A 144179-nucleotide genomic window follows, 5' to 3' on the forward strand; every position below is an offset into this window, starting at 1 on the left:
TCCACCCCCACTCCCCGATCGAGTCACAAGATTGGAGAGCTGGGTCAAGCTGATCTGGAAGTGCTGAGCAGACTCTGCCGCTGATTCAGTGAGGCTGGCTGCTGGCCAGTCTCTTCGCACCTGCTCGCGCTCCTGTCACAGCTGTTTCCGCGACGCACTCCCACATCATGTGTTTTTTTTCTTCATTTCCAGCTTAGGAACAGTTGGTGGTACAAACATTTTGTGTCGCGGACAGTTCTCAGTAATCGGTCTTCTGATGAAGAAGCATCAAGCTACGACATTATCTTTCCTTTTTTCACTCCACAAGTGCCTCAGTCTGCGAGCTACTTCTGGCATGATTAGTGCTGTGTTCGGCATCGTACAGTTCCGGTGATATCCTCAACCATTGCCTTCTATTTACATTAGGATCATAAGACCGTAAGATGTAGGAGCAGAATTAGGCCACTTGGCCCATCAAGTCTGCTCCGCTATTTCATCATGGCTGATCCATTTCTCCTCTCAGCCCCAGTCTCCTGCCTTCTCCCCACATCCCTTCATGCCCAGACTTAATCAAGAATCTATTAACTTCTGCCTTATATATATCCAAGGACTTGGCCTTCACAGCCACCTGTTGAAACAAATTCCATAGGTTCACCACTCTCTGGCTAAAGAAATTTCTCCTCATCTCCATTCTAACAGGATGCCCCTCTTTTCCAAGGCTGTGTCCTCTGGTCTTAGACTACCCCACCAGAGGAAACATCCTCTCCACGTCCACTCTATTGAGGCCTTTCACCATTCCATGGGTTTCAATGAGTCAGCCTTCATTCTACTGAATTCCAGGGAGTACAGGCCCAAAGCCATCAAGCCCTCCTCATATGACAAGCCTTTCAAATCCGGAATCATTTTTATGAACCTCCTCTGAACCCTCTCCAATGTCACCACATTCTTTCTCAGATAAGGGGCACAAAACTGCTCACAATACTCCAAGTGAGGCCTCACCAATGCTTTATAAAGCCTCAACATTACATCTTTGCTTTTATATTCTGGTCCTCTTGAAACAAATGCTCACATTGCATTTGTCTTCCTCACTACTGACTCAACTTGCAAATTAACCTTTAGGGGATCCCGCAACGGGGCTCCCAAGTCCTTTTGCACCTCAGATTTAAATTTTCTTTTCTCCATTTAGAAAATAATCTATTCTTTTATTTCTTCTACGAAAGGGCATAACCATACACTTCCCGACAATGTATTCCACTGTAAACAGTCATGTTTATCACCCACATGTTACTAAATTTGTTTATTTTTTTTTCAGCGGTACAGTGCAAGGGATGAGTATCATGAGCTACAAATAATGGGCCATTCAGAAATTTAATGGCAAGCGAAATGAAGATGTTCCTAGAACATTGAATGTGGGATTTGAGGCTCCTGTACCTCTTCCTCAATGGTAGTAATGACCTAGATGGTGAGGTTCCTTAGAGATTGATGCCATCTTCTTGAGGCACCACCTTTTGAAGATATCCTCGATGCGGGGAGGGGCAGGGTTTAAGGGTGGTCACAATATTGTGGGCCAAAGGGCCTGTACTGTGCTGTACCGTTCTATGTTCTATGTTCTATGTTGTACCTATGACAGCACTGGTTGAGTCTGTAATCTCTGCAGTCTCTTTCAATTCTGTACATTGGAGCCTCCATACCAGACAGGGTATGAACCAGTCATAATAATCCTCACAATACATCTGTAGAAATTTGCTACAGTCTTTGGTGACATACCATCTCTTCCAGACAGATTTAACACACCTCCATCACCCTCTTACAACCAGTGCCAGAGCAATTTGTGTCATTCAGTCTCTCTTGGCTTCCAACCTATCAAAAACATTGTGTTCTCTCCAACCCTCCTCTTTTGCAACTTGACATTAACTAATCTTTCTCTCCACAAATGCTGCCTGACCTGATGAGTTTTTTTCCCCAGTATTTCTATTTTCATTTAACAAGATCTGGTTTCAGGAAGTCTTGTCCCTCCATAGATCTGGTTTCAGGAGGTCTACATGCGATCTCAGATTTCTGCTCATGAACAACGTTGCAGGTGTTTGATTTTTCATTGCATGAACAGAGTTCTGATACCCAAAAAGGAAGTTGTACTCCTTGTGCTGTGGAGAAATGACCTCCTTGCCCATCGCTTTAAGAACTTCTTGAAGGTTTGGACAAACCTTTCAGCTAACCCATTTGTCGCAGGGTGGTGAGGAGCTGACTTGAAATGTTTGGTGCCATTTTTCTTCATGAATAGTTTGAATTCTTCTGATGTGTATTGTGGTCCATTGCCACTCTCAATTTGTTCTGGTAAGCCATTTCTGAAGAAGATAGTCCTCAGAGCAGAAAGCGTCTTTTCTGACATGTTGACTTTATTGGTATGACCTTAGGTCACTTCGAAGACCATCCACAGCAATCAGAAACATGGAGTCCATGAATGGCCCAGAAAAGTCAATATGCACTCTTTGCCATGGTGAAGACGGCCACTGCCATGGGTGTAATGGTACCTGTGGGGGTACATCCTGAATTTTGTGGAATCCCAAAAAACTTTTGGTCAAGTCTTCAATCTGTCCATCTATTCCCAGCAATCACACGTAGCTCCGGGTGAGACTCTTCATCTTATTGTACCCAAGTGTCTTTCATGCAGATTCTCCAACACTCTGGTGCACAGTTTAGAGGGAATCATAACACGAGATCCACACACCAGGGTTCATTGACATACCGACAGCAGGTCTTGCTGCTCTGAGAACTCTGGAAACATAGGATTACCATGTTCAATCTGTATCTCAGTGACCTCCCTGAAACCAAATCTGCTAAATTTGGATACCCTGGTGACTGGGCCATAGCCTTCCAATGGAACGATGTCAAGCCCGTTGAAAAAAAACCTTACCCAAGATATCAACTCCCTATCCAATCACTTCTCAAAGTGATACCTAAATATGAATGTCAACAAAACAATAACTCCCATACTTCATCTGGACAACTGACTAACCAAATTTAAATGTAATATCAAACTAAATGACAATGACCCACACCAAAAATACTTAGGAGTCACTCTAGATCAAACTCTCTCATACAGCATCCACCTTCAAAATGTTGAAAAGAAACAAAAATCCAGAAAGGCCACGATCAGGAGGACAGCAGGAATGAAAAGGGATGCTAACCAGTCAGTCCTACGAACATTTAGCCCAGCACTAAGTTTCTCAGTTGCCGAATATTGCACACCCACTGGGGAGAGAAGTGCTCACAAAGACGTCATCAATACGCAGCTCTATACTCTATGAGAGGAATCTCAGGAGCCTAAAATCGACACCTATCCAATGGCTCCAAACAATGAGCGGATTAGCACCCCTGGAGATCCCTAGAAGAGCAGCTTTAGCAAAACTCTACAAGCGTATCCAAAATATGCTCAACAAGATTCCAGTTCATAAACTCATCGAAAATGCTCCTCCAAGTTCCCAACTCAAATCCCGAAAACCTTTCTACAACTTGTAAAACTTTGACTCCTATGACGAACACACTGAATGGCGCCAGTACTAGCACAGCAACACACACCCTGGTGGAGATCTGATAGACGACCCCACCTCACTCCTCCCGGGCTTTACTACAGCTATCAGAAAAAAATTGGACAGCCACAACTAGACTCAGAAGTCGACATGCCAGACAACACAAACACAACACCGATTGGGCTCCTGACAAACCCCAGCTTGCCCCTATGCTGCCCCACCTAGTATGTCCTCCACCTGGTGCAAATATGCCCTCTCACCAAGATCCAAGGCAGCATTGCCATGGTCCATTGATGCGGCCATGAGCTGGAAGATTGGCTTGATGAAAAACAATTAGAAGTGTAAAGAGAAAAACACCTGTCATACTGAACAACAACCATGAGCTGGCCATCCTTGCATGGAGATGTCATAGATACCTGACAATGTTGGGTCATTCCTTGTTCCTCTTTGTATTTCAGAATTTGTCACCAGCAAGTGCTCCACCAGTGCCCTGTGGAACACCTCCGCTGGGTTACAGAATGAAGGCTTTTCTTCTTCAGTTGTCAATAGTGGAAGATGTGACAAACTGTCAGCATTGCAGTATTGTTTACTACTCTTGATTTCCATGTCATAGGAGTGGTCTCCTAGGAGGAGTGCCTGTACGTTGCAACCAGGTAGCAGATATCACTGGGATTCCCTTCCTGGGATTGAAAATAGATACAAGGGGCTGTTGGTCTGTCACTAGTGTAAACTTTTGTCTGTAGAAGTAGTGGTAGGACTTCTTTATTCCCCACTCTAGACTAAGGGCCTCTTGGTCGACCTGTGCGTAGTTGCGTTCTGCACTCATTGGTGATCTTGAAACAAATACAGTTAGATGTTCCAGTCCATCTTTCATAATGTGTGACAAAGTGGCACCAATGCATCGTATGCCAGTCTGATGGGCAGAGATGGGTCACAATGGGTGAGCAGTTCATTTGATGTTACTAGTCTCTTTGTTTCCTTGAATGCTTTTTCACACCTTTCTGAGCATTCTTACTTTGCTCCTGTCTGCAACAGTGCGTTCAATGGATGAAGCACTGTAGTAATGTTTGGGAGAAACTAGTGGTAGTAGTTTGCACAGTCCAGGTATGATCTGAGTTGTGATACGTTTTCTGGTTTGGATGCCTGCAGCATTGCTTCAGGTCTCTTGTGACTTATGTAAGCCTTGTTTGTCAATGACATGTCCACAATATGAGATTTCATTCATTAAAAACTCGCATTTCTCTCTCTTTGTGCCAAGCTTCTGGAGGTGCTCTTAATCATTGTAGCCAGTCACATTGATGTCATCAAGGTAACATTGTGTTCCTGGGATATCTAGGAGCACTTGGAGCACTGCTGTTTTGGCTCTGTACATCACATTTACTTTTAGTTTGCCTTTGAGTGACACTTTTTCGCATCACTGAGGTCTTTTATAATGGTAGCTTAGAAAACAGTCTGTTGTAGTCAGCCTGGGAAATTATAGACAAAACTTACCCTGTATCCAGCTCCATTTTCAGTTTTAACTCAGACACATCTGTTGTGGTCCACATCATTTGTGATCCGCTTCAGTAATGCTGGGCATGACAGCTCGCCTTTGTTCAACTTTGTGCTGCCTGATTCAGTTTCACATTCAGTCACTTTGTGCACTTGTTAAGTTTTGTGTTTGAAACTTTTCCCGCTGTGTGGTTTGTCTCTTTGGTCGTGTTTTTTGTCTGGCTTGCACGCTCTATGTGACCTGTCTGTGACACTAACTGCAAACTTTTTTTTCAACCAACAGTCATTTGCATATGGTACGATTTGCCATATTGATAACATTTTTGATTTTTGCACCATTCAGGGACATTTTGTGCATTTCACCTTCTAAACTCTTTTTCTGATGCGATCTTTTCTGCTGTCTCCAATGATATTGCAATGGTCAGTGCTCATTCTAAGGTCAGGTCTCTTTCTGATAGTAGTCTCTTCTGAGTGCCTTGACTATGCATGCCACTCGCGTCTGTAAGGGTAACTTGGGAGGGGCTCGAACGCTTCAGAAAAAGTGGACCACTTTTCTGAAGGCCTGGTTGCTATGTTCAGTCCCCGAGCAACAAATGCTCTTCAACAAGATTCAGACGATCTACATGTTGAACGATAGTAGCTGGCAAAACACAGTGTTTTTTGGGATCTTCCAGGCTCAGTGGTAGGTTCTCATGACTGATTTATCTCTTTCCCTTCCTGAAGAGCATTTGATAGCTCTGGGCCTGTATTCATTAGAATTCAGAAGAATGAAGGGTGACCTAATTGAAACCTATCGAATGGTGAGAGGCCTTGGAGGAGTGGATATGGAGAGAATGTTTCCTATGAGGGAGAGTCTAGGACCAGAGGACACAGCCTCAGAATAGAGGGGTGCCTTTTTAGAACAGAGATGAGGAGGAATTTCTTTAGCCAGAGAGTGGTGAATCTGTGGAATTTGTTGCCACAGGCAGCTGTATATTTAAGGCAGAGGTTGATAGACTCCTGATTGGTCAGGGCATGAGGGATATGGGAAGAAAGCAGGAGAGTGGAGCTGGGAGGAAAAATATGTCAGCCATGATGAAATGGCAGAGCAGACTTGACGGGCCAAATGGCCTAATTCTGCTCCTGTATCTTATGGTCTTAAAGACAAGCCTGTTCCTTAATGCATCAAAAAGTTCATCTCCAAAATCACAGTATTAGGAAAGTTTGCAGAGTTCTGCAATGTGTTCAGAAATGCTTTCATCCTTTGACTCGCTCTTTTTGTGAAATCTAAATCTCTCAGTGGTTTAGGGCTTAACTGATTTTGTAAAATTGCGACAGTTTCATTGAACGTCTTGCTTGCTGGCTTTTCAAGAGTTACTAAGTTGAGTAAGAGCCTGTACTTTTTAGTATTAAGCTAAGAAGCATGGAGACTTTCTTTTCATCATTCATGTCGTTCGCATTACAATACAGTTCAACCCTCTCAATACGTGATTCCCAGTCGTCATTAGCGCTATCACATTTGTCAACTTTCCTCGGGCCTTTGTCTTGTTACTTTTGCTAGTTGTGCGTCTCTCACTGTGTACCACGCACTATTGTTAGTGTCTGTGACGACCTTCTCTGCATCGATTCACTCTCTCCCTTCCTCCGAATTCCGTCACCTTGTAACAGTAGGCGTAGTTGTACATTTAGGTCCGTACTTGTTGCCAATTTGTTGTACCTGTACAATTACATATCAATTAAACAAAAGCACGCACGCAGAGGTGAGGTTAACTGGTAGATTCACTTTGCAGCAAGAGTACAATCGAACAATGTGCATGGGTAAGTTATCAGTCAAAAAGTGGTGCTAAGGGGATAGGTTTTAAAGAAGTTTTTGAAAATTGGAGCAGTTACTTGCTTTCGAATTCGAGCTGAAGACATGGATGACAATGTAAGGGGCCAAAGAGTGTGCTGGATGTATGTGGCCAGAGGGTAATGCAGCTAGATAAGATCATGAAGATAAAAAAGAGCATTGAAATCAGAGTGCTCTCAGAGTGGTAAGGAAGACAGGAATTATGGATGAAAAGGATTTATTCAAGTTAGGACACAAACAGCAGGTTTTCAGATGAATACCTATTAATAGTCATAGTCATAGTCATACTTTATTGATCCCAGGGGAAATTGGTTTTTGTTACAGTTGCACCATAAATAATTAAATAGTAATAAAACCATAAATAGTTAAATAGTAATATGTAAATTATGCCAGGAAATAAGTCCAGGACCAGCCTATTGGTTAACGGAGGTTGTATGGAACTACAGTGACAGAGGGCAAGAGGGGGTAAACTGGGATTGCGGCATTCTATAGACTGGGGAGAAACGATGACAGACATCATCACTGGCCTCCAATAAATATAATGGGACAAGACCATGGCTGGAGAAGGGAATGGAATTGACAGTTAGGTATCAACACCTTTGAAAAGAAAACAACAGCAGGTTATCTAATCTGCTAACCTATAATGTGTGATTGCATTGTATCCTTTAATCTGCCACAGACCCGTGAGACCACTTGGGACATGCTTCAACTCCTTTCAGCTGGCCATGGCTCCTCTGGAGAGCAGGTTTGCAATGTCCTGCATCTGCTTACTGCCTCCCTCAGTCGGCGGAGGACTTTAATCATCTGCCTGTGGCACTGGGTGAGGGGCAGCCTGTGGCTTGCCAGAAAAGAGATGTTGTATGATTATCGCACTACTCTAATAGCTATAAGGAGAGGTTGGGTAAAATTGGAATTGTTTTGTCTGGAGCAGATGCCGAAAGACTTACTTGATGGAAGTTAATAAAATTATGCGGGGCATCGATAGGGTAGATTGTCATTCTTTTTTCCCTCAGGCTGGCAATGTCAAATACTAGAGAAAATAGCTTTAAGGTGACAGTGACTATATTTCATTAGGAGTTTGAGGAAATTTAGGATATCACCTAAAACACTCGAAACCTTCTACAGATGTACTGTGCAGAACAATCTGACTGGTTGCACCACCGTCTGGTATGGGGTGGCTGCTGCACAGGATCAAAGTAAGCTGCAGAGAGTGGTAAAACTAGTCTGCTCCACCATGGGTACGAGCCTCTGTCGTATCCAAGATATCTTTTCAGAGCGATACCTCAAAAAGGCATTGTCCATCATGAAGGACCCCCACGATCCAGGACCTGCCCTTTTCTCATTCCTACCATCAGGAAGCAGGTGCAGAAGCCTGAAGGACACACTCTCAACTTCTTTCCCTCTGCCACCGACTTCTGAATGGACACTGAAACCATGAACACTACCTCTTCTTCTTACGTATGCTTTCGCACTACTTATTTAACTAGTCGATTATATATGGGGGGGGGGGAGAGAGAGTGTGAGAGAGAGTGAGAGAGTGTGAGAGAGAGAGTGAGAGAGTGTGTGAGAGAGAGAGTGTGAGTGTGAGAGAGTGAGAGTGTGTGAGAGAGTGAGAGAGTATGTGAGAGAGAGTAAGAGTGTGAGAGAGTGAGAGTGTGTGTGAGAGTGAGAGAGTGTGAGAGAGAGTGAGAGAGTGTGTGAGAGTGTGAGAGAGAGTGAGAAAGAGTGTGAGAGAGTGAGAGAGTGTGTGAGAGAGTGAGAGTGAGAGAGAGAGTGAGAGAGTGTGTGTGAGAGAGAGTGTGTGAGAGTGTGAGAGAGAGTGAGAGTGTGAGAGAGTGAGAGTGTGAGAGAGTGAGAGAGTGTGTGAGAGTGAGAGTGTGAGAGAGTGAGAGTGTGAGAGAGTGAGAGTGTGTGTGAGTGAGTGTGAGAGTGAGAGAGTGTGAGAGTGAGAGAGTGTGTGAGAGTGTGAGAGAGTGAGAGTGTGTGAGAGAGTGAGAGTGAGAGAGTGAGAGAGTGTGAGAGAGTGAGAGAGTGAGAGAGTGAGAGAGTGAGAGAGTGTGTGAGAGAGTGAGTGTGTGAGAGTGAGAGCGAGTGAGAGAGTATGAGAGTGAGAGAGAGTGAGAGTGTGTGTGAGAGTGAGAGTGTGTGTGAGAGTGAGAGTGTGAGAGAGAGTGTGTGAGAGTGTAAGAGAGTGAGTGTGAGAGAGTGAGAGTGAGAGAGAGAGTGTGTGAGAGAGTGAGAGAGTGTGTGAGTGTGAGAGAGAGTGAGAGAGAGTGTGAGAGAGTGAGAGAGTGTGAGAGAGAGTGTGTGAGTGTGAGAGAGAGTGAGAGTGTGAGAGAGTGAGAGTGTGAGAGTGAGAGAGAGTGTGAGTGTGTGAGAGAGAGAGTGTGTGAGAGAGTGAGAGTGTGAGAGAGTGAGAGTGTGAGAGAGTGAGAGTGTGTGTGAGAGTGTGAGAGAGAGTGAGAGAGAGTGAGAGTGTGAGAGAGTGTGTGAGAGAGTGAGAGAGTGTGAGAGAGAGTGAGAGAGTGTGAGAGTGTATGAGAGAGAGAGTGTGAGAGTGTGTGAGAGACAGTGAGAGAGTGAGAGAGAGAGAGTGAGAGAGTATGAGAGTGAGAGAGAGTGTAAGAGAGAGAGTGAGAGAGTGAGAGAGAGTAAGAGTGTGAGAGAGTGAGAGAGACAGTGAGAGAGTGTGAGAGTGTGAGAGAGTGTGTGAGAGAGTGTGTGTGTGCATGTGTGTGAGTGTGAGAGAGTGAGTGTGAGAGAGTGTGAGAGAGAGTATGAGAGAGAGTAAGAGCGTGAGAGTGAGAGTGTGAGAGAGTGTGTGAGAGAGAGTGAGAGAGTATGAGAGAGTAAGAGTGTAAGAGTGTGTGAGAGAGAATGAGAGAGTGTAAGAGAGAGTGAAAGAGTGTGAGCGTGTGTGTGTGAGAGTAAGAGAGTGTGAGAGAGAAAGAGAGTGTGAGAGTGTGTGAGAGAGAGTGAGAGTGTGTGTGAGAGAGAGTGAGAGTGTGAGAGTGTGAGAGAGAGTGAGAGAGTGTGAGAGAGTGAGAGAGAGTGAGAGAATGTGAGAGTGAGAGAGAGTGTGTGAGAGAGTGAGTGTGAGAGAGTGTGTGTGCGTGTATGAGTGTGAGAGAGAGTGAGTGTGAGAGTGAGAGAGTATGAAAGAGTGAGAGAGAGTAAGAGCGTGAGAGTAAGAGTGTAAGAGTGTGTGAGAGAGAGTGAGAGAGTGTGAGAGAGTGTGTGCGTGTGTGAGAGTAAGAGAGTGTGAGAGAGAAAGAGAGTGTGAGAGTGTGTGAGAGAGAGTGTGTGTGAGAGAGTGAGAGTGTGAGAGTGTGTGAGAGAGTGAGAGTGAGAGTGTGTGTGACAGAGTGAGAGAGAGTGAGTGTGAGAGAGAGTGACAGTGTGTGTGAGAGTGAGAGAGTGTGTGAGAGTGAGAGTGTGTGTGAGAGTGAGTGTGAGAGAGTGAGAGAGAGTATGAGAGTGTGAGAAAGTGTGTGTGCGTGTGCGTGAGTGTGAGAGAGAGAGTGAGAGTGTGAGAGAGTGTGTGTGTGAGAGAGTGAGAGAGTGTGAGAGAGTGTGAGAGAGAGTGTGTGTGAGAGTGTGAGAAAGAGAGAGTGAGAGTGAGAGAGTGTATGTGTGTGTGAGAGAGTGAGTGTGAGAGTGTGTGTGTGTGAGAGAGTGAGAGAGTGTGAGAGAGTGTGAGAGAGAGTGTGTGTGAGAGTGTGAGAAAGAGAGAGTGAGAGAGACAGAGAGTGAGAGTGTGTGTGTGTGTGTGTGTGTGTGTGTGTGTGTGTGTGTGTGTGTGTGTATGTATAACTGCGTGGGACAACTTTTTGTGTACACAAAGTGGTAGGTGCTTGGAGTAAGCCACCAAGGATGCATACAGTCGTGACGTTGGTATTTAGTGCCTCCTACACCCATTACCATTAGAAATCCTTTGGTTATTCATGATGTTACTACATCCAAAAAAGTTTTATTTTGAAATTGTTGATGAAGCAGCCTCCATAGCAATGCAGATGTGGCAAACAATTCGCAGACAGCAAGCTCCTACAAATAAAATAAAATCATTTTAACAACTGCAGAATGTCACAAATATTGGTTAATTCATGACATACAACACTTTATCCTCTTCAAAGCATGTTATCCAAGGAGGATGTGAAGGCTTTAAAGAGGGAACAAAGGAGGTTCACCGGGATGCTGCCTGGATTAAAGACAATCAGAATCAGGTTATCACCGGCATATGTCCTGAAATTGGCAAACTTAGGGCATCAGTACAATGCAATAACATGATAATATAGAACAAAAAATATATATACAGTAAGTATACACACATCAAAGTTGCTGGTGAACGCAGCAGGTCAGGCAGCATCTCTAGGAAGAGGTACAGTCGACGTTTCAGGCCAAGACCCTTCGTCAGGACCTTTTGAAGGGTCTCAGCCCGAAACGTCGACTGTACCTCTTCCTAGAGATGCTGCCTGGCCTGCTGTGTTCATCAGCAACTTTGATGTGTGTTGCTTGAATTTCCAGCATCTGCAGAACTCCTCGTGTTTACATTTTTAAATACAGTAAGTATATATGTATATTAAATAGTTAAGTTAAAAATAGTGCAAAAACAGAAAGAAATATAAAAAAAGTGAGGTGGTGCTCATGGGTCTAATGTCCATTTAGGAAACAGATGGCAGAGGGGGAGAAGCTGTTCCTTAATCGCTGAGCGTGTGCCTTCAGGCTTCTGCACCTCTTCCCTGACAGTAACAATGAGAAGAGGGTGCCTCCTGGGTGATGGGGGTCCTTGATAATGGACGCCACCTTTCTGAGGCATTGCTCCTTGAAGATGTCTTACTACAGAGGCTAGTGCCCAAGATGGAGCTGATTAATTTTACAGTTACTGAGAATATTAGCTACAAGGAAGGTTGGATAGAATTGGATTGTTTTCTCTGAAGCAGACACTGAAAGGCTTAATTGATTAAAGTTTATAAAATTATCCACGGCATAGATAAGGTAGATTGTCAGTTTTTTTTATCCCCCAGGTTGGCAATGTCAAATATTAGAGAAAAGAGCTTTAAGGTGCGAGGAGAAAAGTTTAAGGGAGATTTGTGGGGCAACATATTGCGTACACAGAGTGGTAGGTGTTTGGAATGACTGCCAAGAGTGCAAGCAGTCGTGGTGGTGGTGTTTCAGATGCACTTAGGTAAGCACATGAGCACAAAGGGAATGGGTGAATATGGATCACGTACAAGCAGAAAGGGTTGGTTTCTTTTGGCGTTACGGTCAGCACAGACACTGTGGGCTGAAAGGCCTGCTCCAGAGCTGTACTGATGTACGTTGATGCCTTTTTGAAGCTGCATCTCTGGGACACCTGCACTTAAGCTCCAACAAGGGCCCATCAAAATCCTTCAGCCATCCAGCCAACTACTAGAAGTTACAAAGGAGAGTTTTCCATAGCAAATGCTCGAAGGTGCATCAGGCCAAAGGCAGACGCGCAGAAGCAGTAGCAATGAATTGTCTGTGCCAGTACTTGGGCTGAATCATGCTGACCAAGGTTCCACTAAAACATTCCAAGTGCTTTCATTTATGCCAAATCAAGCACTTTCAGGGTTTTTAATAAAAACTGCAACATGCAAGGAGGCAGGATCACCAGCCAAGAGTTGTCTTCTGGCTCAGATGTCCGCGAAACCTCAACTGGCACATTAACAGTGCTGCCTCACATTCCTCTCAAAGACCCACCACTGGGCACTTTCCATCTCAAACTAACTTTTGGATTGTTTGAAACTCCTGCGTGCAAATTTAAAAATGGTTGATGGCCCCAGAAGCTTATAAAATCAACAGATAATTCGACAGTTATTGGAAGCCTAGTACTTCAGATTCAATAATATTTCTGCCATATTTTACAAAATAAAAATTATCCAAAAGTAAGTACTCCCAATAACTCCTAGACTGTTTTTCACTTACGCAGTTATCTCAGTCACCCGAGTCAAGGTCGAACCAGAAGACTTCTTGCTGTTTCATACTTTGCTGATCATCCATGCCTTTATCTAGTCCCACCAATGACTGATACTTCATCTTCGGAAGCACGATATTAGACTGGATTCGGACTCCTACCTTAACCCTAAACAAATACGAGCATGACTTGAGAACAAAGAGGCAGCTACCATGTGTAATAGTTCAGGTTAAACCAAAAATGAAAGCCAATTTGCATGCATTATGGTGAACAATATCCAGAAGCTAGGTCAAGGCATTAAGGACTGAGTGGCATTGGATCTTTGATGATCTCCTGAGAACAGACAGGGCATTGGTTTAGAGTCTCATCAGCACTGGTAAACCTGCAGCACTGCCTCAGTGCTGTGCTGGAGTGCCAGCTCAGATATTTGTGCTCATGTCTTGGAAGCGTGACTCGAATTCAAAGCAGAGGCAAGAATGCTGCCATTGGGAAAGGCTGGTATATAAATACTTTCAGTCGCCTGGCCAAATGTATTTAAATAATACAAAGTACAACCATTTAAATAAATATCTGAACAGATCTGTGTCTTTGCCTTTTTAGCTTTTGCTTGATATAATCAGCTATCAAAAATATTCAGCAGCAACCTGATGAAAGTTGGGTCTGCCTTTCACATAAATCAAAATTAAAGCAGCTCAGATAACAAAGGTTTCAGTTTTGACAGAATTGTGCACGTAGGACAGAAAAGGATAATGTAATGGTTCCAAGGAGCTTGTACTGGCTCTCTATAATCTGTCCCTTATCCACCACTGACTTATTCATGCAATTTTTTTCCCTCCAAACACCTGTTTGGAAGTACAGTACATGAATTTGCTACCATCACCCATTTCGGCAGTGAATTTAGATGTAGAGAGTGGGCATATGGCATTATTATCAACTTTATTAGTTGAATTGAGTTCTAGAGTAAGGAAGCTTTGTTGCAGCTTCAGAAATTTTAGCTAGGCTACATCTGGAGTATTGTATTCAGTTCTGTTCACTCCATTACAGGACAGATGTAGAGGAGGGGTTCCCAACCTGGGGTCCAGGGACCCCTTGATTAATGGTATTGGTTCATGGCATTGGTCCATGGCCTAAAAAAGGTTGAGAATCCCTGATGTAAAGGCCTTGGAGAGGTTTGCTATGAGCTATAAGGAGAGGTTGTTTACTTCTGAGCAGAACAGGCTGAGAAAATGTGATAGGGGTTTTGTGAGAGACATAGATGTAGGCAGCAAACACGAGGAAATCTGCAGACGCTGGAAATTCCAGCAACACACACAGGCCAGGCAGCATCTCTAGGAAGAGGTACAGTCACCATTTCGGGCCGAGACCCTTCGTCAGGACTAACTGAAAGAAGAGATAGTAAGAGATTTGAAAGTGGGAGGGAGAGGGGGAGATCCAAAATGATAGGAGAAGACGGGAGGGGGAGGGATGGAGCCAAGAGCTGGAAAGTCGATTGGCAAAAGGGATACAAGGCTGGAGAAGGGAGAGGATCGTGGGGCGGGAGGCCTAGGGAGAAAGAAAGGGGTAGGGGAGCCCAGAGGATGGAGAGCAGGCAAGGAGTTATTGTGAGAGGGACAGAGGGAAAAAAAAAAGGGATGGATAAATAAATAAATAAATAAATAAATAAATGTGATGGGCTACAAAGGGGAGGAGGGGCATTGATGGAAGTTGTACAAGTCAATGTTCTTGCCATCATGTAGGCAGCAAACATCTTTTTCCAGGGTTGAAAGGTCAAATACCATTTAAGGTGAGGGATTAGATTCAAAGGAGATGTGGAAGATAGTCCTATGACTTTTATTTTTAAAATATTGTGTATAGTGGTGCCTAGGATGTACTGCCTAGCATGGTGGCAGACGCAAATACAATTGAGGCATTTAAGAGGCTCTTAGATACACATGAATGAGAAGGAAATAAAAGCATATAGACATTGTGTGGGCAGAAGGGATCAGCTTAGTTGGACATGTGATTATTAATTTAATTTGTTCAGTCCAGAGTTCAAAGTAAAGTGTGTGTGTGTGTGTGTGTGTGTGTGTGTGTGTGTGTGTGTGTGTGTGTGTGTGTGTGTGTGTGTGTGTGAGAGAGAGATATATACTGTACAGTATACAACTCTGAAATTTGAATTCTTGCAGGCATACACATTAAGTCCAAGAAGCACAATAGAATTAAGGAAAGACCGCACCCAACCAGATGGACAAATAACCTACGCACAACAAACTGTACAAGTACAAAAGAAAATAATAATAATAGACACATAAGTAATAAATATAAAGGACATGAGATAGAGAAACCTTGAAGGTGAGTCCATTGGTTGTGGGAACATTTCAATGATGGGACAAGTAAAGTTCAGTGAAGCCATTTGAACTCTTTGGTTCAGGAGTTTGATGGTTGAGGAGTAATAACTATTCCTGAACTTGGTGGCAGGGGTTCCGAAGCTCGCATCTTCTTGATGGCAGCCACAAGAAGAGAGCATGGCCACATTGGTGGGGTCCTTGGTGATGGACACAGCTTTCTAGTGACAACACTCTGTGCAGATGTGCTTAATGATGGGGAGGGCTCTCCTGTGATGAACTGAGCAGTATCCATCACTTTTTGTAGGAGTTCCCATTCAAGGGCATTGGTGCTTATATATCAGGCCATGATGCAACCAGTCAAAGTACATTCCACCACACAGCTATGAAGTTTTTCAAAGTTTAAGATGTCATGTCAAATGTTGGCAAACCTCTAAGTATAGGCACTGCCATGCTTTCTTTGTAATGGCATTTGTACACCGGGTCCAGGACAGATCCTCGGAAATGATAACACTGAGGTCCTCTCCACCCTGAGGACTCACAGACCTCCTGTTCCCTCTCCTGAAGTCACTACTCAGCTCGTTGGACTTGCTGACTTTGAGTGAGATGTTGTTGTTGTGGCACCACTCAGGCAGACTTTCAATCTCTCTCCTAGATGCTGATTTGTCACCACCTTTGGCCAACAACACTGGTGTCATCAGCACACTTAAATATAGGATCGGAGTTGTGTTTATCCTCACAGCAATAAGTATAAAGTGAATAGAGCAGGGGGCTAAGTACACAGTCTTGTAGTGTGCCTTTGCTGATGGAGATTGTGGACAAGATGGGTCTGTCAATCCAAACTGACTGATGTCTGCAAGTGTGGAGATCAGGGATCAAATTACACAAGGAAGGTTTAAAAAAAACAGGTAACGATAGAGATCTAGGAGATTATAAGGAAGGAGTTTAAGAATGAAATTAGGAGAGCCAGAAGGGGCCATGAGAAGACCTTGGCGGACAGGATTAAGGAAAACCCTAAGGCATTCTACAAGTATGTGAAGAACAAAAGGTTAAGATGCTAGACAATACGACTAATGTGACAGTAGAAAAGTGTGTATGGAACCAGAGGAGATAGCAGAGGTACTTAATGAACACTTTGCTTCAGTATTCACTACGGAAAAGGATCTTGGCAATTGTAGGGATGACTTGCAGAAGACTGAAAAGCTTGAGCATGTAGATATTAAGGAAGGGGATATGCTGGAGGTTTTGGAAAGCATCAAGTTGGATAAGTCACTGGGACCAGACAGGATGTACCCCAGGCTACTGTGGGAAGTGAGGGAGGGGATTGCTGAGCCTCTGGCGATGATCTTTGCAATATCAATGAGGACAGGAGATGTTCTGGAGGATTGGAGGGTTGTGGATGTTGTTTTCTTACTCAAGAAAGGGAGTAGAGATAGCCCAGGAAATTATAGGCCAGTTAGTCTAACTTCAGTGGTTGGGAAATTGATGGAGAAGATCCTAAAAGGCAGGATTTATGAACATTTGGAGAAGCATAATATGATCAGGAATAGTCAGCATGGGTTTGTCAAAGGCAAGTTGTGCCTTACGAGCCTGATTGAATTTTTTGAGTATGTGACTAAACATGCTAATGAAGGAAGAGCCGCAGATATAGTGTATATGGATTTCAGCAAGGCATTTGATAAGGTACACCATGCAAGGCTTATTGAGAAAGTAAGGAGGCATGGGATCCAAGGGGACACTGCTTTGTGGAACTGGCTTGCCCACAGAAATGGTTGTAGGTGGGTCATATTCTGCATGTAGGTCAGTGACCAGTGGTGTGCCTCAGGGATCTGTTCTAAGATCCCGACTCTTTTTTTGTTAATTTTTTATTTTTATTGAAGGAATGACACAATACAGAATATATAACGGATTACATTTTCCTCCATTTTGCTTTAATATCGTACCCCCAAAACAAAACTCCCCGAACATATTATGGCAGCTAATATATTTACAACACAACAATTCACAAATACAAGTACGGACATTTTACAACCATACCTCCACACTACTTCAAGACGACGACTCACACACATCTGCAACATGTCAGATGATCCAAAATACACTCATATTTACAATTCATCAACCACCCTGTGAGGTAAATTATAAGCGTGTTAAATGGGAGGCAACTTCCCAAGTACAATCAAATGCCCTCAACTAGTAGGTAATTCCTTAAGACTCCCAAAATATGATAAGAAAGGTCCCCATTTCGAATAGAACTTTTTCACAGACCCCCTCAAAGTGAATTTAATCTTTTCTAATTTCAGAAAAAACATTACATCTTCTAACCAAGCAGCAGCAATTGGGGGAGTGGCAGATTTCCAAACCAGCAAAATTCTCCTACGGGCCAATAGCGATGTAAATGCAATGATATCCGACTGGCTTGCATTTAAACCCAAATCATCATCTGCCACACCAAATACAGCTATAAGTGGGCAAGGTCACAGTGTCACCCCCAAAACCTCACAGATAATTTTAAAAACCAGTGCCCAATAGCCATCAAGCTGAGGGCATGACCAAAATGCATGTACTAAACCAGCCGGAGAGAAGGAACACTTGTCACAGCCAGCGTCTGTCCCAGGGTATATGTCTGCCAGTCTGGCTTTACTTAAACGTACCCTGTGTAAAACTTTAAATTGTATGAACCCCAGTCTAGCACATGATGATGAGAAATGAACCCTATTCAATTCCTTTGCCCAATATCCCTCCACCAGATCCATACCGAGGTCATCCTCCCACCTACTCTTAGTTTTGTTTAGATCTTGAACTCCCAAAGATATCAGCTGAGAGTATAGGTCAGAGATCAGCCCTTTATTGTTAAAGTCAAGAGTGAGTTTTTCCCATAACATAGCAGGTGGTAGATCAGGAAAAGAGGGAAATTTTTCCTTGACAAAGTGGCGAATCTGCAGGTATTTAAAAAAATGATTATGCAGAAGGCCATACTTGGCGCGCAGGTTATCAAAACTATCAAATATGTTATAGGTATACAAATCCTTAATGCCCATAAGACCGTTCAAACCCCATTGTCTGAAAGCTGAATTGAATGTGGAGGGAGGAAATAAATTGTTTTTTATGAATGGGGCCCAAAACTGAAGCTGATATGAACTTATAGTGGCAGCGAAATTGATTAAAAGTTTTGAGGGTGAACAGCACGACCGGGTTAGATGTGAACTGAGAGGATTTCAATGGTAGAGAGACGAGGAGTGGCAAGACCGTGACTCAAGCAGGCACCAGATTATATTTGGCCAGTGGAGCCAAGATAATACTCTTTGAATGTTCGGTGCCCAGTAATAATGAATAAAGCAGGGAAGACCCATTCCACCTACGTCACGACCTCTTTGGAGAGTGTGCTTATTAACCCTTGGGACCTTATTTTCCCAAATAAAGGAGGTTATAGCTTGGTCGACTGATTTAAAAAATAACTTAGGTAAGAAAACTGGCAAACACTGAAACAAATGAAGAAATCTAGGAAGTATAGTCATTTTCACTGACTGAATTCTCCCAGCTATAGTAAGGGGTAAACTGCGCCATCTCTCGAAATCAGCCTTCATTTGGCTAACCTGAGGCCTGTAGTTAGCTTCAAACAGAGATGTAAAAGAGCGAGTAATATGTATTCAACAGGAATTCTGCAGATGCTGGAAATTCAAGCAACACACATAAAAGTTGCTGGTGAACGCAGCAGGTCAGGCAGCATCTCTAGACTGCACCTCTTCCTAGAGATGCTGCCTGGCCTGCTGCGTTCACCAGCAACTTTTATGTGTGTTGAGTAATATGTATTCCTAGGTATACAAAACCATCTCAAGATAAAGGAAAAGGCAAAGATTCCTGTCAGATCTGTAAGGCCAAGTTATTAATAGGAAAGCATTTGCTTTTTTGAAAGTTCAGTTTATAGCCAGAGAAGGCTCCAAATTGACCTAATAATGACACAATAGCAGGACTACTACCTACAGGGTCACTAACATAAAGTAAGAGGTCATCAGCATATAGGGAAACACGGTGTTCCATGTCCCCTTTTCTAACACCTTGAAATAATGTAGTTGACTTAAGTGCAATAGAAAGAGGCTCAATTGCAATTGCAAAAAGAAGAGGGGACAGTGGGCAGCCTTGGCGAGTGCCACGTGTTAATGGGAAATAGTCAGATCGAAAATAATTTGTCTGTATACATGCTAAAGGTGAGTGGTATAATAGCTTAACCCAAGCTATAAATATTCTGCCAAATCGAAATTTCTTCAAAACACTAAACAAGTATACCCACTCCACTCTATCAAACGCCTTCTCCATGTCCAAGGAGATAACAACCTCTGGACTTGGAGAAGCACTGGGTGAATAAACCACATCAGCCAGTCGACGGATATTAAAAAAAGAATAGCGATTTTTAATAAAACCTGTTTGATCGTCTGAAATTATCTTGGGAAGGGGACGTTCTAAACAGCATGCAAGCACTTTAGCCAAAATTTTCACATCTACATTCAAAAGTGAGATGGGGCAATATGATCCACATTGAGTCGGGTCCTTGTCCTTTTTAAGAAGTAGTGAAATCGCTGCCCCTGAAAGAGCAGGGGGTAAGGAGCCGTTCTCCAAAGATTCCTGAAACACTTCTAGAAGGACCAGTATGAGCCTATCCTTAAATTTCTTATAAAATTCTATTGGATAACCATAAGGACCTGGAGACTTACCACTCTGCATAGCCATAATGGTATTATTAATCTCTTCCTGCCCAAGAGCCCGATCTAGGTTCTCCACCTTCTCTGGTTCAACAGTTGGTACTTCCAAATTATCTAAAAAACATTCCATATTTGTTTTATCTGAGGGGAACTCAGACATACAGAGAGGAATAAAAAGTTGCAAAGATGTTATTAATCTCTTTTGGACTGCTTGTCAAGTTCTGGTGCGTGTCTGTTATCTGGGGAATAAGTCGTGATGCAGCTTGACGTTTCAACTGATGAGCCATAAACCGGTTCGCCTTGTCACTATATTCATAATAGAGGCCACGTATCTTAAGAATTAATTGTTCTGATAGGTTTGTAGATAGAAGATTAAACTTCGCTTGCAAATCAACCCGGCTTTTATATAATTCTGCAGTGGGTGCCTCAGGGTATTTTCTATCCAGGTCCAAAATAGATTGCAATAACACTTGCATTTCCTTCCTACGCTCTTTATTGGCATGTGAAGTATAAGATATTATTTGACCCCTCAAGTAAGCTTTTAAAGTTTCCCAAAATAAAGAGTATGATACCGACTCAGTTTTGTTAGTCTCGAAGAATAAGCTTGTTAAAAATGTTAGCCGATATATAACTACAAAAAAATGAATAAAAATGTTAGCCGATATGTAACTACAAAATTTCTCATTAGAAAGCAAAAGGGGGTTAAGTCTCCACAGAGGCCGTTCTCTAACGTTTAAAGGAAAACATAGGTCCAGTTTCACGGGTGAGTGATCAGATATAACTATAGCAGTGTATTCAATTTGTCTAATCATTGGTATTAAGGAGTTATCTATAAAGAAATAGTCTAGCCTGGAATAGGAGTGGTGAACATGAGAAAAGAAAGAGAATTGCCTAACTGATGGACTCAAAAATCTCCAAGGATCCATATAACCATTTTGTTGCATAAACATCGAGAAGGCCTTTGCCATACCAGAAAATGTTCCCCTAGGGCAAGACCTATCAAGCAGTGGGTTAATAGCATAGTTCAAATCTCTGGAAAAGATTAGTTTATGTGTATTCAGGTTAGGTATTAATGACAAAACCTTATTTGCAAATTGGACATCGTCCCAATTAGGAGCATAAACATTCACCAAAATAACAGGTATCTGAAAGAGAGAGCCAGAGACTATAATAAAGCGACCATCAGGGTCACTGATTACATCAGACGGTGTGAACTGCATTCTTTTGGTGATTAATATTGCCACCCCCCTGGACCTACTATTAAATCTGGAATGAAAAACCTGACTAATCCATGCTTTACGAAGTCTATTATGGGCCTCCACTCTTAAATGTGTCTCTTGTAGAAATAGTATATCTGCTTTTAATTGTTTCAGATGAGAGAAAACTTTAGCTCTTTTAACTGGACCATTGAGCCCCTTTACATTCCAAGAAATAAACCTCACAGGGTGGCCTCCATCAGCAGCATTCATGTTAACCATATCAAAAGACACACAGGGCCTACAATCCAAAACAGTGTGAGGGCGTAAGTTGCACACAATAACGCACAATGAAAAGAAAGTCTGATCAATCTGTAACACACAAAAGAATAAACTGCCATGGTAATCCCCCAAAACACTCCCCCCACCCCTTTATACAAACAAAAAAACCCAATTAACCCCCGAAACCTAGATCTACCTCCCCAATTGAGGATGATCGCAGGCAGTACCCAACAAAAAACTTCCAAGGCGTTCCCCATACAGCCCAACTTTCAATCTAATCTAGGGTGGCTCCCCTCAAAATTTATCCTATCACTTATACTAGCTTTAATATAACATATAGGCTAAAGATGACACAGGTCAAGCTAAGCATTAAAAACAAAAAAAAACACTAGTCAACTTAAACGCCCGAGATACAAATCCCAAATATTTACATTTTGCTGGTTGAAAGTTTTTGTTAGTCAGTTTCGGCAGCATAGCAGTTCGACCCGATCGCGTTCCATAAATTAAACTGGAAAAAATGAACAAAGAAGTGGATTGTGAAAATTAATAGTTTGCCTCCCCTTCCATGCTGCACGAATAACCTAAAAAAAAGTCACTGCTCTTCTCGTTCTTCTCCCCAGCGCGAATGGTAAAACTCTTTGGCCGCCTCTGGTGTATTGAAATAATGCTTTTTACCTTCATGCATGAACCGGAGCTGGGCAGGATACAAGAGACCAAACCTGACCCCTTTCCCGTAAAGCAGGGATTTCACTTCCTTGAAAGCTGCTCGCTTGTTACCCAGCTCCGCACTAAAATCTTCATTAAAAAACACGCGGTGTCCGCGGAAACACAGCTCCTGCTTCCGTCTATTGATGATGCGTTGCTTATCTTGAAAAGAGTGAAAGAGAACCAGGAACGTTCTTGGTCTCGTTTGCTTGGCTCCAGAGACACCGGATGGTTTACGTCTGACTCGGTGAGCAGTCAAAAGTACGAGAGGCCTTGGGAAAAAACTCGGCCATACATTTAACAGGGTCTGAACCTTCCAAATTTTCAGTAATGCCGACCACTCTCAAATTGGATCTCTGCGACCGATTTTTGAGGTCATCTAGCCTTCCCTTCAGAAATGCGTTTTCGCTCTGCAATGCTGCAATGGCGGCTTCAGTGCTCACCAGTCGGTCACTGTAATCATTCAGGCCATCTTCAACCCCACGAGTGCGTTCGTCGTGTGACTCGTAAGAACACATAATTTGTTCCATGGTAGCATTCACTGGTGATAAAGTTCTCTTTTTAGGGCAGAATGCACCACTTGCGGCATGTCAGTAACAAGTACTAAACGAAGCCTCTCCAAGTCATCGGGTAGCGCAGGTTCGGGTCCAGGTCCAGCAGCGTGCAACGGCGCCATTACTGTAACATCAGCCCTCTTGCTCGAGGCTCCGCTATCTTTTTCCCCAGTTTTACATCGAAGGTACATCCTACTTGCCATTTCAATGTCCAGCTATGTCCCGCGTTGCTCACAATGGTAAATATTCAGTTATCTCGAGCATACAGCAAAGATAAACGGATAGTTTTTCAATAAAAATCGGGAGCCATACTCACACCATACTCAACCCCGGAAGTCCTGAGACCCCTACTCTTAGTGATTTTTATAAATGACCTGGATGAGGAAGTGGAGGGATGGGTTAGTAAATTTGCTGATGACAAGGGTTGGGGGTATTGTGAATAGCGTGGAGGGCTGTCAGAGGTTACAGTGGGACATTGATAGGATGCAAAACTGGGCTGAGAAGTGGCAGAGAGAGTTCAACCCAGATAAGTGTGAGGTGGTTCATTTTGGTAGGTCAAATATGATGGCAGAATATAGTATTAATGTTAAGACTTTTGGCAGTGTGGAGGATCAGAGGGATCTTGGGGTCTGAGTCCATAAGACACTCAAAGCTGCTATGCAAGTTGATTCTGTGGTTAAGAAGGCATATGGTGCTTCGGCCTTCATAAACCATGGGATTGAGTTTAAAAGCTGAGAGGTAATGTTGCAGCTATATGGGACCCTGATCAGACCCCACTTGGAGTACTGTGCTCAATTCTGGTCACCTCACTACAGGAAGGACGTGGACACCATAGAAAGGGAGCTGAGGAGATTTACAAGGACGCTGCCTGGATTGGGGAGCATGCCTTATGAGAATAGGTTGAGTGAACTCGGCCTTTTTTCCTTGGAGTGATGGAGGATGAGAAGTGACCTGATAAAAATGTACAAAATAATGAGAGGGGTTGATCGTGTGCATAGTCAGAGGCTTTTTCCCAGGGCTGAAACAGCTAGCACGAGAGGGCATAGTTTTAAGGTGCTTGGAAGCAGGTACAGAGGAGATGTCAGGGGTAAGTTTTTTTTGATGCAGAGAGTGGTGAGTGCGTGGAATGGGCTGCCAGCGGCAGTGGTGGAGGTGGAAACGATAGGGTCTTTTAAGAGACTTCTGGATAGGTATATGGAGTTTAGAAAAATAGAGGGCTATGGGTAAGCCTAGGTAGTTCTAGGGTAAGGTACAGCTTTGTGGGTCAAAGGGCCTGTATTGTTCTGTAGGTTTTCTATGTCTCTAAAGAGGTATCAAGGCCAAGTACTGCAGCCTTTTGATTAGTTTTGAGAGGATGATAGTTTTCAGTGCCAAGCTGCAGTTGATAAAGGGTATCCTGTTGTATGTATCTTCACTGTTCAGGCATTCCAGGGTTGAGCGAAGAGCGAATGAAATGGCATCCACTGTGGACCTACTGTGATGGCAGACATATTGGAATAGATTCAAGATGCCTCTCAGGTAGGACTTGATACGTTTCATCAACCACTAAAAAACAATTCATCATAGTGGATGTGAATACAACTGGGTGATAGTCATTGAGGCAGGATACCACATTCTTCTTAGGCACCGGTATAATTGAAACCTGCTTGAAACAGGAGGGTACCTCAGACTGCTGAAGCAAGAGATTAAAGATATTGGTGAACAGTCCCATCAGTTGATCAGCAAACCTCTTTAGTACTTGGCCAGGTGTCTCATCTGGGTCAGATGCTTTCTGTGGGTTCACCCTCCTGAAGGATGCATTCACATAGGCCTGACTCTCAGAATCACAAGGTCATTGTGGCTGTGAGAATTTGTGAAGGTTCCTCCATGTTTTCATGGTGAAAGCAAGCATAAAAGGCATTGAACTGATCTGGGAGTAAAGCCTTGTTGTCACCTATGTTGCTTGGTTTTACTTTGTAGGAGGTAATAGCTTTCAAGACCCACCACAGCTGTGAAGCATTCTTCAGTGATTCAACTTTGGCCCTGAATTGCCATTTCACATGTGAGATGGCTCTCCAGAGATCATACCTGCACCTCTTGTACTGTACGTGGTCATCAGACCGGAATGCAACTGATCTAGCCCTCAGTGTATTGCCAGTCTCATGGTTCATCCAGGGTGTCTGTTTGGGAAGACAATGATTTTGTGAGGACACACCTGTCTGACTGTTTTTCATTCAGATCATACGAAGAGTCCTTGAACACAACCCAATCCAACTCGAAGCGATCTCGCAGCCACTCCTCCGCCTTCTGCAACTACCTCATTATTTATCTCTGGAGTCTTGTTCTTTAGCCTCTGTCTGTACACGGGTAGAAGTTCAGCCAAGTGATCAGATTTCCTGAAATGCAGTCTAGGCATGGATAGGTAGGCATTCCTAATCATAGTATAGCAGTGGTAATTGTGTTAGGGCCCCTGGTGGCACATATTATATATTGATGATAATTGGGTAGATTTCTTTGAACAAGCCTGATTGAAAGTCAACAAGGTAGGCTGCTTCTTGTTTAAAGATGGCACCATTCAATATTACGAGGGCCTGATTAACGGCAGCTTTTGGTGATATGTAAAATACAGTCAGGCACGGCCTGTTCCTGTGCTGTTCTGTGTCTATATTCACTTCAGAATGAAAATGGCTCTTCTTGCACAATCTCAAGTATTTTTTCCTCCAATTGCCCTAAACTTATTATCTTCTAGATCTGAACCCAGTTGTCAAGTTGCTGGTGAACGCAGCATCTCTAGGAAGAGGTACAGTCGACGTTTCGGGCCAAGATCCTTCATCAGGACTGGCGAAGTCTCTTTCTCAGGATTATCTAGTAGGATTTTTCCTAGAATGTCTCCAAGGACTTCGCATTTTCCCTAAAACACAACTAGAATTTGATGGTTTCATTACAAATACTATATTCCAATTTCTAGAGCAGGGGTTCCCATCCTGGGAGTCCACTGACCTCTTACCTAATGGTTTTGGTCCATAGCATAAAAAAAGTTGAGAGCCCCTGGACTAGACATAGACTTAACCCCCTTGCTTTTGTACTCTGCTTCCAACTCCTGATTCCTTATTGTTTTTCTTCACACCCCAATTAAGAAAAAAGGGCATGCTGATGCTTGCCTTCATCAACTGGTGTATATGGAATACCAGAGTACTGATGGCATGGTATAACTTCATTTAATTTTGCTTGGGTCACAGTTGTGTCCAATTCCAGTCAGAAGAGCATGATTGTACTGGAAAATGTGCAGAGTTAATTCATCAGGCTGTTGCCTGGGATGGAATGCTTCAGGTTATGAAACAAGACCAGAAAGGATGGGTTTGTATTCCCTTGAGCAGATGCTGTTGAGAGGGGAAAAACCTGAAAAGTTTAAAAGATTACAAGGGCTATTAATAGAGAGTTGTTTAGGAAGTTTTTGCAAGGCATTATTTTAGATGAGTGATGTACAAGGTTGAGAGATACTGAGGAAATAGGTTTTTCATCCAAAGGGTGGATTCAATCTGGCTCAGATGGCAAGGAGTTTCTTGACAGCAATAGGTACCCTCATAACATTTGACAAGATGGGACAGGAATTTAAATAGCTAAAGCACAAATAGCTACTGAGCAAATGGGATTAGTATAGATGGGTACATGATGGTTGGCTCAGATGTCAGGGCTGAAGGTCTGGTTTCTATGCTGTATTACTTTAAGACTCATACTTTCTTGAGCTGTCCCTGCACTGTAATGTGTGACCCATACACCTTGGTTTGTTGTTCCTGTACTTGTTTTAAAATCTGATAATCAATTGAGTATGTTTTGCCAACATTCAGTGGAAAATATTTAGGAGGCATTGGGGAAGGTTCTCCATTACTAAAATAGCATTGTGTGATCTTTTGTGTATTCAAGCAGGGAATTCAATGTATCACTTTTCTCACATACGAGAATTTTAAGCTGCACCAAGTACATTTTTGAAGTTCAATATCTAGAAGTAAAATAAAACATGAATATGGGAAAGGATGAAATAGTTTAATAGTTCTACCAATTGGTCAGGTAGAAAAAGCTGGTTGAAGATTTGAACTGACTTACTAGATATTGAATGAGTAACGAACTACACATATCCAGCTACACATTTGCATTGAGAGCCTAACAACCCAGGCAAATCAAATGGCAACTTGTATGTGATGCCCAAGGGCAACTGCAAAGACAGCAAATTGAACACATCTTTTCAGGAAAGGTAGACGATGGAATGGAATGGGTCAACAGCAAAAGAACTGATTGACAAAGTCATTGAATATGAAGGTCACTTTCATATGGTGCACATGGCACAAGGTTCCTCTGCAGAAGTCAACTGTCATTCAACACCCAAATTAAATTCCAAACTTACCAAAACTTGAGTTCCTCTTGTACCATAAGAAAAATTTAGAGAGTTTTCTTCTAGTGGTCTCTGACTGGCTTTTATTCTGAAGTTGCTCATTATAGAGACCAAGTATTAGCAGCCTCTCCCAATCCAAATATCTATCAGGAGCAAATGTCTGAGACAGGCTCCAGGCTAGAGGCTCCATTGTAGTTGTGTGCCAAGGCTTGCAAAGGCACAGAACAAAACAAACAAAAAGGTAAGCATCTCATTATCCTAAGGGAGGAAATTAAAGTTACAAGCCAAACTTCATGTACAAAGTGATTGCATAAAAGTAATTTCCAAGATACAGTACTGAATGACAATGCTACCACAATTATTAAGATTTGTTTTTAGCTTTCAAAACTGCCTTGGAGGGAGAGCATTGGGTTGTTTCAATGGCTCACTCTAGGCATTCCTGGGAATATTCACATGGCTTCCCAGGTTCAAATCTTTAACACTTTTGTTGTTGCTGCTTTGTACTTAGCTGCATTGTAGATGAAGAAAACAAAACTCAGTAAGAAAACTTATAGCAAAAACACGTTGGAAGAATCGCAAGCAACTGTGAAACTCTGCCTTCCACAGGATTCCCTTGCAATTTTTAGATCTTGTACTCAAAACATGCAATTCCTAATATGCAAAAGTTTCTTTCAAAGGAAGCCTATAGGACCTCTTTCTCATTGGAAACAATGAAACAAATCTTAAAGATTGAAGAGACATTGCACTGCTGCAAATGGTATTTTGTACATTTCAATTGTTAGGCAAATGAGCAATTAATTAACACCCCAGATGACACTGCTTCCTGTCCCTTCTTCAATTTTCAACCATGGTGGTGCCATCTGGTGGTCTAGCAAGACAATAGCATAGCTAGCTGAGATGAGCATGGTCAAGTTATTTCTGGACCATCAAATTGTGACCACACAGGAAACATACCAATTCAAGGTTATTTTGTCTTAACCAAGTTAGCTTTTACTGGACACAATTGCATAAAATCAGGACATGTTTAAAAAAAGGCAAGGTATAAAATACTAATAGCCAACAACTTTTATTCTGAAAGCAAAATTTAAAAGACCACTCAGTAAAGGATTAAGAAACAATGGATATCTTATAACAACAAAATAGAAGAGACAGGGTTATCAAGAATGAATACATAGCAGGATTTTAAGTGACACACTAACTCCCTTGTGATGTCAAGTACACAATTTGATCAAGGGGAGCTTCACATTTGCTATGTATTCTGCTACATTTCATAAAAACGTATAGTTTAAATGAATCCTGCTTCTCTCCATTAATCTTCAAAGTTTCAATAGCAATTCAACTCAACTGAGTGTCAAAAAATGACTGTCCAACACATTTCATTCCAGACGTTGTGCTGGGAAATCCATTGTGCTTTACTCCTCTTCTGTATATTAATACATTATTGAACCACACCAATTTGTAACAAAAGCACATGAAATATTAAACAGGCAGCCTGCTGCATTATTCCCAGTCTTCATGGCAGCACTCCAGTGGCACTATTTACCTATCCAAAAAGGACTTAATGATTTATCACAAGGTTTTTGTCCATCACTTCAGCATTAACACTTGTTATCGTACAAACTACACTGAAATGTAGGGAAATAGTGTACTGTATATGTAGCACCAATAACATTAGACTTAGTGGAAAGGGGATTTATAGGTTAGGGTAGTCATATTTATTTTTCAGTAGTACAACGGTTGGAAAGTGAAAATATACATTTTAATATATAGACATTTAGAAATATGCATAGACATTTTAAATTTAGATACAAGTTACCTGGCTTGGAAACAATTTAAAATACTGGTCGTGATTACTGTTTTGACACAGATTGGATTTAAAGAATTTCTACTGAGATTTAATCCTAGGTGCCTAACAATATCAATCTGACAATATCAGTATGTTAAGAGTTATGAGGAAAGATTCAAATATCTGACAAAAAGAAACAGGTACTACTTTTAACAGTATTTAGATTGGAGCTCGATTATCTGCTCAAGCTACTGATGTACCATTTCTATCCTGTTTCATGGGTTCTTCTTTGATTACAAATTGCATGAGTACAAATGGAAGTTGCCGACAAACTGAATGACTCAAAGTATCGACGTTCAAATAGACATCAACAATTACTGAAAATGAGCTGCAATGGGTCACAAGGATTTCCTTTGGCAGGAGTTTGAAGCAGAAAATGGTCTCAGGGCACTGATGAACTGTATGACCTCCTTGCATAAAAGACACAATGTTCAGCCCTTTTCACAGCTCATTGCAGCAATAAACAGCCAGCTTTCATTTTCTTAAGACTTTAGTTTTTCCTGTAGTACCACACTCCAGACTCCGCTCTGCTGACATTATTTCTGAACTCAACAACGCATTACATCCTCTTGTACAAACATGAAAACTGAAAAGCAGACCTTTCATTTTGATACTGCAGTGTTTACATTTCCAATACATATGTGCCAAAAAAGTTTCAATTTAAGTAGAGAGTTTATCCCATAGGCACTGAGAGCCATCAAGATTGTACCTGAGAAAACTGAACAGTTAGTTGTGTTAATACCAACTGAGGGGTACTCAACTGCAGTTAAATTAAAAATGCGAGCACTGTAAAATGCAGTGTTCAACATTGTTGATTGCAATCAACACAAGCTCATCTTAGTGACTTGCTGTCCTGCCTATCTAGGAGCAAACCACATACATAGTAGATTTATGTCATGAAGGTAACAAAGTTTCATCCACCAAAGATGGAAATATAGGAATTTCTTCACACACACGCAGTGCCCATTTATTCAGTTTTCAATTTAGTTACAAGCTAGTTCTGCAACACTTCCAGTTTGATGACAGTTTTGCATCTTTAATTGTGGTCTAGTCTTTGCCACTGTCTTTAAAGCAGTTAACACTTGAAAGGGCTAACTTTGACAATAAACAAATCACACAATAAGACCTGGCTATTTCAAAGTTGTCAGTAATTTAAAAACACCAGTGGTGGATTTTACCCATGGTTTGTGCAGTTTAGTGCTTGTCCTGAATGTCATATTACTTTTTTTGATGTTTATAAAGAGTCAACACCAGACTTCATCTTCTTCTTTGGCCCCGACTTTACTGTTTTTATCATTCCCTAAAACAAGAGAAATTGGCATTTTAGATGTTACAAAAACTGGAATTCTATACTAAAACAATCCCAGCATCTTGCTTTGAGCTGCTGGGAATTAGGAAGCTTGCAAGCAGAAGCCTTCCTACTCAGTGCATTGAGGAAAGCATCTAAACAAGTAGGTAGGCTTTCAGAATAAAGTTCTTAGATGGCTTAACTTTGGTCTGAGGGAAAATGTTAGAAGCAATAGAGCAGCTTAAAGTCTTTGGATAGTCACACAAGACTAGCATAGTTTGTTAAAGAGAAGTGCAGTTTGGCTTTTCTTAACATGTGCTGCAGATAAAGGGAAAAGCAACACTCACAACACGCTGGAGGAACTCAGCAGGTCGGGCAGCATCTGTGGAAAAGATCGGTCGACGTTTCGGGCCAGAACCCTTCGTCAGGACAGACAAAGGGAAACTTGTATTTGATATGATACCATACTAATGATTACCAAATTGGTAAAGGTGCTGAGGAAGAGGATTTCTTGGAATGTATGCGGGATGGTGTTTTGAACCAACATGTCGAGGAACCAACTAGAGAGCAGGCTATTCTAGACTGGGTATTGAGCAATGAGGAAGGGTTAATTAGCAATCTTGTTGTGAGAGGCCCCTTGGGTAAGAGTGGCCATAATATGGTGGAATTCTTCATTAAGATGGAGAGTGACATAGTTAATTCAGAAACAAAGGTTCTGAACTTAAAGAAGGGTAACTTTGAAGGTATGAGACATGAATTAGCTAAGATAGACTGGCAAATGACACTTAAAGGGTTGACGGTGGATATGCAATGGGAAGCATTTAAAGATCGCATGGATGAACTACAACAATTGTTCATCCCAATTTGGCAAAAGAATAAATCAAGGAAGGTAGTGCACCCGTGGCTGACAAGGGAAATTAGGGATAGTATCAATTCCAAAGAAGCAGCATACAAGTTAGCCAGAAAAAGTGGCTCACCTGAGGACTGGGAGAAATTCAGAGTTCAGCAGAGGAGGACAAAGGGCTTAATTAGGAAGGGAAAAAAGATTATGAGAGAAAACTGGCAGGGAACATAAAAACTGACTGTAAAAGCTTTTATAGATATGTGAAAAGAAAAAGATCGGTTAAGACAAACGTAGGTCCCTTACAGACAGAAACAGGTGAATTGATTATGGGGAGCAAGGACACGGCAGACCAATTGAATAACTACTTTGGTTCTGTCTTCACTAAGGAGGACATAAATAATCTTCCGGAAATAGTAGGGGACAGAGGGTCCAGTGAGATGGAGGAACTGAGGGAAATACATGTTAGTAGGGAAGTGGTGTTAGGTAAATTGAAGGGATTAAAGGCAGATAAATCCCCAGGGCCAGATGGTCTGCATCCCAGAGTGCTTAAGGAAGTAGCCCAAGAAATAGTGGATGCATTAGTGATAATTTTTCAAAACTCTTTAGATTCTGGACTCGTTCCTGAGGATTGGAGGGTGGCTAATGTAACCCCGCTTTTCAAAAGGAGGGAGAGAGAAACCAGGGAATTACAGACCGGCTAGCCTAACATCGGTGGTGGGGAAACTGCTAGAGTCAGTTATCAAAGATGTGATAACAGCACATTTGGAAAGCGGTAAAATCATCGGACAAAGTCAGCATGGATTTGTGAAAGGAAAATCGTATCTGACGAATCTCAGAATTTTTTGAGGATGTAACTAGTAGAGTGGATAGGGGAGAACCAGTGGATGTGGTATATTTGGAGTTTCAAAAGGCTTTTGACAAGGTCCCACACAGGAGATTAGTGTGCAAACTTAAAGCACACGGTATTGGGGGTAAGGTATTGATGTGGATAGAGAATTGGTTGGCAGACAGGAAGCAAAGAGTGGGAATAAACGGGACCTTTTCAGAATGGCAGGCAGTGACTAGTGGGGTACCGCAAGGCTCAGTGCTGGGACCCCAGTTGTTTGCAATATATAGAAATGACTTGGATGAAGGAATTAAATGCAGCATCTCCAAGTTTGCGGATGACACGAAGCTGGGCGGCAGTGTTAGCTGTGAGGAGGATGCTAAGAGGATGCAGGGTGACTTGGATAGGTTAGGTGAGTGGGCAAATTCATGGCAGATGCAATTTAATGTGGATAAATGTGAAGTTATCCACTTTGGTGGCAAAAACAGGAAAACAGATTATCTGAATGGTGGCCGATTAGGAAAAGGGGAGGTGCAACGAGACCTGGGTGTCATTATACACCAGTCATTGAAAGTGGGCATGCAGGTACAGCAGGCGGTGAAAAAGGAGAATGGTATGCTGGCATTTATAGCAAGAGGATTCGAGTACAGGAGCAGGGAGGTACTACTGAAGTTGTACAAGGCCTTGGTGAGACCACACCTGGAGTATTGTGTGCAGTTTTGGTCCCCTAATCTGAGGAAAGACATCCTTGCCATAGAGGGAGTACAAAGAAGGTTCACCAGATTGATTCCTGGGATGGCAGGACTTTCATATGATGAAAGACTGGATGAACTAGGTTTATACTCGTTGGAATTTAGAAGACTGAGGAGGGATCTGATTGAAACGTATAAAATCCTAAAGGGATTGGACAGGCTAGGTGCAGGAAGATTGTTCACGATGTTGGGGAAGTCCAGAACGAGGGGTCACAGTTTGAGGATAAAGGGGAAGCCTTTTAGGACCGAGATAAGGAAAAACTTCACACAGAGAGTGGTGAATCTGTGGAATTCTCTGCCACAGGAAACAGTTGAGGCCAGTTCATTGGCTATATTTAAGAGGGAGTTAGATATGGCCCTTGTGGCTAAAGGGATCGGGGGTATGAAGGGAAGGCTGGTGCAGGGTTCTGAGTTGGATGATCAGCCATGATCATACTGAATGGTGGTGCAGGCTCGAAGGGCCGAATGGCCTACTCCTGCACCTATTTTCTATGTTTCTATGCTTCTATATTACTGTGAAAGATGAAAGCTCCTCAGGAAATTAGCACATTGATATGGATAAATTGGCTGACCAATAGGAAGTCTCATAAATGGAGTGCTCTGGCTGTAAAGGTGGAATGAGTGCTGTGCTACAGGGATCTTCACTAATATCTCAAACTTTTATAATTTAAATAATGTTTAATAACTGTTTTATTATTGTTAAATATACTGAACAATGAAAAACTTGTGTTACATACAGACCAGTTCATTACAATGGTGTACTGAGGTAATACAAGGTAAAACGATAATAGAGTGCAGAATTAAGAGTTACAGCACAGGAAAAGTACAGTGCAAATAGACAGTAAGGTGTAAGGTCACAACGTAGACTTAATTTACACAAAATAATTGGATAATACTTGATGAAATATGGGTAAGAAACCAAACCTGAACAGTGCATAAGAAAATACAAATGGACATAGACTGGGTAAATGATGGGCAAAATGCTGGCAACCTATGCATAACGTGTGTTTAAAAAAAAAAAAAAAAGAAATAATCTATTTTGGCAATAAAAAAAAATTAAGAGTATCATCTAAATGGTGAGATTATACAGCACTGAGCAGCATTGAATTTGGGCATCTAATGCGCATTAAAAAATGTTAACACTTAGGTGCTGCAAGTAATTAAGTTACCCATGTTACCATTACAGGGAGGACTGAATAGAGAAATAATACAAGCTTTAGTTATATAGGGCACTGCCGAGTGCAGAACTGGACAGTACAAATTGTCTGTTTGTATAAAGAAAGCATTGAAGCAGTTGAGAGGTTTACTAGACAAATACCAGAAATGGGCAGGTTGCCTTGTCAAGAAAGATTGGATAAGGGGTTAGGTTTGCATTTGCTGGAGTTAAAAAAAAAAGTTACAATATACTGGTTGAAATAATATCTTGAATGTCTTGAGAAGATGGAATATTATTATTTTTAAATAGTGCATTTTGGTTCTAGAATGTCCCACAAGAACCTCACAATCTATGCCCTTCTGCCCCTCTCACAGTAATCCCATCCTTTTTACAATACGGTGGATTCCGGTTAATTGGGTCAGGGCAGATACTTATTTGGGACGATTCTTAAAGAACAAGACATTCGAGAAAATAGCTGGGATTCACTTCATTTATTTGGGACACTGTGCCAGTTAACTGGAACAGAGACAGTTGCCAAACAGTTTCCAACTAATGTCAGTTGAGGGAACTTTGTGGCCGTTAGCCACTACACTGTGCTTAGAGTGAACAGTTTTTAAAATAGCAACATTTGTGTGTTCTAAAAGCAGTGATTTTTGCCACTAATAGTTTGCGAGAAATAAGCAGCAAGACAATTTAGAATTTTTTATGCTCAACTGCATTAAGATGCCAGAAATGCAAAGAGTGAAAATGATTTCACCACTTCAAGTTAGAAACTTCTAAGAATTTCAAGGTATCAACAATCTTATATGTTACAATGAAAATGAAGATTTAGAGGATGCAATAATTAAAAGAATAGTATGAAGGCAGTCTATTATCTGCACTAGTTGTCTGCACTAATTCAGTTCATTTGGTCAGACAAAAAAAGATGGCAGCTTTTTGGTTGTCTGTTGCATCGATAATGACAGTGAAACATTGTGCAAGAGAAACGTGTGCAAAAAGCCACTCTCAACCTTGGAAATCCAGGTTCAGTGGTACAAGTAGTTGTCACAAACTGGAGTCTTCCTTGGTTGCAGTAGGCAACCATGACTTTTTCATTTTATCATGCCCTTTGCTCGGGTACCCTCATCAAGTTTAGCACATCTTTTGAAGCAGTGTACTAGGGTATGCTCGCTGTTGCATGCAAACAACTACTTGAAGCCATAGGTGACAGCTGTGTTCAGTGAGGACCAAAGATCCCAGAGCTGTCCCAGAATGAACATAAGCTCCTTTACCAGTGGCACTACTTCTCCCTGGACACCCCATACATGGCAGCATACAGCAGGTGAATTCCTCTGCCAATAACTATTAAGAACTACTATGGTTTTATAGTACTGTACTAGCATTGGCAGTGTTCTAATTTGATCTGTATTATATTTAAATACATAATTTGATACTCTATTAAACAGTAGTTTGTCTTTTTTTTAAAATACCTTTTAACTATTTCCATGCAGCTTCAGCTAATTGGGGCAGCTGCTTAATTAGGCCAAAATGTAATAGTTCCAATTAATTGGGATTCACTGTAATTCAAAAATCAAAATAGCATGCAGGCCCATTTTTACTCACTAGAGGTCCTCAAAGCATCATAAAGCAACCTGCTGGAACTGCAGCATTGAAATTTCATTAGGTCTAAACTTCCGGGATGTTTGGAAGCTAACACTTCAATGAAGTTAAGCAGCAGGATACAGCAGCTTGATATTTGAAAACTATTAAGGAAAAAGAAATGTTTTTGGATGAGAACATAACTGAATCAGAGCTAGTGATGCCTGGTAATACAAGGCTTGGCTACAGTGACAAATGAGTACGGAGTTCACAGATTTCAAATTCTGTAAAGTAAGGAATGGTCCAAACTGTGCATTTAAGAGAAGGGAAAGCAGTGAGAATGTGAAAACTGACCAGACCATTGCAATACAGTAGGCCAATCAAGTTGTGAAGAGTCAAAGTGATGTAGTAATAGGGACTGTCTAGCAAAGGCAATATATGCCATCTCAGATATAGTACAAGCATCCCAAAGACAGCCTTTCAAATCGTCTCCTCTGGGCTGGATAAGAACTTGGAGGGGGAAGATCCAGCTGTGGTTCATATGGGGAATAATAAAGTAGCTGATGTCATTCTCCTATTGAAAGGAAGGGGAACAAAACAGGGCTGACATCAGTGGTGGAGAAAATGCTGGAATCTAGTGATAATTGGTATATTTTGGAAATAATGAAAGGATTGAGCAGAGGAAATATCAACTCAAAAGGAAATTATGCAAATCAAATCTGTTCAATTTGATCTTGTAACAAGGGGGAGAGCGCAGTGGAAGTGGTGCATTTGAATTTGCATTAAGTCTTCATTAAAGAATAACATAAGCTATTAAACAAAATTGGAGCAGATGGCATTGAGAACAACATGTGTTAGAGAAGATGTGTAAAGTTAGGGAAAAAAATGCATGTTTTTAGGTTGGGAGGCGATGACTAGGTGGTCATAAGGAGCTGATGCTCCAGCTCTTTACAATCTACCAAGTCACCAAGTACATTATATCCTTGTTTGCTGATGATGCAAAGCTAGAGGAAACTAGGAGACACTGTGGACTATGAGGTATATAATAGACCAGTGGTCCCCAACCTCTGGGCTGCGAAGCATGCAGGGGTCCAGAGGTAGCCGGGACGCACCCAGCACATCTTAAGAAAAAAGCGGAAATAAACCAGCTAATTAATTAGGTGTGTCAGCCGGCATGTAAATGTCGGCCCAGATCAGAGGTGATTGCGTAGAGCAAGTGAAAATCGGCAATCGCCTCTGATCTGGGCCGGGTGGCACCTAATTCATTAGCTGGTTTATTTCGGCTTTTTTCTTAAGATGTGCTGGGTGTGTCCCGGCTACCACTGCACGCTTCGCGGCCCGGTATCAGTCCGTGGCCTGGAGGTTGGGGGACCACTGTAATAGACCAATGGAGGAGGACATTACAAAAGGAATTGAATGTGGAAAATTACAGTCAGGTACTTTGGTAGAAAAATAATTAGACAAGCTCCCTCACCCATTCCAACTGTGATAGCTGATGTTCTTGGGAACCTAGGTGTCCCCGTACTAAGTAAACATGCATGTACAGAAACAAATGACGTTTTGTCCTTCACTGCATGTAGTTCTGATTAAAATAGTGAAGACTCCAGAGGAGGTTCATGAGAATAATCCTACAAATGAAAGAGTTAATGCATGAGGAGCATTTGATGGCTCTGTGTCTGTACCCACTGAAGTTTAGAAGAATGGTGGGGGGGGGGGGGGGCAGGGCGGGGTGGGCGGAAATATTGAAAGAGATGAGGAGGAATTTTTTGAGCCAGAGAATGGTGAATCTGTGGAATTCATTGCCAATAACAGCTGTGGAGGCCAAATCATAGAAACAAAAAATCTACAGCACAATACAGACCCTTCAGCCTACAAAGCTGTGCCGAACATATTCTTACCTGAGAAATTACCTAGGGTTACCCATAGCCCTCTACTTTTCTGAGCTTCATATACTTGTCCAGGAGTCCATTAGAACAGTGATCCCCAACCACCGGGCCGTGGACCGCTATCTGTCCACAAAGCACATACTATTGGGCCCCTGCCTTAAAAGACCCTATCGTATCCACCTCCACCACCGTCACTGGCAGCCCATTCCATGCACACACTACTCTGCGTAAAAAACTTAACGCTGATATCTCCTCTGTATCTACTTCCAAGCACCTTAAAACTGTGCCCTCTCATGCTAGCCATTTCAGCCCTTGGAAAAAGCCTCTGACTATCAACACAATCAATGCCTTTCATCATCTTACACACCTCTATCAGGTCATCTCTCATCCTCTGTCGCTCCAAGGGGAAAAGGCCGAGTTCACTCAACCTATTCTCATAAGGCATGCTCCCCAATCCAGGCAACATCCTTGTAAATCTCCTCTGCACCCTTTCTATGGTTTCCACATCCTTCCTATAGTGAGGCAACCAGAACTGAACACAGTGGGGTCTGACCAGGTTCCTATATAGCTGCAACATTACCTCTCGGCTTCTAAACTCAATCCCACGATTGATGAAGGCCAATGCACCATATGCTTTATTAACCACAGAGCCAACCTGCGCAGCAGCTTTGTATGTCCCATGGACTTGGACTCCAAGATCCCTCTGATCCTCCACACTGCCACTAGTCTTACCACTACATTGTCATACTTGACCTACCAAAATGAACCACCTCACACTCATCTGGGTTGAGCTCCGTCTGCCAGTTCTCAGCACAGTTTTGCATCCTATCAATGTTCCTGCTGTAACCTGACAGCCCTCCACATTATCCACAACACCTCCAACCTTTGTGTCATCAGCAAACTAACCCATCCCTCCACTTCTTCATCCAGGTCATTTATAAAAATCATTAAGAGTACGAGTCCCAGAACAGATCCCTGAGGCACACACAGGTGACCCACCTCCATGCAGAATATGACCCCACTACAACCACTCTTTGCCTTCTGTGGGGAAGCCAGATCTGGATCCACAAAGCAATTTCCCCTTGGATCCCATGTCTCCTTACTTTCTCAATAAGCCTTGCAAGGGGTACCTTGCCAAATGCCTTGCTGAAATCTATATACACTTCATCTAATGCTCTACCTTCATCAATGTGTTTAGTCACATCCTCAAAACATTCAATCAGGCTTGCAAGGCACGACCTGCCTTTAACAAACCCATGCTGACTATACCTAATCATATTATATCTCTCCATAAGTCCTGCCTCTCAGGATCTTCTCCATCAACTTACTAACCACTGAAGTTAGATTCACTGGCCTATAATTTCCTGGGCTATCTCTACTCCCTTTCTTGAATAAGGGAACAACACCTGCAACTGTCCAATCCTCCAGAACCTCTCCCATCCTCATTGATGATGCAAAGATCATCGCCAGAGGCTCAGCAATCTCCTTCCTCACCTCCCACAGTAGCCTGGGATACATCTCATCTGGTCCCGGTGACTTATCCAACTTGATGCTTTCCAAAAGCTCCTGCACATCCTCTTTCTTAATATCTACATTCTCAAGCTTTTCAGTCTTCTGCAAGTCATCCCTACAATCACCAAGATCCTTCTCCATAGTGAATACTGAAGCAAAGTACTCATTAAGTACCTTTGCTATCTCCTCTGGTTCCATACACACTTTTCCACTGTCACACTTGATCGGTCCTATTCTCTCAAGTCTTATCCTCTTGCTCTTAACATACTTGTAGAATGCTTTGGGGCTTTCCTTAATCCTGTCCGCCAAGGCCTTCTCACGGCCACTTCCAGCTCTCCTAATTTCTTTCTTAAGCTCATTCCTGCTAGCCTTATAATCTTCTAGCTCTCCATCATTACCCAGCTTTCTGAACATTTCCTAAGCTCTTCTTTTCTTCTTGACTAGATTTACAACAGATCATTGGGTAATTTAAAGTGGAGGTTGATAGGGTCTTGATTAGTAAGGGCAAAGGTTTTGGAAAGGTGGCAGGAGAGTGAGTTGAGAGGGACAACATATCAGCCATTATGGAATGGCTGAGCAGAATTGATGGGCTGAATGGCCTAACTACTCCTACGTCTTATGGACTTTTAAGGTCATGGGTCCTCGATGAAATTGCTCCTGGAACAGTGTTCACAGGTCTGGTTTTATGATGCAAGGATTGTACTCTCCTTATAATTCCAATAAAGGGAGATTCACCAGATTGCTGGAAAGAATATTAAGTAGACAGACTTCAGATTTGTGCATCTTTGCCTGTCTTGTTAACCAAATAATACTGAAATGTAAGACTGCTGCTGCCTTGTTCTCTAGAGTTTAGAAGAATGAGCCCATCTCTAAATAGAAAGGGAAAATACAGTAAATAAGTGAGGTGATATCATTGCGATATACAAAATTCTTATAGGGCTTTAGATTCATTATGATGGTACCATAGGATCAAAGGTTCAAACTGAAGGACTTGCTGTTCAGGGCTGACATGGAATTTTGTCACTTAGCACCTAATAAAACTTCAGAATGCCCTATCCAAGGGTTCTCACAGTGTTCATTTGCTGAATAGATGCAAGACAATTGATTTTTAGACATTAAAAGAACAAGGGATATGGTATTAGTGTAGGAAAGTGGTCAGAGAGCAACACAGCATGGATAGGGCCCTTCAAACCAAGAAATCCATCTCTACAAGTAAATTCTAATTTCCCTCTTTGGCCCATAACTCTTCAAAACCCATCAAGCCCCATCCCTCCATGTCCCCATTCAAATGCTTCTGAAATGATACTATTGTACCTGTCTCAGCAACTTCCTCTATATACTTGCTACCCTCTCGTGAAAAAGTTACCCCTCAGGTCCCTTTTGAATCTTTCTCCTCTCATCTTAAGCCTTGCCCCCTAGCTTTTGACTTCCTCAACCCGTGGTAAAACCTGCTACTATCAACAGGGGTAAAAGATGAACTAGAATTTTACTGAATGGTAGTGCAGGCATAATGGAGCAAATAACTTCTTTATATCCCTGGCAAAGGAACAGAAAGCAAAAGGGAAAAGATGTCAAGTAAAGATCACAATAAAAAGATACCATGCAAGTACACAATTATAACCAGTTACCTCTACAAGCCAAATATTCAATACCAAGCAATTCTATATTATAACAGCACAGAGTACAGTATCTTGCCTCATCTTCTTCACCAGGGTGCAGTGCGGATAGGCTATGATGCTCTCCAAATGTTCTTTCTATAACTGATGTCATTCATTAACCGTTTCATTGCTTAAGGTAGGTGGTGAGGATCATCTGACCCACAAGAACACATCCATTCAGGAAGTTACATTCTTAAACGCCCTGTTGCTTGAATGCTTAAGCTCAGTTTCTTACCACTTTGCCTTGTCCTTTCTTTCTCGTCATTTGCCCTCGTCTTAGTGATTTAGAAGTCAACTGTTCACGGCGTATTGAACTCCTTTGGCTTTCTGCCTCCCCATCAGATTGGTATTCATCTTGTGAGTCACTCTCTGCATATTGGTGTTTTAGTGCAGTGCCTAGAGATCTTTCAGCTGCAGAGAAAAAGCATCATTATTTTAAATGCAAACGCTGACAGAAGTCCTTTGGTCCTCTCATGTACCAGTAGTCATTACTGGGATACATGCGCTGACTGCATTTCGGCATCTCACTGGCCATTCTGTGAGCAGTAGTGCAACTTGGCAAACTCCTAGGCTACTCAATACAAACATGAACTTTCATGTGGCAGCTAATGTACAAGACATCAGCTTTATGCATCTCCGCATATCTACCCCACGAATAATATTAAAGTATAAGACTGCGTTGCCTTGTTCAGCAAATTGACAGAAGATTGTATCAAACTTTCCAAATATATACAGTATGTGTAACTTTCATAATTTTGCAATAAAAATGCAGATTTTTCAATATTCAAGATTGCTTAATGTCATTTCATGTACATAGGTGTAAAGAGAACAAAATAATTGTTATTCTAGATCTGATGTAGCATAAAAACTGCCACAAAAGATAATTAAAATAATAATAAAAACAACCCACAATAAATATCAATATACAAGATTAACAGTACAGCACAGTACAGGCCCTTTGGCCCACAATATTGTGCTGACCCTTTTAACCTACTCCATCATCAATGTATCCCTTCACTCCCATAGAGCCCTCTATTTTTCTTTCATGCATGTGCTTATCTAAGAGTCGCTTAAATGTCCCTAACGTGTTGAGTAGAGAGCATGTCCTGGAGTAGTGAAGGACCTTAGTGATGGATGCCACCTTCTTCAGATATCACTTATGAAAATGTTAGAACAGGAATGGGATGTAGAATTAAAATGAATGGCCACCAGGAAATCCTGCTCCCTGTGGCAGACAAAGCAAAGTTTCAAATTGCAATTACTATCAAAGAGTGCATAAGTTATACAACCTTGATTTGTTTACTTACAGGCAGTCGCAAAGCAAGGAACCAGAAAGAAATCAAATATAAAAAAAAGACCAACCCCCAGTTCCACAGAGAAAGAGAAAACCCCCCACAAAAATAATGTAAACAACATAAGCCAGCATCAACAGCATTCTGAACCAAACTGAGTCCTTAGATCCAAATTCCTGGAGCAGCCCAAAGTAGGTCTAAAGCCTCGGTATTCAGTTGAAAGGTACTTGACGAAGCGATCCCCAATCCACATCAGATGCAACCAATGCAGCAGAGCCTACACCAGGAATACTAACCACAGTAGATGAGCCTGACAAACTCGTAGGTGAAGTGTCGCCTGACCTGGAATGGATGCCTATGACCCTGAAAGTTGGTGAGAGAGGTGGTGTAGGGTGGGAGCAAGGAAAGATGTGCCTAGTGGTAGGACCCCAATGAAGATGGCAGAAGTTATAGAGAATGATGTGCTGAGATGGAGGCACATAGGGTGGTAGGTAAAGAAAAAGGGGAAATCCACCATGGCAGCAGGAGGACAAAATCACCTCCTCAGCCCTCCACCTCTCCATATCATGCCCCCTCTCCCACTCAACTCGTTCTTCACTTTGTCCCAGCCACCAAATTGTACTCTTCATCGCATTGTCTTCTGTCTCCTCCCTTCCAGCCTTGATGAAGTGCCCCTGCCCAAAATATCGACTGTTCACTTCCTCCACATATGCCACCGGACCAATTAAGTTTCCCCAGCACTGCACATGTGCCCAGTCGGAGGGCAGCAGGACACGGAACAAAGAGGTTGCCGGGGGGTGTGATGGGCTGGTGAGGAGAAGAGAAGGGAAAAGAGAGGAACCAGATTGGGGAACAGAAAAAGAGGGAAAGTTGAGACATTACCATGAGTTGTAGAAATCAATGCCCATGGCATCAGGCTGGAGGCTACCCAGATAGGATACGAGATGCTGTTCCTCCAACCACAGTCAGGCCCCACTGTGGTAGCAGAGGAGGCCATGGACAGACATGCCAGAATGGGAATGGAAAATTGAACTGAAACCAGCAGATCCTATCCCCCTCCACTTTTGGGGGAAAACGCTTTGTCGAACAACCTCGCTCTGTCCACTGCAACCACGATCCTCCCCTCCCCCCCCCCCATGGTGCCCACCCATCTCCTCTGAACCTTCCCCCAACACCAAACAAGATCATAAGACACAGATATAGCACTAAGCCACACAGCCCATCGAACCTGCAACCATGGCCACTCCATCCTCCCTTCCAACCCCTCTGCACAAAATCTTGATGTCCCCACCAATCTCTACTCTAAACACACCCAATGGATTTGGCTTCCAGAGTCATCCACAGCAGAAGACCCCAAAGATCCACCAGCCTCTGGCCAAAGAAAGGATCCAGAGATAGATCAAACCCCAAAATAGTCAAAGTCCATACATTCATCGTCACCATGACTCATAACAGTCTTTACTAAAACAAATTCAGCCTTTCTTACTTTCATTGCCCAGAAGGCAGCATGACTACATAGAATACACAAGGACATTGAGGTGTCCTTGATCATCCTGATTCTAGCTTTAACCCTTGCTGTGTCTTCACACCTTCCCCTCTGAGGTGAAACATTCTGCCCTCAGCAAGGGCCTTACCTTTGCCCTCATTTGCCTGCACTTGAGTGAGTTCTTCGCCTACCATGACGCCGACCTCTTCTTCCACTGCCTCTGTCTTCAAGCCCACAAATTTGGTAAGGACTCCCCACTCCACACCAATGACTCTTTTCCTGTCTCCAACCCTCTTCATCTTCTTGGACACCCCAATGTGGCTTATTCTCTCTCTGGACCTTTTCATCTCTAATTGCTGAGGAGACACCAACCAACTCGACTTCAGCACTCCTCTCCACTTTGAACCTTAATCCCTCTGCACTGATCCCAACATCACCATCAAAGCTGCATACAAAGGGGTTGCTGTTATAGTCTGAGAAGGACTTAAGTTCTCCATTTCTTTCTTGATAACAGTCACAACCAGATTCCCTCCACCACCACCCTCCTCTTTCTGACAGAACTGGTCCTCACCCTCAACAACTTCTTCTTTGACATTTCCCACTTTCTCTAAACTCAAGATGTAGCCATGGGCTCCAGCTAGGTCTCAGGAAGGCCCTTAAGCTCTCTGCTTCTTTCTGGACACAGACCCAACCGGTTCCCCTCTACCACCATTCCCCTCCGTCTGGCAGAATTGGCTCTCACTCTCAATAATTTCTCCTTTGGCTCTTCTCATTTCCTTCAAACCAAAGGTGTAGCCATGGGCATTCACATGGGTCCCAGCTATGCTGGACTTTTGTTCACTACATGGAACAGCCCATGTTCCAAGCCTACAGTGATATCACTCCCCAACTTTGTCTACGCTACATTAATGACTGCATTGGTGCTGCTTCCTCCACTCAGGCTGAGCTTGTCAGCTTCATCAACTTTGCGTCCAACTTCCACTCTGCCCTCAAATTTACCTGGTCCATTTCCAACACCTCCCTCTTCTCGATCTCTGTTCTCTATTGACATTTTTTATAAACCTACTGATTCACACAGCTAACTGGACTATACCTCTTCCCACACCGTCACTTGTAAAAACCACACCATCCCATTCTCTCAATTCCTCCATCTCTGCTACACCTGCTCTCAGGAAGAGGCCTTTCATTCGAGAACTAATGAGATGTCTTCTTTCTAGAAAGAAAGGTGTTTTCCTCCCTCCACCATCAATGCTGCCCTTACCCCATCTCTTCCATTTCACACGTTTGCTCTCACCCCATCTACTTGCTACCTTACTAGGGATAGGGTACCTCTTGTCCCCATGTACCACTCAAGTATCTTCCTAATCCAGCACTTAATTCTCTGTAACTTTCGCCATCTCCAATGGGATCCCACCACCAATCACATCTCCCCCACCCTGCCGCCCCACTTCCTGCAGGGATTGCTCCCTAATGTGACTCCCTTGTCCATTCGTCTCTCCCCACTGATCTGCCTCCTGGTACTTATCCTTGCAAGTGGAGAAGTGCCACACCTGGGCCTACACCTCATCCCTCACTAACATTCAGAGCAGTCTTTCTAGGTGACATTTCACTTGTGAGTGTGGGGGTCATCTGCTGTATCCAGTGCTCCTACACATCAGTGAGACCCAACTTAGATTGGGAGACCTATATGCTCCGCCCATCAGAAGCTGGATCTCCCGATGGCCACCTATTTCATTTCTACTTGTCGTTCTCATTCCGACATGCCAGTACATGGTCTCCACTACTACAGTGATGAGGCCACATTCAGGTTGGAGGAACAACACATTGTATTCCATCTGGGTAGCTTGCAACCTGATAACATGAACATTGCTTTCTCAAACTTCCAGTAATTGTGCCCCCCTGCACCCCCGCACCATTCTCATTTCCCTCTCTCACCTCATCTCCTTACCTGCCTATCACCTTCCTCTTCTCTTTCTTCCATGTCCTTCTGTCCCTCCTATCAGATTTCCTCTTCAGCCCTTTATCTCTTTAACCAATTGATCTCCCAGCTCTTTACTTTAGCCACCCCCAGCCCCAGAGTTACCTAACACCTACTACCTTGTACTTATTCCTCCCCTCTCCTGACCTTCTTACTCTGACCTCTCATCTCTTATTTCCAGTCCTGATGAAGTGTCTCAGCCCGAAATGTCAACTACCTTTTCCAATATATGTTACCTGGCCTGCTGAGTTCCTCCAGCATTTTGTGTGCATTACCCAGCTATGTCTTCCTTTTCATTGGCAATGTGGAACAGTCATGGTCCAAGCCTCTTCTGGTAATGCTTCCCAAAGCTTTCTGCTCTACAGCGACAACTGCATTAGTACTACTTCAAGCATCAATGCTGAGCTTTCCAATTTCACTAACTTTGCTTCCAACGTCCATCCTGTCCTTAAATTTACTTGGTCCATTTATTACACCTGTCTTCCTTTTCACAATTTCTCTGTCTCCATCTCTGCAGAGAAACTGTCCACTGATAACTTTCATAAACCTATGGCTATCTTGACTATACTTCTTCCCACCCTGTTTCCTGTAAAAATGGCATTCCCTTTTCTCAGTTCCACTGTTTCCACCACACCTGTTCCCAGGATGAGGCTGTCCATTCCAGGACATCAGAGATATCCACTCTCCTTCAAAGAATAGGGTTGCCCTTCCTCTATCATTGATGCTACCTTCATCTACATCTCCATTTACAGGACATCTGTGCTCACCCCATCTTCTCACCGCCTTAACATGGATAGAGTTCCTCTCATCCTCACCTACCATCCCATGAGCCTCCGCATCCAATGCAAGACACTCTGCAACTTCTACCACCTTCAATGGGACCCTACCACCAAACACATCTTTATCTCCCACCTACTTTCCGCAGGGATTGAGATTCCTTGTCCATTTGTCCCTATACACTGATCTCCCTCCTGGCACTTAACCCTGCAAGCAGAAGTGAAGTGCTACTCCTGCCCATTCACCTCCTCCCTCACCTCTGTTCAAGGTCCCAAACAGTCCTTCCAGCTGAGGCAAATCCTCACTTGCGATTCTGTTGGCCTCCTCTACATTGGTGAGGCCCAACGTAGATTGGGGATTGCTTCTGAGCACCTACGCTCCATCCACAAAAAGATTTCCCGGTGGCAAACCATTTTAATTCCAATCCACATTCTGACATGCCAGTCTATGGCACCCTCTCCTGTCATGATGAGGATGCTCGCAGGTTGGAGGAACAACACCTTGTTTTCTATCAGGTAGCTTCCAACCAGATGGCATGAACATTGATTTCTCCAACTTCTGGTATTTTTCCCCCACTACCCCTTCCCTCATATTGAAACTCCCCACTCTGGCCACCCTCTTACCTCTCCTCCTCACCTGCCCCTCCCCTACTTCCCATTTTCCCACAGTCCACTCTCCTCTCCTATCAAATTACTTCTGCAGCCCTTTACCTTTTCCCATCCATCACCTCCCAGCTTCTTGCTTTCATTACCATCATCCCCTCAAAATTAATCAATAAGCTCCAAGACCTTGGCCTCAGTACCTCCATGTGCAATTAGATCCTGGATTTCCTCACCAAAAGGCACCAGTTTTGATTGGCAACAACATCCCCTCCATGATTTCCATCACGGGTTCTGTGCTTAGCCTCCTGCTCTACTTGCTTTACTCTTACAACTGTGTGGCTAAGCACAGCTCAAGTGCCATATTAAGTATGCTGATGACAGCACTGTCAGAGGCCAAATCAGAGCTGGTGACGAAGCTTATACAGTAGGAAGAAAATTGAAAATCTGCTTGAGTGGTGTCATAACAACAACAACCTCTCACTCAATGTCAGCAAGACCAAGGGACTAATTATAGACTTCAGGAGCAGGAAACTAGAGGTCCATGGAGTCAGACCTCATTGGAGGATCAGAGGTGGAAAGGGTAAGCAACATTAAATTCCTCGGTGTTACTTCTTCAGGGGACCTGCCCTGGGCCCAGCACACAAGTGCAATTGTGAAGAAAGCACGGCAGCGCCTCTACCTCCTTAGGAGTTTGCGGAGATTTGGCACGACATCTAAAACTTTTGACAAACTTATGTAGTGGAGAGCAGCAGGGTATGGAAACTCCAATATCCTTGAACAGAAAATCCTAAGGAAAGTAGTAGATTCGGCTCAGTACATCATGGGTAAAGCCCTCCCAACCACTCGACGTGAAGCACTGTCCTAGGAGGGCAGCATCTATTATCAGGGATACCTGCCACTCAGATCATGTTCTTTTCTCACTGCTGCCATCAGGTAGAAGGTACAAGAGCCTCAGGACTCACTTCACCAGGTTGAAGATCAGTTACTACACTCTACCATCAAGCTCTTGAACAAAAGGGGATAACTTCACTCAACTTAACTCTATCATTTGAGTGTTCCCACAAGCAATGGACTCACTTTCAAGGACTCTTCATCTCCGTTGTCGTATTTATTGCTATTTATTTATATTTGTAATTGCAGTTTTTTTTGTCTTCTGCTTTCTGGTTGAACACCCCAGTTGGGTGGTCTTTCATTGATCCTGTTATAGTTGCTATTTTATATATTTGTTGAGTATGTCCACAAGAAAATGAATCTCAGGGTTGTATATGATGACGACATACATGTACTTTAATAATAAATTTACTTTGAACTTCACCCCTCTTTCCCCTCCTCACCTGGCTTCACCTATCACCTTCTAGCTTGTTCTCCTTCCCCTCCCCACCTTCTTCTCTGCCATCTTCCCCCTTTCATTCCTGCCTTGATGAAGGATCTCAGCCTAAAACGTTGACTCTTTACTCCTTTCCATAGATGTTGCTGACCTGCTGAGTTCCTTCAGCATTTTGTGTGTGTTGCTCAGGACATTGATATGGTTACCTTGTAGTCCAGATGTTACATGCAGAATGCAAGAATCACACTTCATTTTACATAAAAATCAGCTTTCCAAACTGCAGAATCTCTCATTGCATTTATAGTCTCCTGCATATTTCATCACGAGCTTCAATTTCTGCTTAACCTTTGGATTGCGAATAAAACTAACTTTGTCTTCAAACTAATCTTGCTGTATTGTTTATTTACTCAATGATAATTCCACAAAGTAAATGACTCACAATACTCTCCTCTTGCTACCAAGATGGGATCTCTTGCCATTTGCTCATGCTTAGGATAAAGAGGATCTCTGTAATGTGTTGGCTCGTCGACTGGGATGGTTGTTAAATCCTGCATACTGAAACTCCTTAGGCGTCCAGCAAGAGCTCCCTGACTCTAAAATACAGGGGAAGCAAGAAAGGCACGTTATAGACTACAGTGAAATGCAGACAAAATGGAGTCTTACATTACAGAAACATTAAAATAGATGCTAATGAAAACGAACACTTGGGCAACATTTCAAAAACACACAACATCTTATAAGTGACTCAACAGCAACTGCAAATTGTAAGATGCTAAATTAGCAGCGTGACGTGTTGTCAGGCTTGTTATGCATATATGGTCCTGTTCATCCTTTTCCCCCTTACCTTGTTTAGCAATGCAGTTTGAAACTTAGGCATAAAGCAGTTCTCAAGCTGCCAAGCCATAACGTCACATAGACCTAATTATAGTGCAGCAGATAAATTTTTAGCATACTTTTTTGTAGGTCGTTTAACTTTCAAATGTAAATCCTATTAAATGGGAAAAAGATGATTCCTTGGTAAATTAATATCCAAATGCAAAATACAGCAGGTGATAGTTATCTGAAATAAAAATAGAAAACATGGGAAAATTCTTCAGAGAGCAATGATAGGATATAGAGCCTATGGAGAAGGCTGTTGTGGGGGGGGGGGGGCGCGAACCAATGTTCGACTTCATTTTGCCACTTGAAGGTTCCATTGTTTGCCGATTAAAGCAACGTCCAGGCGAATGCAGAAGGTGAGCACTGGCTACCTACCTTTTGGTCACTGGTGGGATCACTGCTGCCAGAGAGGGGAGCATGTCTGATCAGCCACTGTGTACGGAGAATGTTATGGAGGCTTTCTGCATTTTAGATATAGATACGAACATGGATGATGGACCTTTTTCTCCCCTCTCCAGTCTTAAGATTTTTATATTCTGTGATTTTTGCCTGATCGTTCTCGTTTTTTTGTGTGGGGGAGGGCGATTTGGGGGACAATATTCTTGTTCTGTTTTTGTTCGTTTTATTGAGAGGGGCTGGGAGGATTTGGGGGTTGATGGCTATGTTGCTGTTCTTTTCTTTCTTGGTTTCATGGCTACCTGGAGGAGAAGAATTTCAGAGTTGTATACTTTAATAATAAATGAACCTTTGAATGATAAAGAAGGTGGCATCCGATAGTGAACAACAGAACAGATAACTGAGGAAAGTTGTAAAGTGAGGAATCTAACTAAAAAGAGCAGAGTGTCAAGAAAATGGATTTAAGGGAACCATTTCTAAACTTGACTTGCTCTCTTCCCAAAATGAACTACCAAGCCGAACACAACTTAAAATAGTAGAACTGTTTTGATACATACCTTTGCAGCAGCACTGACAGCAGCAGTTGCAGCCATATTCAGTCCTTTTCTGCCAAAATTTACCATGGTTTCATAGCTACGCTCTTTGGCTTGTATGATGTAGCAATCTATTTCCTAAAGGGAGGGAAATTAAAGTGAGAAGCAACAGATGTACTTTTGGGAATGCACCTTCAACTGGAAGCTACATAATAGGTCTGCTGTCATGCAGAGAGAGATTGCACATCTCAGCATTGTGGATTTACAGCACAACACTTATCGTAAAACACTCTTCCTGCACCACGATTAGAAAGGTTGCATGCAATGAAACTATTTAAGTTGCTCAGTGTCAGAAAAACTGAAAGTCAGTACTTAAAAGGATGATAAATTAATTTGTTCATTGTAACAGGAGATGACTGTATGAGTTGATAAATTAAAAAGGGCACCAGTCACCGTCAGCAATGACATTTGCTCTGATGCTTTGGAAAAGATGACAGCAATACCAAAGAACAGGCTTCATCACCCTTCAAAAAAATAGTTTTCAAATAACTTGTAAATGCCATGAACATTCCAAATGAAAACTGGCCACCTTGCTTTCCTTAAAGCATGTTCTCCCAGTTGTCTCAGACACTTATCCTGTACAAACAAATCAGTTCAGCCAAAGCAATTTCCAAGTTCAGGATGTGTAACACTATCAACTGATTGGACTAAAGATCCTATAGTGATTTGAAACACCAATCCATCCAGGATGATACTCCGGGAGGACAGCTGAAGCTACTGACACAGTTCAAATCAGGTTTTGGTGAAAGAGCCCACCATCTTTTTCAGGTAAGCACAGGGTAACATAAACCCATCCAAAGAATAAGCAGCACTTCTGATACCCTATTCTTCCCCTATCAAGTATCAAAATTGTTTATTCATTTGCTATAGTGGCATTTGTTGTGCAGCAATTTGCTGTTTTGTTGCCTAGATAACAACTACTGCCTTGAGATTTCATGCGGATAATATGCAGCCCATTACTTTATTCCATGTCATTCTGAACTACTCTCACTGTAATCTGCAGCCTGTAATTTCCCTTTAAGTAACATACTTCTGAACTGTTTTAATGAACTAGTGATTTCACAATCTTCTGAATGACTTGGTGGACTTAACTCTCAAGGATGCAGGCACGACATCTTTAAACAGATGAGGGTACATCACCACTGCAGAAAGAGAGGGAGGACTACAAGGCAGGCTAAAACATTGGAGTATGAAACTTCCCAACTTAGCCTCTTGTTGGCATATGTACATTTGCAGGAGAACATGATGATTATTGACTTTAGGAGGAGGAAACTGGAGGTCTATAATCAAACCTCATTGGGGCATTAGAAGTGGAGAGGGACAGCAACCTTAAATTCCTCGTTGTTATCATTTCAGAGGATGTGTCCTGTGTCTAACACTCAAGTGCCATTGCAAAGAAAGCATGGCACGACCTCTACTTTCCTAGAAGTTTGCAAAGATTCGAATGTCAACTAAGACTTTGACAAGCCTCTATAGACAGGTGGCGGAGAGTATGTTGACTGGTTGCGGCATTGCCTGATAAGGAAATAGCAAAGCCCTTGAATGGAAACGTCCATGAAATGTAGCGGATATAGCTCAGTTCATCATAGGTAAAGCACTCCCCACCATTGAGCATACCTACACAGAGCACTGTTGCATGAAAGCAGTATCCATCATCAATGACCCCGCCATTCGGGCCATGCTCTCTTCTTGTTGCTGCCATCACCCTGAGATAGATTACGTCCTCAGAACCCACACCACCAAGTTCAGGAACAGTTATTACCCCTCACCCTCTGGTTGAAGAGCCCAGTGGGTATAACTTCCCTTGCCTCATTACTGAACTGTTCTCACAACCTATACACTCACTTTCAGGATTCTTCACCGCATGTTCGATGTTTATTCTTATTTGTTATTACAATCATTACTTTTTGCTTTTTTCTTGTGTATCTGCAGTTAGTTGCCTTTTGCACATTGGTTGTTTGTCCATCCTGTTGTCAGTCTTTCATTGAATCTATTATGTTTCTTGTCTTTTACTGTAAATGCTTACAAGAAAGTGAATCTTAAGGTTATATACAGCAACTTGTGTGTGCTTTAATACATTTACTCTGAACCTTGAAAATGGAAAGCACAAAGGCCAGATCACAGAATCAGCTATAGAGACGATGCTTAGGGGGAAATCATCTACACCAGAATTTGCACTTGAACATTATAGTATTATTGATTTCCACTCTCTGTCTTTTTTTAATCATACTGAGTTGATGTGCTTCGGTACCTGCTGGTAAACATATTGCATGAACAGCAGGCAAAGTCAAGATTGTGCTTAGGTGCAGAACCTGTAGTTGAAGAGCTTGGGACACCCTGATGGGATTGTAACCAAATGGAGCAGATGTATGAAGAAAAATATTCCAAAGGAACAAAGAATATGAAGTCCAACCAAGAAGGGGAACAATTGTCCAAGCTTAATGTCCAACTAAAACGGAACATTTTAATCACAAACGAGAAAATCTGCAGATGCTGGAAATCTGAGCAACACACACAAAATGCTGGAGGAACTTAGCAGGCAAGGCAGCATCTGTGGAATAAGGTACAGTTGACGTTTCTGCCTGAAATGTCGACTGTACTTTTCTCCGTTGATGCTGCCTGGCCTGCTGAGCTCCTCCAGCATTTTGTGTGCTGAACATTTTAATCACGAGTTGGATTTCATGATGAGGAAAAACATTTTTTTTTTTAAAAAAGGGAAGTATTTCCGTACATCTTGCTAGTTATAGTTTCCATCTAATGCAACAGGCCAATCTCAAAATTGGCCAGCTTTGTTTTGGGGGACCATAAAGTAGTCACACAAGTAGCTTTAAATATTTTACTTACAGTAAACAGATAGCAGTACTCACCTGGTCATAATCTGGCTTTCTTAACAAGGCAAAGAATAGATTCACAGCTAGACAAGCTCAACACCAAAATATACCACAATATTTTAAAAAATTCATTAAGTTTTTCCTCAAATTCAAGAGCATTAAAAAGTAAAATGGGAGTTTTATTTATTTAGGGTGGTTGTGCATCAAAATCACATGATTGTGCTGATCAAATTGCTGTAGTTTTGAGCATCTAAACATAAAGGGCAATATTGCCATGAGGTTTCAAACATTAGGGTTTAGACACTGATTGCTTTAAAAGGCAAAAGCTTTCACACAATTCTAAAAGTATACCATTTCAAAATTTTTTGTTGAATGAATTTTAGAATAATCAAATATTGCATCTAGGGAATAAATTATTTAAATGCAAAATGACTAGAAATGAGTGAAAGTTTAAAAAAAATAGAAATCAGAAATAAACAAAAAATGCTGCTAACACTGAGCAGTTCAGGCAGCAATCTGCTGAAAGAGTTAACATTTCAGTTCTAATGAAGAGCCTCTGACCTCAAATGCTATTCCCGCCCTTCTAGAGATGCTACCCGACCAGTTCCAGTATTTTCTGCCTTTATTAGAACAGAAAGGAGTCAAGATTGTATCCAGCATATGGTCATTGTTCGGAATACAGTTCTGTAGGGAGCAATCAGGTGACAGGTAAAGAGATAACAAGTGAATAGGGACTAAAAATATTAGAATACTTTAAAAAAAAAGTTAGGTAGCTGTGAAATGGAGAAGTATAGTGGTATTTGACATCTGATCTCAAAGGAAATCTAATATGGAAATCGCAAATTGACTTTACAGTTGTGCCCAATATAAATGTGATTATGTTGAACGAAACCACAGAACACTTAAGGTAGAGCACATTTCAAGCAGTTCCAGATAAAACACAAGGGAAATATCCTACTTTGAGTCAAACAAATGTACAAACCTTTTTTAAAAAAAAAGCTCATTTATAGTTTTGTCCAGTTTTAATTGAACTAGTAGGCATTTAAACTACATTGTTGCACAAACTCCTCTAAGAGGACCACAACCTTGTCACGGTTTGGAGGCTTACGTGCCTCAGTGACGCAGAGAGCTATGTTGGCTGGAGTTAGGGTCTTATGCTTTGGCTCTTGGTAGGGTTATCCATAGCAAACAGGTCAAAGGGTAGAGGCCAGACTAAGAGTGGTCCACTAGACTGAGGTTTGATGGTTCAGCTTAAGGCCAACAATCCTGACTGGCAAAACAAAACTTATGAAAACAACAATGAAGAATCCTTCTACATCTGACTGCACAGTATCCCTGACTTAGATGACTGACAGTAGTGAAAACCAAGAGAAAGTTACTGACATGATGAAGGAAGTCCTGACCACTGCCAGAGATGGAGAACCTTGATTGCTACCCTAAATGGCAGCAGTGTAATGGGCAGTAAATAAATTGTACAAACTAAACCTTAAGAGCTTTCAGAATGTTTAAGGAATTACCGCAGCTTATTGAATACCTCCACCAAGTAGAAATCAAGAAATAACTGTTTCTTTACCGTCTCTTTTGAAGAAAGGGTAGGATGAACAAACTTCCTGTAAATCATACTGGCACCCTTTGTGTATGGGGATAAAAGCCAGACCACAAATGCAACTTTTATTTCATAGTAGAATGGAAACCTTCAGACAAAAAGGAATTATTAGTGAGCAAACAAAAACACTGAGTACATAATATATTTCTCGCAAAAGGCATGAATGAAAGATTGATCAGGATTCACCCAGAAGTTCTAACAACTAATTTTGGGTTAACACATATAATATTAAATCCAAATTCATCCCATTTACTGATAATCACATGGCAAAACAGCCTTGCATTAATCTGTTATCTGATTTTTGGACATCAGTGGGCTGTGACTTGCCTCATCCACTTTCCAATGATCCCTTTTAACTCAAGAGGTCCTGTTCCCATGCTTCCTTTAAACATAGCAAAGATCCTTTTTCCACATTCCCTCAACTAGTTCATTGGAAAAGTTATAGTGTAGCACACCATCTTAAAGCAGTGAATTCAAGTTTGCTGAAGTTATAGCCAGCAGTCTGGAAAGAAATCCAAAGGCCCGAGGGTGCAGATAATAGAAGAATTGTACCATAACAGGTTTTTAGGATGTGCAAATGCCAATATATCAGAAGGGAAGAAATATATGAAAGTCTGCATGTCAGTTTATCAAAGAAATGCACAAGGCATCCTTCAGAAATAGTACTGACACTGATAATTTTAGAAACAACAGAACATGCCACTAAAAGGCAGTAATCAACCTCACATGGAGCAAAATTAATTTGCATGTTACCTGTTCATTTGAATCTATGAAAGAATGAGTACAACTCTTAGACTTGTCATAGACACAAGAAGTTTAATCACTTTCAAGTGCAAAATAGTAAACAAGGAGGGACTTCTTTTCCCTCTCGAAACTGCAGGGTTTGGACAGTTTCTCTATTATCACAACAAATTACCTTCCCTCACTGTTCTCTGTCATCTTCTTGCTAGACATAACTGTCTGTGATCTCCAAGCATTCGTTCCTCAGTAAAATCACAATACAAAACCTACACGCATCTCTTAAATCACTTCCTTCAATATGTTGGAGATGCTTTACAACTTACCAAGAAATAAATATGTCTGTGAAAGTTTCTACTGTTGTGAAGATTGCAAACACAATCCAGTACATCATCCATCGGACCTAGAGGGGAAATCAAATTGTTATTGATTTATTATAAACTCAGAATGAAAGAAAAACATACATTCTATATCCAATTTACTGAAACAGGCTACTTTCCTGAAGCAAAAGAAAATTAAAAAAAAACAACTGAGGTGGAGGGGGAAGAAAGGAAGGGAAATATTAGTCCAACTCCTGGTGAAGTACAAATTCTAATTTGCTGTGGGTAAGTCAATTGTACCAAACCTAAATGCAGGTGAAATTTTTCTCCAAGAGCCAATACTAGAAAATAAAATGGGTTTGGGCCAAATACTACAGAGGAATTATTAAGACAGCATCAAACTATCGTGCTTGCAGGTTTTGGTAACTGGGACAGGGTAGTGTAGAATTGGCGATGAAGTAGTTTACGAGATAAGCTTGAAAAGCTGTCAATCATTTCATTTTCTTCTTTTCTTGAAATATCTCTCTATGCTTCAAGCAGCACATATTATGGTACAGCAGAAAGTTAGTGATTTGTGACAAACCTGAAAACAACTTCAAAGTAAAATTATCCAAGTACATATACAGTGGCATGCAAAAGTCTGGGCACCCCGGTCAAAATTTCTGTTACTGTGAGTAGTTAAGTGAGTAGACGATGAACTGATCTCCAAAAGTCCTAAAGTTAAAGATGAAACATTCTTTTCAACATTTTAAGCAAGATTAGTGTATTATATTTCTTTTGTACAATTTTAGAGTGAAAAAAAAAGGAAAGGAGCACCATGCAAAAGTTTGGGCACCCCAAGAGATTTGAGCTCTCAGATAACTTTTACCAAGGTCTCAGACCTTAATTAGCTTGTTAGGGCTAGGGCTTGTTCACAATCATTGTTAGGACAGGCCAGGTTATGCAAATTTCAAAGCTTTATAAATACCCTGACTCCTCAAACCTTGTCCCAACAATCAGCAGCCATGGGCTCCTCAAAGCAGCTGCCTAGCACTCTGGAAATTAAAATATTTGATGCCCACAAAGCAGGAGAAGGCTATAAGATAGCAAAGCGTTTTCAGGTAGCCATTTTCTCAGTTTGTGATGTAATTAAGAAATGGCAATTAACAGGAACGGTGGAGGTCAAGTTGAGGTCTGGAAGACCAAGGAAGCTTTCTGACAGAACTGCTCGTAGGATTGCCAGAAAGGCAAATCAAAACCCCCGTCTGACTGCAAAAGACCTTCAGGAAGATTTAGTAGACTCTGGAGTGGGGGTGCACTGTTCTACTGTGCAGCGACACCTGCACAAATATGACCTTTATGGAACAGTCATCAGAAGAAAACCTTTCCTGCGTCCTCACCAGAAAATTCAGTGTCTGTTGCAAACGAACATCTAAACAAGCCTGGTGCATTTTGGAAACAAGTCCTGTGAACTGATGAAGTTAAAATAGAACTTTTTGGCCACAATGAGCAAAGATGTGTTTGGAGAAAAAAGGGTGCAGAATTTCATGAAAAGAACACCTCTCCAACTGTTAAACACGGGGGTGAACCGATCATGCTTTAGGCTTGCGTTGCAGCCAGTGGCACGGGGAACATTTCACTGGTAGAGGGAAGAATGAATTCAATTAAGTACCAGCAAATTCTGGAAGCAAACATCACACCGTCTGTAAAAAAGCTGAAGGTGAAAAGAGGATGGCTTCTACAACAGGATAATGATCCTAAACACACCTCAAAATCTACAATGGACTACCTCAAGAGGCGCAAGCTGAAGGTTTTGCCATGGTCCTCACAGTCCCCTGACCTAAATATCATTGAAAATCCGTGGATAGACCTCAAAAGAGAAGTGCATGCAAGATGGCCCAAGAATCTCACAGAACTAAAAGCCTTCTGCAAGGAAGAATGGGTGAAAATCCCCCAAACAAGAATTGAAAGACTCTTAGCTGGCTACAGAAAGAGTTTACAAGCTGTGATACTTGCCAGAGAGGGTGTTACTAAGTACTGATCATGCAGGGTGCCCAAACTTTTGCCCTTTCCCTTTTTTGTTATTTTGAAACTATAAAAGATGGAAATAAAAAAAGTAATCTTGCTTAAAATATTAAAAGAAATGTGTCATCTTTAACTTTATGCCTTTTGGAAATCAGGTCATCTTTTACTCGTTAAGCTATTCACAGTAACAGAAATTTTGACCGGGGTGCCCAAACTTTTGCATGCCACTGTCACCACATACAACCCTGAGATACAATTTCTTGCAGGCAATTACAGTAAATACAAGAAACATAATAGAATCAATGAAAGACTACACCAACAGGACAGGCAGCCAATGTGCAAAATAAAAACACTGTGCAAATACCAAAAGAAAATAATAATAAATAAACAACAAATATCAAGAACATGAGAGGAACACACCATGAAAGCGAGTCCTGTTCAGTGGGAACAGTTCAGTGATAGGCTAAATGAAGTTGAGTAAGATTATCCCCTCTGGTTCAAGAGCATCATGGGTTGAGTGGTGATAACTGTTCCTGAACCTGGTGGTGTGTTTCCTGAATCTCCTATATCTTCTTTCTGATGGCAACAATGAGAAGAGGACATGGCCTGAATGGTGGGTGGGAGTCCTTGATGATTAATGCTGCTTTTCTGCAACAGCACTCTGACTAGATGGGCTCAATGGTGAGGAGGGCTTTACCAGTGAACTGGGCAGGATTCTCCATTGGCACTGGTGTTTCCATATCGGTACACAATGCAACTATTCAATATACTGTTCGACTCACATCTATAGAAGTTCGTCGTTTTTACATCATGCCAAATCTTTGCAAATCTCTAAGAAAGTAGAGGCGCTACTGTGCTTTCTTTGTAATGACACTTGCATGCTGGACTCTGGACAGATCCTCTAAAATGATAAAACACTGAGGAATTTTAAAGTTGCTGACCCTCTCCACCTCTGATCCTCCAGTGAGGACTGGTTTATGGATCTTCAGTTTCCTCCTCCTGAAGCTCCTTGGTCTTGCTGACATTGAGTAAGAGGTTGTTGTTGTGGTACTACTCAGCCAGATTTTCAATCTCCCTCCTACATGTTGATTCTTAATTTGTCCAACCACAGTGGGGTTGTTAGCAAACTTAAATATGCCTTTGAGGGTCTGCCTAGCCTCACAGTCATAAGTATAAACTCAGTAGAGAAGGGGGAAACACACAGCCTTATAGTGCTCCTGTGCTGATGGAGATTGTGGACATGTTGCTGCCAATCTGAACTGACTAAGGTCTGCAAGTGAGGAAATCAAGGATGCAGTAACATGAGGCATTGAGGCCTAGGATTTGAAGCTTATTGGTTCATCTAGGACTTCTGGTTAGGTAAGACTCTGAAAAAAGTTGTCAATGACTGTTTTTATGAAGTCTGTAACAACTGGTGTGTATTCATTTAGATCCTCTGATGAGTTCCTAAATGGCCCAATCTACTGACTCGAAACAATCCTGTAGCCTCTTAGCCTCCTGCAACCCACCTCTTTGTTGTCCTTATCTCTGCAGCCTTGCTCTTTATCCTCTGTCTGTATTGGGTAGGAGGAGGACACCAAAGTGATATTTCCTGAAATGTGGTCGAGACATGGAATGGTAGGCATTCTAAATTATAGTATAACAGTGGTCAAGTATGTTGGGATGTCTGCCCTGACAGGTGATATGTTGAGGATAATTGGGCAGAGATTTCTTCAAGCAAGCCTGATTGAAGTCCCCGACTATGATTTGAAAAGTGTCAAGGTAGGCTGTTTTATGTTTGCTAACCACAGCATTCTGAACACTGAGTGCTTCTTTAACATCTGCTTTTAGCAGTATGTAAACTGTGGTCAAGACCAGGGAAAAGAACTCTTGTCAAGTAGAATAGTTGTCACTTAATCATCAGATGTTCTAGGTCAGGGAACAACAGTGTGGTAAGACTGCTGAATTCGAGTACCACAAAGAGTTTATCATGAAACACAAACCTGCACCTTTTGCTTTCTCCAAATTAGCAGTCCAGTTTATCCTGTGTATTGAGAAACCTTCAAGTCTTACCAGCATATCCTGAGTGAGCTACATTTCTGTGAAACACAGAACATTGCAAATCCTCATTTCCTGACAATAAAACAATCTTGTCCTTAGGTCCTCAATCTCATTTTCCAGTGTACATTTGCTAACAAGATACTGGGTAGAGGAAGTTCAATCATTAGTGTCTCAGCCTGGCTTTGAGTCCTCCCCTCCTCTCTCTTTTTCAACCATGGTGATGTACCATCATCCGCTTAAAGGTGCTGTACCTGCGCACTTGAGAAGCACGTCCACCAACTCCTTCAGAAGACCGTGAAATTACTAGTTCATAATGAAAATTCAATAGTACGTTGCTTAAAGGGAAATTACAGGTGGCAGAATGCAGTGAGAGTGATTCAGAAGAATATTTAGAAGTTTTGCAAGTAGTCTGCAATCCGTCACCATGATTCACCAGCACCACCTTTAACTGACCAATTCTAATTTCTAAAAGGATCCAGAGAGGTGATGCATTTGATACAATGCAATGAATAATAGTGCCCTAGGGAGCAAAGGAAAAAGAGAAACTTTGATGAACAACAGTAAATATCCAAAAAGGCAGCAGCAAAGCAGGATAATTTGGTTAAGAAGCCATATACCTGCATTCTAATGAAGACAAGACAGCCAGGTTATGCTATAACTTTATGCAAAACTAGTTAGACCATAAGTGGAATACTACGTATAGCTCTATTCATCAGACTTCAGAAAGCAATGTAGCAGATGCAAAGGATGTTCATCAGGATGTTGCCTACAATGGAATCTTTCAGTTATAAGGCGAGAATGAGTTTGTTTACTTTGGAGTAAAGGAGGCAATAAAGGGGAGGGGGGAGAACCTTACTGAGACAAGAGAGAAACAGACCAGTAGAATGCAGGAGATTTTTCCTATAAAGCAGGGGTCCATGGACCCCTCAGATAATGATAAGGCTCATTGGCATAAAAAAGGTTGGGAACCCCTGCTATGAGGATGGTTGGAATCTGCAGTGCTCTGCCTAAGTGCCCAAGGAATGATGGGGGCTGAAATTCTCACAACATTTAAATATATAGACAGGCGCTTGAATACTCAAGGCATAAAAGTGTTACGTGCTAGAAAAAGTGATCGTATTGACAAGTACATGACAGCAAGCAAGAACACAGTGGGCTGAAGTGCTTGTTTCTGAGCTATCAGACTCAGAACTTTAATAAACATCTTAAACATTTAGTTAGAGGTGGCTGTAAAAGGAAAACATGGCTATTCAGTGCCAACTGCAGGGCAACTTCTAACTATCATGGCTTTTCTTTCCCTGAGATGGCTTTGAATGAAGTCGCTGACACCAACTCTAATCAGGGAGCATGGTAAGCACCTTCCTTAAACTTATTGAGTATTATTCATGCAGTTAATGCACAAGTTCCAAAGGCAACACAAGTGAATGTCTACAGGTCAGCAACCCATATTTTGTATAACAAGGTAAATTATTTTGCTTTTTCACCCTGTGCATAGAGCTGGTCACACCTCCTTAGCTGTTCAGCAAGCCAAAAATTGTAATCACCAAAAACCTACTCCAACTTTTGGTGCCAGGAAAGTATGAATGGAAGCAACTTCGTCATCCAAATTAAATTGCACTATGTTGTAGCCACTAAAATCCAGAGACTTTAAAAATAAAGTTGGTTGTGAAAGTTTACTGATGATTGAGACACAAAGGAATCTTAAGCTTACAAACTGAAAAACAAGCCTGATTATATTTTCCAAACTTTTTGTTTTTGTCCATTTAGTAAGGTTTTCCAAGCAGACAGAATAGCAATGCAATGACTCCCTTGCATATCCAATTCAGTTAACTTGGGTGTGTTCAAGGTCACGCTGCCCACAGCTACTTCTGGCTTAATGAAATCTCCATTATGATAAATGTTAACAAAAAAGGTTACCTGATGCACTCAAGATGGAAGAGGTGTAGAAGAAATGTACAAGGCTGAGAACAGAGTCCACATGGGAGCATGAATGAATAATGCCATTGGCAATAAGCCACATGACTTCACTGCTATGTAACAATAACCAAAACTTAAAAAAGTAGTGGATACAGCCCAGTCCGTCACAGGAAAACCCTCCCCCCCCCCCCACCCCCACAACACTGAGCACATCTACAAAATGCACTGCCACAACAGCATCATCATCAAGGACCCCACCACCCAGGGCATGCTCACTTCTTGCTGCTGTCATCAGGAAGGAGGTACAGGAGCCTTAGGTCCCACACCACCAGGCTCTTCACTGAACTGGCTCCTGAACCAGTGTAGATAACTTCACTCACCTCAACACTGAGCTGATTCCATAACCTACCGATTCACTGACAAGGACTCCACAACTCATGTCCTCAGTATCATTTATTATTACTTTAAATTTGTATTTGCATAGTTTGTCTGCTTTTTCACATTGGTTATTTGTCTGTCTTTGTGCATTGGTTTTTGTTTATTCTATTGTATTTCTTTGTGAATGACTGCAAGGAAATGAATTTCAGTGTAATATATGGTGACATAGGCAGCATGTACTTTGATAAATTTACTTTTGAACTTTGAAGCAGTGCACATAGCTTGTGTTTAACTTATCTACTCACCTTATTTCTTGGGGGTGGGGGGGAGAAACAATGCTTAGATTAGGAAGTTACTGTAGTTGTAAACCTTAGATGGAGGGATTCAGTAATTAAAAAATGCATGATGTTGGAAGTTGGAATGCAACATACATTTTCTGGATAGGAAATGCTTTTATTCAAACTACTTTGTTTGGCTGAGTAATATACCATTAACCAGTTTCCCCATAGTCAGATGCTGGTGGATCAACCCAGAGTAAAAAAAAACTCCCAACAACCAAACAAAAATCACCAGAACTTCCTGTGGATTTGAATTCTTTTCAAGTCTCTTGAGAGGAGATGCTGAATGTTATAAAATCTCCACTCACTTTATCTTATAATTTCTGCAACTACTTTAGTACGTTATTAAGACACAGACCGTAACTTCACAGAATATCCTTCAAGCTGCTTTAGCAATGGGATTGGCGATTCAGATAATAGCTGACGATTCCTCAGCTATTGACAATGGAGCAAAGGATTCTTTCTGCACTTTATGGTAAGCCTAGTTGTAAACTAGGCAAATAGCACACTGAACCGTCACTGGCAATTATTATCTTCACTGTACTATCGCTGCAGACAATGAGACTTCAATAAATGTCAGGTGAAGTACACAGTAAAAAAAAACCTGGATGACAGAGCAATAAGTTTGCAGCACACACACCCATTTTAAATTGAATTATAATTCACCATCTTTTGGTGTCCACTGTATTTCAACTAAGGGGTAATTATGTGCTCAAACCTGCGGACATGGATCTTTCACATGCAGTGGTCTTCAACGGTATAACTTCTGAATACAAATAAATAGTGCCTATTAAATTGACAGCAGTTTGAGCAGATGCTGGAAGCACTGATCATGCCAGAAATTTTTTTCACTGTTTCTTCATGTGAATTTAGTGATAATAATCATTTATTTATTTTAAGCATAACTAAAGTTATAAGATTAAAGAGTTACATTGGTTCACTTTGGATTCGATAAGGTGAATAGGTAGGGGAGGGGAAGAGGAAGGAGAAAGGGAAAGGAATGGATCAGATGGCCATTTGATGTATTTTAGGAAAGGGATGCATTTTTACCTCGGGGAATAGCTTCAGCCTTTAGTCAAGATTAGCATGTAAATGGAATCACAAGAAGAACGGAGGATCTTGGAATTATGGTTAAAAATGGCAGGCTGGGAGTGGTTGATAGAATTAAGGATTAATTAGGCTGAAAACATAAGGCCTCTTTTACATATTTTCCAAAAGGCTATCCAAGACTAAACTCATTAGTTTAGAATATGCTCCAACAGTAATCCCATACCATGGCTTAAAATGGCTGCTTTGAGCCATTTCAAGTAATATATTTCAACCAGACTGGTAACAACATCATATACTTGAGTTGTTACATAATTAATTGTAATGACTTAAAAGCTAAATCATCATCATGGGGTCCATGGAATATGAACAGCCACATGGAATCTGGTTACATTCAACTCACTGACATTAAAATGCTTTAACTAACACATGTCGCTTCTCGGCCTTTTGGCTAAGATCAAGTGTAGTTTCTGTTCTTATCAGACCAGAAGGCGGAGGAGAAGAGTTCGCGCTGACGCAGGGGTGGATCCTAATGCTGATTGGCCTCCAATCTAACACCCCATACCAGCGACAACAGCAGTGAGGAAGAAGATGGCAGCAGCGAGCAGTGCATCGGCTCGAGGCCCGGGTATCAAGAACACTGTCAGGCTGACAGTGCGAGACCGGAACGGGGGCACCAGCTTCACCCGAGAGACCTTCATCCGGAAGGTCTTGATGGAATGCTGCGGATTTACGCCCGACAACATCTACTGCGTTCAGGACTTCGCAGGTTTCTTCGATGTCACTTTCCGGCAGGCTGCAGGGTGGCAGAAGCTGTACCAGCAGCTTCAGCTGAAGGAGACAGAGGCGCCGCTGTCGCTGCTGAAAGCACAGGCCCTCTTTGCAACGGATACCCAACAGGAACGGACAATCACGGTACATATGTTCAACCCGCACGTGCCAGTGGTAGATGTCCTTACATTCCTCGCTCGGTATGTGGAGAGCGTAGGAACACCAGCGGACGTGAAGGATGGACCGGGAATCTGGACCAGCAAACGGCAGGTCAAGGTGAAGCTGAGGTTGGATTCCAACGGCGACGTCATCCACCACCCCCCCCCCCCGTCTTCGCCATCGGAGGGAACCGAGGGTACACGGTGTACGCAGGGCAACCCAGGGTGTGCCGAAACTGCGGCAAGGCAGGGCACATCGCAGCCCAGTGCAGGGTGGTGATGTGCAAGAACTGTAAAACCAAAGGCCACCTGACCAAAGACTGCACGCAGGCCAAGTCCTGCAATCTTTGCGGACAGGCTGGCCACCTGTACAGAGCCTGCCCGAGGTGTGGGGGCACCTACGCACAGGCAACCAGGGGAGGTGCTGGCCCTGAAAGGGCCCAGGCAGTTCCCGATGTACCCGCCAGCGCTGCAGACGAGGCACCCGATAGGACAGGTGACGAAACCAGGGAGGAAGGTGCAGGCACCCCAAGACCTGCCACCCCACTGCAGACCCTCCAGGACCAGGCAAATGACGAGCAGGAGTCCATGGAGGAGGGGAGAGCTGAGGTGGAAACCGAATGGAAGGTCGTGAAACGCAAAAAGACCCAAAAGGCGGCAGCCAAGCGACAGAAGGCGAAGCAACGCAAGAAAAGAGCAGGGAACCACACAGCCTCTGGTACCCTGTCCTCTTCAGAGGAGGAAGGAGTTGGGGGAGGCCAGCAGCCCCGGCGGAAGAAGCGGCTGGCAGAACAGGGGGAGAGGAGGAGAGAGGAGGGAGAAAGTCTGTTGGCCACCCCCCAAGTACAGGAGGCGGAGAGCAGCAGACGCACAGAGCTCCGGGAATCCGGGAGCAGAGCCACGGCTGGCACCCAGCAGCCTGAAGGGGAAGCAGCCCAGGAAGTCAACAACCCCCCGGGCCCAGAACCAGAACGGACATACCCGGAGGAATACTACCAGCAGTACCTGAGCCCACAGAAGGTGGAAAACTTCACAAAGGCGGTGGGAATGAAGGCTCAGGATGGCAAGGTTGAGGACGGAGAGCAGCCAAAATAAAAGACAATGATGGCAGACCTTAAATTGGCGTGCTTGAATGTGCGAAGTTTGAAGAGTACTAGGTGATGCGTCAGCACGCTCCAGTACCTGGACACTGTAAAGACCGACGTGACCTTCCTCCAGGAGTGCGGACTACCACATCTCCGTAACTACCGGAGGTGGTCACGGTGGTGGAAAAAAGGTTTGTCTGTGTGGTCGGGGGGCAACGATTGTCGCGCTTCCGGCCTGGGGATTCTGCTGCGGGGAGGCAACTTCTCAATCACCCAAGTTAAAGAGGTGGTTGCGGGGCACCTCCTGGTAGCAGACGTCAAATACCAGGGCACTCCGCTCCGGCTGATCAACGTGTACGCCTCCCCCGTGCGGAGCAAGCGGCTGGCCATCTTCGAGCAGCTCCCACAGCTGCTGGTGACGTCCCAGCCGGTCGTTCTGGCCGGAGACTTCAACTGCACCATTGATACTGCTGGAGGACCCGGCAGCACCAACGGCAGGCTGGACAGTACCTCTAGACTCCTGAGGGAAACGGTGAAGACAGACAAGCTGCGCGACGCCTTTGGCACCCCCACAGGTGGAGCACAGCCGCAAGCCACCTGGACACGATCGGACGGCTCAGCCCGCTCCCGGATCGACTTCCTCTTCCTGTCTGAGTCCCTCACAGTCAGGTCCACCGACGTCACGCCGCTGTTCTTCTCTGACCACTGCCTTCTGAGAGCCACCTGTCTCTTACGGGAGGACCAGAAGGCAGGCAGGGGGACTTGGAAGCTGAATGTAAAGCTGCTGACCCCAGAGAACATCGAGGAACTAGAGAGGGAGTACACAGGTTGCAGAACCTTGAAAGCCTTCTTTGATTCCCCGGTTCACTGGTGGGAAACCAAGGAGAACATTAAGAGGTTCTTCATCCGCAAGGGTATCCAGAAGGCAAGGCAGGAGCAGAGGGAACTGCGTAAACTCCAGACAGAGTTGCAGCAACTTCTCCTTCTGCAGTCGAAGGGGGTGGATGTCAGGGAGGAATTGCGAGAGGTGAAGGGCCGGCAAGCCCAGCACCTCGCCGCCGAATCCTCCAAGATCATCTTCCGATCAAGGGTCCAAACCGTGGAGCAGGACGAGACGTGCTCACGCTTCTTCTTCCAAAAGGTGCACAGGGGGAGCTCTGATCCACAACCTTAAGGAAGAGGATGGCTCAGTCGCGTCCTCGCAGACCGACATACTGAGGATCTGCAAGTCCTTCTATGCCAGTCTGTACGACGAAAAGGCCACAGAATCCACAGCCTCCCGCAACTTCCTGTCGTCTATCATGCAGGTCTTAGACGACGGCAAGCAGGAGAGTCTGGATCAGCCACTGACCCTGGACGAGCTGACTGCTCCATCCGTTCCTTTGGGTCGGGTAAGACTCCCGGAAGCGACGGCTTACCGGCTGAGTTGTACTCGGCTCTGTGAAACTGGATGGGCCCAGACCTGCTGGAGGTGTACAACGCTATGCTTCTGGCCGGCAGTATGTCTGAGTCCATGAGGAAGGGCATCATCACCCTCATCTACAAGCAGAAGGGGGAAAGGGAAGACATTAGAAATTGGAGACCCATCTCTCTCCTGAATGTGGATTACAAGGTCCTGTCCAAGGCTATCACCAACAGGGTCAAGTCTGCTCTGGGACAGGTAATCCACCCAGACAAAACCTGTGCTGTACTGGGCAGGAAGATCTCAGACAGCCTTGCGCTGCTGAGGGACACCATTGCCTACGTGCAGGACAGGGGGGTGGACGCCTGCCTGGTCAGCTGGGACCAGGAGAAAGCCTTCGACAGGATATCACACACGTACATGGCGGACGTGCTCTCCAAAATGGGATTTGGGGAGGGAATCCGGAATTGGATTAGACTGCTCTACACAGACATCCGTAGTGCAGTGCAGGTCAACGGGTGGGAAACAGACAGCTTCCCCATCAGGTCTGGAGTAAGGCAGGGCTGTCCCCTCTCCCCTACCTTGTTTGTCTGCTGCATAGAACCCTTTGCGGAAGCCATCAGGAGGGATGAGGGCATAAGAGGGGTGACGCTGCCAGGCAGTGGAGGGACCCAAGTGAAAACCTCCCTGTACATGGACGACGTCACCGTCTTCTGCTCTGATCAGAGGTCAGTTCGCAGGTTGATTGGCACCTGCAAACAGTTCGAGCTAGCGTCGGGGGCCAGGGTCAACCGCACGAAGAGCGAAGCCATGCTCTTCGGCAACTGGCCCGACTGATCCAGCGTCCCCTTCACCATCAGGTCTGACCACGTGAAGGTGTTGGGGATCTGGTTCGGAGGGGCTGAGGCGTGCAACAAGAACTGGCAGGAGCGGACTGCCAAGGTGAAACAGAGACTGGGACTGTGGGGAGGGCGCTCCCTGTCGATAACGGGCAAGAACCTGGTCATCAGGTGTGAGGTGCTCTCAGGGCTGCTGTACTTGGCGCAGGTCTGGCCCGTCCCCCGCTCCTACAGCTCAGAAATCACCCGAGCTGTCTTCAGATTCGTCTGGGGATCCATGATGGAGCGGGTGAGTTGGACCGTCATGCACAAGTCCCTGGACAACGGGGGCAAGAACATCCCCAATGTCATCCTCACCCTGATGGCCAGCTTCGTATGTGGCTGCATCAGGTTGTGTGTAGAGCCCAGGTATGTGGGCACCAAGTACCACTATGTGCCCAGGTTCTACTTGTCGCCCTGGCTACGAAGGATGGGTCTGGCCCCACTCCCGCGCAACGCCCCAGTCAGCTGGTCGCTGCCGGCATACCTGTCCTACGTAGCAAAGTTCTTCCAGGAGAACGCCTTTGACCACAGGGCCATCAGGCAGTGGTCGGCACGTAGTGTCCTGCAGGCACTGCAGGAGAAGGACGTGATGGACATAGTGGGGTGGTTCCCTGAGCAGACTGTCCAGTTCATCTGGCAAAATGCCTCATCGCCAGATCTCACCAACAGGCACTAAGACCTCGCCTGGCTGGCGGTGAGAGGGGCCCTCCCAGTCAGAGCCCTCCTGTACGCCCGGAACGTCATCTCCGCACCCCATTGCCCACGGGAGGACTGCAGTGAGGAGGAGTCTGTGACCCACCTCTTTGTACACTGCCAGTTCGCAAAGAGGGTGTGGAGGAGGATGGACGGGCTAGTGTCACGTTTTATCCCCAGTAGCTGCGTAACAGAGGACTCTCTGATCTACGGGCTGTTCCCGGGGACGCACACGGAGATCAACATCCGGTGCTGCTGGCAGATCATCAACTCGGTGAAAGACGCTCTTTGGTCGGCCCGAAACTTGATGATCTACCAGCACATGGAGATATCCGTGGGAGAATGCTGCCGACTGGCACATTCTCGGCTGCAGGAGTACGTGCTGAGGGACGCACTGAAACTCGGTGCAGCCACCGCAAGGGCCCGGTGGGGAAGGACCACAGTATAGGTTTCTCCACCCGTGGGAGTGGGAGGGGTAGGGGGGGCAGGGAGTATACCCCTCAACAATGATATGCTAAGCTGAACTACTGGAGTGCCACGTGGGTGGCTATAAATATGGATATTTACTGAGTATAATGGAAATGTATGTAAAGGATGAAAAGTTATTGAATGGTTTATTGTATATATTTATTTTTGAATAAAGTATATTTTGAAATAAAAAAACTAACACATGTAAATTCAGCTTAGATTGTTGCAGGATTTTATTTATGGGACATTGAGTAGGAGCTTAAATGGTCAGGTGACGTTTCATAGATGACACTATTGTGCTATTTACCAAGCTGTTGACTGAATTTTGATGCCTAAATTACTAGTACAGATTGCCCAGACTAAGATTTCATTCCCTGGGAAATAAAAGATTGATGGTTGACCTGTTAGAAGGATACAGATCATAAGGCTCATAAATTGGGAGCACAGTCAGACCCAGGAAAGAGGTGCTAAAAACAAGATGGCATAAGTTTTAAGACCAGAGGTGAGAGATTCAAAAGGAACATCAGCAGCAGCTTCTTCACACAAAAGCTGACGTACATCAGCAACGTTACCGTCTAAATAGGAAAGGTTTAGAGGGTAATGGGCCAAATGCTGGCAGATGGGACTAGCTCACTGGGGAAGGACAGATTGGGCCAAAGTCTCTATGGCTGACTTCTGGCCATCTGTAACCACAAGGGGTTTAAGCAGCAAGGTTAGAGAGCAATGACAAATAGAGCTTACTTACATATTCCTTCACATTTTTGGTCTTGATAGCTTTATAAGATGCATATGCAGGATACAAAGTACCAAACGCAAGCCTGTTTCCAATATAAAAAAGGAAAATTTAAGTAGTGCTATTTAAGTAGTAAGGAACAATATAACAAAGCAGGAAATTACCAACCTCTTACACTAAGAAATGTAGGGAAATGATTGGAATCTAATGTTCCAAAAGCAATATGAATTTACAAACGGAAATTAATGTCTAACTGGGGTTCTCTAGGAATGTAACTTGTTTAACAGATAAAGTGGAAACTAGTGAATATAAATGCTTTTTGAAGTTCTATATAATTTTGATTAGGCCCTACACAGGAGCTTAGTTAATATATACAGCTCATGGAATTAGGGGAGTGGGGGAATGTATTGACATGCATTGCAAAAAGAGGAATGAATGGACTCTACTCAGTTTGGCGGTATGGATTTGTGGGGCACAGAGTGGTTGGTCTTGGGCCCCAGTCATTCATGATCTATAGAGCAGGAGTTCCCAACCTGGGGTCCAGGGTAAGGGGGGAGGGGGGTTGTGTGTGTGTATACACAGACACACACACAGATTATATATATATATATATACACACACACATACACACACATATATAAAAAAGGTTGGGAACCACTCATCTATAGTAACTGGGCCAAGGAGATCAAATGACAGTTGTAAGTTTGGTAACAAAATTAAATTAGACGAGTATAAAAGATACAAGTGGGCAATATGGACATGTTAATTGAGTAGGTGAGAACATGATAAATGGAAAATAATAGAGGAAAATGTGCATTAATGGGTAACCTCACATGACAGGAAAGCAGATTATTTGTTAGATGGTGAGAGATTGGATAATTTCGAAGAGACAAACGTACTCATACGGAAGTCACCGAGGATCAACATGCAGATACAGCAAGCGATTAGGAGGGTAAATAATAGAGAATTGTTTATCAGGAGGGTACCTGATTATAGAAGGAAACATTATATTTACTGGGGCCTTGGTGAAATCACACTCAAAGCACAATTTCAGTCACCTTATAAAAGAAACTCAGTTGCCATAACAAGCACTGCGAAGATTCACTAAGCGGATTTCAGAGATGGCAGGTTTGCCAAATGAGAGGCAGAGGACACTGGACCTGCATTCTTAAGAGTCAAGGGATGTCTTCAAAATTGAAATTCCTAGGGGCTTGACAAACAGGATTTTTTCAAGATGGGGCACAATTTGAGAATTAAATGTGGGGAGAGACAGAGGAATCTTTGGGATTTTTTCCATCCATGACTGCTGTGGAAAAAAAAAGTGTATTCATTTGAAACAGATTAATAGATTTTTGAGCAATAATGGTAATCAATGAATATGGTGACAGTACTGGAAATGGTACTCAGGTTAAAAAACATCAGTCATGATTTTGATGAATAGCAAAACAGACACCAATCCTCAAATTAAGAACACAGCATCATAATGAAAAGTCCCTACCAAATGCTTAAAACACTGATTGTCTATTATCAGATGGAAACATAATCACCCTTATCTGAATAGTAAGTATAAACAAACTGAACTCTGCCACAGATGTGTAGTTTAGATACAATTGTAAATCTGGACTTAAAAAAATAAGATCACCTGAATCTTGTCATAATAAAGCATAACATCAGATTAACCCTTAATCAACTTCTTATATTGGAAGATCAACTGCTCAAAAGGCTCTTTGTCAACAAGTGGTTGTAGAAGAACAGGTCTGGTGTAAGGTACATTAAAGTTTCTGGTATTAAACAGGTTTGAGTGAATGTTTACTTAAAGGGCGCATTTGTAGTCTCAGAATTCTGCACTCCTAACAAAATGTCAAACCCAGTGACAATTAGTTCATCACTGTGCTGCGTGGATGCAAAAAATGCTAGTATGCTCAAAACTGACAGCATTAGAAAAACAAACTAGGTCAAACAACTGCTTAGCTTGGCTTATGTAAACCAGTTTGCTTTCTTGTGGTTTGCTGTCAGAGAGTTCCCATTCCCTATTTTGGGACAATAATTTCCTCATTTGGCTAGACACCACTCCCCCCCCCCTTTAAAACTCGTGCAAGGAACTCTAAGGCCTAGAAAATCCTGTTAGATCCAACTTGCCCCTTAAAAAAAAACCACTTCATACCAACTCAAAAATGACAACAGCTCAATTCCAACTGTTGAAAATAACAACAGTTGCAATTCCTCATGCTGAGAAGCTCTCGGGTTTCTTTAAATAGTAAAACCCACAAGCATGGAACAGCCAACAAGACATGCCAAAGCCTTGAAATAGGCATATCCACTTCACTTTGACAGCCACCTGAAGGAAACCAGGAAAATTAACTAAACTACTGATAGGAGAGCTCAAGATTCAGTTAAAAGGGCATAACATCAGGACTACAAGCTTCAGTTTATACCTTTTTTGGTTTTGTTCACTATTTCCATCAAAACCAATCTAGAAATGCGGCAACAAAAGAGCAAAAGTGGATCTCTTGCCGTCTGTGGGCCCCTATTTCAATCTCACCATGATGAGCAACCCCAGATACCTGCCTACAGGCAAACAACTGTAAACTGATAAGATACCTTTTACATTGAAAATTTTAAAGCAATCTGCTTGGTCGAATGAAATGACAAATTCACTTGCCCCGTCACTTCTGTACCACCCACTAGCTCACAAAACAAACCTCCCTCACACCCAAATGTGCACCTTTCTCTGGTTTCTCCATTCCACACAACCCCGCCACCACAGGCTCCAGGAATTTAGCTTGTCCAGTTGACCTTTTTCCTAGACTTCAACCTGATCTCATACAAACCAAATTGTTTGCACTATTAGCATGTTATCTAGACTCCTCTGATGTTGTTCCTTCCTTTTCAACAGTTATCACTCCACTCTTCCAATCAAGATAAAATCCCTCAATTCCTGCAGCTTTGCAAGGACCCACTCCCATTCCTTCTTTCCAAACTCATGAATGAATAGTTGCACCCTAGCTTTGTCATAATTCCATGTTTGGAACACTTCAGTTAGGATTGCTTCAGTTTAAGCTATCCATCATGATAGAATAAAAATTCAGTTATTGTTTTTTGTATTTTAATTTGCACTTTGGTAGGCTACCCATTTTAACACATTGCATGGGAATGATATATTGGATGGATGGGAACAATATATTCAGCCACTGGTTAATCACTCAGAATTGACAGCAGCTTACCTCAACTATGTGAAGAGTAGTTAATGTTCAAATTTATTGTCATCTGACTGTATGTATATACAAATCAAACATACATGATACACCCACAAAACTTGCATTACACACAGCACATAAAACAAAATATTACGAGTAAATAATTAAAATATAATGCAAAGTGCATGTAGTGTGTAAACAGCTGCTGTCCTAATGACAAGACCTTGGTGGTGGCAGGGTATTTATTAGTCTCAAAGGCTGAGTGAAGAAGCTGTTACACTGTCTGGGTGTCCTGAATCTGATGCTTCTCTACTCCCTTCCTGATGGTAGGGGGTCAGAGAATGTGGGATAGGTGATAGGGATCCTGAACAATACTTTGGACCCTTCACATACAACTCTTACAGTAAATATCACAAATAGAGGGTGGGGGGAGGTGACAGAACAGATGGATACCCTGCTGATCCTCTTGGCAGGTTTTTGGATCTTGTGGTCTGATGCCTTGCAGCTTCCATAGCACACAATGATGCAGTCCAAAATGGCAATGACTGAAAATACCATCCCTACATTCAAAAATCTGAGGTGCAAAGGGACTCGGGTATCCTCATGCAAGATTTCCTAAAGGTTAAATTGCAGGTGGAATCGGTGATGAGAAAGACAAATGCAATGCTAGCGTTCATTTCACAAGGACTAGAATATAAAAGCAAGGATGTAATGCTGAGGCCTCACTTGGAGTATTGAGAGTAGTTTTGGGCCCCTTATTTAAGAAAAGATGTGCTGACATTGGAGAGGGTTCAGAGGAGGCTCATGAGAATGATTCTGGGAATGAAAGGCTTATAATATGAGCAGTGATGAAAGGTTCTAAGCCTACACTCACTGGAATTTAGAAGAATGGTGGTGGGGAGGGGAAATCTCATTGAAGTCTATTGAATGTTGAAAGGCCCAGATAGGAAACGTCCTCTCTACATCCACTCTTTAGTGGAGGAGTCTCGGACCAGAGTGCGCAACCTCCATTTAGAAAAGAGATTAGGAGGAATTTCTTTAGCCAGAGGGTGGCAAATCTGTGGAATTCGTTGCCACAGGTGGCTGTGGAGGCCAGGTTACTGGGTGCATTTAAGGTGGAAGTTTGATAGGTTCTTGATTAGTCAGGGCATGAAAGGTTATGGGGAGAAGACAAGAGAAGGGGGTTGAATGAGAAATGGATCAGCCATGATGAAATGATGGAGCAGACTAAGTGGGCTGAATGGACTAATTTCTGCTATGTCTTTATGGTCTTATTCCAATTAAAAATATCCAATAAAATGGGTACTTTTGCATACGAATTACCATACATTTTGATAGGGTACAGCCTTGACCCAGTGGAACTACGCCCAAAACAAGTGAATCTGCCTCCAAAAAAAAAAAAAAAATTCACACACAGATCCATACACACATTGGATTCTGTCATATTAACCACATAATTTGCCTACACACCCACACTGCTCCAAAATATCCCTTAATTAGTCTCCTCTCCCTTTGGCCTCAAACCCCTTTACTCAGAAGAATGAATTCCACATAGAAATTCTACATCAAGGTAGACTATTTAGCACATTGTCCATGCTGAGGATTTGCAAGGATCAATGAGAATCAAGAAAGGTGCGCAAGCTAAAAATCTGAAATAAGAGTAGAAAGTGCTGAAACATTCAATAGGTCAAGCACCATCTGTGAAAGGAGAAACAATTAATGCTACATATCAATGACCCTTCATGAGACATTTGCAGCATTTTTTGTTTTTACTTAAGAATACATCTAGGGTATTCAGGCCCAAGATCACTGCAAATATGGATGACTGTTGTTGACATCAATACTCTTTCCCAGTAAAAGGATAAATATCACTCAAATTTTAATCATTACATTACAGATCACAGCTCAACAAACTATTCCTTCAATAATCAAACTCAAACTTGTAGTAATTTGCAAAAATATTGCAAACCCATTAAAAAAAATCAGGGTGCTACCTGACCTGCTCACAAGCATGGCTCCAGGGTGACCAGGGATGGGAGCTCAACGTTCAGGGATATTCAATATTCAGGAGGGATAAACATGAAGGAAGGGGAGGTGGGGTGGCGTTGCTGGTTAAAGAAGAGATTAACGCAATAGAAAGGAAGGGCATAAGCCGGGAAGATGTGGAATCGATATGGGTAGAGCTGCGTAACACTAAGGGGCAGAAGACGCTGGTGGGAGTTGTGTACAGGTCACCTAACAGTAGTAATGAGGTCGGAGATGGTATTAAACAGGAAATTAGAAATGTGTGCAATAAAGGAACAGCAGTTATAATGGGTGACTTCAATCTACATGTAGATTGGGTGAACCAAATTGGTAAAGGTGCTGAGGAAGAGGATTTCTTGGAATGTATGCGGGATGGTTTTTTGAACCAACATGTCGAGGAACCAACTAGAGAGCAGGCTATTCTGGACTGGGTTTTGAGCAATGAGGAAGGGTTAATTAGCAATCTTGTCGTGAGAGGCCCCTTGGGTAAGAGTGACCATAATATGGTGGAATTCTTCATTAAGATGGAGAGTGACATCGTTAATTCAGAAACAAAGGTTCTGAGCTTAAAGAGGGGTAACTTTGAAGGTATGAGACGTGAATTAGCTAAGATAGACTGGCAAATGACACTTAAAGGATTGACGGTGGATATGCAATGGCAAGCATTTAAAGGTTGCATGGATGAACTACAACAATTGTTCATCCCAGTTTGGCAAAAGAATAAATCAAGGAAGGTAGTGCACCCGTGGCTGACAAGAGAAATTAGGGACAGTATCAATTCCAAAGAAGAAGCATACAAATTAGCCAGAGAAAGTGGCTCACTTGAGGACTGGGAGAAATTCAGAGTCCAGCAGAGGAGGACAAAGGGCTTAATTAGGAAGGGGAAAAAAGATTATGAGAGAAAACTGGCAGGGAACATGAAAATGGACTGTAAAAGCTTTTATAGGTATGTAAAAAGGAATAGACTGGTAAAGACAAATGTAGGTCCCCTGCAGACAGAAACAGGTGAATTGATTATGGGGAGCAAGGACATGGCAGACCAATTGAATAATTACTTTGGTTCTGTCTTCACTAAGGAGGACATAAATAATCTTCCAGAAATAGTAGGGGACAGAGGGTCCAGTGAGATGGAGGAACTGAGCGAAATGCATGTCAGTAGGGAAGTGGTGTTAGGTAAATTGAAGGGATTGAAGGCAGATAAATCCCCAGGGCCAGATGGTCTGCATCCGAGAGTGCTTAAGGAAGTAGCCCAAGAAATAGTGGATGCATTAGTGATAATTTTTCAAAACTCGTTAGATTCTGGACTAGTTCCTGAGGATTGGAGGGTGGCTAATGTAACTCCACTTTTTAAAAAAGGAGGGAGAGAAAAACTGGGGAATTATAGACCGGTTAGCCTAACGTCGGTGGTGGGGAAACTGCTGGAGTCAGTTATTAAGGATGTGATAACAGCACATTTGGAAAGCGGTGAAATGATCAGACAAAGTCAGCATGGATTTGTGAAAGGAAAATCATGTCTGACGAATCTCATAGAATTTTTTGAGGATGTAACTAATAGAGTGGATAGGGGAGAACCAGTGGATGTGGTATATTTGGATTTTCAAAAGGCTTTTGACAAGGTCCCACACAGGAGATTAGTGTGCAAACTTAAAACACACGGTATTGGGGGTAAGGTATTGGTGTGGGTGGAGAATTGGTTATCAGACAGGAAGCAAAGAGTGGGAATAAACGGGACCTTTTCAGAATGGCAGGTGGTGACTAGTGGGGTACCGCAAGGCTCAGTGCTGGGACCCCAGTTGTTTACAATATATATTAATGACTTGGATGAGGGAATTAAATGCAGCATCTCCAAGTTTGCGGATGACACGAAGCTGGGTGGCAGTGTTAGCTGTGAGGAGGATGCTAAGAGGATGCAGGGTGACTTGGATAGGTTGGGTGAGTGGGCAAGTTCATGGCAGATGCAATTTAATGTGGATAAATGTGAAGTTATCCACTTTGGTGGCAAAAACAGGAAAACAGATTATTATCTGAATGGTGGCCGATTAGGAAAAGGGAAGGTGCAACGAGACCTGGGTGTCATTATACACCAGTCATTGAAAGTGGGCATGCAGGTACAGCAGGTGGTGAAAAAGGTGAATGGTATGCTGGCATTTATAGCAAGAGGATTCGAGTACAGGAGCAGGGAGCTACTACTGCAGTTGTACAAGGCCTTGGTGAGACCACACCTGGAGTATTGTGTGCAGTTTTGGTCCCCTAATCTGAGGAAAGACATCCTTGCCATAGAGGGAGTACAAAGAAGGTTCACCAGATTGATTCCTGGGATGGCAGGATTTTCATATGAAGAAAGACTGGATGAACTGGGCTTGTACTCGTTGGAATTTAGAAGATTGAGGGGGGATCTGATTGAAACGTATAAGATCCTAAAGGGATTGGACAGGCTAGATGCAGGAAGATTGTTCCCGATGTTGGGGAAGTCCAGAACGAGGGGCCACAGTTTGAGGATAGAGGGGAAGCCTTTTAGGACCGACATTAGGAAAAACTTCTTCACACAGAGAGTGGTGAATCTGTGGAATTCTCTGCCACAGGAAACAGTTGAGGCCAGTTCATTGGCTATATTTAAGAGGGAGTTAGATATGGCCCTTGTGGCTATGGGGGTCAGGGGGTATGGAGGGGAAGGCTGGGGCGGGGTTCTGAGTTGGATGATCAGCCATGATCATAATAAATGGCGGTGCAGGCTCGAAGGGCCGAATGGCCTACTCCTGCACCTATTTTTCTATGTTTCTAAAACAGCTCACAGCCTACAAACATCAGGGTACAGACTGAATGCTATCCACAAATTAAGGTTTTCTGCATGCAAAAAGATTTTTAAATTACTATCTGTGGGCACAGAAATGGGATTGTGCAGATATACAACAGGTAATTGTTTAACATACAAATAACTTGGATATTGTTTGCTAACATAATCAAAGCCATCACTGTAATTGGTAAAATATCAGAAGTGGATTCTTATGTCATGCATTTAGTTTTTGCTTGAAGCAAAAAAGAAACAACTTTGCTACGGAGGGGACTGCCTTGACTTAAGTCTGTTAAGGAATATAACAGTAAGTGATTATGATACACTTAGCGTATGATAAGCTTAACATAAACTAGCACGATGTTTAAGAACACCACAGCAGTAATGCACAAAAGAAAATAACATTGCATCAATTATTTCTCCCCGCTCTAATATCCCAAAATGTGTGAAGTAATCCAACTTCTCTCTTCTGAAAGAGCTCAAAATTTAAAGAATAGCTGCATAACTATTACAGTTATGGTAAAGCAGAGTTAAGATGTCACTAGAGGGCAGCTTCTTCGAGCTCATCAGTGAAACGGCTTAATTTCTCTTCTTTAATGTCTCTTTCTTCAAGCTGGATGGGTTGTCGGAGTCTGTGACCTACAACTGCACTCAAGCAGTGGTTCTTCACACCGATGGTTCCCGCTTCCACAGCTCGTTGACCAGCTGCTTTTGATATCCCTAGGATGTGGTCTGGAAGACGCAAGCTTTCAGGGTGAGGCCCTGGGGCCAAATCGCTTCGATATCGCTGTTACCAACTGCGGCGTTGTGGGAGAACGGAACATCATTGCAACAGTGGATGAGGCTGTCGGAGGCCTTTGTACTCAGGCGATCGCACTCTTACTCTCAATGGTGGGATGAGTTTGCTGCCAATTTTCGACTTGGAGAAACTTGGAATAAAAGTGATACTGCAGACTGTAACACTGTAATCAGTGAACTGGTTTATTTTGTTGGTCTCCACTCTTGCTGTGAAATGGAGACACCTTTCCGTCCCTTGTTAGTGAGAGCATGGCCTGTTGAATTTACTGGACTTTTGCTGGACTTCAAATCATAGTTTCTCTTTGGGGTTTTTGCTTTTGCTTGCTTGGTGGGTGCAGACACTCACTGCTGAAATAAGTTGGGGGGGGGGAGCAGAGGGTTGATGCTTTGCTGCTGCTTGCTTCTGGGAAAAGGAGGGGTGCTTTGGGGTTCTAACATTTCTCTGTCATTCATTTTTTGGGTTTCTCATCTTCGTGGAGGTCCGCAAAAAGTGAAGATTTCAGATTGTACACATGTATACATTCTGATATTAAACTGAACCATTGAACTACAACTGTTCACCAATATCTCAATCAAGTGAATCGTGTACAGCATGCCTGACTGTACAAGTCATCACAGCCAAATTTGGCTTCATTCTCAATGATATTCAAATCAGAAAACAAATTATTGCAGCATGCTAACACTCTGTTTCAGTCAGCATGGGCAATTACTACTACAAAAGACGTTTTCTAGAAATTGAGTGAGGCTTCATTGTGTTGAACCAAAATTATCTGAGATACTTATTCCAGCTCCTATGCATAAAATGCTGGCGATACTGAGTAAGTCAGGAAGCATTTGTGGAAAGAGACCCAGAGTTAATGGTTGAAATCGTAAATCATTTGTCACTCCGGATCTTGTGTTTTAAATTAATTTACGAAAAGCCACAGTGAGCTGATTGTTCTCCAGTATCATACAGAGTTTTGAATGCTGTATCAAGTAGAGGCTAGAACTTTAATCACACTAGTTTCAACTATTGACAGAACCTAATTGTTGACAACACAGACTTTAAGATTCCCATCCCCAATAAAACCTTCAACAAACTGAACTAAATAAAACTGGGTGAGGCCAATTAAAAAAAAAGACTACCAGAATGAGTCTAATGTGCCTCTCCTACCCCTCAAGGAAAAAGACTGTCTGGATATCAAATTAATGCCTAACTTGCAGCTGCTGCACTTTTTAAATCCATCTGCATACAAGCAACTGGAATAATAACTTGAATAGCAGAATCACAGCACACACACAGCCCTGAAACAAGCTACTGGAGTTCAGTGCAAATAGGTGACAAACCCTAACCCTAATACCATTGTCACAAACAGGTCATGTGGAAACAAGTAGGCAGAAGAGAAAAGCAGAGTATATTTACAAAGAGACTATATTTTAGTGTTCAGAAAGATCTTTATGTCCATTTACCATACATAAAGTTATCATGCATATAAAAGGTAAAAGAAACTTGGGCCTTTAGTGTAAGAGCAATGAACAAGATCAAGGAAGTCTTGTATCTATGCAGGAGTGTCAGACATTTTAGCATGGCACATGGTCTTTGTCTCCTTACTGAATATTGTAAAGAGATCTTCAGTTACTTATAATGATGCAAGATGCAAATTTAATTAAGTTTCATTATGCAAACAAAATACAACTTTACCTCAGTCTTAAAGTTAATATCTTACTCTAAAGTGTTCTTCCTAGCTCTAAGCTGCTCCCCAATTAGGAGAAACAGCCTCCCATCTACCCTATCAAACCTCCCTCAGTACAGTGCTTCAATAATATCACCCCATTTCTTCCAAACTCAACTTTTTCTCAAAAGGCAGCCCCTTCATCTGTAGAAGGAATGTAGTAATGCACTGCACTGCCTTCAAGATAAGTGCATTTTTGTTACATAAAATCACCAAGACTAAATGCAGTCATTAGTTACATGACAAATTTGTTTTCTGTATATGAACACCTACATCCACTCAAATACAAACAAATAACAACACACTTTAATACTTTGCTTTTCTTTCTATTGTGGCAATCACTGGGTTAAGTTTTTCAAGAATGTTTCGAAAATAAAGAGATCAATAATGACTAGTTAAAACAGTGAAACGCAAGAAATGATTTGTCATAGGATTACAAATCAGAAATTGTTTTGAAAAGCCATTGGTCATAAATAAATAATTACATTTATAAGACAGAACCAGTCCTTCAAATGACAACACCTCGAAGTAACATTCATCCAGCTTTATTTAACAGCAGTAATACATTGGGATGCCAAGAACAATCAAGTTCAAAGAAAGAGCATGATCGTCACATCATATCACGCAGTACATAATGAATCAATATATTGGGAAGTTAGCTTGCTTTACTAGTAAAGTCTCATCGAGGCCTAATAAACTGCAAGTTACAGGTCTGTAGTTAGCTGGTTGCAGTAAGATAAGAAATTATGGGTTATTCTAGACATTTTCGATCCAGGACTTCAGAGCTGATTGCTACCACCTAATGTGAAAATTAGAGGCTTTAATTAAAATGGAGAAATACCAAAGATTTGCTCAGAATGAGGCCAATTAAAGAAATGGATTACCCAAATAAATTTAATATGCCCATTACATCCTCAATGAGGTGTCCTCAATATCCCACTGACTCAGTACTAATAACTAGTATGCTACACAGATAAAGGGAGCTCTTTCTGGTAAAGGTCCAACCAAAGGGGGGAGATAGGGGAGGAGGGGTGGCATTACTGGTCAGGGATACTATTACAGCTACAGAAAGGATGGGTAATGTAGCAGGATCCTCTTTTGAGTCAGTATGGGTGGAAGTCAGGAACAGGAATGGAGCAGTTACTCTATTGGGAGTATTCTATAGGCCCTCTGGTAGCAGCAGAGCTACAGAGGAGCAGATTGGGAGGCAGATTTTGGAAAGGTGCAAAAATAACAGGGTTGTTATCATGGGTGACTTTAACTTCCGTAATATTGATTGGCACCTGATTAGTTCCAAGGGTTTGGATGGGGCAGAGTTTGTTAAGTGTGTCCAGGACGGATTCCTGTCACAGTATGTTGACAGGCCAACTAGGGGGGAATACCATACCAGATCTAGTACTAGGTAACGAACTGGGTCAGGTCACAGATCTCTCAGTGGGTGAGCAACTGGGGGACAGTGAGCACTGCTCCCTGGCCTTTAGCATTATCATGGAAAAGGATAGAATCAGACAGGACAGGAAAATTTTTAATTGGGGAAGGGGAAATTATGAGGCTATAAGGCTAGAACTTGCGGGTGTGAATTGGGATGATGTTTTTGCAGGAAAATGTACTATGGACATGTGGCTGATGTTTAGAGATCTCTTGCAGGATGTTGGGGATAAATTTGTCCCGGTGAGGAAGATAAAAAATGGTAGGGTGAAGGAACCATGGGTGACAAGTGAGGTGGAAAATCTAGTCAGGTGGAAGAAGGCAGCATACATGAGGTTTAGGAAGCAAGGATCAGATGGGTTTATTGAGGAATATAGGGAAGCGAGGGGGAGGGGGAGGGGCTAACTGTTTGACTGTCACTCTAAGGCACTGGAAGTAATTTTTGGATTTCTGCTGAGTTGGAGTTGGAGATGGCACCGAGCAGCTTGTAAGTTGCTATGGTGACCGAAAGTGGCGTTATTTAATGGATACTTGATGTTATGATCTTCAGCAGGTTGTTGACACTTCAAGGACGTTTGCCTGCTTGCATTTCTTCACAGAGAGGAAGGAGGAGTTATTTGAATGACAGTTGATGCTCAGCACGATAAGATAAAATAGGAGGTCAGATGATAGACCTCAGGCACATGCTCTGGACACTGAATGAGCACTGTTGTGCCCGCAGGAAAAGCGGGTTTTGGAGGATCGATCAGGCAGATCGATCCATCACTCTTGCAGTGAAAAGAGAAAGGGGTTGACTGGTAGGGAGTTGTCCATGTGTCCACCCTCGCCTGGGGGATAGCTCCACCACAGAAAACTGGTCCCCTTTGCTAAAGTCACAGTCAGTGACTTTTAAAGGATTTCCAAGGACAACGAGAAGATCAACGGCGTCAGCTCACCTGAAGACTCAAATCTCTCCCTCTCTCTCCATCACTACTCAACTAAATACCACGAACTGAACTGAACTCATCATCATAAGACTGTATCTTTTTACCCCTAGACTTAAAGAAGCTTGGTTTTTCATATATATATATATATATATATACACACACACACACAACACACACATATATACATACACACACACACATATATATAAAAATAAAATCACTGCTAACCTATTTGATTTATCTACATTTATGTTACTGTATTGCATAGTTACAAATAAATATTAGTAGTTTATAGCAACACTGGACACCAAAGTGTTTTCCATCTCTGCTGGTTCTTTATTCCCGTCATGGGGTACATGACCATAGGCTTATACAGAAAGTCAGAAGGCATGGGATCCAGGGAAGTTTGGCCAGGTGGATTCAGAATTGGCTTACCTGCAGAAGGCAGAGGGTCATGGTGGAGGGAGTACATTCAGATTGGAGGGTTGTGACTAGTGGTGTCCCACAAGGATCTGTTCTGGGACCTCTACTTTTCGTGATTTTTATTAACGACCTGGATGTGGGGGTAGAAGGGTGGGTTGGCAAGTTTGCAGACGACACAAAGGTTGGTGGTGTTGTAGATAGTGTAGAGGATTGTCGAAGATTGCAGAGAGACATTGATAGGATGCAGAAGTGGGCTGAGAAGTGGCAGATGGAGTTCAACCTGGAGAAGTGCGAAGTGGTACACCCTGGAAGGACAAACTCCAAGGCAGAGTACAAAGTAAATGGCAGGATACTTGGTAGTGTGGAGGAGCAGAGGGCTCTGGGGGTACATGTCCACAGATCCCGGAAAGTTGCCTAACAGGTAGATAGGGTAGTTAAGAAAGCTTATGGGGTGTTAGCTTTCATAAGTCGAGGGATAGAGTTTAAGGGTTGCGATGTAATGATGCAGCTCTATAAAACTCTGGTTAGGCCACACTTGGGAGTACTGTGTCCAGTTCTGGTCGCCTCACTATAGGAAGGATGTGGAAGCATTGGAAAGGATACAGAGGAGATTTACCAGGATGCTGCCTGGTTTAGAGAGTATGCATTATGATCAGAGATTAAGGGAGCTAGGGCTTTTCTCTTTGGAGAGGAGGAGGATGAGAGGAGACATGATAGAGGTGTACAAGATACAAACGTTTGTATAAAGAGGAATATATAGAGTGGATAGCCAGCACCTCTTCCCCAGGGCACCACTGCTCAATACAAGAGGACATGGCTTTAAGGTAAGGGGTGGGAAGTTCGAGGGGGATATTAGAGGAAGGTTTTTTTACTCAGAGAGTGGTTGGTGCATGGAATGCACTGCCTGAGTCAGTGGTGGAGGCAGATATACTAGTGAAGTTTAAGAGACTACTAGACAGGTATATGGAGGAATTTAAAGTGGGGGGGGGGTATATGGGAGGCAGGGTTTGAGGGTTGGCACAACATTGTGGGCCGAAGGGCCTGTAATGTGCTGTACTCTTCTATGTTCTATTTAAATTTCTAATTTCCCACATCAGAAATTGAACTACATTATAAACACAAGAGATAACGTAGATGCTGGAAATCCAGACTAACACAAAATGTGGGAGGAACTCAGTAGGTCAGGCAGTGAGAAGCTGGGTGGTGATAGGTGGAAAAGGTAAAGGGTTGAAGGAGGAGGAATCTGCTAGGAGAGTACAGTGGACCATGAGATAAAGGGAAGCAAGAGGGGCACCAGGTGGAGGTGATAGGCAGATGAAGAGAGAGGCAGAGGAGCCAGAGTAAGGAATGGAAGAAGAGGGAAGGGGTGAGGGGAAAAATTACCAGAAATAGGCCCATCTTGGGTGCCATGGTAGCATAGCAGTTAGCACAATGCTATTACAGCTAGGGTTGTGGGAGTTAGGAGTTCAATTCTGAAGTCATCTATACATCAGTGGTTGTACATCTTCCCTGTGGAATGTATGTTTTCTCCAGGTGTTCTGGTTTACCCCAACAGTCCAAAGACATATTAGTTAGCAGGTTAATTGGCCATTGTAAATTGTCCCATGGTTAGGCTACGGTTGATTGGTGGTTGCTGCGCAGCATAGCTCAAACAGCCAGATGGGCCTATTCTACGCTGTATCTCATTCAATAAATTCTGTCCCCAACAAGCAGGATTCCAGTAGCCATCTATTTTAATTCCAGTTCCCATTCTGACAAGTTAGTCCATGGCCTCCTGTACTCTCACGATGAGGCCACTCTTGGGTTGGAGGAACGACCTCATATTCCATATGGGCAGCCTCTGACGTGATGGCATGAACATCGATTTCTCTAACTTCCAAAAACATTTCCCCCTCCCATTCTCTCTTCTTTCATTCCCCATTCTATTCATCTTCCACCACGACCCAACTTCACCCATCACCTTCTAGCTTGTACTTCCCCTCCCCCACTGTTATTCTGGCTTCTTTTATTGTCCTTTCCAATCGCAATGAAGGGTCTGGGTACAAAATGTTGACTCTTTATTCCTTTCCATAGATAATGCCTGACCTGCTGAGTTTCTTCAACATTTGTATTTGTTACTTTCAATTTCCAATACCTGTAGAATCGCTTTGTTTATCCTTGGCGTTGTTGGATTAGAATCCAGATTGTTTTTCTTTGTGACTTAGACTTTCTTTACATTTGCTTACCCGTTTGCAATCTTTTAGTAACTTGCCGTGCATTTGGTTCCATATCCTTCTAGATTATTTGTCAGCTTGTGATTCTGTTAGTACCCGCGAAACAGGTTTCTTACCTAAAACAGTCCAGACCAGTTTGTGGTATGAAGGGAAAGTATGTGCTCAGGTTCCTTCTGTTACTGTTAATCTTTACCTCCTTGCTCATTGATGCAGGTTCAACCTGTCTGATTTGACCAGTACTCTGCAATGGCTGCAGCCAAAAGGTTTCTGCCTCATTCCTGACATCTGAAAATTTTCTGGACAATACTATCGTCAGATCTGGTCAATAACTGGCCCTCAAAAAAAAATATTGAAACAATAGTTTTATTCTTCTGGTACATACACCAGTGTATAATGGAAGGATTCCCCTATAAGAGTGACTACATCTCTAAAGCTCATCATTTGTTAAAGTACTTTGGGATAATGCAAAATCAAAAGGGGAAAAGAAACATGCCGACCTACTTATGGAGAGTTTGTAAAGTATCAAAATTTGACACAACTTCACAATGAAGATAAGTTTATTTTTTTTGAAGTAGGAAGGGGTCAGAGGGAATTGCATAACTTAGAGAACTAGTCAGTTGAAAGTGAAGCTACCACTAGTGAGGATGAAAACAGAAATAAAACACCATGCAGCTTAAAAATTCAAAGATTGCAGAGGACTGTACAAGGCAGAGAGATAAAGAACTTTTGAAGACTGAAAACCAAGTATATTTAAAAGCTTTACTCTTTTCCATAGATGCTGCCCGGTCTGCTGAGTACCTCCAGCCTTTTGTGTGTGTTATCATCTTTAAAAGCTTTGCTTGACCAAGAGGAAATTTGGTCAATAGACACAAGCAGCAAGACACAATTTAGTTCTAATCAGTATGTAAACACTCTTGAACAAGCTCACACTTATAGAGTTTAAAGTGGGAAGCAGCAAGAATGTAATAATAGAGTCCAGTGAGGGTTTTAAAGGCATGTCACTGATATAGTTGGCAGTGGGCAGTGGGGTGAAGCTATGTCTCTATCAAAGGAGGTGTACGGCGTTCCTTCTCTCCACTTCTCCACAAGCCTTTGGTCAAGATGCTTAGCCGCACCCCCTCCTCCAATCAGGGTCAAATCAGGTGGTGAATGGTCGTATCAGCAGCTGGTGCATATCACAAGTCCTGGTTATACGACTAACGACACCACGCAGATAATCTGAGGAGTATTGATAATGGCCTGGGTCACCTGTCTTGTAAAACCACTGCTCAGAAGGCAGCAAATGGCAAACCACTTCTGTAGAAAAATTTGACAACAATCACGGTCATGGAAAGAGCACAATTGCACACGTCATATGACACAGCACAAAACGGACAAACATTGATAAGGAGGTACAAACACCAGAAGTGGTGCTGTGGAATAGCTCAGATCAAGATTGTGGATACACACAGCTTGCTATGGAGAAGAATAAGTATTCATTTACACATGACAGGGTGTCACAGAAATGAAAGCATTGTACAATAATCCTAGAGATCACCTGGTGTTAGACATGTCAGAATACACACAAAAAAAGTCACGTCATCGTAAATAAAGGGCCGAACTATGCAGTGGCCCAAAACGCAGTGTAAGCTCTTTATTTTAATGCAGTCAACAGCAACGTGTCAGGCATTAATAGGTCAGTTGCTAACAATTAACAAACAAATAGGAGACAAAACCTAGTTGGCTAACAGGGCGTATACTGTTAACAAACTTGAGTTTTTAAAATTAATTTATTCAAATTTCACACTGGCTGATAAAAGACTGTGGAAAAGTTAATTAAAATCAATTCTAGTGCAAAGATTTAAACGTCAGGCCTTGCTAACTCCAGGCTTGCTCAGCATAAAGTATAATGAACTCTGACAGGGAAAATGGACAAAGACTGGTTCCCTCGACTGGAGTCTAGAATAGGACAGGCACTCAACTTCAGAATGAAAAGAAATTTCTTCACTCCAAGAACATAGTAGAGTACAGCACAGGACCAGGCCTTTCAGCCCTCAATGTTGTGTCAAACTAATTAAATACCTAATTTCAAATAAACTAATCACTTTTGCCAACACAATGTCCATGTCCTTCCATTTCCAACACATTCATCTATCTATGGGCCCCTTAAATGACCCATTTGTATTTACTGTACCTCCAGCACCACCTCAGGCAGTGCACTCCAGACACCTACCACTGTAAAAAATGACTTGCCCTGATATCTCCTATGAACCTAACCTCTCCCCTCTGATCTCAAATGCATGCCCTCTGGTATTGGATATTTCAACCACTGGAAAAAAAGATACTGTCTGTCTATCTATGTCTCTCAGTCTTATATCGGATATTTCCTCAGTCTGCACTGCTCTAGAGAAAACAACCAAAGTTTGTCTAACCTCTTCTTATAGCACATGCTCTCTCATCCAGCCAGCATCCTGGTAAACCTCTTCAGTACCTTCTTCAAAGACAACACCTGGGGTAACCAGATCCGAATGCAATACTCCAAATACAGACCAACCAGAGTTTTAAAGATGCAACATAATCTTCCGATTCTTGACCTCAGCTGCTCAATTAACAAACATGCCAAATACCTTCTTTAACACCCCATCAACTTGTATGGCCACTTCCAGGGAGTTATGAACTTGTACCTCAAGATCCCTCTGCTCATCGACAACCAGTAACAGTCTTGCCATTAACTGTGCACTGTCTGTTTACATTTGATCTCCCAACAGGTTAACACCACATTTGGCCAGGTTATACTCCATTTGCCATCTGGCTGTTCACATCTATTAGTATGGAGCAGGTGCTTGGGAAGCTGGAAAGTCTGAACGAAGGTAAGTCACTAGACCAGATGGATTATACCCCAGAGTTCTAAAAGAGATACCTGAAGAAATTGTGGAGGCATTAGTAATAATCTTTCCAAGGTTCACTAGATTCCAGAGGCCTGGAAAGTTTGTAAATGTCACTTCACTTCTTAAGAAGAGATGGACGTAGAAGAAAGGAAATTATAGACCACTCAGCCTGACTTGTGGTTGGAAAAATGTTGGAATCTATTATTAAGGATGAGGTTTGAGAGGCACATGACAAAACAGGCCAAAGTCAGCATGGTTTCCTTACGGGTAATCTTGCCTGAGGTTGTTATAGGCGGGGGGGTGGGGGTGGGGGTGGGTGGTGGTGGTACTAAATGACTACCTATTAAATGATCCCAATGGCGTGTGCCTCAAATAGCCTCTGACAACCAAGTCCAGTTCCTGGTCTTTATATGTGGGTTAGCTACTAAGCTCAGCGGAACTGTTTCAACTGACAAAAGGGGCAGAGGCGGGTTACTGGCATCTTAAAAACCAGTCAATCTGGTGGCATGGTGCGAAGACAATAACCTATCCCTCAACGTCAGCAAGACGAAGGAATTGGTTGTTGACTTCAGAAGGAGTAGCGGACCGCACGACCCAATTTCATCGGTGGTGCGGAAGTGGAACAGGTCAAAATCTTCAAGTTCCTCGGGGTCAATATCACAAATGACCTGACTTGGTCCAACCAAGCAGAGTCCACTGTCAAGAAGGACCACCAGCTCCTTTACTTCCTGAGAAAGCTGAAGAAATTTGGCCTGTCCCCTAAAACCCTCACTAATTTTCATAGATGCACCATAGAAAGCATTCTTCTAGGGTGCATCACAACCTGGTATGGAAGTTGTCCTGTCCAACACCAGAAGAATCTACAGAAGATCGTGAACACAGCACATTGCACAAACCAATCTTCCGTCCTTGGACTCACTTTACATCACATGCTGTTGGAGCCGTGCTGCCAGGATAATCAAGGACACAACCCACCCAGCCAACACACCTTTCGTCCCTCTTCCCTCCGGAAGAAGGCTCAGGAGCTTGAAGACTCATATGGCCGGATTTGGGAACAGCTTCTTTCCAACTGTAATAAGACTGCTGAACGGATCCTGATCCGGATCAGGGTGGTACCCTCCAAATGTCCGGACCTGCCTCTTGGTTTTTTTTGCACTACCTTACTTTCCATTCTCTATGATTTATAATTTAAATTTTTAATATTTACTATCGATTTGTACTCCAGGGAGCGAGAAGTGCAGAATCAGATATCGCTGTGATGATTGTACGTTCTAGTATCAACTGTTTGGCGACAATAAAGTATATAGTAAAGATGGGGCTCGTCAGCCATTGTTATCAGCACACCTAGGAGAAGAAAAACTGATCTCAAACCTCTGCTGCCTTCCAGCTATACCCACTCATGAGGAAGGTATTGGGAGTAAACCCACAGCTGGAATCCTTAAGGCAGTTCTACATCCAGTTCAATGCTGACTGGCAACCCCTGCGATACTGCTGGTACCAAACTGTATCGGTCTCTGCCATTCCTTTGGGTTCATCAGATGCGTGGAGAGGGGGAGCTTGCTACATGAGCAACAGCTTGCTCTCCATATTGTACAGCCAAGGCTTGCACATCCAGACAGGTAGGATGCAATATCCACAGTCAACCCTGAACAATGAAGGCCTCAGACAGTCAAAATCTTGCCTGAATAATCTGTTGGAATTCTTTGAGGAAGTAACAGGCAGGATAGACAAAGGAGTCAGTGGATGTTGTTTACTTGGATTTTCAGAAGACCTTTGACAAGGTACCACACATGAGGCTGCTGAACAAGACAAGAGTCCATGGCATTACAGTAAACACACTAGCATGGACAGAGCACTGGCTGACTGGCAAAAGACAAACAGTCGTAATAAAGGGGACCTTTTCTGGTCAGTTGCCAGTGACTAGAATTATTTTGCAGGGGTCAGTGTTGGGACTGCTTCTTTTCACGTCATATGCCAATTATCAGGATGAAGGAATTGATGGCTGTCCACAGATGGCCTTAGATTAGCAGAATGAACAGAAAAGTGACAGATGGAAAACAATGTAGGTGTGCACTTTAATAGAAGGAATAAAGGTATGGACTGTTTTCTAAATGAGGAGAAAATTCAAAGGCACAAATGGATTTGGGAGTCCTCACGCAGTATTTTCTAAAGGTTAACTTGTAGGTTGAGTCAGTGTTAAGGAAGGCAAATGCAATTTTGGCATTAATTTCAAGAGGACTACAATATAAAGCAAGGATATAATGCTGAGGCTTTGATCAGACCATACTTGGAGTATTGTGAAATTTGGGGCCCCTTATCTAAGGAAAGACATGCTGGCATTAGAGAAGTTCATAAGACTGATCCCAAGAATGAGCTTAACATAAGAAACATTTGATGGCTCTGGTCCTGTATTTGCTGGAATTTATGGAGAAGAATGTGTGGGCACCTCATTGAAAACTATCAAGTATTGAAAGGTCTCGATAGAGTGGATGTGGAGAGGATGTTTCCTATTATGGGTGTGATCTATGACAAGATGGCACAGCCTCAGAATGGAGACATCCATTTCTTTAGACAGAGGGTAGTGAATCTGTGGAATTCAATACCACAGTTGGCTCTGCAAGCCATGTCATTGGGTATATTTAAGGTGGAGGCTGATAGTTTCTTGATTAATCAGGGCATCAAAGGTTGTGGGAGAAGGCAGGAGTATGGGATTGAGAGGGCTTATAAATCAACCATAATAGAATGGTGGAGCAGACTCATTCTGAATTCTGTTCCCATGTCTTATGGTCTTCATTCTGAATCCAAACAGTCAATTCATTATGGATCCCATAATCTTAATTCCTAGTTCATGTCTCATGAGGATCTTGTCAAACATTGTAAAAATCCATAGGTTACCTCCAAACACCTTCATCACCTTCTTGATAAACTCAGTCAAGTTAGCAAGTCATGATTTGCCCCATTAAAGCTATGTTGACTCTTTCTAATTAAGCCATGGCTTCAACTATTCATAAATCTTATCCCTAAGAATCCTCTCCAGTAATTTATCTACCACTGGCACAAAGCTCACCAGTTTATTGTTTACAAGATTATCTCCCTTCTTCAATAATGAAGCAATATTAGCTACTTGCCAGTCCTCGAAGACCTTGCCTGTGGCTGGAACTGTATCTTTTTCTACTGCAGAGCCAGACACAACTGAGTTCATATATGAGTAGAATCATTAAATTCTTGAATGCACAGAAAATCAAAGAATATGCAAACAGTACAAAAAACAAAGCTTTGAAGCTGATAACTGCCCTTATTTTAATAAGAGGTCTGGCTGGCTTGCTAGATCAACTGGCCCATTTTGGAACACATAACAGCAGCAAAGTTGATCTGATATCAGCTTTGTAGATAAAAAAAAGGTTGCATTTAATTTTTTAAAAAAAGCAGAGAGATGGTGTATATCATGGCTAGAGAGTTCAGAAGAGGAAGTGGAAAAGTGGAGGCACAGACCATCATTGACTGTTAAAGCAGGTTCAAGGGACCAAGTGTTCTGTTTCTTACATTCTATTATAAAGAAAGTAGTCTTTTAAATAAAAAATATTTCACTAAGTACCAAACATAAGATAATCTATGTTAATCAGTTTTTTTGCAGGTCAAAAAGTGGAATAAAAGCAAATTGCTGTTATTTCTCAGTGGATCAGACAGATCTTGCATCACACTTTTTGTAAAGGCAATTATCAATCTCATGTCTGCTTTCTTGCCCCACTGATACACTCCTTGATTCTCTAAGTGTCCAAAACTCTACTGGATTAATCTTACATACACTCGTGCGTGCCTTTGGTACTCTGCAGAATGGAATTTAAAATTCATAGCCTTTGCAGCTTTCATCTTCCAGCACTTTGCTTTCAGATCCACATTCTGTAATTTTTACTTTATTCAAAGTACTGAAGTCATGTACTGTAGCTACGTATCATTTGGTATTGGCACAGTCATTTTTAGAACATTTTAAATGATGCACATCAAGGCAAATGGAGTCTATTACCCACAAATTTGGGAAACTCAGAAGTGTAGTAGTTAGCATACCAGCATTACAGCACCAGGGATCACTGATCAGGGTTCAGCTCCTGCCGTTGCCTATAAAAAGTTTGTACATTCTCCCTTGATTGCATAGGTTTTCTCCAGGTGCTTCCCAGATTCCAAATAGGTACAGTTGGGGTTGGTAAATTGTGGCCATGCTATGTTGGCACCAGAAGGGTGGGGACAGTCGTAGGCTGTCCAGAATTTGATTTGACATAAACTGCAAGTTATGATGTTCTGATGTACATGTGACAAATAAAGCTAATCACCTTCTTCAAACTCACCCTTAATTACCTGTCATCATACAGCAGGTGTCTAAGCTCTGGTTGGCTGCCAGGGCTTAAGTTCTGATGCTACCAAAAAAAATGGCTGCAAAATAACAGTCGATCACCATTACAAAATAAAATCTACTTGCAAATGTCATATATACATTTCGGACAAACATGGATGAAAATCCTGAATACTGAACGCAAAAAAGGGGCAATTACATAATAATTAAATCTGAGCAGAATTCCTTTGCAGTGACAATCCAACTTTAAGTTTTAAAAAACAGAAGTTGCAGGAAACAGCAAATGTAGAAAGAGAATTGTTAACATCTCAAGATTCTTCACCTGTTTCTACCACCCCCCCCGTGTTCTCAGCAGTGTTTTTATTTCAGATTGCTAGCATCTACAATTTTGATCTCTAAACCCCAAATTATTTTCTGTGGCTTGTGTTGCTTTTTAATGTCCCTTTCTAGTTATTTGTTCAAGTGATGTGGCTGATTGAATATTTAAATGCCTATCCACAATTGCCACTGAGAAGGTAATACCTTCCTGAGGCACTGCAACTTCTGCAACACTGCAATTGGTTACCAAGCTGGTATGAAACCCATAAATGCAGAGTTAACAGAAGCTTCATAAAGGTTTCAAATTTGATTCAACTTTTTGCATTCGTCTGGGTGAATAACAAACAAAATTAGTATGAGAAATTGGGCCCCTTGCCCCTGCTCCACCTTGCAACAAGATCTGGTTGATTTCCCATTTTCGTACTTTGCGGTACTGCTAATACCTTAAAACTCATTAAGCCATTCAGTTTGCTGAAAACTGGGGCCAAGTCTTCACAGACCTCTGGTACAATTCCAAAGCTTCACCCAGACATGCTGACAGCTTTGCTGTACACTGTTCAGTCTGCCAGGAATGACCCAGAGCTTCCAGTAGTTCTTCCTTCACTGATCTGACCCCCACTCTCATTTCCATCATTTGCTCTGAATTGCCTTACACAAGCTTAACAAACAGCAACTTGCCTTTGATCAGAACACATTGGCACTGTTAGGATTTATTATGGCATCTAAAGGAGCTATACTGTCAAGTAATACTCCCACACCAAACCCCAAAGATATTGCTGGATTTTTCAGTTTCAATTTATACTCTTTCTTACTGGTCTCTAATAGAATTTAAATTATGAACAGCCAGTTTCAATCTACCTTTGCATCCTTACCACCCCTCCCTGAAACATTTAATGTGCTTGCTTTCTCACTTTTCCAGCTCTAATGAAGACGCATTGACAGGAAAGACAGTTTTCTTCGCCACAGATGCTGCCCGACTTGCAGAACTTTTCTAGCAGTTCAGTTCAGTTTTCGTTTCAGTTCAGTTGTTTCTAGTCTGACTTCAAGCTGTCAGTGAACCAGCTCTCAACCCATTTTAGCTCAGATGCAGGGCTCAATACAAAATGTCAATTCCTTCCCCACTATGTACAGATAGAGATTTTGTTGTTTTTTTAAAAAAAAGTTTTGTTCAGATTTTTATTTGTTCTATTTTGTTGTTCTAAGTTCCAGTATCTACACTCTCATGTCTAACTCCATTGCCAGCATATCACCCTAGTTCCCCGTGCCCCAATCTCATTAACCAACAGTCCCTGGGATCTTATCAATACAACTAAAAATCAAAATAAGCAATATCCACTCCTTCAAAAGGGTACAGAGGAGATTTACCAGGATGCTGCCTGGTTTAGGAAGTATGCATTAAGGGAGCAAGAAGGGCCGAGATGGCCTGTTTCCATGCTGTAATTGTTAAATGGTTATATCGGCTTTACTCTTTGGAAAGAAGGAAGAGAGGAGACATGATAGGGTTATACAAGATATTAAGAGGAATAGATAGAGTGGACAGCCAGTGCCTCTTCCCCAGGGCTCAATACAAGAGGACATGGCTTTAAGGTAAGGGGTGGGAAGTTCAAGGGGGATATTAGAGGAAGGTTTTTTACTCAGAGAGTGGTTGGTGCGTGGAATGCACTGCCTGAGTCAGTGGTGGAGGCAGATACACTAGTGAAGTTTAAGAGACTACTAGACAGGTATATGGAGGAATTTAAGGTGGGGGGGGGTATATGGGAGGCGGGGTTTGAGGGTCGGCACAACATTGTGGGCTGAAGGGCTTGTACTGTGCTGTACTATTCTTTGTTCCCTTTAAGCCAGTTTGTTGGAAACCTACTGAGAAACAACTTTTAGCAGATTATTCAAACATTTCTTCCCTTTCGTGATCCACAACATTGCTCTTACTGACTTCAAAGCTCATACCTGTTTCCAAACAGCCATTCAGCCCATCCACACTGTTCTGACCCACAGAGTACACTCCTCCCCTATTACACAACCAATGACCACTGCAAACTGTTTGCACCGCACAAAGGCCATTTACCACAGTTTAACGTTTAATAAAGAGGTTTCTTCTGCTGAAACAAACGGGTCCGCGTTTTATTTGGGGTTACTATTTTTCTTGTTTTGGAAACGGAATCGAACGGGAAGAGTTTGCACCGAGTGCAGGGGCAGGAGGAGGGGATCGCAGAGTGAAGGTCGTGTGAGGAGACCGAGGAGGGCTTGCATACTCACACCACCAGCCTGGAGAGGAGCCAGGACACCATCGCTACAGCGACCGTTGGGATTCAAACCGGCGGCTTCTCGTTACTCCTGTCCGGTCCGCTTTTGTCGTGGGGGCGGGGCCGAGCGAGCTGCCTCTATTGGGTCCGCTTTGCCCAGTGCGCTAATCTTCCCCACCCACACTTGGCGATCTCACTCTGTGTAGCCCCCTTTTTATAGTGCTTGGTGGATGTCAGTCAGTTGGTGCTAGAACACCTCCCCTCACCAAGACTCGGGAAGATCCTCCAATGGGGGGGAGGGTCTTTTGGATTCGTGGGGTGACTGTGCCCCTTGAGGAACCACGTGCAGTGTGTGTGCGCGTGTATATACACGTGGTGGAGGTACTGGTTTCCCCTTCAGAGTCAGTTTTGGTAAAGGAAATGCCGCCTCGAACTAGTCCCGCCTTCTCCCCTCAAGGAACTTGCTTTGAGCGGCTTGACTCTTAACTTGGTCCGCCTTGCCGGGTCAGGAGCAGCTTCCAACCAGTTCGCTTACTGAATCAGGCGCTGGCTCTCTGTGGGTTATCCTGGTGAAAATATTGATTCTGCCCAGTCCGAATTGAGAAGAGCTTCCTCTATACGTTAATTGCTTTTTTTAAAAAAAGTGGCAGAATCTTTTACCTCCGCTTGTTTGCAGAACGAGATCAGCCACCAGTTAAAAAACACCTGCTTTCCTTCCTTACTGGATTACACAACTGTATAACTCTTGGAGGACTAACAGTCCTCCTTGTTCCTGCTGGTCCGCTTCGACGGCTAGGGGCGGAGCTAAAGGAGTACGCATGCGCCCTCTGTTTCGCGGCAGCTGCTTCACCCAGGTCCGCCTGGCCGTTGACAGTTTAAAACATGGAGAGGGCGCATGCGCTTCAACGTAGCCCGAGCGGTGGTTTGCGCAATCTGACGTGTGAATATGAAGTGTTGTTAAAGTTTACTTTTATATGATTTCCCCCCAGTGAAAAATATCTCCAACGACCAAATGATTGGAGCTTGAAGGTGTCTCTTAAATTACCTCTTATTGGTTCGATTTGTATTCAGTTTGGATCTTTAGATTGTTTCTCCTGTCTGTCACACTTTCTGGTTTTCTCCGGCCTCCACCCTCAACCTTTTGTTTCACTGGGTTGCATTCTACGCACACACGCAGCTTTTGCGGTCAATCTCGCAAGTTCCGTTTTTGATTCTGTGCTTTATGATGTTCTCAGTCCCAAGAAAAACAGCCTGCTGGAGGAATTAAGCAAGTCGATCAGCATCTGCGGGGGTAAAGAACTCGCGGTGTTTCGGTTTTGCACCAATCCTGCTGCAGAGTTTCGGCCCGAAACATCGATACTGTAATTCTTTTCCTCCCGCAGAGCCTCCTCGACCTCCAGCAGATTGTTTGTTGTTCTAGATCCCAGCATCTGCAGGCTCTTGTGTCTCCTTCCGTGGGGGTGCCAGTGATTAATATTAATGACAAGCCCATAGCCGTCCACAGCTGTTTCAACCATACCTTGCTCTCTGCTTTCTGTATTTGTATTTTTCTCCCAGTTCCTCTGTCAGTGTTACATGAACTCTGCTGATAAGGTGTGCTTTCCTTAAGCATCATGGACAAAATGCTGGAGGAACTTGGCAGGTCGGGCAGCATCTATGAAAATAAACAGTCAACGGTTCTGCCTGAGATTCTCCTTCAGGACTGAGAAGGAAGGAGGGAAAATGCCAGAATAAAAAAAGGTGGGGGGAGGGGAAGGAGGCTAGGTGGAAGGTGATAGGTGAAGCCAGGTGGGTGGGAAGGGTCAAGTGCTGTGGAAGAAGGAATCTGATAGTAGAGAAGAGTGGACCATAGGAGAAAAGGAAGGAGGAGGGCACCGGGGGAGGTGAGAGAAAAGTGAGAAGAGGTAAAAGGCCAGAGTGGGGAATAAAAGAAGGGGGGGTGGGATATTTTACCGGAAAGAGAAATCAATATTCATGTGATCAGGTTGGAGGCTAAAAAGATTGAATATAAGATGTTGCTCCTCTGTTCTGAGGGTGGCCTCATTTTGCCACAGGTCAGATTGGGAAAGGGAATCGGGATTAAAATGTTTGGCCACTGGCCATGCTCCTTAAGCGTACCTTCCAGCTGACCATAGTCAACAGAATATCCTTGACTATCATCTATTTCCTGTGTTTTGACTCTTAGCTAGTGCAAGGACAGGTTCCTCTGGTCCATAAGATCATAAGATAGAGGCGTTGAATTTGGCATTTGGCCCATTGAGTGTGCTCCACCACTTCATCACGGCTGATCCATTTTTCTTCTCGGCCCCAATCTCCTACCTTCTCCCCGTATTCCTTCATGCCCTGACTAATCAGGAACCTATCAACCTCTGCCTTAAATATACCCAATAACTTAGCCTCTTCAGCTGCCTGTGGAACGAATTCCTCAGATTCACTACTCCTCATCTTTCTAAATTGACACCCCTCTATTCTGAGGCTGTGTCATCTGGTCTTAGACTCCCCCACCATAGGATATATCCTCTCCACATCCACTCTATTGAAGTCTTACAACAGGCGATAGGTTTCAATCAGTCCACGCCTCATTCTTCTGAATTCTGGGGTGCACAGGCCCAGAGTCATCAAATGCTCTCCATATGACAAGCCTTTCAATCCCAGGATCATCTTTGTGAACCTACTTCGAACCCTCTCCAATTGCAGCACATCCTTTCAAAGATAAGGGGCCCAAAACTGCTCATAATACTCCAAGTGAGGCCTCACCAATGCTCTATAAAGCCTCACATTATGCCCTTGCTTTTCTATTCTAGTCCTCTTCCTCCTGAAATTAATGTGAACATTGCATTTGCCTTCCTCACCACAGACTCAACCTGCAATTAACCTTTAGGGAATCCTACACAAGGACTCCCAAGTCCCTTTGCACATCAGATTTTTGAATTTTCTCCCCATTTAGAAAATAGTCTACCCTTTTATTTCTTATACCAAAGTGCATGACCATACACTTCCCAGCACTGTATTCCACCTGCCACTTCTTTGCCCATTCTAATTGGTCTAAGTCCTTCTGTAACCTCTCTACTTCCTTAAAACTACCTGCTCCCCCACCTATCTTTGTATCATTCACAAACTTGGTCACAAAGCCATTAATTCCATCATCCCAAGTCATTGTTACATAACGTAAAAAGAAGTGGTCCCAACACAGACACCTGTGGAACATCACAGCTAACCTGAAAAGACTCCCTTTGTTCCCTCCTTCCCATCAGCCACTGTTTTGCCCATGTGTCTTTCTTATAATACCATGGGCTCTTACCTTGTTAAGCATTTTCCTGTGTGGCACCTTGTCAAAGACCTTCTCAAAATCCAAGTACACAACATCAACTGATTCTCCTTTGTCTATCCTGCTTGTTATTTCTTGAAAGAATTCCAAGTGATTTGTCATACAAGATTTTCCCTTGAGGAAACCATGCTGACTACAGCTGATTTTATCATGTGCTTCCAAGTACCCCGAACCGCATCCTTAACAATTGACTCCAACATCTTCCCAGCCACTGAGGTCAGACTAAATGGCTTATAGTTTCCTTTCTTCTGCATCTCTCCCTTCTTGAAGAGTGGAGTTGCATTTGCAATTTTCCAGTCTTCTGGAACCATTCCAGAATCTAGCGATTCTTAAAAGATCATTACTAATGCCTCCGCTATCTCTTAAAAAAAACCTCTTCTTCTCTTACCACTATCTCAAGAAAAAAAAATCATTTGGTGCTCACAATATGGTCTCTGCTATGCCAGAGAAACCAAATGTGAGCACTTTGCGGTACAAGGGAAAGGGAGTCACAAAGAATGTGGCTGGTCAAGTAGCTGAGTATCAGCAGGTAGGCATTTTGGAGACAGTAACTCTGACTCTAGTTTTGAAGGTCGTTCTGGAAATGGTGGAGCTCATAGTACTCAAGGCAGGTTGGGATTGGCGCATTCCTGCTCTTTGTTAAACACATTGAGGAATTTAATGGCTTTGTTGCAAAGTTTGAGGGGCAGGTAGTTTTAAGAATGTAGAGAGGCTACATAAGAACTTAGGTGAAGTGAATGGGCAAAGAAGTGGCAGATGGAATACAGTGTCAAGAAGTGGATGGTCAGGCACTTTCGTAGAAGAAATAAAAGGGTAGACTATTTTCTAAATGGAGATAAAAATAAAAAATCAGGTGAAAAGGGACTTGAGACATCTTTTAAGATTCCCTAAAAGTTAATTTGCAGGTTGAGTCAGTGGTGAGGAAGACAAATGTGATGTTAGCTTTCATTTCAAGAGGACTAGAATATAAAAGAAAGGATGTAATGCTAAGGCTTTATAAGTCACGGATGAGACCTCAGTTGGAGTATTGTGAGCAGTTTCGGGCCCGTTATCTTAGAAAGGATGTGTTGACACTGGAGAGCTTCAAAGGAGGTCCACAAAAATGATTCCGGGATTGTCATATGAAGAGTGCTTGATGGCTCTGGGCCTGTATTCACTGGAATTCAGAAGAATGAGGCGTGGCCTGATTGAAACCTATCGAATATTGAAAGGTCTTGATAGAAGGGATGTGGAGAGGATGTTTCCTATGGTGGGAGAGTCTAAGATCAGAGGGCACAGCCTCAGAATAGAGGGGTGACCGTTTAGAATGGAGATAAGGAGAAACTTCTTTAGCCAGGGAGTGATGAATCTCCACAGGCAGCTGTAGAGGCCAAGTCTTTACATGCATTTAAGATAGATGTTGATAGATTCTTGATTGGTCAGGACTTGAAGGGATACGGGGAAAAGGCAGGAGTTTGGGGCTGAGAGGGCAATGGATCAGCCATGATGAAATGGCAGAGCAGACTCGATGGGCCAAATGGCCTAATTCTGCTCCTATATCCTATGGTCTAATTGATTAAATAGAGTCAGTCATAGAGTTATATAGTATAGTAACTGGCCCTTCAGTCTGACTTAAACATACTGACCAAATGGTCTGCTTAAGCTAGTTCCATTTGCCTGTGTTTGGCCCATATCCCTTTAAACCTTCAATAAAGGAGGCATGATTGGTAAATCTGCAGATGATGTTACATTTTGATGATGTGATTGCCAGTCAGTATGGCAGTCTTAGGCTAGAGCAGGGGTTCCAAACCTGGGGTCCATGGCATTAAAAATATTTATTTATTTATTGAGACGCAGCATGGAATAGGCTCTTCTGGCCCTTGGAGAAGTGCTGGCCAGCAATTCCTTGATTTAACCCTAGCCTCATCACAGGTCAATTTACAATGACCAATTAACCTACTAACTGGTACATCTTTGGACTGCAGGAGGAAACCGGAGCACCTGGTGGTCTCGTGGAGAATGTACATCTTTACAGTCAGCGGCAGGAATTGAACCTGGGTCACTGGTACTCTAAAGCATTGAGCTAACGACTATGCTACCGTGCTGCCCGTATGGGTTAGGAACCCCTGGGCTAAAGGATGACATTGATTACAGATTGAAAGTAATCCTGAAAACTGTGAGGAAGCACCTTGGAAGGGCTAGTAGTGTTAAAACATACTCCATGATTGGTCGAACCCAAAAATTATCAAGGAACAGGAGACCTTGGTGTACAACGTAAAGATTAGCTTTATTTGTCACAAGTATATCGAAACATGCAGTGAAATGCATCACTTGCATCAAATCAACCCAGCGAGGATTGTGCTAGGGGCTGTCCACAAGTGTTGCCATTCTTCTGTGCCAACGTTTCATGCCCACATCTAACCCGTACAGTTTTGGAATGTGAGAGGAAGCCCACATGGTCATAGGGAGAATGTACAAACTCCTTACAGACAGCAGTGGGAATTGAACCCCGGCTGGAGATTGTGCTAACCACTACCCTAACACCCCTGGATCCAAGGACCTTGAAGGTGGCAGGAGCAGTTTTTGGACTGGTAAGTAAATTATACTTGCCTTCGTTTGCTGGGGCCATAGAGCAAGGATGTTGTAAAACATTGGCTGGGCCAAAGTGAGATAATGTATACAAGTTCTGGCAGCCACACTATAGGAAGGCTATGTTTGCACTGGAGGGAATGTGGCTGAGGTTTACCAAGACGTTGCCTGGCAGGAATCAGGAGGAGAGACTGCATAGGATAGGTTTATTTTCCTTGGAATGAAGGAGGCTGAGAAGGGACTGACTGAGGTGTTCAAAATTATAAAGGGCATGAAATTCTTGGTTGCTGCAACTGTAACGAAACTCAATTTCCATCGGGATCAATAAAGAATATCTGTCTATCTATCTATCTAAATGGTTGAACAGTAAACTACTTTTCCCTGTAGCAGATGTGGTTAGAATAAAAGGGCAAAAGCTTAGGGAAGGGATAGGAATTTCTACTGCCCTCACAGGTTGTGTACAAAGCTAGGCAGAGAGTTAAACACTTTCTTAAAAATCACCTGAGCCAGAAGCTTTCTTCAGGATTTTTAGTGAGAAAACTTAGTGAAACTGCAGGAAGTTAAATAAAACATGTATTAGATTCAATACAGAATTGTCACACAGCTGAATAATATGAGGGGGCAGGAATTCAAAAGTAACACTGTTTGTTTTGACTGTATTCATGGGTATTCATGCTTGGTTGAATGACAATTAAACACGATCAGCGTTAAACAAGTTAATCCACACATGCAACATTCTATAGCTATGCCGTGAACTGGAGTGAACTTGTGGCATGACGATAGCTTAATAGTGATAAACGATAAACATAATACTTCCTTCAAAACACAAGTACTAAATGTTTACCAATTTTAAGAAAACTTAAGACTCAAAGATATTGCTGTTGCAAGCGTGGATAGAGACGGATGTCTTTCTACCGTGTTTGCTCCAAGTTGAAATACAAGTTAATCCGTGCAGGAAATGATGTGGAAAAAAAAGCTTACATACAGGAAGTAATGTTTGTACAAGATGAACGGCATACAACACAAACAATGCCTCTAGAGCCAGAACAAAGATTCCGAGGGGTTCTGAGGGAGAATGTTTTCACCCAGAGGATGGTTGGACTCTGGAATGTGCCTGCAGAGATGCACACTGTATTTAAGTAGCTATATGAGCACTTGGATCGCCAAGGCTACAGGCTGATTCCGGGAAAGTGGGATTAGAGTCAATCAATGTCAATGGGTGTTAGAAAAAACTGCAGGCGCTGGAATATGGAGCAAAACCCAGATGGCTGGAGGAACTCAGTGGGTTCCTATGGAGGCAAATGGACCTTCATTGTTTTATGCCTGCTATCGTCCCTTTAGCTTTCTGCCCAGATGCAGGGTTTTGGCATGAAACATCAACGGTCCATTTCCCTCCATCGATGTTTAGGGTCCAGACCCTTCAACTGGACAGGAAGTTAGAGGGAAGAAAGCTATTAAGAAAAGATGGTGGTCTGTTTCCCTGCATAGATGTTGCCTGATGTGCTGAGTTTCTCTCCCACTTTGTTCACTGTTAGTAGGTCTTGAGGCATGCTGGGTTGAAGTGCCTACTTCTGTGCTGTTTGACACTACAAATCTATAATACTTTGATTTTTTAAAGGGATTAACCCTCTCCCCTACCCACCCACCTTCCACCTCAGTTGGTCTCACCTATCACCTGCCATTTTGTACTCCTCCCCCTCACTTCACCTCCTTACTCTGGCTTCTGTCCCTTTCCTTTCCAGTCCCGACGAAGGGTCTCAGCCCAAAATGCTGACTGCTTATTCCTCTCCATCGATGCTGCCTAATCTGCTGGACTTTTCCACTATTGTGTGTTTTGATCAAGATTCCCAGCATCTGCAGAGTCTCATTTGTCCTCATATTTTTATTCAGTCTTCAGGGGTGACCACGAGATACCTCCAGCCATCACTTTAATTCTCTGTCTTAACACCTATGCTGACCTATCTATCTGTTGCCCTCTGCACTGTTCCATCGAAGTTCAATGTAAATTTGAGGAACAGCACTTGATCTCTGTCTCAGCATATTGCAACCACGAGAGATTCAGCAGATGCTGGAAATCCAGAGTAACACAGACAAAACACTGGAGGAACACAGCCTGTCAGGCAGCATCTATGGAGAGGAATAAACAGTCGATGTTTCAGGCCAAGACCCTTCATCAGATCCTGATGTCAACAATGCTGCCCGACCTGCTGAGTTCCTCCATTTTATTTTGTGCGTGTCGCTCAGTATATGATAACCGTCTGGACTCTATACAGGACTCAATCACTTCAGTTTAGCAGATTTTCTTGTTTGTACTGAAACTAGCCAGTTGTGGCTACAAAATATTTACTATTAAAAAAAACCTGAGTTTGCCTCATATCAAAGAAACTGATTGTTAGGTACTTACAGCAGTCTCTTTTTGGTTTAGGTTTCAGCAGTTGGTTGGGCCAGACTATCGCAGCTTCAGTTGTCCCTCAGGCTGTTGTTTTTTTCTCTCCATAGCTGCTCTTGTTAATGTATTAACCAGATGTTTCTGTAAACCTAACAACCCTGACCTCGCCCTAGCAAAGGCATTCCCTTCGTTCTATCCACCCCTCCCCAACATTCCCTGAAACTTGTTTTCTTTTTAATCTCTCTATTTTCTAGCTCTTAAACCTGAAATACTAACTTTCTTTTTCCACAGGTGCTGCCTCACCTGTGGAATGTTTCCAATGTTTTGTTTTTATTCCTGTTTTTCTCTTTCTTTCCCCATGAAAATTAGATAGAAGTGTATGTTATCATACAGTCTCAGCTGGAATAAATAGCGACATTTTTTCCCCCCATCAGTTTATGGTTCAAGGCCAACAATCATAACTCACAGAAAAAGTACCGCTTAGAAGTGGGCCAATAAGCCTTTTGTCTACACTGTGTCTTTGCATGAAAAATATACAGTGAGGATAAAAGTATTCATGTTTTAGATTAGATTCGATTAGATTATGAGGACACGCAATCCTCTTTTATTGTCATTTATTAATGCATGCATTAAGAAATGATACAATGTTTTTCCAGAATGATATCACAGAAACACATGACAAACTGACAAAAACCACATAATTATAATATATAGTTACAACAGTGCAAAGCAATACCGTAATTTGATAAGAACAGACCATGGGCGTGGTAAAAGTCTCAAAGCCTCTCGAAAGTCCCATCATCTCACGCAGACGGTAAACCTCCAGCACCGCAAACTTGCCGATGCAGCATCCTGGAAGTATCCGACCACATTCCGACTCTGAGTCCGTCCGAAAACTCCGAGCCTCCGACCAGCTCTCCGACAGCGAGCTCCGAGCACCAAGCACCATCTCTGCTGAGTGCTTCGACCCCGGCCCCGGCAACAGGCAAAGCTGAGGATTGAGAATCCCCTCTGGAGATTCTCGATCGCACAGTAGCAGCGGCAGCGAAGCGGGCATTTCAGAAGTTTCTCCAGGTGTTTCTCCGTGCTTCTCATGGCTGTCTCCATCAAATCAGGATTGTGCACGGCCCCCTAGTTAACACATATGGCTATCATTTGGAATGGCCACGTGCGCTGCGTCGCGCCGGCGTCTCCTCCTCCCTTGTTTTATTTCAAGTTTTCATGTTTTATTGTTTTACTACGTTGAATATCAGTGGATTTAATTTGGCCTTTTTTTGACACTGATCAACAGAAAATGACTCTTCCATGTCAATCTGAAAACATCTCTATAAAGTTATCTAAATTATTTGAAAGGTAAAACACAAAATAATTGATTGAAAGTAATCGCCCCCTTTAATATGACACACCAAATAATCACTGCTGTAGCCAATTGGTTTTAGAAGTCACATAATTAGTTAAATAGAGATCACTGTGTGCAGTCAAGGTGTTTCAATTGATTGTAGTGAAAATACAACTGTATCTGGAAAGTCCAACTGCTGGTGAGTCAGTATCCTGGGAAAAACTACACCATAAATGCAAAAGAACAGACTAAGCAATTCTGAAAAAAGGTTATTGAAAGGCATAGCATTTGGAGATGTTAATGAAGGAAGGAGAGCTGTCAAGAGCGGCTCCCCCTTTGAACCCTGAACTGTTTGAAGTGATGGACAGGCGATACCCCAGCAGGGGGATAAAAAGGGACAGGTTCGCTAAGGCAGGACACACATGACACCCGAGGTAACGAGACCCTGGAAGCAGTGCGTCTCTCACAAGTCGGTGGGAAGTACCGGGCCATAGACGCACAGGGTGGAAAGGCACGATCGGCAGGAACCTGGTGTGTGTCCACCCTTGCCTGGGTGCTGGGTTCACCGCAGAGAAACGATCGTATCTGGAAACGGAGGGGGTCACGGTCGGTGACCTCAGATGACATCACAAAGGACTCGCCCGAAAGCTGACTGCGAAGGTCTGTGTGGAAGCCTTGAATATTCATTCATTTTGCTCTCTCTCTCCTTCCCCCACACTGTCCATCTCCCACGGCAGCGATTACTGCGAACTGAACTGAACTAAATTGAACTGAACTTTGTGTCACTTTGAAACTGGTCATTTACCCCTAGACAACGATAGAGCTTGATTGATCCTGTTATCTGAATTCTGTGTACATGTATGTTTATCATTGCTGAACTGTTGCATTTATTATCCTTTTGATTAGAGTACTGTGTTGCTTGTTTCTTTAATAAAACTTTCTTAGTTCTAGTAATCCAGACTCCAACTGAGTGATCCATTTCTGCTGGTTTGGCAACCCAGTTACGGGGTACATAACATAAGTGGGGTTCTCGTCCGCGATCTTGAATGCTAAATTTGGGACGGAGTAAATTGATTGGGTCAAAATTCCCGAAAGAAAGAAAAGACAAGCAGCAGAAATGGAGGCTGAGGAAATTATAAAGGCGCCGACCTTGGAGGCATTAGAGGATGCCAGGAAATCGGAATTGGTAGCTGTGGCCAAACGGTTGAATCTTGCTAAGGGGAAGTCGACAATGAGGAGAGTGGAGATACACAGAGCTATCGTAGAGCACTATGTGTCTAAAGGTGTGTTTCCCCAAGGTGAGCTGGAGATGGTGTCTATTGAAAAACCTGCCAGAGACGCGGTACAGGTGCAGCTTGAAAAACTGAGACTCGAGCACGAGTTCCGGGTACGGCAGTTAGAACACGAAGAGAAGCAGTTAGGCGGGAGAAAGAGGGAGGGTTAGAAAGGCGGGAGAAAGAGAGAGAGTTAGAAAGGCAGGAGAAAGAGAGAGAGTTAGAAAGGCGGGAGAGAGAGTTAGAAAGGCAGGAGAGAGAGAGAGACAGCTGGAGCGAGAGGAGAAACAGAAGGAAAGGGAAATTGAGCTGGAGAAGTTAAAGATAAGGGCAGAGCAGGGGCCTGTGCCGAACCAAGGTGGAGGGTTCCGGGCGACCCAGGAGCTTAGGCTGGTTCCCCCATTTGACGATACCGACGTGGATCGGTACTTTCTCCATTTCGAAAAAGTTGCTACAAGTCAGGACTGGCCGAGGGATAAGTGGGTTGTTTTGCTTCAGAGTGTACTGAAAGGGAAAGCCCAAGAAGCTTACTCAGCTTTGTCCGCGGAAGATGCCCAGAGGTATGAGGTGGTGAAAGAGGCCATCCTCAGGATTTATGAGTTGGTCCCGGAGGCATACTGGCAGAGGTTCCGGAATGCGAGGAAGCAGTGGGACCGCACTTACTTAGAGTTTGCCCGTGAGATGCAGACATATTGTGAGCGTTGGTGCACCTCGAAGTGGGTAGAGGGGGATTATGACAGACTGCTACAGCTGATCCTGATTGAGCAGTTTAAAGGTTGTGTCCCTGAGGGTATGAGACCCTACCTAGATGAGAAAGAGGCAGCCACGTTAGCCGCAACTGCTAAGTTAGCGGATGAGTATGCGTTGATGCATAAAATGAAGTTTGCCCCGAGTGAAGGCTACCAGAAGGGTAGTCAGGACGGCGGGGAGAGTCCGCCAGAAAAGTCAGAAAGTAAGCCGGGGACTAGTGAGAAGGATAAGGTAGACCGGGAGCAGTCTGGTAAGAAGTCTCCTGGGGTCGTCTGTTATAATTGCGGGAAAGTCGGACACTTTGCGTCCAGGTGCTTTGCCCCAAAGAAGGAGACGGGAAAAGGAAAAACGGCGATTTTGACTGGCTGTATCGAGCTGGTAAACGAACCGCTATGGAAGGACAGGTCTGCCAAAGTTCAGGAAGGGCGCGAGAAGTTTATCTCGGCCGGATTGGTGACGGTGAAGGAGGGGTTAAAACCAGTTCCAGTGCAGATCTGGAGAGACACGGGAGCGTGTCAGTCACTGATACTGAAGAGTGTATTAGAGTTTAGCTCAGAGACCCAGACTGGGGAGGTCAAGGTCAAAAGTATTGGAGAAGGGACAGAGACAGTCCCTTTGCACCAGGTACACTTACAAAGCAACCTGGTCTCTGGACTAGTCACGATCGGGGTGAGGTCCGAATTACCGATGAAAGGCGTGGAAGTCTTGCTCGGTAATGACCTCGCCGGGGGAATCGTGTTCCCAGCCGTGAGATTGACAGGTCAGCCTGCCAGCATTGAGGTCCCGCCCATGGACTCACAGGTTCATCACGGGACTGCGGTAATAAATTTAGCTGAGACGTTTCTGCCAGCCTTGTACGAGAAGGGGGTAGAAAGTGAAAAGAAGGAGTGTAGTGAAACAAGATGTAGTGAGGGAGCTGGGACAGACGTAGCATTAGCCAGGAAAGAATTTGTGCAGGCTCAGGAGCGAGACGAGGGGCTGATGGTTTTGGCAGAGACAGCTCTCTCTGCCACAGACTTAACAAGGGAACTAGTAGGCTATTGTGTGGAGGAGGAAGTGCTAAGGAAGAAAGGGAAACCAAGTACCGTACCCGCAGATGAGGAATGGGGGGTGGTGCAAAAGAGTTATGGGGATGAGATTTTTAACCTGGCCCACAAGGTATCCCCCAGTGGACATTTTGCGGTGCTGGAGGAAACAGTTGGTGGAATCATGAAAGAGGTTTACCGGCTGCCCAGGAGGCAGGATGTTATTGACTATGGCCGACGCAAACTGAGACGATCACAGGCTTTTGATATGCTAACAAACCTAGTCGGTGTTAGCGCGGAAATCAATGAAGCTAGGGTCCCCCTGATAAGAGAAAAGAACCATTTTGAAAAGATTAGTATGGTATCGACCAGATGGGAGAAGGCTATTGTTTTGGCCAGCTCTGCTGATAAGGTCTCTCCCTTAATCCCCGAACAAAGCAACTCTTTAGGAGAAGTAATTAAACGACTTGCACACGTGTGTTTGATTGTCCCGAGGCGATGCAAAGAACTGGGACGCTGGGTGGTGCTTGTTACACTAGGGCAGCCTAGCGAGCAGCAAGCATATAGAATGAGTAATTCAGTGACTAAAGGGCTGACGAACACAGAGGTGTGTATTGGCGATGTAATACGGCTGTCTGAAGCCAGCTTGATAGTGAACCTTGAAAAAAATGAGTTCGGCCACACGAAGGACACTTACCTGGGAATTGTGGTGACACGGGCAGCTGGCAGCGATGCAAGCTAAAACGTGGGCTATCTCTGACATCCCAACCCTGACAGACACGAAGACCCTCAGAAGGCTCTTGGAGATGGTGGGGTACTGTAGGAAGTTTTGCAATAACTCTGCGGTTACCATCCCTCCCCCTCCTACTAAGCCCTTGCGAGAGAAAACTAAGTCAGAATGGGACGACCCTTGTTATTGTGGTCCGGGACGAAACCCAATGAGAGGTTACATTGATCACAATTCATCAGTGTTTTTGGCCACTATGAAGTTTGCTAAGTTGGAGCTGGGTCTAAGGGATTATTAATAACACATATAAAAGGAACAGAAAATGTGATGGCTGACTGTCTGTCAGGTGTTGACAACTTCAAACTCGCTGTATTAGCCAAATAGCTGATAAAGATGTATATTTGTGTGTGTATCAAATAATGTATTCATGTTTGTAATTTTTACCCCCGGTAAAAATCCTTAAAGGGGGGAAGTGTGACGAGAATACACATAGATTACGATGTAGCTGTCCTGTGCTGTCACCAGTGGAATCAGCAGTTGGTCTGCTACCTGTCTTCAGTAGAGAGAGAGAGATAAGGAAAACAATGGAGCAGCATTTGGAGATGTTAATGAAGGAAGGAGAGCTGTCAAGATTGGCTCCTCCTTTGAACCCTGAACTGTTTGAAGTGATGGACAGGCGATACCCCAGCAGGGGGATAAAAAGGGACAGGTTCGCTAAGGCAGGACACACATGACACCCGAGGTAACAAGACCCTGGAAGCGGTGCGCCTCTCACAAGTCGGTGGGAAGTACCGGGCCATAGACGCACAGGGACGCACAGGGACACACAGGGTGGAAAGGCACGATCGGCGGGAACCTGGTGTGTGTCCACCCTTGCCTGGGTGCTGGGTTCACCGCAGAGAAACACTGCACGTTATCAAAAACACACCATTCCTACCGTGAAGCAAGATGGTGGCTCTGCATCATGCTGTGGGGCTGCTTCACTGCAGCAGGCCCTGGAAGGCTTGTGATGGTAGAGGGTAAAATGATTGCAGGAAAATACAGGGAAATCCTGATGCAGTCTGCAAGAAACCGTGACTTGGGAGAAGATCTGTTTTCCAGCAAGACAATGACCCCAAGCATAAGGCCAAAGCTACACTTGAACGGATTAAAAACAACAAAGTTAATGTCCTGGAGTGGCCGAGTTTGTAAAGAAGAATGGGGAAAAACTTCAGTGTCCAGATGTGGTAAGCTGGTAGAAATCTTTCCATACAGGCTGCAATTGCTGCAAGAAGTGCATCTACTAAATACTGACTTGAAGGAGGGTGAGTAATTATGCAATCAATTATTTTGTATTTAATAATTGTAATTAATTTAGAGCAATTCGTAGAAACTTGTTTTTACTTTGACATGAAAGAGTGTTTTTCTGTTGATCAGTGTCAAAAAAAAGCCAAATTAAATCCAATATGATTCAATGTTGTAAAACAATAAAACATGAAAACTTCCAAGGGGTGGGGGGGGGGTGAATACTTTTTAGAGGCACTGTAACTAATGATTATATGTTAAAAATGCTTAAGGATGCTGGCAATGAGAAATAAAAAGAAAATGTTGGAAATACTCAGCAGGTCAGGCAGCCTCCATAGAAGAGAGTAAACAGTCAATGCTTCAGGCCGAGTCCCTTCATCAGGACTGGAAAAAAAGAGATGACTTCTGACTTCTCATCTTTTTTTCCAGTCCTGCTGAAGGGTCTTGGCCCAAAATGTCAATTGTTTATACCTTTCCACTGATGCTGGCTGATCTGCAGAGTTCCTTCAGTTTTTGTGTGTGTTGCCCGGATTTTCAGCTCTGGCAGATTTTCTCATGTTCGTGATTCTAGCACTACACTACGAAGTCACTTCAAGGGATGCCTACCCGGAAGAAGTTTAAATCTTCTCTTTGGCAGGAGTTCAGTGAAACCCTCTCTCACTGCTCCCCCTCTGTGATTTCTGCTGCCCTCATCTTTTTTTCCAGTCCTGATGAAAGGTCTCTGCCTGAATCGTCGATGGTTTATTCATCTCCGTAGATGCTGCCTGGCTTGATGAGATCCTCCAGTATTTTGTGTGTGTGTTGCCTTGGATTTCTAGAATCTCATGTTTATGCAGCTACAGAGAAAGTGCAGTGCAGGTAAACAATTAAGGTGCATGATCGTAACGAGGAAAATTGTGAGGACAACAGTCCAATTTATTGTATAATAGGCCTGTTCAAGAGTTTGATAGCAGTGGGATGGAAGGTGGCCTTGAGCCTGGGGTGATGGGTTTTAGCAGGCTCTTGTATCTTCTGCTTGATGGAAGAAGAAGTGGCTGAGGTGTCCAGGGTGGCTGGCTGCTTTGCCTAGGCAGCGAGAATGAAAAATCGTAATTTTAAATTGTAGAGAAGGTGGCAGGAGGGATTGATAAAACAAAGGGATTATCTATGATAAGATAATACCTGGTCAAATGGGAAAATGTTCTCTTAACCCATTTGATCTGGTCTCAGCCTACCACAGAAGTTTCCTTTTTTCTTAGAAAAACAGCAAATCCTGCTCTATTGCCCCTTCATAATCCAGCACTTTTTAAAAAATTCTTTCAGGGTCTTATACACTTATCTTTAGACCAAAACAACTGAATTTCCATCCATTAGCCCCATAATCTCCCTCCCACCAGTTCCTAAACACTTGCAGTATAAAAAGATTCAATGCAAGGCAGAACACTCAGTTAATGGCAGGATCCTTAACAGTGTTGAAGAACCAAAGAATCTTGAGGTTCATGTCCATAGATTTATCAAAGTTGCACGCAAGTTAAGAGGGTGTGTGGTATGTTGGCCTTCATTTGTTAGGGAATTGAGTTCAAAAGCATTAAGATGATGTTGCAGCTCTATAAAACTCTGGTTAGACCACTCTTGGAATATTGTGTTCCGTTCTGGTGTACCTGGCCGAGCATTAAAGACCTGATCAACTGGCTGGAGTGTTCACTGAGATGTTTATCCTCTTGTTTAGGCGTCTGAGGTATGCACCTGCTTCAAGCAGGGTTCAATTATACTGGTGCCCAGGAAGAATGCGTAACCAGCCTCAATGGCTGTCATCCAGTAGCACTTGCATCCATAGTGATTAAGTGTTCTGGGAGGGTGGTGATGAAACATATCATCTCTTGCCTGGGAAGTGACTTGGATCCATTCCAGTTTGCCTACTGGCACAACAGGTATCATTTCATGGCTCTTTACTCAACCCTGAAACATCTGGACAACAAAGATGCATGCGTCAGGATGCTCTTTGTTGACGGCAGCTTGGCATTTTAAACTATAATCCCCCCCAAAGTTAATCAATAAGCTTCAAGTCCTTGGCCTCAATGTCTCCTTGCGCAATTGGATCCTGGATATCCTCACTTCCTCTCAGTTTGGACTGGCAGCAATATCTCGGCCACGATCTCCATCAGCAGAGGTGCACTGCAAGGCTGTGTGCTTGGCCCCCTGCTCTACTTGCTTTACACTCATGACTGCGTGGCTATGCATAGCTCTATTGCCATACTTACTGTAAGTTTCCTGACAACACCATTGTTGTACGCTGAATCAGTTGTGGTGATGAATCAGTGTGTAGGAAGGAAATTGAAAATTTGGCTGAGTGGTGCCACAACAACATCTCACTCAATGTCAGCAAGAACATGGAGCTGATTATTGACTTCAGGAGGAGGACGCCAGAGGTCCATGAGTCAATCCTCATTAAGGTGTCAGAAGTAGAGAGGATCAGGAACTCTAAATACTTCAGTGTTATCATTTCAGAGGACCTGTCCTGGGCCCAGCAGTAAGTGCAATTACGAAGAAAGCACGGTAGTGTCTCTACTTCCTTAGAAGTTTGCAAAGATTTGGCATGTCATCTAAAATTTTGACAAATTTCTATAGATGTCTGTGGAGAGTATTTTGACTGGCTGCATCACAACCTGATATGGAAACACCAATACCTTTGAATGGAAAATCCTACAAAAAGTAGAGTATATGGGCCCAGTCCATCACAAGTAAAGCCCTCGCCACCATTGAGCACATCTACATGGAGCGTTGTTGCAGGAAAGCAGCATCCGTCTTCAGGGACCCCCACCACCCAGGTCATGTTCTCGTCTCACTACTGCCATCAGTAGTTATGGTTACTGGATATATTGAGTATGCCCACAAGAAAGCAAATCTTGGTTGTATATGGTGACATATATGTACTTTGATAATAAATTTACTTTAAACTATGAACTTCAAGGTTGAGACTGACAGACGTATAAACTACAAGAGTTAAATGCAGACACAAGGGTCTGGAATCTGAATCAGCGAACAATTTACTGGAGGAAGTCAATGGGTTGAGCAGTATCTGTAGGAATAAAGGAATTGTCAATGTTTTGGATGAAAACCTTGTATCAGGACTAGCCAAAATATTGCAGGGAATGAGTGAGAAAGTGTCACCGAGGCCAAAATTGGATTGGTTATGATCTTAATGAATGGCAGAGGTTGAATAGACATCTTCCATTCTCTCTGTAGACCTCCTCCTGTGTAGTAAACAGGCTCTGAGTTTGGGGCACGATCATCAATCTGAAACAGTGTCTATGCCTCTTTTTTTGAAGCTGTTTTATTTCCATTCTCACTTTTATATTGATGGTTTCCATTTACTTTCATCCTTTGGGAAGAATTTTAGCTTTTCATCCATTGAGAAGAAATTCAGTTCTTGCTTCTAGTATTAAATAGATCCATAAGTATTGGCTGCCACTCCTCACTATATCTGCACAGTCAACTTTATTGACTTCAGTATCAGGACTTCTGACCAAAGGCAAATTACTCCATGTTTGTTTTTACTCTATGAAGCCACTTCATAGTTTTGAACTCCACATTTAATCTCCACTCTGCTTGGTTTCAGTCTGTCCTTTCTACCCTATCAGAACATAGTTTCACAAATCTGACGCACAGAGAACAATGTTAATTCTCCCACTGCAACTTTAAAATGAAGCTTTCAGCGGCAGATGAACTAGGATAACTGGATGTCTACCCTTGCTCTCCTATTCCCAAATGCAAGTGCCCACTACTCCTTTTTGCTCTCCCCGGCTCCATTATTCTTTCTTATCAGATTCCATAATCTTCAGCCCTTTGTTATTTCTGCCCATCACCTCCCAGCTTCTGATACCATACCAACTCTACCCTCCCATCATCTGCCTTTCACCTTCCTGCTTGGATCCACCTATCACCTGCCGAATCTTGCTCCAACCCTTCCCTCCTCTTTGTATTGGCCAAATCCCTTTTATCTGTCAGTCCGGATGAAGGGTCTTGACCCAAAATGTTGACTGTCTACGTCCCTCCATAAGTGCCTCCTGACACACTGGGTTTTGCGTGTTGCTACATGGCGTGAAGACCCAGCCAACTTGCTAATGGCAACAACCTGCATTTGTGTAGCAACGGAAACATCCCAAGGTTCTTTGAAAGTCCCTTAGAGAATCTGCCAACACCACATGATTGCTTTAATTCTGTTTGCCCTCAGGTCAACTAGGTTTGGACTGCTTCATCAATAACATTTAGTTCCCAAAGACAAATGATTAAAAAATAAAGTACCTAGCTGGCTAGTGTAATATCATTACTACAGGGATGTAAATTGGAGCCCAGGATCTCCTGCCTCTATTTCCAATAAATTGCAGATAAAGTTCATTGTGCGATTTATATAGAGGTTGTAAATGCATATCGTCTGTAACACTCCCTCTACACCACCTGGTATTTACACACCAACCGATGAGATCACCATCAGATTCCAGATGGCTGGGTGCGACATCAAAAATGCGTGAAGAATTTATTTTTCCACAGATCATCTTGACGTCTTTCCCTTTACAGCTGCTGAGGTTTGCTGAGCCCTCCAACCCACCAGAGAAAGGATCATATTTTTGTGTCTGGGTAGTACTGTGGTCAAGAGACTGCATTGCAATGTTGGGAAAGGAATCAGGAATGTACTTGGGAGGTATTGAGTCTGAATATGATTGGGGTGGATTGTTGTCTTGGAAGAATGCCCTGGAATGTTCAAGGCTTTTATTTTTGTCCAGATTGTTTTTCCTTATAATAATTTCCTTGAGCCTCCTGCTGGCTCTGTGCGCCTATAAAATAATTCAATGTCACTCAAGAATTGCTTATACTTGGAGTGGCAGGTTGTAGTTACAATGGTGGGAATGTATTTTGCAAAATAAAGGGAAGATTGGGTAGGCAGAGGCCTATAGTACTATGAGGTATTTGACAGGACAGATGAGAAGATGTTTCGTTGCAGTCAGGTCCAATCAAGTGGAACAACAGAGAATTTGTGGGAGGTGCTCAGCCATTCAAGCAGCATCTGTGTGGGCGGGGGAAGGAATTGCTACCATCTCAGGTCGAAACTCTGCATCAGGATTGGCTCCTCAGATTGTTTGTTGCTTCAGATTTCACATGTGCTGAGTCTTCAGTGTCTCCATACTTATGAGATATGACATCTATATAGAATCATCATTAAAATCTAATACTGAATTAGAGTGATGCTACAGTGACCTTCACTAATCCGATTACCTGTAATCCGGTTCCTTCGATAATCCGGCACTTATTATGTTTAATTCTGTAATTTGGCATTTTCACTAATCCAGCACTCCTCAGGTCCCAATGATGCTGAATTAGTGAAGGCCGACCTGTACTTCATTCAGAGACTGATTAAAATTTGGAATTTACTACCTAGTGCTATATATGAGCCAATGTGTATCCATTACTAGATGGGCCGATGGGCCTGTTTCTGCGCTGTTCATTTGATCGTTATGTGCCGTGTTGTATGATGAGGGTGATCTTTGTCTTTCCATGACCGTGATTGTTCTTAGAAAATATTTCTACAGAAGTGGTTTTCCTTTGCCTTTTTCTGGGCAGTGTCTTCACAAGACGGGTGACCCTAGCCATTGTCAAATCTCTTCAGAAGTTGTCTGCCTGGCGTCAGTGGTCACATAACTAGGACTTGTGACATGAAAGTGCTGTGATGCTCTATTTATTTCAGGGCAGCTAGGTAAGTACATCAGAGAGAAAGGAAGATGTGGATGTACAAATTGGGTTAGATGTGAAAGGCAGGAAATTGTGGGGAGTTTAAATGTCACAGTCGATTAGTTAGGCTTAATGATCTGTCTCCATCCTTCTTAATATGTAACAATAATTATAAACTATAAATACTATCTAATCCATCTCCAGGTCTGCAGATGATAACCACATTCGTGGGCTGCATCTCATACAACAATGAGATGGAGTACAGGTAGGGTGTTTAGTGACATGGTGTCATGGTAACAACCTTTCCGTCAATGTCAACAGGGCAAAGGAGCTGGTCTTTGATGTCAGAAGGGTGGGGGCAGAGTACACATGGTCCTGTCTACATCAACAGTGTTGAGTGTGAGAGCATCACATTCCTAGATGTACAATCACGTTGATGTCACAGCCAAGAAAGCTCGCCAAAACCTCAGTTCATAGAGGGTATTGATGAGATCATATCCAGAATATTGTATTCAGTATTGGTTTCCTTATTTAAGCGATTCAGGGACTGGGATCTAGAAGGGGCAAATTGCATTCCGTGGAAAGGTTGGACGGGGTAGTTAAGGCACCATCCATTACTAATGAACAGATCATCCAGAACATGCCCCCTTCTCATTACTACCATCAGGGAGAAGGTACGGGAGACTGAAGACCCACACTCAATGTTTTGGAAACAGCTTCTTCCTCTCCACCATCAGATTCCTTAACAATCCATGAACCCATGAATTCACCAGTCCTCTCTTTCACTATATATTTAAATTTTGTAACATAGTAATTTTATGTCTTGCACAAGTGCAAATCTTCAGCAAAAGGACAGGGCAAAAGCATAAATTACTGTTCTATAAATGACAAAATAAACAGCGCAAAACAGAAAACAATTACTAGGTGGGGTTCATTGGTGCATGAACAATTGAGAAATCTGATTACAGAGGGGAAGAAGCCCTTCTTGACTTGATGAGTGTGAGTCTTCAAACTTCTGTACCTCCTCTCTGATAGAAATAATGAGAGAAGGGCATTTCCTGGATGGTGACAATGGGTGTTCTTGAGAACACCGCTTTTTGAAGATGTTCTTGACGATGAAGACGGTTGTTCCTGGCTGATTTTACACCCCTGCACAGCCTCTTGTGACCCTATGCACTGGAGCCTCCATACTAGGCTGTGCTTGCAACACTGTGTCCGACAGAGTGATCAGCAGCACTGGGGCTCCACAGGGGACTGTCTTGTCTCCCTTTCACTTCACCATTTACACCTCGGACTTTAACTACTGCACAGAGTCTTGTCATCTTCAGAAGTTTTTGGATGATTCTGCCATAGTTGGATGCATCAGCAAGGGAGATGAGGCTGAGTACAGGGCTACGGTAGGAAACTTTGTCACATGGTGTGAGCAGAATTATCTGCAGCTTAATGTGAAAAAGACTAAGGAGCTGGTGGTAGACCTGAGGAGAGCTAAGGTACCGGCGACCCCTGTTTCCATCCAGGTGGTCAGTGTGGACATGGTGGAGGATTATAAATACCTGGGGATACGAATTGACAATAAACTGGACTGGTCAAAGAACACTGAGGCTGTCTACAAGAAGGGGCAGAGCTGTCTCTATTTCCTGAGGAGACTGAGGTCCTTTAACATCTGCCGGACAATGCTCAGGATGTTCTACGAGTCTGTGGTGGCCAGTGCTATCATGTTTGCTGTTGTGTGCTGGGGCAGCAGGCTGAGGGTGGCAGACACCAACAGAATCAACAAACTCATTTGTAAGGCCAGTGATGTTGTGGGGATGGAACTGGACTCTCTGACGGTGGTGTCTGAAAAGAGGATGCTGTCCAAGTTGCATGCCATCTTGGTCAATGTCTCCCATCCACTACATAATGTACTGGGCGGGCACAGGAGTACATTCAGCCAGAGACTCATTCCACCGAGATGCAACACAGAGCGTCATAGGAAGTCATTTCTGCCTGTGGCCATCAAACTTTACAACTCCTCCCTTGGAGGGTCAGACACCCTGAGCCAATAGGCTGGTCCTGGACTTATTTCCTGGCATAATTTACATATTACTATTTAACTATTTATGGTTTTATTACTATTTAATTATTTATGGTGCAACTGTAACAAAAACCAATTTCCCCCAGGATCAATAAAGTACGACTATGACTAAATGCTCTCCACTGTACATCTATAGAAGTTTGCAGGAGTCTTTGGCGATATTTCAACCTTCCTCAGACTCCTAATGAAGTAGAACCACTGGCATGCCTTCATGCTGGTGTGTCATCCAGGCCAGTAAACCAGACAATAAACTACAGTCGGAGTTTTGAGTCTGTGAGCGCACAGAGCCCCCGGTTTCAAGCATTCTTTCCTCACTCCTCCTCATCCAAACGTGCAGCACAGTGCACGACCCGCAGATGGCGCTGCAGTGCAAAGCATCCACCTGGCTGCAGTCAAACTCAGATTTTATTGAATATTGCAGTGTTTCCCGAGTCCCACCTGCTGGTAGCACAGGGAATGTTCCACTGGCCTGACTGCAGACAACAGCCCTGAACCAAGTGACGTTGCTTCTGCTCTGCACCAGTGTTTGCCGGTCCAGAGTGCATGAATCTGAGGAAAGGGCACTGCAAACTCTAGGGGACTCTGAATGGTTTTCTTAATATTGAGGTAATTTAGATAGTAAGTTAAAATGCAAGTTAAAAATAAACAAACATACTTAGGTGACGTTGGTTATCTCTTTGGAAAGGCTGCTAGCCAGAGTCATCAGATAGCCTCACCACGTACGTAGAATATAAGCATAATGGTTTGCTTAATGCTATCCATTACCAGCGACCCGGCTTTGCTGTCCTGTCTTGCCTGTAAGGAGTGTGTATGTTCTCCCTATGATTGCATGGCAGTCCTCCGAGTGCTCCGGTTTCCTCCCATATCTTAAAGACGCACGGGCTGGTAGGTTAATTGGTCTGGTGGGGTAAATGGACAGCCTAGGCTCGTTGGGCCAGAAGGGCCTGGAACCCTTCTGTATCTCTAAATAAAATGAAATAACGCAGCACAGGAACAGGCCCTTCAGCCCCTCATCTCTGCGCTGACCCAATTTAAACTTCCTAGCTGACCGCATTTGGTCCATATCTGTTCATGTGGCAGTCTAAATACTTCTTAAACTTTGCTGTGGTATTTGCATTCCACATTCAGATTTCTGAATGGAGGTTGACCTCACTACTTTTCTGCCCCTGTTTTTGCACTACTTATTTAATTTAACTTTTATGTATATTTAATATACTTATTGTAATTCAGTTTTTATTATTATGCCTGGCCTGCTGCGTTCACCAGCAACTTTGATGTGTGTTGCTTTTATTATTATGTATTGCATTTTACTGCTGCCACGTTACAAGTTTCACGACATATGCCGGTGATATTAAACCTTATTCTGATTCCGACCCTGGAGGCCTATTCCAGCTGCCTACCACTCTCCGTAAAAAAAAAATTGCCCTACATTTCTCTTTTAAACTTTTCCCTTTCACCTTAAGACTATTCCTTCTAAAATGTGATGTTTCCATGGGGGGGGCCGGGGTGGGAAGTATTTTCCATCTACCCTTTTTATAATTTTATAATTCATAATTTTAAAAACTTGAAGGGAGTGGTCTGTGACTTAAAGGAGTAAGGAAATTTTACCAAGAGCCAGTGAAAGGGACACAAGGAGTGTAGCGACGCCTCACTGTTGGCTGAAAGAGAACAAGAAAGACTGCGAGTAATTTTTTTTTAATTGGCCTGGAAAACACAAGTAAGTTGTTTTGGTTGGTTTGCCTCACACTCAGATAGTCGCTCTTTAAGTACTACACTCATTGCTTCAGAACCACTTCTGTGAGACACACATTAGTTAGCTATTGACAGCACAATATATATCCATCCATCTGTTTAAATGTCTTACAGCTAATGTTTCCATCACACTTAATGTCACACTTTAGGCAATGCACTCCAGCTCTCACGTTCCAGATCTATGCTGCAGGGATCAGTCTCAGATTTCATCTTCCACCTGGCATTCTCCAGATGCTAGGTCCAGGCTCTATGCCTCAGAGGCCAGCTGACGGATGTTCACCTCTAGACATTACTTCCAGGCACCAGTCTCCTGACACCACTCTCCTGTTCCATTATCCAGACACCACCCCCTAGAAGCATTATCCAGATACCGTTGTATCTTCACTTTCCAGACACTATTATCCATACATCACTCTCCAGGCATCACTCTCCAGACGTCCACCTCCAGACTTCAATCTCTGGACATCCATCTCAGATCCACTCTCCAGAAGTCATTCTCCAAGCTCTGTTCTCCTGATGTCCATCTCCAAACATCAATCTCCAGACATCCATCTCCAGACATACTGTCCAGTCTCCAGTCCACTCTCCAGAAGTCATTCTCCAGAATCTACTATCCAGATGTCCATCTCCAGATTTCAATCCCCAGAAGTCAGCCTCCTAGATATACATCTCCAGACACCACTCTCCAGACAATCTCCAGACGCAACTCTCTAACCATCACATTTCATGTTAATTTCCAGAAAGATGGCAGTGCAGATATCTTTCTCCAGGCCCCATACTCCAAGGGTCAACCTGTATATACCACTGGTTGCAGTAAATATACAGAAGTTAAATTATTGGATTAACTGGAGATGCAATTACAGGCAGAAGAGATTTAGTTTTGCTTTTTATCATGCTTGGTACAACCATGGTGGGCTGAAGGACTCAGTTCTGGTGACGTAATGAAATATCTAATCAGCCAATCATGTGGCAGTAACTCAATGCATAAAAGCATGCAGGCGTGGTCAAGAGGTTCAGTTGTTGTTCAGCCTAAAGGTCAGAATGGGGAACCAATGTGATCTAAGTGACATTGACAGTGGAATGATTGTTGGAGGTAGACGTGATGGTTTGAGTATCTCAGAAACTGCTGATCTCCAGGAATTTTCATGCATAACAGTCTCTAGAGTATACAGGGAATGGTGCTGAAAGCATTCCAGCGAGTGGTAATTAGATTAGATTATGAGAACATTCAGTCCTCTTTTATTGTCATTTAGAAATGCATACATGCATTAAGAAATGATACAATGTTTCTCTGGAGTGATGTCACAGAAAACAGGACAAACCAAAGACTAACACTGACAGAACCACATAATTATAACATACAGTTACAGCAGTGCAAAGTAATACCATAACTTGACGAAGAACAAACCATGGGCACGGTAAATAAAGTCTCAAAAGTCCCTGAGTCGATCGACTCCTGAGTCCCCGATAGCAGACGGCAAAAGGGAGAAACTCCCTGCCATAAACCTCCAGGCACTGTCAACTTGCCGACGCCTTGGAAGCAGCTGACCACAGCCGACACTGAGTCCGCCCATCCGAAAACCTCGAGCCTCCGACCAGCCTCTCCGATACAGCCTCCCGAGCACCATCCTCTGCCAAGCGCCTTCGACCTCATCCCGGCCGCTGAAACACGCAAAGCTGAGGGTTTCGGGGCCTTCTGCTCCAGAGATTCCGGTTACCACACAGTAGCAGTGGCAGCAAAGCGGGCATTTCAGAAATTTTCCAGATGTTCCTCCGTGCTCTCACGTCTGTCTCCATCAAATCAGAATTGTGCACAGTCTCCAACTTGACAGATAACAGATATCACCACCGAAGTGGCTGCGCGTGCTGTCGTCGCGCCGCCATCTTCTCCTCCTCCATCTTCTTGTCAGTTCTGTGGGCGAAAGCCTCTTGTTAATGAAAGATGTCAGAGGAGAATGGCCAGACTGGTTCAAGCTGACAGGAAGGCAACAGTAACTCAAACAACCACACATTACAACAGTGGTGGGCAGAAGAGGATCTCTGAATGTGAAGCACGTTGAACCTTGAAGTGGATGGGCTACAGCAGCAGAAGACCATGAACGTACACTCAGTGGACACTTTATTAGGTACCTCTCCTAATGAAGTGGTCACTGAGTGTATGACCACTGAGTGTATATTATTTGCAATAGACTACTGGAATTGTTATAAAACCTATGAGCTTCACTGATGTGATTCAAGAATGTGCTCCACCCACCAGTTCCTATTTGAGAGTCCAGACTCACCAATGTGGATGGCACTTAAACCTGTTTGAAGTGATATGAGAAGCCACTCAGTTTAAAAGGAACTGAGCTAGACCGGGATTCCAGTTGATGAAGATCCGGTATTGGCACCAGGGTAGTGTAGCCGTTAGCACGATGCTATTACAGCTCGGGGTGCTGCAGTTCAGAGTTCAGTTCCGGTGTCCTTTGTAAGGAGTCGCTGTGGAATGTGTGAGTTTCCCCTGGGTATCCCGATTTCCTCCCACAGTCCAAAGGCGTACTAGGTAGGTCAACTGGTGATTGTAAATTGTCCCATGATCAGGTTAGGGTTAATCAGAGTTATCAGGGTTTGCTGGGGGGGTGTGGGCGCGGCTTGAAGGGCCGAAAGGGCCAACTCTGCACTGTCTCATTAAATATATCAAATAAATAAATATTACTTTCTAATTGTTGTAGTCCAGATGCTTTATTGCAGACATCAGTTTATAGATGTTATGCTGACACTTTAAGTGTGAGGTTCTGGGCAAGCAATACATTTGTCCTGCTCCCATTGTCAAACAGTTTCGCACGCCAGATAGCTACATGGAATTTGTAATAGTATGGGTAAGAAACCACAGAATGTAGACGGGGTGTTAGTTACTCCTTCCAACATGGTCTTCACTCTTTCTGTCCCAAATGACAAAGAAAGAAGTAGAGGCAGCTTTGCAGCTTCCCCATTGCAATGGAGTCAATTCTTCAATGGGTCATAGATAGATGTTTCACTAACTCAGGAGAAAGTCGCCATCAAAGCTCTGACAAAAGAGAAGTCATCAAAACAGTTCTGATAAAAGGCCATTCATTCTGTTTCTCTCTCTGTAGATGCTTCCTGAGCCGAAGTTTTTCTTTTCCTAGCATTCTGTGTCTAAGTTTAGGGATACAGCATCTGCAGATTTGTTCTCCAAATCTTCTAGTTCTACTGGGTACCAGAAAATGTTGGAAGCACTCGGCAGGTTTGTGGTTGCTCAGGGAAATAGAACTGATCATTCTGAATGATACTTTTTCAGCAAATGTGATTCACCCTCCCCGTCCTCCTCCCCCTCTCCCCTCTCGCTCCCCCTCCCTCTCTCGCACCCTACCCCTCTCTCTCATCCTACACTCTCGCTCTTTCTCTCTCTCGTCCTTGCCCACCTCTCTCTCTCACCCCTCCCTCTCTCCCTCCCTCTCTCCCTCCCTTTCTCTCCCTCTCTCTGTCTCGCTCTCTTTTTCACCCCCTCACCCCCCTTTCTCACCCCCACTCTCTCTCCTCTCTCCTTCTCTCTCTTTCCCTCTCTCCCTCCCTCTCTCTCTCTCCCTCCCTCCCTCTCTCTCTCTCCCTCCCTCCCTCTCTCCCTCCCTCTCTCCTTCTCTCTCTCTCCCTCTCTCTCCCTCTCTCTCCCTCCCTCTCCCTCCCTCTCCCTCCCTCTCCCTCCCTCTCCCTCCCTCTCTCCCTCTCTCCCCCTCCCTCTCCCCCTCCCTCTCCCCCTCCCTCTCCCCCTCCCTCTCCCCTCCCTCTCCCCTCCCTCTCCCTCTCTCCCTCCCTCCCTCTCTCCCTCCCTCTCTCCCTCTCCCTCTCTCCCTCCCTCTCTCCCTCTCCCTCCCTCTCTCCCTCTCCTTCTCTCCCTCCCTCCCTCTCTCACACCCCCCTCTTTCTCTCACACGCCCCTTTCTCTCACATGCCCCCTTTCTCTCTTTCTCTCTTTTGCCCCCTCTCTCTTACCCCCACTCTTGCCTGCCTCTCTCTCTCTCTTGCCGTCTCTCTCCCCTCTCTCTCTCTCACCCCCCTCTCTCTCCCACCCCCCTCTCTTTCCCACCCCCCTCTCTTTCCTCTATCCTTTATTTCTTTCTTACTCTCTCCCTCTACCTCCCTCCATATTTCCCTGACTGCAAATATGACAGACAGCCGTGTTTGCCCAGTTGTTCAAAAGGATGTTAAGGACTTGAACAAAAGTGTAGCAGTCAGACAGAGCATCAGGAAGATTCAACAGAAGCTTATAAACTGGGTATGAGGGGGTGAGGAAACAGGAAAGAGAAAAATGGAAAAGGACATTCAGCCATTCAAGCCTGTTCTGCTGTCCTTGTTCAACTGCTCTTCTTGGGCACCAGTATGATTGCTGTCCCTTTGAAGCAGATGGGAACCTCAGACCGTAGCAATGAGAGGCCAAAGATGTCCTTGAACACTCCAGCCATTTGGTTAGCACAGATGATCTGAATCTGTTTGTCTGGGTTCCATTTTATTTGAAACAGCAGAAGCCCAGGGCTGACAAGAATGGAGGAGTCTTAAGAGACTGGAATCTGGAGCAACAAACAAATCTGCTTGGAGGGCCTCAGGGTGTTGTCCAGCACCTGTGGGAGGGAAGGAATTGCTGACACCTCAGTTTGAAACCCTGTTTTTTATGGAGTGAGAAGGGATGAGAAACAGAGGAGATGTGAGGGTTGGCTCCACCAACCACAGCTGTTAGGAAGCCACACCGTCCTGATGCAGGGTTTCAATCCGAACCATTCATCGATCTTCTTCTCCCACAGATGCTACTTGTCCCGTTGAGTTCTTCCAGCAGATTGTTGACGGCGGAAAATTAAAGCTAGGCTTAAGTTTGAGCTTAACCTTATCCATCTACACTGAGTACCTCTCCCACTCTGAACATTTATTTAGAACGTAGAACAAGGAACAGTGCAGCACAGAACAGGCCATTCAGCCAACAATGTTGTGCTGAACCAACTAAAAAGCAAATCCAAAACACCCAAACACTAATCCCTGCTACCTAAACAATGTCCATATCCCTCCACCTTCTTTATGTCCATGTGCCTATCCAAACTTTTCTTAAAAACTTCCAATGTATTTGCCTCTAGCACCATGCCAGGCAGTGCATTCCAGGCATCCATGGCCCTCTGAGTTGTTCATCTGTGCTGTCACCCTGTTCTGCACTAGCCTGTGACACAGGGAGTAATCGGGAGATTACAACCTTGCAGGTCCTTCTGTTCAGCCTCTTCCCTAACTCCATATACTCACTGCGTAGGACCTGTTCCCTTTTTCTGCCCATATGACTGGTGCCAATATGCACCACGACCTCTGGCTTTTCCCCCTCCCCCTTGAGAGGAGGCACTCCGACACATCATGGACCCTAGCACCCGGGAGGCAACACACCATCCTGGAGTTTCTTTTGCTTCCAGAGTTTTACTTACAGATACAACATGGAATAGGCCCTTCGGGCCCTTCAAGCCACCCCCGACAACTCCGATTTAACCCTAACCTAATCATGGGACAGTTTGCAATGTCCAGTTGACCCGCCCACTACGTCTTTGCACCATGGGATGAAACCGGAGCACCGGGGGAAAAGCCATGCATTCCGTGGGGAGGACATGCAGAGTACAGAGACTCCTTACAGAGGATGCCGGGATTGAGCTGCAAACTCCGACACCCCAGGCTGTAATAGTGTCGCGCTAACCACAACACTACCATGGAGTATCTGAAGACATTTATCAGAAATAAGACCCATGGACCTCCTGTAATGAGCCTTAAAGGCAGGTTTGATAAACAGATTCATTTTCTCAACATGATATGGGGCCAGTGTCATGACTGGGGATTGTACTGTGGAGATGTATTATAATTTGAAAACCATTACAGATTTATAATGATGGAAAATGGCCATTAGGCCTGATGGAGACATGGTGAGTTTTAAGCTCAACAGAAACTTCCACCCTTTCTCATCTAACCCAACCAGAACATCCTCCTCATCCTTTCTCCCTGCTGTACTTCCCCTACTGCTCTCAAATAAATGCATGCAAGTTGGCTTGCTTGGTCCAAAAGATAGTAAGTTCTAAATTTTACTCACTCTCTTGATGAAGCAGTTTCACTCTAATTCCTTATAGTATTTTTTCATGACTGCTCTTCGTTGATATGAGGGGAGACCTCATAGAAACATTTCGAATGTTGAAAGGCGTGGACAGAGTGGATGTGGCAAAGTTGTTTCCCATGATGGAGGAGTCTAGTACGAGAGGGCATGACTTAAGGAATTGAAGGGCGCCCATTCAGAACAGAAATGCGAAGAAATTTTTTTAGTCAGAGGGTGGTGAATCTATGGAATTTGTTGCGACGGGCAGCAGTGGAGGCCAAGTCATTGGGTGTATTTAAGGCAGAGATTGACAGGTATCTGAGTAGCCAGGGTATCAAAGGGTATGGTGAGAAGGCGGGGGAGTGGGACTAAATGGGAGAATGGATCAGCTCATGATAAAATGGCAGAGCAGACTCGATGGGCCGAATGGCCGACTTCTGCTCCTTTGTCTTATGGTCTTATATAGTCTGTGATCCTGTGATCCTGCCTCAGATGCTGACATCAGAACAACACTCACAACACACTGGAGGAACTCAGCAGGTCGGGCAGCATCTGTGGAAATGATGAATCAACGTTTCAGGCCAGAACCCTTCGTCAGGACATCCTTCAACAGGGTGAACCCTTGCAAGATGTCAGGCCCCAATGGTGTACCCGACAGGATACTGAAAACCTGTGCTGACCAACTGGCTGGACTGTCAAAGGATATCCTCAACCTTGCACTGCTGCAGTCTCAGGTTCCCATCTGCCTCAAATAGACCTCAATCATACAAGTGCCCAAGAAGAGCAGGGTGACCTGTCCCCATTACTGTCACCTGGTAGCACTCACATCTACTGTGATGAAATGCTTCGAGAGATTGCTCATGGCTAGAACTAACCTCTGCCTGAGAAGGGATCTGGGTCCATAACAGTTTGCCTACCGCCACAACAGATCTACAGTGGTTGCAATCTTACTGGCTCTCCACTTGACTTTGGAACATTTAGACGACAGCCATACATACATCAGGCTGCTGTTTATTAATTACAGCTGAGCATTCAACACCATCATCCCCTCTCTACTAATCACCAACTATAAGAACTTCTTGAGCCGCATTAAATTATTTTACAGGCACGCAAAGTGAGCAAGAGGTTCAAGTGAATTATTAAAAGAAAAGGCACTTTTTCTTATTACTTCACAATATATATTTTAGTTCCAGTGGTGTGTTTGGAACGCCTGTACTCATTATACAGTATATCAACATAAAAAGACTTCATAATGATGGCAATTATATAGGTTCTCCGTGAGAGTGCTCCTGGAATACTAGTCATAATTTTGTTCTCTTTACCTATAAAAGAACATTTATCCAGGGAGGAAGTGCAGTGTAGATTCACCAGACTGATTTTTGGGATTGCAGAGAGAGAGACTGAAGCCTGTATTTTCTAGAATTTTGAAGAATAAAAGGTAACCTTTTTAAAAGTATATAATTCTTAGAGGACTTGACAAATCATAGGGAGAACTTGCAAACTCCACAAAGAGAGCATGAAAGATCAGGACTGAGGCAGCGACAGTAGGTGCCTCAGAAGTGTAGCAGCTAGCACGATGCTATGCAGCTCAGAATGTCTTCCCCCTTCCTTTTCAGTTCTGAAGAAGGGTCTTGGCCTGAAATGTCAACTATTTATTCACTTCCATAGATCCAGTCTGACCTGCTGAGTTGCTCCAGCATCCCCATCCCCTATAAGAAAGTTTGCACGTTTTTCCTGTGAGTATGCGGGTTTTCTCCAGTTGCTCCAGTTTCCTCGTACATCGTGAAGACTAACCGTTTAGTATGTTAACTGGTCATTGTAAATCATCCTGTGAATAGGCAGGGGTTAAATTGATGGATTTGCTAGGTGGTGCAATTCACTGGGCTAGAAGGGCCTCTTCCACACTCTATATCTCAGTAAACAGTCATTAAGTAGCACCTAATATACAACTATACTGTCCTAGAGCAAGGCAATAAGCTCTTCAGTCCAGTGATTTCTCAATCTTCAAGCTTTTAGGCACACCAATAATCCATCTCTTACAAACACCCAACTCCCCATCCCTACAGATGGAACTCCACCTATGGGCAATTTACAGTGTAACACACGCAAAATGCTGAAGGAACTCAGCAGGTCGGGCAGCATCTGTGGAAAGGAATAATGAATTAACGTTTCAGTCTGAGGCCCTTTATCAGGACTGGAAAGGAAGTTGGAAAAAGCTAAAATAAGAAGGTGGGAAAGGAGGAGAAAGAGTGCAAGTTAGAAGGTGAGGGGGAAAGGGGGGGATGAAGTGAGAAGTTGGGAGATGCTAGGTGAAAAATGTAAAGGGCCAAAGAAGAAACAATCTGATGGGAGAGGAGGTTCACTCAAGTCCCATTGCTGCCTCTAAGGAATTTGTATGTTCTTCCCGTGACAACGTGGCTTTCCTCCGGGTGCTCTAGTTTCCTCCCACATTCCAAAGATGTATGATTAGGGTTTGAGTTCGAGAGTTGTGGGCATGCTGTGTTAGTGCCGGAGGCATGGCACCCCTTGCCATGCACAATCCTCACTGATTTGATTTGACGCCAACGACACATTTCACTGTATCTTTTGGTGTATGTTGGACCAAAGCCAATCTTACCTTATGAGTGCCTTGGAGGAGGAGAGCAAAGTCGTGAAAGCTGTGGAAGGAATTCCAGAAATGAAGACTTCAAAGTAACAGCTGCCAATTAGTTACGTTCAGAGATGGTAAAGAAATGTGCTGATGACTCTGGTTTTAGGGTCAGTAGCGACTAGAAATGAGTTTGGAGGTTTTTGAAAAAAGTGAGTATTTCAGGATGTATATTGTATACATTTCTCTGACATTAAATCGTACCTTTGAAACCTATTTTAAGATGGTCTTGTTAGTTATCCAAGGGCCAGGGTGGGTCAGCTAGCACTGAGGTAACAAGTGATTAAGATCCAGTGCAACCGAGGATACAGGCAACAGATTTGCAGATGAAATTGGATGCTAGCTTTCGGCAAACATTGACTCTCAAGAGAAGTGCGCCTGATCTGTAGAGTGCTGTAATAATAATCTTTGCAAACTGGAGAGTCCCCACAGCAAGTCATAAATAGGCCCAGGAGGGGTAGGCGCATTAAGCACTGAACTCCAAGTCGACCATAGTATTTATATTTCTTTTCTACCCGTTACATTTTGTAACTCCAAGACATGAAGCTTACTGAAAGAAAAACATGTAGCAAGGAGATAATTCGTGTACATTTAGTTTTGGTTTTGCTTTAGTGAGACACTTTAGTATGATGTGGCGTAACAACGTATGCCATTCCCGTACTTTTACATATTACCTGTAATGAATTACTTAAACAAACAAAATGCAATATATTTACAATGTAACTCGAGTATTACTGAAATGTTAAATACATAACATTTAGTTATAGTTAGTTATAGACTCCAACACAATGTAGAATGCATCTCAATATATAAAATATTGATATAACTACCTTATAGACATCCATGGCATACTAAATTTTTAATTGTCCCAATCAGGCCTAAAAATTTAATTCCTGTGGTCGATTTCTTACTCATGTGGGATAATGCCTTTTCTGACAAGGGAAGTCACTCTGCTTGGCAGGTGAAAATTGTGGCTGTGAAATAATCTCAGGTTTGGGGGCCTTTTCTGTGGTGGATATAGGAGTTGACTGTGGGATAGCAGGGTGTGGTTCTGACATCTCTGGATACCTTTCTTCTGGGCACGTTGGCATCCGGAACAGTGCACAGCAAGCTGTTTGATCTGCTGATCTATCCCAGGCCACCAGACAAAGCTTTGAGCCAACAATTTAATTTTGACCACGTCCAGATAACCAGCATATACCTCCTCCAATACTTTAGCTCTCAGCATGGATGGTACAACAACTCTCAATACCCACATAAGGCAACCCTTGTCAAGGCAAGTTCATCCTAGTGCTGGTAAAAATGGGGAACTTGAGTTCCTGATGTACATTCCAGCTATTTTGTGTGCCCATGCAAACCAGAAACAGTACCCTCTTTTGTAAATTTTTCAGGTATTTCCTTTTCAAAGGGTAAATAGGACAGTCCATCAGTACTTCCATGATTAGTCATCCTCTTGAATTCAATCTTGTAATTGTGTCCTCCATGAAGCAGAGCCCATCTCTGTATTCGTGCTGCTGCTGTTAGTGGAACACCCTTCTGTGGATTGAAAATGGACATCAGTGGTTGATGATCAGTAACGAGGGTAAATGCTCTCCCACACAAGTTCAGGGTAAACCATTTTATACCCCAAACCAGACTCAAGGCATCTCTGTCAATCTGTGCATAATTCTTCTTTGCAGCGTTAAAGAAAGGTGATGCAAAGTCTGCAGGGTGTTCACTTCCAGCATGTGGCAGCAGAGAGCATTGATCTTCTTCCAGTACTGGGTTGATGGTCACCACAGATTCTTGACAGACCCATTCTTCATGGCTACTGGGACCAGTGACATTGCCCATGTGCTCCATTTGACCTTGTAAATAATTCCTTCAGCCGTCATGCAATCTAGCTCGCTGGCTACTTTATCAACGATGGTGTAGGGAATCAAATGGGCTTTGTAAAACTTAGGTGTGGCATTTTCATTTAACACTATTTTACTCTTGATATGTTTAAGTTTTCCAAAACCATCCCTGAACACTGCTATGGCATCATCCAGTACCTTTCTTAGTTCACTTTCAGTTGACTCTATTGCATGGGACATTGCACGCAGATGGTGGATGTACCTCCAATCAAGTTGTAGTTGCTTCATTCAATCATGACCCGACAATGATGGACCTCTTGTTCTTACCACACATAAGCCCTATGTAGCTTGTTGGTGTTGTATTTCACTATTACAAATGTTATTCCTACAGGAGTTATATTTCTCCAGTATTAATTCTTGGTTGCATATCTGCAGGCTTTAGTTCAGTATCTTTGAAATGCCATTCAAACTCATTTTGTGGGTTGACTGAAACAGCTGAGCCAGTAACCAATTCCATTTCAATTAATTTGCTGTTTACTTTGAGTGTAAGCCATGTTGCTTGTCTATTGTTAGTGTTCACATTTTGAATTCAAGGCCACTCAGTTCTGTCTTATTCTCATCATAATCATATTTTGCATCAACAGCATGTAAATTAGTGCTCTTTTTGAAACTGCAGCTTGACTTTTTATCTTTTACTTTTCACTGTGAGCCGTTATTTTTGCCTGCCTTACAAGCTCTTCATATGTGTCCTACTTTGTGGCATTTTCTGCAAATTTCACCTTTAAATCTGTATTGTCGTTACCACAAAGGTAACACAATTTGTTTTGCCAGACAGGCCTCCATCAAAATGCTGCAATTTTGTTCACGCTCTCTTTCATTCCTGACTGCAACTCAATTGCATCTCTGTCTACTGCTTCCATTGATACAGCAATTTCAACTGTTCTTTTAAATGTGTGTGTGCTTCAGTTAGAAGCTATTTTTGAATACTTCCTTGTGAAATTCCACAAACTAAACAATCTCTCTGCATCATTAAGCCTATCACTGAATTACCAATGCTCCAACAATCTCTTCTATTCAGCCATATATGCTGAAATGGACTCCCCTTCATTTTGTTTCCACTTATGAAACCTAAAGCATTCTGCAATCAACAATGGTTTTGGTTCTAAATGTTCCTGCATTTGTTTCACAATATCATCAAAGCTCATTTTGGCTGGTTTGGTTGCAACAGTCAAACCTCTAAGGAAACTGTATGCTTTCCCACCTACTATACTCAGTAACACTGGCACTCGTTTTGCATTAGCTATTTCATTTGTTTCAAAATACTATTCAATTCACTCAATATACAATATCCAGTTATCCCTTGTGAAATCGAACATGTCTATCTTTCTGATGTAGCAAGCCAATATTGCTTTTTTAAAAATTTGTGATTATTATCATCTCATACTCACTGTTTATAAACATATAAATTCATTCATTTTTTGCCTTTTTTTAAAGCCGACCAGCTCTCTCTCTCTCTCTCTCTCTCTTCCCCCGCCCCGATTCCTGAAGAAGCACCCACTGCTCTGTTTTTTAACTCGACCATTTCTCACTGCACTTCAACAGGTATAGTAGGTAATTGTCTTGGATTCATTTAAAACATCCTCATCACCTCTGTGTGTTTTATAACTTCAAAACATAAAAACTAATTGAAAGAAAAACATGGAGCCGGGAGATAACTTGTGTATGTTTAGTTTCATTTTTACTGTAGCAAGGTGCGCCCTTTTGATGTGGTGGTGTAATGAAATATGCCATTCATGTACTTCGACATGTAACCTGTAATAAATTATTTAAACAAAGAGTGCTTAATTAAACAATATATTTACAATATTACTCAAATATTACTGAAATATTAAACACAATGCTATCCAATAACTATTTGCTTGAAATGAATACTCCGCTGAGAAGCACAATGAGATGTGTTTCAGCTTAATAGCCTTTCAAATGCAGTGTAATAAATCTTCATAATTCTCTGTAAAGCACTCAGAAGGGCATCCCCAGTGCCTCTGTTGGTTAATGGATCACCCATAATGAGGCAAACTGGCTGCAAATATAAATATAACAGGGGAAGGGGGGGCTTTCAGCTCCTTGGTTTATAGTCACACTCGGATCTCCCTTTCACAGCATCTCAGGGATGATTGAGGATGCTACAGTAGCAGTGTGGAGAAGAAAAGGGATGTAGTGGCTTTTTACATTTTAAAGCCAATAAACTGAAAAAGTACAGTGAAAATTTATCAAGATGTTGCTGGGACTCGTGGACCTGAGTAACGGGGAAAGGTTGCCTAGGCTAGGATTTTATTCCCTAGAGGACAGGACAATGAGGACAGATTGACAGAGGTATACAAAATTAGAGAGGTATAGATAGGGTAAAATGCAAGCAGGATGTTTTTTTTCCCACTGAGGTTGGGAGAGACTAGAACTGGAGGTCATAGATTAAGAGTGAACGGTGAAATATTTAAGAGGAACCTGAGGGGAAACGTCTTCACTCAGAGGATGGAACAAGTGTGGAATGAGCTGCTAGCATAAGTGCGGGTTTGATTTCAACATTTCAGAGAAGTTTGTTGTAGGTACAAGAATGGGGGGGGGGGGCTATAGTCCAGGTGCTGGTTGATGGGTCTAGTCAGAATAACAGTTAGGTATGGACTAGATGGGCCAAAAGGCCTGCTTCTGTGCTGGGGTGTTCTATGACTCAATAATAATATAAATCAGTTCTCTGAAATTCACTTCTTGACTGCATAACTTGGATGAGCTCAGTTTACGCTGCTGGACACTTGTCAGCCAATGTTGCTCGGAAGGATGCATCATGGGATACTAGGGTTACCTTCAGGTTTTGTGGCTTCTCTCATCAGTTCATCCTCCAACCACAGCAGCTGAGTGCAGTTGCAGGAGATCCAGCTGTGTATCAGAATTGCAGTGGTAATTGTCTTCATCATCATTAGGGACTCCTACCACCTAAACGATACCCTCTTCTTGCAGCTGCCATCAGGAAGAAGGTACAGGAGGCTCAGGATTCACAGCACCAGGTTCAGGAACAGTTATCACCCCTCAGCCATCAGGCTCTTGAATCAAAGCAGATAACTTCACTCAACTTCACTTGCCCCATCACTGAAATATTTCCACAATCCACAGAGTCACTTCCAAGGACTCTTCATCTCATATTCTCGATATTTATTGCTTTTTTATTTACTATTATTATTTCTTTCTTTTTGTATTTTGTACACTGGTTGAATGTGCAAGTTGGTGCCATATTTCATTGATTCCATTATGGTTATAATTCTGTTATAGATTTATTGAGTGTGGTTGCAAGAAAATGAATCTCAGAGTTGTATATGGTGACACATATGCACTTTGATAATAAATTTACTTTGAACTTTGAACTTTGTCTTCTTTGCTTTTATTTGTTTGTCTCACCTGCTGTACACATCAAAGACACTGCAGAGACAGACTGGAAGTCAAAGCAAGGTAGGAAATTCAAACTCCCTGGGGACCTGGGTGTCCAAGCACCTAGTTTTGGGAAAGTGGCGTCACAAGTAGATGAGCAGAAAAGGAGGCATTTGGCTCACTGGCCTTCATCAGCTAGGGCACTAAGCTTGGGAGTTGGGATGTTATTTTTCAGCTTTACAAGATGTTGGTGAGACCTTAAATATTGTAGCAACACACATAAAAGTTGCTGGTGAACGCAGCAGGCCAGGCAGCAACTCTAGGAAGAGGTACAGTCGATGTTTCGGGTTGAGACCCTTCGTCAGGACTGAATTTCCAGCATCTGCAGAATTCCTCGTGTTTGCGTCCTTAAATATTGTGCACAGTTTTGGTCATCTTACTGTAGGAAAGCCACTATTATGCTGGAAGGTGTGCAAAAAAGATTTATGGACTGAATTATAGAGAGATGCTGGGCTATCAAAAGGGTGAATGCACACTCTCCTTTTCCCAGGGCATTAAAAAGTAGAGAGTTTAGGTTTAAGGTGAGAGGGGAAAGATTTAAAAGATATTGAGTGGTAGCTTCCACACATAGAGGGTGGTGAGAATAAAGAAAATTATAGAGATAAAGTCTAGCTTTATTTGTCATGTACATCAAAATGTACAGTGAAGTACGTGACTGGCATCAGATCAAATCAGCGAGGATTGTGCTGGGCACTCCACGAGTGATGCCATGCTTCTGGCTCCAGCATAGCATGCCTGCAACTTACTGACCCTAACCCCTACACCTTTAGAATGGGGGAGGAAATCGTAGCTCCCAGAGGAAACCCAGGAATGGAACGAGCTGCCAGAGGAAGTGGTTGAAGCAGGTGCAATAATAATTTTTCTATCCTATGAGGTTCGACGTTGTCGTTTAAAGTTAAACTGGACAGCTATATGGACAGGAGAGGAATGGAGGGTTATGGGCTGAGTGCAGGTCGGTGGGACTAGGTGAGAGTAAGGGTTCGGTGTGGACTAGAAGGGCCGAGATGGCCTGTTTCCATGCTGTAATTGTTATATGGTTATATGGATATATGAAAGCACATTTGGACAGGTTCATTGATAGGAAAAGCTTAGAGGGATAGGGGCCAAATGCAGCAACACACATGGAATGCTGGAGGAACTCAGCAGGCCAGGCAGCATCCACAGAAAAGAGTAAACTGTCCTGATGAAGGGTCTCGGCCTGAAACGATGACCGTTTATGCTGGTATGCTGAGTTCCTCCTGCATTTTGCACGTGTTGCTTGGATTTCCAGCGTCGGTAGGCATTCTGGCCTTTGGACGAAATGGGGATGAAATAGCGAAGATGGTTGGCGCGGATGAGTTGGGCCAAAAGGCCTGTTTCTGTGCCGCGTTTCCCTATGACTCAATGGAGACTGTCATGACCTGCCTAGCTTTGCAAAGTGAAAATGGCAGCTAGTACCAGAGGAAGAGGGACGAAGTCCCTGTGCCTGAGGGCCATGGAACGGAGGGTGGAGAGTGACAGCAGGAAGAGGAGCAGATTTATTAGCACTGCTACCACCATCGGGAAGGAGGTACAGAAGCCTCAGCTCCTGCACGGCGTGGATCAGGAACAGTTATTATCCTACAAACAAGAAGCTCCTGAACCGGCGTGGATAACTTCACTCTGAACTGTTTCTAAAACACACGGACTCATTCTCAGGAACTGCTCTCAGTATGTTTTTAAATTGTCTTCTTTTGCACAATCATTGTTGGTCAGACTTTATGTATAGTTTTTTTGGTAAATTCTTTGTGTTTCTTGATTTTCCTGTGAATGCCTGCAAGAAGATAAATCTCAAGGTAGTAGAGCTACTAGGACGTGATGTTTCAGCCCCTATGGTAAGTCGGCACTCTCGATGTTGGCAGTGGGTTTGGAGTGGTGACGAGGAGGGAGGGTAGATACGTCATCGGGGTCATCAGGTGGGCACCCTCCTTCTTTGACGTTTCGTTGATAAGCCCACGACGTCTCCAGAGGGCTCAACGGTGCTACCTGGCGTCCCAGATACACCCCCCTCAGTTCATACTGTATATGGTAACATATATATACTTCGATAATAAATTTGACTTTGACATGTGCTGTGAAATCCATTGTTTTGTGCAGCAGAATAGTGCAAGACATAAAAAAGTGTAAGTTACAAACAGAAATAAATTGTGCAAATGGCAAATATTGAGGAAGTGTTCATGGGTTCCCTCCAAGAGGACCACAACCTTGTTGTAGGGTTTGGAGGCTTGTGTGCCTCAGTAACTGGACAGCTATGTTGGCTGGAGTCAGGGCTTCATGCTTTGGTTCTTGGTAGGGTCACCCATGCCAAACAGGTCAAAGGGTCGAGGCCAGACTAAGAACGGTCCACGGTCCTCCAGGGTTGGGGGTTCAGTTCAGGCTAACAGCCCTGACTGGTAAAACAAAATTGTTGCAGAAACAGCAATGAAGGATCCTTCTGCATATGTGTGTGATGGTATTCCTGAGTCTCCACCTGGGACTTGCATGACTGACACAATGACAGAAGCTGCGAACACTGCCAGACATGGAGGACCTTCATTGCTGCCCTAAGTGCCAGCGAGGTAACAGGCAAATGAAGATTTCATGGGTTCATGGACTGCCGATGAAGGGGTCAGTAGCCACAGTCTCCTGTTCCAGTGGAGGAGCAGGCATTGTGAGCACAGCACATGATGAGATTTAAAAAGATAACATTCCTCCATGTTGACCTCCACATGATAGTTGTTAACACCAGTAATCAGCTGGGAGAGGTTAGTTGACATAAAAGCTCTCACATTCGTGCCATGAACATCTACCTGCACCAGATGTAATATGAATGAATGAATGAATGAACCTCTGGTTACACTATTTTAATAGCTTGATTACACCATCTCTATATTTCTTCACGAGTGACTTCCTCAGAGGACCTCTTCACAGCAACTGTAACCTGCAGTGCTCAGATCATGATGACTCATGTCATTCGGACATGAAACGTCTTCCAACATTACTCCATTTGCGGAGATTACCCGTAACCTGGAGGTAACTTGTTTCCTGCCAGATTCTTCAAATAGACACTAGACAATAGGTGCAGCAGTAGGCCATTTGGCCCTTTGAGCCAGCACCACCATTCACTATGGTCGTGGCTGATCATCCACAATCAGTACCCCGTTCCTGCCTTCTCCCCATATCCCTTGACTCTGCCAGATTTAAGACCTCTATCTAAAGCTTTCTTGAAAGCATCCAGGGAAATGGCCTCCACTGCCTTCTGAGGCAGAACATTCCGCAGATCCACAACCCTCTGTGTGAAAAAGTTTTTCCTCAACTTTGTTCTAAATGGCCTACCCCTTATTCTTAAACTGTGGCCTTAAGATGATGCTTGAGGTAGATGCCCTGCTGCTTCCCACTCGTATGTATCTCAATTAACCAGGATTAGCACCTCTCAGGAGTGTTCCCTCTCTTCTGCTCCCTCTGTGGCAGCCACATTCCTTTCACTGCTGTCCGGATGGCACGCACTTAATGCTAATAAGGGCAGAAATCTTTTTCTGTTTGCCGAGCCACAAAGTGTTGAGGAACCTGCAAAGTCAGGTGAGGTCCCTTCTGAAATCTTGCGGTCTTACCTCTGTGTAAACCAACTAAATGCCATTTCAAAACTGGATATTGGTCAAATTTGCAATTAGGATATGGAATATTGAACATAAAATATAGAAAATAAAACATAGAACAGTACAGCACAAGAACAGGCCCTTCATCACATCATGTCTGTGCTGAACACAATGCTAAATCTGTAATGAGCTCTTCTGGACTGTGCGGGGAGCCTGAAAGCATTGGGCTCCGATGTTTTTAGAGTACCTGAAATGGTTATTCATTGTTTAACGAAATTCAATCATTTTTATATTTCCTTGTTAAGTTTATTTCGATAGGCTTGGAGTTACCATGTTGCTTGTACTATTTCAGCGTATGCTGTATTAGCACTATCGGGGGTCCTCGTTTTGAGAATGTTTCGTCCTGCAGTGTCGCTTGTCATGCCTCTAACATTCTGTTGGAATTCCGATATGTAAACTCTGTTTGTCATCTCTACATGGGGATCTGTCCTTCCTCCACACTTGGGTTCCATAAGACCATAAGATATAAGAGCAGAATTAAGCCATTTGGTCCATCAACTCTGCTCTGCCATTGCATCATGGCTGATCCATTTTATCTCTCAGCCCCAATCTCCTGCCTTCACCCCATACTCCTTCATGCCATGACCAAAAAAGACTCTATGAGCCCCTGCCTTAAATATACATAAAGATTTGCCCTCCGCAGCTGCCTGTGGCACTGACTTCCACAGACTCATCCCTCTCTGGCTAAAGAAATTCCTCCTCATCTCCGTTCTAAAAGGACACCCCTCTATTCTGAGGCTGTATCCTCTGCTCCTAGACTCTCCCACCACAGGAAACATCCTGTCCATATCCACTCTATCAAGGCCTTTTGCCATTCCATAGGTTTTAATTAGGTCACCCCTTATTCTTCTGAATTCCAGTGAATGCAGGCCCAGAGCGATCAAATGCTCGCCATCTTTACCAGTGCACACTGTGGCAAAATCTCCTCAGCATCCACATGATCCATGTCCCTCCATTCATGTGCCTACCTAAAAGCCTCTTAAACACCAACTTTGCCATAGCTGCATCTGATGTACAATCAGAAATCTTTTTTCAACTTGCTGTGACAGCTTGATACCGTGATACATTCCAACATAGCATACGCTTTGCAATGTCATCTTCAAAAAATTGGACAGAATTGAAAAGGACTTGACAAACATCCATGAAATTGGTTTGCCTTTAAGTATAATAACAAGCAGAATATTTTATGCTTTGCTTTTAAATATTTGATAGCTCAGCCATGATTTACACAAAGTAATACATTGAAACACTGGAGTCATTTTAATATTTAAATACTCTTTCAAAGTTTTGTAAATTAATTTCTGGCTTTTATTACCTCTTGCTCAAGTGGGCACTAAATAGTGTGTCAGCAGCTGTATGTGATCGAGAAAGACACATGAACTTGGGTAAAAGGTGAGGAGTCTCGGAAATTCATGTCAGGAGCAGCACCAAGCATTATTCAAAAGACGTTCTGACCTAGTGAAGCTACATGCATAGTAAATGAACAAAAACTCGCAGATGTTGGAAACTTGAAATAAAAACTGATAAAAACCTCAGCAGGTCAGTGAAAATAGTGACAGAAATCATACTGAATCTACAGTCCTTCATCAGAATGAGCAATATATCAGTAGAAGAGTTGTGTGCAGGGCTGGGAGGAATGGCATGTGTAGAACCAAGGGAATGACTGTGATAGGATGAGTTGAAATGGCCCAGTGGTAGCAGTTACCAATACATTCTTGCTGATGTTGAGGGCAATATTATTGTATCAATATGACTCAACCAGCCAACCTATATCATCTCTTTATGCCTCCTTGTCACCAGCTGAGATTCTGCCAACAACAGTGGTGTTATTATAACTGAATCAGTGTAATATGTTGTTACCTGATGAATAACTCCTTCATGAAAAGGTGGTGCATATGTGGCAGAGGAAACAGTTGATTTGGTTATGATAAGACCACTGTTGTTGGCAAGACCAAAGAATTGATTGTGGACTTCAGGAAGTGGGGAAAACACACACCAGCCCTCACTGAGGGACCAGCAGTGGAAAGGGTGAGCAACTTCAAGTTTTTGGGTGTCAACATCTCAGAGGAACTATCCTGGGCCAAGTTATTGAGGCAGTAATGAAGAAAGCATGCCTGCGGCTATACTTCATCATTGGGGAGATTTAGTACATCACCTTTCATTCATTGTCAGTAAGACCAAGGAATTGATTGTTACCTTCAGGAAGGGTAAGTCAGGAGAACACACGACAGTCCTTATTGAGGGGTCAGCAGCGGGAAATCAAAGCAGCTTCAAGTTCCTGGATATCACCATCCCTGAGGGTCTATCCTGAGCACAACATATTGATGCAATTACGAAGAAAGCATGCCATTAGCTATATTTCATCGGGAGTCTGAGGAGATTTGGTACGTATGTTACAAAAGACCCTATTGTGTAGAGCATTCTGACTGGCTCCATCACTGTCTGGTATGGAGATGCCAAAGCACAGGATTGGAAAAAGCCATAGAGTTGCAATCTTGGGCAATGTCATCATGAGCACCAGCCTTCCCACTGGAGAACATCATCCAAACAATACCTCAAGAAGGAAGCACCATTATTAAGGACACTCACAATCCAGGTCATACCCTCTTCTCATTACTACCATCAGGAAGGAGGTACACAAGCCCGAAGAAACACACTCAACATTTTAGGAACAGCTTCTTCCCCTTCACCATCAGATTTCTCAAGAGTCAATGAACACTAGCTCACTATGGTTTTTTAAAATATATTACACGGCACTGCTGCCAAAAAGCAACAAATTTCATGACATACAATAAGTTAGTGACAATGAAACCTGATTTTGATTCAGTGTAAACCGCACACCAAATCTACATTCACACAGGAACTCTCCTCAGGAGTGAGATAGATCAACTGGTTGAGTGTTGACACAACAACCTTGCACTCAACGCCAGTAAGACCAAAGAATTGATTATGGACTTCAGGAAGAGTAAGTCAAGAGAACCCACACCAGTCTTTATGAGGGGTTAGCAGCAGAAAAGTTGAGCAGCTTCAAGTTCCAAGACACCAACAACTCTGAAGATATATGCTGGACACAACATATTGATGCAATTATGAAGAAAGCATGGCACTGGCTATATTTCATTCAGAGCTTGAGGAGATTGGATATGTCACCAAAGACTCCAATAAATTTCTATAGATGTAGAATTATCTATCTAGTAGAACACTAGATAGATGTGAAACACTATCTAGTATGGAGGGGCCATTGCACAGGATTGGAAAAAGCTGCTGAAAGTTTCAGACTGAGCCTGCTTCATCATGGGAACCAGCCTCCACAGCATTGAGGACTTCTTCAAAAGGCAATGGCTCAAAAACGTAGTATCTATCATTAAGGACTCCCGTTACCCAGGACATGCTTGTATTACTAATGTAAAAGAGGAGGCACGGGAGCCTGAAGACACGTTCTTAATGTTTTAGGGCACCTTCTTCCCCCATTAGATTTCTGAGTGGACAGTCAAACAACCCATGAACGTTACTGTCTCTCACTAATTTTGCTTTCTTTGCACTACCCAATAAATTTGAACTTTTTATATATTTATTATAATTTAATGTTTTGTGTGTTGCCCTGCACTGCTGCTGCAAAACAACAAATTTCACGATATACGTCAGTGATATTAAATTGTGGTCATCAGCTCACCTAGGAGAAGAAAACTCTGATCTCTAACTTCTGCTGCCTTGCGGCTATACCCACTCATAAGGAAAGCTTTGGGAGTGAATCCTGAGGGAAAAATCTGGAGCTGGAGTCCCTAAGAGTTCTACACTGAGTTGAATATTGACTGGCAACTCCTGTGGACGCTGCTGGTACCAAACTGTATCGGTCTCTGCCGTTCCTTTGGGTTCATCAGATGCATGGAGAGGGGGAGCTTGCTACATGAGCACCAGCTTGCTCTCCATATCGTACTGCCCAGCCCTGTGTATCTGGACAGCTAGGTCACAATATCCATAGTCAACTCTGACAGTCAGAGGCCCTCAATTCAACTCAAACCTGGTTCTGATTCTGAGGAAGATGGCACTGCCTCACGGATGGCTTATCAGCTGAGCCAGCCTCTTTCTGCCTCATCTGTCGGAGAGTCTGTAGTCCTCCCATTGGTCTCTGGATTTCCAGCATCTGCAGAATCTATTGTGTTTACATTGGAGGCTATACTTCATTAGGAGTTTGAGGAGATTTGGTATGTCACCAAAGACTCCTGCAATTCTCTAGCATAGTTGAACAGATACATGGATAAGATAGGTTTACAGGGACTGCTTCCATGATGCATTATTCTATAATTCTGATAAATTAGTGAGGCCTGCTTATGAGGCTTCACTTATACAAGCAGGATTAGAAAATACAACGCATGCTGGACAGTAGAAAGCCCCATGGAATATTCCCACATCCAATGGAGATCTAGGCTCTACTGTTCTGATCAGTAGTGGACAATTAAACAGCTACAGCGAAGAAGGGGCTTCCAGGACAAACCTAGTGATGGCAGAATCCGAGCCCAGAGGACAAGGCTACAACGTGCAAAATTTCCAGAGTAAATAATCTATTTTAGGCTCCTCCCAAAGTTCCCTACCATAAGTTTGCCTCTTTGATGCAAACCCCACACCTCTGAGAAAATAAATCAAAGTAAGTGTTAAAAGAATGCCCAAGGTTCTCTCATATCTTTTGTATGCAATGGATTTTTCCCAGCATTGTTGGGGTTGTTGGAAGTATCAAAGGACATTTATCCTGATCTGAGACTCTAGAGACAGACAGGGTCACATTTTGTCATTCTTTTCTCCCTTCTACTGGGCTCATGGGCTCCAGGTATTGGGGATGAGGTTGGGAGCCAGGTTATAGGGCTTTGGTGGGAGGTGGATACTCTGATTTGCAACAACAAACAACTTTTATTAATCTCTGCTGATGTACTGCAAGTTACACATCTCTATTTCCTGAGGAGACTGAGGTCCTTTAACATCTGTCGGACGACGCTGAGGATGTTCTACGAGTCTGTGGCGGCCAGTGCTATCATGTTTGCTGTTGTATGCTGGGGCAGCAGGCTGAGGGTAGCAGACACCAACAGAATCAACAAACTCATTCTTAAGGCCAGTGATGTTGTGGGGATGGAACTAGACTCTCTGACGGTGGTGTCTGAAAAGAGGATGCTGTCTAAGTTGCATGCCATCTTGGACAATGTCTCCCATCCACTACATAATGTACTGGTTGAGCACAGGAGTACATTCAGCCAGAGACTCATTCCACCGAGATGCAACACAGAGCGTCATAGGAAGTCATTCCTGCCTGAGGCCATCAAACTTTACAACTCCTCCCTTGAAGGGTCAGATACCCTGAGCCAATAGGCTGGTCCTGGACTTATTTCCATCTGGCATAATTTACATATTATTATTTAATTATTTGTGGTTTTATATTGCTATTTTTTTTAACCAATTTCCCTCGGGATCAATAAAGTATGTCTGTCTATCTATCTATCCATCTAAAGTGCCTTTGGTGAAATGTGCTTAGGGAGCTGACCGAACTGTTATTAGATCAAAAACAGTCTGTTGGATGAACACTAAGGGTCAATCAGCATCTGTGGAGGCAAAAGATACTAGTCAATGGTTTAAGTTGAGATCTTCATTCTTGATACAAAGATTTGACCTGAAATTTTGACTTAAACATTTTGCCTTCACAAGCACTGATTGATCGCTGATTCCTTACAGTGTTTTGTGTTCCAGATCTTTTATCTCTCTTTTGTCCTCTCTGTCATCAGACCAACCCTGGCCACAGGTCATGTATTAGCACAAAGGCTGGAAAGGCTAAGTCAAAGAGGTAGTCTTATGAAGAGGTAGGTGGAGAGGCTTAGGGAGGGAATTCTAGACCCAGAGACTCTCAGCAGCACAAGGTAGGGATTCAAGTAATGGAGTGCTTAAAATCAGGGAAGGATAATAGGCCAGAATTGGTGGGGTCCAGGTGAGATTACAGGGACAAATAGGGGTGAGGCCACAACAGGAATTTGGAAATAATTGTAAAATTAGTTCATTACCAAAGCAGGGACTAGTGAGCTGTATTGGGTGGTGGATTGGGGGAGGGGTGGGGTTGCTGGGTTCAATAGGTGAAGGGACCTGATCTAAGCTTCAGCATGGAAGCAGTATTTAGAACATCCCGCAGTTTATACAAATGGCCAGCCCTATTACTGAAGCAACTTCATTACTGGCTACATCACCAAATGTTGATTAATAAAGTTGCAGAGTCACACAGCATGGAAACAGACTCTTCAGGCCAGCTCATCCATGCTGACCAATATGGACATCTAAGCAAGTCACTCCCCTGACTTTAAGCATTCCAGGTTTATGAACTGTGGTGTCTTCACACATTGCCCCCAGGAGGCTGCGGGGAGCTCACGGACCCACCATATTGCAACAGGGTTGTGTGAAGCATAGGGGCCAATAGTGCTTACACCAGCTCTGATCATTCCTTTTCCGTCGGGACCTCTACATGGTTTTGCTCTGCGGCAATATTTGATTGTGCGATGAGGTACAAAACGCTGGCGACTCCAAATCATTTATGAAGAAGTTTGGAATTGCACAGAACTGAAACTGGGTCAGCTCCTATGAGACACAAGACAATCAGAAGAACATTGTCCAAAGAGGATAGATGAGCTGAGATTTTTGGCTCTGAATGGGGACGTTCAAAAATTGGTTCTGAAATGATGCACGTAGTCTCAAAGCCCAAATATCATTCACATATCCCACTGATAAACGCATCGCCACTCCTACTCAACTCTTCAAACTCTCTAGCCAAGCCTGGTCTTCCACATCTGCCTCTGCAGTTTAACGAGGAACTCTGTGTGAACGCAACCGATGGCAAATGGACAAATGTCAGACCAAGAAGCCAATCCTTTCGGATGGAAGGGACAAGGAATCGACTTTCTTGGGAAGGTTAACAAATTCTCTAAAACAAGGAGATGCTGAAAACACTCCACAGTTTAGGTAGCATCTGTGGAAAGACAATCAGGGTTTCAGCTTTATAAATCTGGAACGTACAAAATGAGAGAGAGAGAGATTCATTTATAGAGAAGGTGATAGAACAAGGTGATAGGCTGGATAAAACAAAGGGATTATCTCTGATAGGGCAAGATCACACAATTAAATCTGGCAGTAGAGGCAGATTATGTTTTTTTAAGTGTGTTTTGTTTTTTTTATAGTAGAGTTAAGGGACATGCCCAGCATGTCAACCTAGTACGGAGAGAGAAACTGAGTCAGAATCACAGATGGCTGACTTACAGAGATGACCAGTTCTGATACAGACACTAAGAAAGAATGAGTTATTTAAGCTTCGAAAATTTCATCTTGAGATCAAGGATCACATTCTTGTGAAATGGTGTAGTATTGTAGGAATCTGTAGTCATGCTGATACACAAGGAGAGCACTAATTCCGATGGTGGTTCCGCCAATTTGTTTGGCATGCCAAAGCACGTCCGCGCGGGCAACCACCCCGCGCGGATCTCTGAAGTCTTCATCTGCTGGCAGGAGGCGGATGTCTTCTGGCATTTGCTCCAAGAAGATCTGTTCAAAAAGCAGGCAAGGCTTATGGCGTCTGCCAGTGCTAGCATGTCGCTCATCAGGCTGATGGTGCATGGTCGTCCAGGTCATCCATATGCAGTAACCGCGCTGCCCGTTCGCGGCGGGAGAGGCCAGGTGTGCGGATTAACAGGGCCTTGAGTGCATCGTACCTGTCTGTTGCCAGGGGCTGATGCAGAAAGTCAATAACGCGGCCCGCTGTATCCTGGTCGAGGGTGCCCACCGCGTAGTAATACCTGGTGGCGTCTGAGACAATTTGCCCGACCTGGAACTGGGCCTCTGCTTGCTCGAACCAGACCAGGGGTTGAGTGGTCCAGAAGGTTGGCAGTTTAAGGGAAACTGCATTCTGAAGAGCCGAGTCGTTCATGCTGGGTCCAAATGCTGTCGGACTGTCGGGGTCACCAA

At 43.3% G+C, this 144179-nt stretch overlaps 1 protein-coding gene and 1 pseudogene across 3 annotated transcripts; one reads left to right on the forward strand and one right to left on the reverse strand.

The window, feature by feature from the left end:
* Positions 1–27953: 27953 nt before the first annotated feature.
* Positions 27954–95052, reverse strand: LOC140201849 (receptor expression-enhancing protein 1-like). Of its 3 annotated transcripts, none has more exons than XM_072266573.1 (8): positions 94926–95052; positions 68992–69064; positions 55071–55147; positions 53974–54094; positions 49534–49647; positions 48141–48294; positions 40475–40650; positions 27954–30039 (listed from the first exon to the last, which is right to left on the reverse strand). In XM_072266573.1, the coding sequence occupies exons 3-8, from the start codon at positions 55136–55138 to the stop codon at positions 29974–29976; spliced, it is 699 nt and encodes a 232-aa protein (XP_072122674.1). In that variant the 5' UTR covers positions 55139–55147; positions 68992–69064; positions 94926–95052; the 3' UTR covers positions 27954–29973. The 3 variants fall into 3 exon arrangements, with proteins under 3 accessions (XP_072122674.1, XP_072122673.1, XP_072122675.1); XM_072266572.1 differs by having other exon boundaries at positions 94279–95052; XM_072266574.1 differs by lacking the exon at positions 68992–69064 and having other exon boundaries at positions 94279–95052.
* LOC140202366 (U2 spliceosomal RNA) lies at positions 63220–63351 on the forward strand (annotated as a pseudogene).
* Positions 95053–144179: the final 49127 nt, after the last annotated feature.

The sequence above is a fragment of the Mobula birostris genome, chromosome 8 (assembly GCF_030028105.1).
Source record: "Mobula birostris isolate sMobBir1 chromosome 8, sMobBir1.hap1, whole genome shotgun sequence".
Taxonomy (NCBI): Eukaryota; Metazoa; Chordata; class Chondrichthyes; order Myliobatiformes; family Myliobatidae; genus Mobula; species Mobula birostris.

What these genes read in the sequence shown, in the direction of transcription:
- LOC140201849 (XM_072266572.1), bottom strand. Translation starts at nt 94,310, where the DNA reads ATGGTGTCCTGGCTCCTCTCCAGGCTGGTGGT. An exon ending in CCCTTTCTTCAAAAGAGACG is followed by an intron (nt 49,648 to 53,973) that starts GTAAAGAAACAG and finishes CCCTCCCTTTAG; the next exon opens with GAAATAGATTGCTACATCAT. An exon ending in CTGTCAGTGCTGCTGCAAAG is followed by an intron (nt 48,295 to 49,533) that starts GTATGTATCAAA and finishes CCTGTATTTTAG; the next exon opens with AGTCAGGGAGCTCTTGCTGG.